The sequence below is a fragment of the Phascolarctos cinereus genome, unplaced genomic scaffold, assembly GCF_003287225.1.
Source record: "Phascolarctos cinereus isolate Bilbo 61053 unplaced genomic scaffold, phaCin_HiC Scaffold_1;HRSCAF=81, whole genome shotgun sequence".
NCBI classification, from domain to species: Eukaryota; Metazoa; Chordata; class Mammalia; order Diprotodontia; family Phascolarctidae; genus Phascolarctos; species Phascolarctos cinereus.
This window is the reverse complement of record NW_027555514.1, coordinates 80,826,065-80,970,243: the sequence shown is the minus strand read 5'-3', so window position 1 is coordinate 80,970,243 and position 144,179 is coordinate 80,826,065. Positions and strand designations below refer to the sequence as shown.

At 38.3% G+C, this 144,179-nt stretch overlaps 1 long non-coding RNA gene and 1 pseudogene across 1 annotated transcript; one reads left to right on the top strand and one right to left on the bottom strand.

Annotated features, from left to right (window-relative positions):
- Positions 1-78,910: 78,910 nt before the first annotated feature.
- Positions 78,911-132,827, bottom strand: LOC110211215 (uncharacterized). The gene is made up of 3 exons (XR_013487463.1): positions 132,705-132,827; positions 112,925-113,046; positions 78,911-79,324 (listed from the first exon to the last, which is right to left on the bottom strand). It is a non-coding gene; the product is annotated as an uncharacterized LOC110211215 (long non-coding RNA).
- LOC110211177 (protein C1orf43 homolog pseudogene) lies at positions 81,924-82,841 on the top strand (annotated as a pseudogene).
- Positions 132,828-144,179: the final 11,352 nt, after the last annotated feature.

Here is a 144,179-nt window from a genome sequence, read left to right as displayed (position 1 = left end):
AGTTTTGAAGAAGGAAAGACAAAAGAATAAAGTGTTCCCTGGGGTAGGCAAGAGGGAGCATGGTGCTGCAGTCAAGATCCTGGGCACAGGAAAGCACTGGAACCCTTAAGGAGAGGGATTTCAGAACGGGTAAAGAGGCTTGAAGAAGGGAAGGCTCAGGAAAAAAGAGAGAATTCATAAACACAACTTGTTCTCTTTGAAAAGCTAGCAGCAGAGCTTTAACCAGATAGGTCTACCTTCATCTAAACCAAGAACACTGGTAACCTGAAATGTCAAAGAAGAAATGGAAAATATGTTCCTTGTCCTCTAGGACCTCATGTGTCTAATTGAGATGCAAATTGCTTACATGATCAGGAAGAAGCCTTTGATGTAGGAGTGAGAGTGGGCATTTGCTTAGATGCCAAAGACAGTATTGGTATTGCTTCTCCTCTTGCTACCACCTGAGTGTTAACAGTTGGGAAGTAACAACATACATCCCCTAGGTCACACAACCACCAAATCTGGATAAAGAGAGCACTTTAATTGTCCTATAATCATGTTAAATAACATCTTCCAGAAACTTCTCTAGCCTTTGTAATATGAACAGTCCAAAATTTCAACACTTTAATTATCTGTGATTTCATCTGTTTTTGTACTTAATCCAACATGCTTTTATTAAGATCCTTGCTGTTGTTCAGTCATTCTATGATGTCGGACTTTGTGACCCTGTAGCCCAAAGCACGCGATGCCCTTCTATCTGTCCACGGGGTTTTCTTGGCAAACATACTGGAGTGGTTTACCATTTCTTTCTCCAGGGGTTCACCTTTTTTCAGAACTCTCCACTATGGATGTCCATCTTGGGTAACCCTGCACAGCATAGCTCACTGTTTCATTGAGCTATGCAAGCCCCTCCACCATGACAAGGCAGTGATCAGGGAGAGGTATTAAGCTCTTACTGTGTGCCAGACACTGGGATCCTAACCTCCAGACTTGCATCTCCAATTGCCTGTTGAACATCTTGAACTGGATGTCCCATAGACATCTTGAACTCAGCATGTTCCAAGCTGAGCTCATTATCTTTCTCCCAAAACCCTTCCCTCTTCCTAACTTCCCTATTTCTGTCATGGGCACCACCATATTCCCAGTAACTCAGGCTTGTCGACCTTGGCATCATTCTAAACTCCTTACTCTCTTTCACCCAGACCCCCAACCCCACCCCTGCCACATCCAATCTGTTACCAAGTCAATTCTACCTTCATAATATCTTCCACATTTTCCCTTTTCTCTCCTGTGACTTGGCCACCACCCTGGTGCAGTCCATTATTACCTCATGCCTACACTATTGCAATAATCTGCTAGTTGGTCTCCCTGCCTTAAGTCCCACCCAATATCAGTTTACATCTTCCACTTTTTGCAGGTATGACCATCTCTCTCTGTCTCTCTCTCTGTCTGTCTGTCTCTCTCTGTGTCTCTCTGTCTGTCTGTCCCTCTCTCTCTCTCTCTCTCTCTCTCTCTCTCTCTCTCTCTCTCTCTCTCTCACACACACACACACACACACACACACACACACACACATGCACACACACATGCACTAAACTCCAGTGGCTTCCTATCACCTCTTCTGGTGTTTAAAGCTCCAATTGCTACCTGGTACCTCCAAGATCAAATATATAAAATCCTCTTTTTGGTGTCCAAAGCCCTTAATAACCTTACCCCATCCTACCTTTCCAGTCTTCTTACACCTTACTCATCCCTCCCCCAGCCCATGTACTCTGTAATCTAATGACTCTGGTCCCCTTGTTCCTCTCACAAGACACTCCACCTTCTGACTTTGAATGTTTTTACTGGCTATCTCCCCTGCCTGAAATTTTCTCCTTCCTCATTTACACATCCTAGCTTCCCTGGTTTCTTTCAAATACCAACTAAAACTTCACCTTCTATAAGAAACATTTCCCAGTCTCCCTTAATCCTAGTGCTTTCCCTCTGTTGAACACTTCCAATCCATCCTTCTTATAGCTTATTTGTACATCACTGTTTTCATGCTCCTTGAAAGCAGGGGTGATTTTTGGCTGTCTTTGTGTCTGCAGTGCTTATCATAGTACCTGGCACATAATAATATTTAATAAATGTCAGTTGACTTGCTAAGCTCTGGAGATACAAGGTCAAAAGTGAAACAGTCCCTGCATTCAAGGAGCTAACATCCTAGCAACAAAACAATATATAGATACAGATATAGACATAGACATGGATAGGGACATGAATATGGATATGGATATGGATATGGATGTGGATGTGGATACAGGTGTGGATACAGATGTGGATCCAAATGTGGATACAGATGTGGAAGTGGATATGCATACGGATACAGATATAGATACAGATACAGATATAGATATAGGTAGATGTAGATAGGGCAATGAGGTGGCACAGTGGATAGAGTGCTGGGCCTAGAGTCAGGAAGATCTGAATTCAAATCTGGCCTCTGACACTTAATGGCTGTGTGATCCCAGGAAAGTCATTTAACCCTGTTTGCCTCAGTTTCCTCTTCTGTAAAATGAGCTGGAGAAGGAAATGGCAAACTGCTCCAGTATATTTGCCAAGAAAACCCTGAAGGGGTCATGAAGAGTTGGTCACAAGTGAAATAACAGAACAATAACAGATACAGAATATATACAAAATAAATACCAGGTCACTTGTGAAAGGAGGGCAATGGTAGTTCAAGAGGGGAAAGACCAAGAAAGACTTTACACAGAAAGTGGCACTTGAGCAGAATTTGAGGAAAGAATCTACAAACAGGGATTCCAAGAGATGGGGGAGAGATGGAACATTTCACTAAGGCAAACATATTACCTGGACCTCTTCTACCATGATGAAGTCTTACCTGACTCCTTTATTCTCCCTCCTTTCAACCTGCTTAGCTCTATACATACAATAAAAGGACCAGTTTAGTAAATGTCAGCCCCAAAGATATGAGTTCTTCATGCTTCCATATTCAGCCCTCCCTCAACGTCACTGTAAGAGAAAAACTTCTGGTATAAAAGTATAACATGGAAAACTTTTGTGTGGGTTTGGTAAGCTTCAGTACTTTGAGAGAATTCTATGGGTCAACTGAAAAATATTCCTGTTTTGGCAGGTAACTAGCTAATAGAGGGAATGGGGATGTTCATTTTTGCAGTGCTGATAAGAAAAGAAAGTTCCTTGTGGACAATGGCATGACTCATTGTGAATCACCTTAGTCGGGGAGGGAGGAGGAGCATTTTCTCTTTCCTGGTCTACCTTCTACTTTCTCTCTAATATGAACAATCCAGTCGTCCCTCTGCCCAATTGTATTAGGGTGTAGAAGGGAGAGAAAAGTTTTCCATATCCAGGAATGAGAATTGCTGAGTGCTGAAGATTCAAATAAATGGAATTTTTTTTTCCTCTTGACTTAAAGAGAAGGCATCATCAGAGGAATATAAGCTCTGAAGATATAGAGTAGAAGAAGTCACAAAGCAGATGATTTGAATAAGGAGCTAGGATAATGGGAAGAACACTCCATGAAGCTCTAGAATTAGTGCTTGAGGAATAAACTTTGCAGATACTCCCTGGAGTAGAAACAGGAGAAACTATGGCTGCTCTAGTATGCTGAAAACTATGATGGTGAAAATTTCCCCCTTCTTCCCTCTTGTCTTGTCTCGTATCCTTCCCAAGAAGACTGAATTGCCATTCCAAGATTTACCTGTTCTTCAAAGTTGTTACACCTTCTGTTATAATTAGTACCAATACCTAGATAAAGGACCAATCCTAATCAATGTCTCAAATAATCAGTCCTGACTGTGTACTTCATTATTTGAAGAGGAAGTCAGAGAGAAGGGGAGGGTAGTCTCTAAAATTCAGTGTAATAGTGTAATAATGAATGAACAGGAAGCCTTTTTGGCATTATAACATCCCTCCCCTCCATTCCCTGCTCCTCTCCCTCTCCAGGTTGCTAATGCTGTCTTGAGTTTCCTCTGAACATTTGAGAAATTTCATGCCCTAGCGATCTGGGAACATGACAGAAATCAAAAAGATGAGTGTAAATGGGTGTGTGCTATTCTCCAACCTCCCTCAAAAAGGGGGGAGTGCTAACTATGGAGTGGACATAGTGGCTGCACCATGATATAAAGAAGAAGTAAACGTAATTCAATAGCACTCATTCAGCTAGGAATGAAGGCTTGGGATTCTCATTTTGAGACGGAAGAGGTAGAAGTCCTTTATAACTCTGTGAGTCTCTTTTGAGCTGCATGGGGGCAAAGCCTCTGTCTTTGCGTAGCACCTAGGTCCTTGTATATGCTTTGTTGTTGTTTTTCAGTCATGTCCAGCTCTTTGTGACCTCATTTGGAGTTTTGTTGGCAAATATGCTGGAACAGTTTGTCATTTCTTTCTCCAGCTCATTTCACAGATGGGCAACTGAGCCAAACAGGGTTAAGTGACCTGCCCACGGTCATACAGCTAGTAAGTGTCTGAGGCTAGATTTGAACTCAAGTCCTCTTGACTTGAGGCCCAGTGTTCTAATCTGTGCCACCCTAGTCAAATCTATAGTTACTCAAGTTCTTTATCTCCCAGAACATTCCCATCAAAACATGTCAATGTCATCTTCTAAGGAAAATCATCCTGGACTTGGAGTCAGAAAACTTGGGTCCAATCCCTGTTCTGCTAACTGTATGAACTTGGATGTCACTTAACCTCCCTAGGCCTCAGTTCACTGATCTGTAAAATAAAGGAGCTAGACAAGGATATATCTAAGTTCTTTTCTGGCTCTAACTTCAGTGATCTTTTGATAAATTCATTAGAAAAGTAATGCTTAGGAGGAAGAACACCAAACTGAGGGGAAGGAGACCTGAATTAAAGTCCCAGCTGTGCCACTAATTTGCCATACCACTGATGAAATTACTTCCCCACTCCAGGCCTCAGTTTCCTTACCAAAAATTAAAAAAGTGTGACTGCACTATATGACCTCTCAGGTCCCTTCCAGCTCTGACATTGTATGATTACAACAGTGATTTTGACACTAACAGCATGACATGTTCATCTCCCCATCCTTAGAGGTCTAAATAAATCTGGGTGCTCTCTGCAGTGAAAAGAAAAGAAAAAGCTGGTAATCACTGTGCTTTCCAAAGAATGTGCGCATCAATTACACTGGGAGAAAACTCTTCTGTATCCTCAGTATCTGAAATGGAGGTGCCTAAAATAATTTTCAAAGAATCGTGTTTGTTTTTGAAGTGAGAAAATATTCTGTTTGTACAGACCTCAAATAAATTTAGGCCTGACACAAATAATGAGCTTCAACATCTGGTTGACCAGAAAGCTGTGCCCTGAATAGGTTTGCCTGATAAAAAGTCAGCAGCTGCAGCTGTCTGAAACTGGCCTAGAAGGTCATAGCATTGTGTGCTACCATAATAGCAATTTTTTTCTCAACCCTTGCTATTCTTTTGAAAACATAATACACATTTTGGTTCGCAAATTGACTTTTCCTTTCCCGTCCTCTCCAATTTCCTTTTCTTTTTTTTCTTGGTTGGTGGTATAGAGTCTAATTTTCTGGTGATAGTTACAATTTGTGTCTTGTGTGTAGTCTCTAAACTGAGGCACCATGTCTCTCTGTCCTGGTTTTCATGAAGAAGCATGTGTCAGAGAAGAAAGATGTCAGAGTTCAAGTTATTTTTTTTTAAATAAGAAAGAAAACTTGGCAGATTTTCTCCTCTGAGCTTCCAAGTTTTTTCTTCCTTAGATTAGAGTTTTTTTCCTTATGTATAAAAATAATAATTGGTTGCTTAAATGGTGTTATTTCCATACCAGGGTAGCAGGACAATTGAGTCATGGGGGCAGTTATTCCACAGCTATTACCACAAGCCCTAAGGAGGACAGCAGCCTCTCTTCCTTTCTGAGGCTGCTTGTGGGTATCAGAGGGAAACACAGGACTGGTGTTTAGTCTGCTCCATTATACTGCAGTAACAAAGCTTTCTCTGTCTTTCTCTTTCTTGTCTCTCTGTCTCTGTCTCTCTGTCTCTATGTCTCTGTCTCTCTCTGTCTCTGTCTCTCTCTCTGTCTCTCCCTGTGTATGTGTGTGTGTGTGTGTGTGTGTGTGTGTGTGTGTGTGTGTGCATGCTCCTATTGTAAGAGAACTAGATTTGGAGTCAGAGAACCTGGGTTGTGCTAGATGATCTCTGAAGTCCCTATAAACTGTTAAATTACGTGATTCTGTGATTCTGATTCCACATCCCAGCTCTACAATGCCCAGGTGATTTGGGACAAATCACTTAACTTTGCTGCCTCTTCTAGTTCTAAAGCCTGTGTGAGCTTATGATTCAATAAATCTCATAGGTTCAAATCTCATGTCATGCATTAACTTTGTCACCCTGGGCTAGCTACTTTATTTCATCTATCAAATGAGGAGGTTTGACTCCCTTGCAACTCTGAATCAAGATCCTCTATGCTGGGCTGGGCTGTACGCTGCCTAAAATCTTGGGTATGGAAAACATCTACTTACTAGATGATGACTCAATGTCTTATGGTCAGCAACAGTTGTATTTTTGACAATCATTTCTACTCTCAGCCAAATCCCACCTTCTGCAAGAAGTCTTTCCTAGTCTTCCTTCAACTTAGTTCCTTCCCTATGAGATGATCTGTACTTTATTCTGTGTATATCTTGTTTGTACATACTTTCCATGTTGGCTTCTTCCATTAGATTATAAGCTCTTTGAGATCAGAGATTGATTTTTTTCACTTTCTTTGTGTCCCTGATGCTTAGCAGTGTCTGCCGTAAAGAAAGTAAGCATTTGTTGACTTGTTAAAATAACTATCACCTTCCTGAGGCCAGATGAAGAAAACAGGAACCTTGATTGAGAGAGTCACTGATGTGGGAGATTGTGGAGGGTGAGAATGAAACATAGAGTAGAGAAAGGTGATTTGGGAGCTCAGGGAACTTCTAGAGGTTGAACCTTGATGGGCACCAGAGAAGAGATTGTAGGTAACCAGAGATCAGTATGACATCCTGGGACACCTGGGAATTGGCAAGGTAGACACGATGAGGTGGCAGAGGGATATAGAAAGGGAGGTAGGAAGGTGCCAGAGACAAACTCTGGGAAGGTTTTAAGATACAGCCAAGACATGCCAAAAAAAAAATGTCACTGGAAAACAGACTTTCTACCTCCCTCACCATGACTTCCATGATTCCCAGTTCAAGTAACATATTGAACTTAGTGAAGCCTGTTCATTCAAACTGTACAAAAGGCACAATAGGAAGCTAGCATTTCTTATTGGTGACATAAGTGGCTGTATATATTGTACAATCTTTTCCTTTGAAAGACATCTCATTTTTATGGATTATAGACTATATTAAACAGTGGCTTGTATTTAGAATAGTATGATAATTTATCAAAGACTTAGTCAATCACCCAGTAAATAGTGTACCCTTCAAAGGAATGAGACATGAGGCTAGTAAGTTTTGACAGGGAGAGAGAAATAGGGTTGGAGAATGTTATACTTTACAAAGCCTGGGGAGATCAAACTTGGGTAAAGACCATAAGTAGGGTAAGGAGGGGAGGAAGGGGCTGCACTGACAAACAAGAGTAATTATGAAGACAGTGGGTGCCTGGGTAAGGTAGAAATGTGATACTAAAAGTGAAGAGAGAAATGAGAAATGAAAAGAGAAGTGAGAAGGCCCATTTTAATTCCCCCATTACATGGGAAACATGCACTTGGTTATGAATAAGTGGATTGGCCTGCTTCCAGTGGGGCAGAACAACTTCTATTTCCATATAGAACTTGACCCTACTTCTTGTCATTGCAGAATTGGAGATTCATTTCATATAACTAAGAAGTTTTTATTGATTCCACCATTGAAATGTATATGCCATTAGGAAAGATTCTATCTTAAATGATTATCAACATAATCATGAAACAATTTTTCAAGGATTAGTCCAGGCAAGTTGATATAGAGGGTCAAAGTGTAGGCCTTGGAAGATCTGTATTCAAATCTTGCCTCTGATCACATGTATTCTATGTGATCAGGGGCAAGTCATTTGACCTCTCTTGCCCCAGCTAACCTTCTAAGACTATAGGTTATAGACAGTGTACGATGAGATGGTGGAGGGAGCTGCCAGCTCTCACTGATGGCAGCACAGGCTGAAACAACAGCAACAAAAAAAGTGAAAATACTACAAGATCAAGGATGGAGGTGAGAGGCAAAATGGCAAGTGGGAGAAGAAGACTACTGGGAGACTTGAAAACAGACAATAACCACTTTTCAATTCTGCCCAACAGCCTCATGGTCATCCTAGGTTGTTGTTTTGTTGTTGTTGTTTTCTAGCATAGTCAGTTCTATGATAACGCTTCTTTTAAAACTGTGAATTTATTCCAATATGATTAATATATTAGGATATAATTTGATCATAATGAGAATTTTGCATATGCTTATGCAATTTTGTTCTTGAGAAACAGCAGAAAGGCAGAAAGCTGCACCAAGGTGGTAGATTTGGCACAGGGCACATTAGGAGGGTGACTTTGATGAATGAGTTTTGGTGGGGATGGGACACCAGTCTGCATTTGATTCTGTGGGAAAAGCAGATGCCTGTTTCTGACTTTTCTCCCATCCCTTCAAACACTATTTGTCAGGCCTTGGGAAAGTAGGGAGGAATATGTGGGAATGGGGGGAAGGGAGCTATAACACTGGGGGAACGAGAGGCAGGAGCGTGGAGAGGTAGCACAGAAATAAAGGGAGGACAGAGAGCACAGGAGAGGGATTCCAAGGGTCCATCCAGACTCTTTGACCCTCATCATCCTAAACCACTTACCTAGGGCTCTGGGAACCGTAGGTGGTTGGATATTTCCCATGACAGCTCATCTCAGTCTTAGGACATCTTGCTACACTGGACTGATAGTAGCCAATGTTGACAACGACCCAAACCCCTGCAGAAAAGGATTCACCTCTCCTCCAGGTACCTTTACCTGGGGTAACCACATGGGATTGAATTCAGAGCCCCCTTCCACAAGAAAACATCAGGTCTTTTTCAAAGTAAAGTGGCATATTCATTACATATCTTCTGGTGCAGTAAGAGCTACGGATGGAGGAGAACTGGTCCATAACCATGCACTCCACTCCCACTCCCCACCTCCTCTAAGGCTGCAGTCCCTGCCCCATGGGAACCAAAGTGAAGGTCCAGCAGCTTCTGGAGACCAAGGATACAACCACTATTTATGGTTGTATTTTATGGATTTCTTAACCATTTAATCTGTATAAAACTGCTACCACTTTTTACTAGATTCCTATCTTTTTAAAAATTTGTCATCAGTGAAGTTTTTTTGTGTCGTGTCCTTGACCCCATATTCCTCACAAGTCCCTGTGGTTTTTATTTAGTAGTTTCTGCACAGCATGGTGATTTGTAGGAACACACATCAAGTTACAGAAGAACTAACTGTATTCCTGGCTTGCTTTGCTTTTTGTCTCTCCCGGTTTGAAATCTCTTTTGAAGCAAGGATCTGTTCACACCCACCCTTTTCATTGGACTGACTTGAAGCCCTTAGGTTTTCTTTGTGTAAGATTTTTAGATCTTTGTTATAAATCCAGTAAAAGCTTCAGGTCATTATCGTTAAAGCCTCTCAACAAATGTCTTTCAAAGAGGGAAGTATTCTAACAATATTTGGGCATAAACGACTTCCTTTTTAAAATCAACTAGGCAAATCCAATGCTAAAAACTAGGCCTCCTAGAATGCTTACATATTTAGCTATAAGTTGGATTTCTAACATACAGAAAATTAAAATACCCACCATTCTGGATTTGGTAAAAGTGTGGCCACTGGCATTTATGAGGCCATGAACAATTTCCTTAATCCAGTGTTTTGAAGGATTTCCAAGAGTTTACATCATTTAGGTCTTTGAACTGAGTAATTGTATTGTAGAATTAATAACAATTTGAAACTTTTACATCTTTGATGAAATCATAAAGGCTAGTGAAGATGAATGCCCCAAATAGCGTGACCTAACAAACGTGAAAATAAATATCTAAAAGTAAGCAGGACAGGGAAACTGGGTGATGCAGCGGACAGAATGCCAGGCCTGGAGTCAGGAGGAGCTGAGTTCAAATCTCTAGCCTCAGATATTTACTAGCTGTGTGACCCTCAGCAAGTCACTTAACCTTGCTAGCCTCAGTTTCCTCATCTACAAAATGAGCTGGAGAAGGAAATGGAAAACCCCTCCAGTATCTTTGCCAAGAAAAACCCTTGGACGTGACTGAAGAGGACCGAAGAACAGCAAACAGCCTTTGAGAAACCAGTCAACCACAATGAGGTATCAATGGGAGATGTCAGGGATTTCAGGTTTTTACAACCAAAACTAAAGAGCCTTGGGTAACTAACCAAGCAAGTCATCCAAAAATGCTGCGGTCTTCCAAGTAATTCAGGAAATTCCTTGTCATTAAAAAAACCCCACCTTATAATGACATAGGTGGGTGGGATAGACCTATGATTTCATTAGTGTAAAAACTATTCCCTCTACTAATTCAATTTGGTACGTGCTCTGCAACTTAGCATTTTAGAGGATTGTCTAGGGAACTAAGATATTAAAATTACTTGCCCAGGAACACACAGCCAATATACATCAGAAGAGAGAGTTAAACCAAGTGTTCCTTGGTCTGTCCTCTCTCTTTCCACTGTATCACATTTCATCTCAAAGGCATAGGTGATCAAGCAAATGTGACTCTATGGTTGGCAACGTGTCTCACCTCTGTTTGCTTTTACCTAGAGGGACCCTGTCCTAATTAATATGTGTCCTGAGAGACAGCACCACCCTTTTGTGTGTGTCCTACCTTGAGGCTTCTAGCAACTTTCAGTCCAGTGGCCTGTGCAAGCCTCTACTTAGTGACACACACAAGAGAAACACAGACAAAAAGAAAGCTATCCAGTTCACCAAACTACCTTAAGATACATTGCTTTGCTATTATGACTCGACTATTTTTTCCCTACTCTCTCTTACAATATAAGGACCAGTTAAGAAACACAAGCTCAAATATGAGACTACTGTCCTCAATATGGTCTTCAGTTGTTATTACTGTCTTCCTGTGCCACATATCTATTGCTGCTATCTCCTTGATTATAGTAACAAATACAGAGAATAGCCCTAGGACAAGGCTTTTCCCATCTTCTTTCCCTCCCCTACAAGTAAAAAAAAAATCTCTGGATGTCTATAGCCTTGTCAATACATCTGAAATGAATGGACTATGGCATGATTGATTAAATCCCTTGGGGCTATCATGATGATGGAAAAAAAATATCCTACATGACCAAATTGACCATGGCAAATGATATTAACTATGAAGAAAGTAAAAATGAATAGATTTATCCTGTCTTCCCACCACCTATAAACAAGGCCTAACTTTCCTCCAAGACTTCAAAAGGAGAAAAATCACAGTCTCAGTGTTGGAAGGAACCTCAAAGGTCAGTGCACCACTCAAACCTGAACAAGAATCCTATCATCAACATACAAGCTCATTCTGCCTTTTTAGGAGACCTCTGGTGAGAGGAAGTTTGCTGCTTTCTGAGACAGCCCATTCCATATTTAGAATAGGAACTGAGCATCAGAATTAATCAGGGTAGCTTAGCTTCACCTGAATTTAAAACCGTATTGACCCAGATCCCAGAGTAGTTCAAGATCAAGCTCAGTCCAATGCTGACTTAAGACTGCCCAAGATGAAGAAACCAGAGGTGGGAAGTATATAAAGAAAAATCTTATTTCTGGAGGTATATCTACTTTTTTTTTTGAATGTCAGGCCTTCTGTACTCAAGAATCTCTATGTGCCACATGATTTAAGAGCCCAATCCAAATGATCTCTTCCTTCTCTCCAGCCCCATCTCCCACTTGCTCACTTGCCAAGCCATAGAATAATGGAATTTAGCTGAAAGGGACTTTAGAGATCATCTCTGCAACATCTCTCACGCCTGTCCCCTTCTCTACCTACACTCCTGCTACCACTATCCTAGTTAAAATCCTCATCTTCTCTCACCTGGATGATTGTAGTAGCCTCCTAATTGATCTGACTGCTTCCAGAAGCTACCTCCTCTTTTGATTCCACCTTTGAGACAGCTAGCAAAATTATCATCTGAAGGTTCCAGTCTGACCATTGTTCAAAAATCTACTACCTATTGATTCTAAAATAAAATGCAACTCAGTGTCATTTAAGACCTCGTACAGTCTAAATTCAACTTACTCTTTCTTGAGCACAAAATGCCATCTACCATCTTTATACATTTACGCAAGTCCCCAATGCCTAGAATGGACTCCATACTGCCATAAGTGGTATGGTGAAGAGTCCTGGATTTTAATCCAAAGGACCTGCTTTGAATTCCAGCTCTACTATTTATTCTCTCTGTTTCCTTAGACAAGTCACTTCATCTTAAGCCTCATTTTCCTCATCTCTAAAATGAGGGGCTTGGACTACCTGGCCTTTGAGGTCTCTTCTAGTTCTAAATGTGTAACCCTTTAAAAATCCTTCCCATTCTTCAAATTCCCACCTTTTCTGTAAGACTTTCCTTTCTCCTTCCAATTGAATGTGTTCTCTAACCCTCCAAACATGCCCAGAGCACTTTGCCCTCATCACTCTCCAACTTGGATTATTCTTATCTGTGCCCATGTTGTTCTCTCCATTCCCCTGGTAGAATAGCAGATCCATGAAGATAGTGATGACATCATTTTCCACCTTTGTGTGCACAATGCCTAGCACAATGTTGCATACATAAAGTACATTTTCCACAATACCATTCATCTCTCTTCCTTGATATTAACCTCCTACCCTCTGTTAATTATTCAGTTTAAAACATTGTCTTCTCTTATAGGAAGGGAAGATCTATAGCTTAATCATCTTTCCTTAACACATTAGCCCAAATTAACCTTTCAGATTAGCTAGCTACATATGCAGGGTGGGCCATTGTAGATGTAGGCAATGAGGCATTACAAAGAAAGTCTCTGGGAATCTGAGGAGGTGGTATGACAGCACTAAGCATGCCAGTATGTATGCTAGGAGGGTGAGGACCAAACCCCACTTTGTTCAAACCACCACCATCATCATCATCATCATCATTGAAGGAAGGGGAGAAAAGAACTTATTAAACATCTACTATGTGTATGACACTATGCTAAGTCCTTTACAAATATTTTCTTATTTGAGCCTCATAATAAACTCGGCAGGTAGGTGCTATATGCTCTTTTTACAATTGAATAAATTGAGGCAGAGATTAAGTGATTTGCCTAATTCTCTAGGCAGGTAGGTGATAGAGTGGATAGGTTCTGGACCTGGAATCAGGAAGACCTGAGTTCAAATGTGTCCTCAGACACTTACTAGCTGTGGCAAGGCATTCAACTTCTGTCCACCTTGGGTTCCTTAGCTGTAAAATGTTGATAATAATAGCACCTACCTTCCAGGTTTCTTGTGAGCTCAAATGCAATGATATTTTGAAAGCACTTAGAATAATGCCTGGCACATAGCAGGTGCTTAATAAATACTTCCTTTCTCCTGTTCTCTTCCACAGACTGGTTTAATTTCTGAACCTCTCTAAGCCTGAGTTAGGGGCAGCTAGGTGGTGCAGTGGCTAGTACTCTGAGTTTGGAATCAGGAAGGCTCATCTTCGTGAATTCAAATCTGGCCTCAGACACTTACTAGCTGTATGACCTTGGGCAAGTCCTTTAACCCTGTTTGCCTCAGTTTCCTCATCTGTATAATGAGCTAGAGAAGGAAATGGCAAACCACTCCAGTATCTTTGCCAAGAAAAACCCAAATGAGGCCATGAAGAGTTGGACATGAATAAAACAACCGAACAAGTCTGAGATACTCTATAACTTGGCAACAGAACTGATTTCAAAAGTCTTCCTAGACAGTGGGAAGCAGGGATGATAAATATATTATCTCATTTCCATCAAAGCAAGTTTATTGGTATGACTTTAACATCAAAAACAAGATGATGAGTTTCAGTCTTGGTGGATTTTTTTTTTTTTAGTATGTCAGGAGAGGGTAGTAGATATCTTTCAGGCCAGCCTCTCCCTGAAGGGAGGAGCTCTTTCTCTGGTTCACTTGGCATTAGTTGACTGCTCAGTGTTTTTCAGTCTGTCCTGTGCGTTCTGTTAATTTGGCATGATGTGCCCCAAGGCAATGAGAGCATTTTTTGAAACAAAAAAAAATACAAGAGGAAGGAAAAAATGTAGAAAGTGCTAGGCACACATATTGGCCTCACAAAAAAAGACCTATCATGGATGTGATCTGTGCCAATTAACTCTCCTGGGACTTTCATTTGGTGGCTTTCCATAATAGGGTAGATTTTATAAAAACATAAGGATAAAAAAATCATCCACCCCAATTACCCTTAGTAGAAAGTTGCATAGGTCCTGGGAGAGATTTTTTTATGCTGTTATATTTGCTTTTGAAAATTTTCAAACTAGGAATAACATATTACTGCAGAGGGCATAAATAATGAATCCTTATAGAATATAGACAAATAAAAAATAAAATGTAACTACACTAGCTATAGTGAACATCTTCTGAGTGCCTGTTGGCAGTACCAAATTTCAATGTGAATTTCAAGGCTCAGGTCAGATGCCACCTTTTCTATGAAGCCTTCCCTGATCCCTCCAGTTGTTAGTGCCATCTGCCTCATTCCTCATTGCAGCCTGTGTTATGCTCTTTTGTGCACATCATATATCCCCTCTCTCCCTAGTAGATTTAAGCTCCAGGAGGGAAAGAACTATTTAATTTTCATCTTTGAGACTGAAAGCCTAAGCATGTGACTTGAACATTGGCAGGATGGGTGGGGAGTGCTTCACTTATAATTTTTATCACCACAAGGAATACATCTTGTGGAAATACTTCATTGACACCAACTTGCAACAAGATTGCAGCTTATGGTCTTATTTTCACCTGGGTCACTAAAAGAGTAAATAACTTGCCCATCCATGTGTCATAGACACTAAGAAACAGGACTTGAAACCAGATTTTCTGATCCCAAGGCCAGTTCTCTACCTTCTTCTCCATTCTGCCTCAATCTTTGTAGGAACTTAAAGAATTTGTTGAATTGAATCAAAAACTATATATAAAGCCTGTTTTTTCAACTTATTTTGGACATTTATCTAATATGCAGCATAGTTGTAGATTTTAGTATTCTGATTGGCAAAATATCCAGTGCAACAGAATGATAGTATGGGAGTGGCTATAAATTAATTAATTACTCCCAAGGAAGTCAAAGACATAGGAACAGTTTTCATACATACAAAAATATTTATAATAGCAAAAAACTGGAAAGAAAGTGGGTCCCCATCAGTTGGGGAATGACTGAACAAATTTTGGCATGCGAATATTTTTGTATCATAAGACAATGAAGATTTCAGAGAAAATTAGGAAGACATGAAATGCAAAATGGATACTTTTCATTATATTAATTACAATAATTACATTGATTACATTTGATTACATTAAATTGAAAAGTTCTTGCACAAACAAAGCCAATGCAACCAAGATTAGGAGGGAAGCAGAAAACTGGGAAATAATTTTTACAACCAGTCTCTCTGATAAAGGCCTCATTTCTAAAATATATAGAGATTTAAGTCAAATTTATAAGAATATAAGTCATTCCTCAATTGATAAATGGTCAAAGGATATGAACAGTTCTCAGATGAAGAAATTAAAGCCATCTATAGTCATATGAAAAAATGCTCTAAATCACTACTGATTAGAGAAATGCAAATCAAAACAGCTCTGAGGTACCACATCACACCTATCAGATTGGCCAAGATGACAGAACAAGAAAGTGATAAATGCTGGAGAAGGTGTGGGAAAATTGGAACATTAATGCGTTGTTGGTGGAGTTGTGAAATGATCCTACCATTTTGGAGAGCAATTTGGAACTATGCCCAAAGGGCTATGAAAATCATGCATACCCTTTGACCCAGCAATAGCATTTGTAGGACTATATCCCAAAGAGATCATACAAATAGGAAAAGGACCTATATGTACACAAATATTTCTAGCAGCTCTTTTTGGGGTACCATCAACTGAGGAATGGCTGAACACGTTGTGGTATATGAATGTAATGGAATACTATTGTGCTATAAGAAATGATGAGCAGGCTGACTTCAGAAAAATCTGGGAAGACTTGTATGGACAGATGCTAAATGAAGTGAGCAGAACCACTAAAACATTGTACAGAGTAACAGCCACATTGTGTGATGACTTTGATATACTTAGCCCTTGTCAGCAATGCAAGGATCTAAGACATCTCCAAAAGTCTCATGATGGAAAATGTTATCCACGTCCAAAGAAAGAACTGTGAAGTTTGAATGCAGAATGCAGCATACTATTTGCTCTTTTTTTTCTTCTGTTTTGTTTTGTTTCTTCTTTCTTGTGGTTCCTTCTATTGGTTCTAGTTCTTCCTTACAATCTGACTATTGTGAAAATATGTTTAATAGGAACATATATGTACAGTCTACATCAGATTACATGCCATCTTGGGGAAGGAAGGGAAGAAAAATTGAAAACTCAAAAGTTTATGGAAATGGTTGTTGATAAATCAAAATTAGTTGATTTAAAAAGTCTTAAAAGAAAAAAAGTAAATTAGGAAGACTTGGATAAACTAAAGCAGAGCAAAAATAAAGCAGAGCCAAGAAAACAGTTACACAATGACCACAATAATATAAAGGGGAAAAAAACAACAATAATGTTAAAGAAATGCAAATCGAAGTACTTCAGAAATCTTTTGAATACAGTAATCACTCATGACTCCAAGGGACTGATGTTGAAATGCATGCCTCCTGTCTCTTGGCAGAGGAGTGGAGAGCTAGAGGTACAGAATGAGGCATGCATTGTCATGCTTGGCCAACAATTTTATTAGTTTTAGTTAATTGTACTTCTGTGTTACAAAGGAGGGCTTGATGGGGTGGGGGGATGGAGTGTCATTACAATGAGACAAGATTAAAAAAAAGTTTCAATAAAGCATTAAATATTAGTGGCCTGATTTTCACATATGACTTATGGAAATCAGGCTCAATATTTTATAGCCACATCCATAAGACATTTGTAGATCACTAGTTTTTGAAGAATTTGAAGACATAACATCAAAATCAGATTGAAGGTAATGACTGCTGTGAGGATAGGGTACTCAAGGCACTGATCAGTCCTTTAAAGATATTTCAGTGCCTCAAGATTTTCATTATAAGCATCAATTATCAGAGTCACCCTCAGTTTAAATTTGCCTTTGTTGCTCCACCTACTTCACTTCCTTTTTGGGTACCTTTACCTCCTGTTAGTGTTCTCTCCCTCCTCAAGAACCTTCTTTAGTTGCCCAGAGATCTCCAATTGGGCACCCCGAACAGGACTGCCTTATCCTACCTGTGTACCATAGTCCATGCCTTTTTCTTCTCCTGTGTCTCCCCCAAAATGCTCCACTCTTTCAGGCATCATTATCCATTCCCAGAGTGCAAGCCAAGGCTGAGAAGTAGACCATATGTACCTCTATTAAAGAAAGGTCAGAAACTAAGAGTGAAAGATACCTCAGGAGAAGTGGTGCCTGCCAAATGGTACTGAGTTGGATGGAGCAAAGAGCAGCTTCTTCATTGGAAGAGAAAAAAAAAGGGATCCCCTTCCTTATTGCGTGCCATTTGGCATCCCTCACTCCAAATCACTACTATCTATATAATAAAACTCATTTTGCCTTCCACTTAGTTTTGTTCAGAATCCAGCTCTTAAAAAATGTGATCAGTAGCTCATTGTAAGTAAAAATCCAACTAATGTACTATTGATAGAGTTGTAAACTGATCCAACCATTCTGGAAAGCAATTTGTAACTACACTCAAAGGGCTATAAAACTATGCATACCCTTTGACCAAGAAATAACACTACTAGGTCTGTATCCCAAAGAGATTTAAAAAAAGGAAAAGGACCTATATGTACAAAATATTTATAGTAGTTCTTTTTTGTGTTGGCAAAGAATTGGAGACTGAGGAGATGCTAATCTATAGGGGAATGGCTGAACAAATTGTGGTATATGATTGAGATGGAATGCTATTGTGCAATAAAAAATGATGAGCAGGCAGATTTCAGAAAAACCTGGAAAGACTTACATGAACTGATGCAAAGTGAAGTGAGCAGAACAAGGAGAACATTGTACACAGTAACAATATTATATGATCAACTGTGAGTGACTTGGCTATTCTCAATAATACAAATATCTAAGACAGCTCTGAAGAACTTATGCTGAAAAATGCTATTCACCTCCAGAGAAAGAACTGGTGGAGTCTGAATGCAGATTGAAGCATACTATTTTTTACTTTTTAAATTTTTTTCATGGTTTTTTGGTCTGTGTTTTCTTCTGAAACAGGACTAATGTGCAAATATGTTTTATATAACTGCACATATCTAACCTATGTCAAATTACTTGACTTCTCAGTGAGGGGAGAGGAGAGGAAGAGAATTTGGAAATCAAAAAAATTTTTAAAAGAATGTTAAAAATTGATTTTATGTGTAATTGGAAAAATGCAATATAAATTTAATGTAAAGATATACATACATATAATTTAAGTCCACTTGCCCTGTAGGTAATTCCTTTGCAGGACTACATGGTGGGGGGGGGAAGGAAGAAGCACATTTGGTGTGATCAACTTTGAAGCAAGTTTTTGAGAAGTTTTTTGATTAGAAGACAAAAAATAGTGAAGCTTCTGACTTACTCTGGGGGACTCTGATTCTCCTTGGTCAAGCCATTTGTTGTTTGTGTGTTTTTTTTATTCCTACTGGAAGTACTATTCAAAAGAAAAAAAAGGATGCCTATAAAGAGAAAAACTTACTGTATGCCATTTGCCTTTGTCCACCCCAAATCACTATTATCTATATAACAAAACTCATTTTGCCTTCCACTTAATTTTGTTCAGCATCTAGCTAAAGTTTGGCATGCCAAAGTTTATAGGCAAATAGGCAAATGGAAGGATCAATACCACCCCACTACTCTCATTGAGGCAAGATCTGCAAAACACTGATAAGAAAATGATAGTACAGAAAATGACGATAATCACCATGATCATGAGTAATCCCTCCCTCCTTTTTGAAAGAATATATACAGCTTTTAATTTTACTGTGTCCTTAATTTTGCTTCTTATCATTGTTTGTGGTATTGAATGTCTTTCAATGCAAGTTACTAATGACAGTGTATCTATGTCCTTCACTGCCAGTTCTACAAAACTCAAAAATAAGACATTTAATCAATACTTTGATTATGGCTTTTTATTGGACCCAAAATCTATCTTGTCTGGAAAGGCAAACTGATGTAGTGAGAACATGGTATAACAGGTGAACTGTCCAGATGCTACAGAAGGTAAAAAGGAATAGAGGAAAGTTTACTGCCCATTGGCTTGACCCTCCCTGGAAGATTAACAGGAAGACTTCAGCAAGAATGACACAGGCTGTGAAAATATAGATGATTTGTGGTCTGTACAAATGGTAAGAGTGCCCACACTGAAAGAGAGGGATCAGTGGCAGCTAGACCAGACAGAGACAACTTCATGTAGGGGGCAGGTTATGATCTGGCCTTTGATTCTCATTTGAGAGATGTTCTCTAGTTCACCCTAATATCTCTAGTTTCTTTTTAGGCATGTGAGTACCTTTTGGATGAGACCTGTGTTTGGCATTTAAAGTTCTTTACAACTTGGACCCTTCCTAACTTTCCAATTTTCTTACTCTTTACTCCTCTACTTGCACGCTCTGATTGAATTCTCTAGCTTCTTTGTTATTCTTATACAATGTACTACACACTCCATGTCCTATGTTTTTGCATTTGCACTGGATGTCACCCAAGCCTTCCATGTTGTCCCTCCCCAGCCCTGCCTCTTGGCTTCCTTCAGCCCTTACCTCAAGCGCAAAATTTTTTAGGAGCTATTTCTCAGTCTCCCTAGCCACTAAAACCTTCTCTCCCTAAGAATAACTCCCACCTACTCTGTATGTATGTTGTCTCTACTTATTGTTTATATGTTATTTCCCCCATTAGAATGTAAACTCCTGAGGGCAGGAACTGCCTTTGGCTTTCTTTGTATTACCAGTACTTAGCACATTCCTGATACAGAATAAGTGCTTAATAAATGTTTGTTGAGGGACTATCTTAGTGATGGTTCTATCATTATACTGACCATATATCCATCCAGGTAGGTGGTGTGGTGGATAGAGCACTTTACCTAGAGTTTGGAAAACCTGAATTCAAATACAGCCTCAGACACTTACTAGCTATGTGACTCTGGGGCAAATCACTCACTTGCCTTAGTCTCCCCAACTTTAAAATTGGGATAATATAGTACCTACCTCCTAGGGTTGTTGTGAGGATGAAATGAGAGATTTGTGTGTGTGTGTGTGTGTGTGTATCTTTATAGCCTTAAAATTTTCAAAGCTCTTTGAATATATCAACTCATTTCATCCTAAAAATGCCTACCTAAGTGTAGGTGTTACAGGTATTATTATCCCCATTTTATGGATAACACTGCTGAGGTGGAAAATTGTAGCTTGCCCAGAGTCCCACAGCTGATAAGTATCTCAGGTAGGATTCAAATTCAGGTCTTTCTTTTTTTAATATACTTTAATGTATTTATATAAACATTAATTTTAAAAAATTTTTGAGATCCAAATTCTCTTCCTCCCTCTAGCCCCTCCCCTCCCCATTGAGAAGAGAAGCAATATATCAATTAAACAAGTGAAATCATGCAAAATATATTTCTGTATTAGCTATGCTGCAAAAAAAGGCAAGAAAAATAAAGTAAGTGAAAAAAGTATGCTCCAATATACTTTCAGAGTGCATCAGTTGTCTCTCTAAATTTGGATAGCATTTTTCATTATGAGTTCTTCAAAGATGTCTTAGATCATTGCATTGATTAGAACAGCTAAGTCTCACAATTGATCATCATACAATATTGCTGTCACTGTATACACTATTCTACTGGTTTTTACTAACTTCATTTTGCATCAGTTCATAACAAACTCAGGTCTTCTGACTCCAAGTCTGACACCTTTCTATCCACTGTCCAGGTATCTCTCAGCCTAGCCCTCAAGGCCTGCCCCATCCCACAAACTATACTAATAATCAATAGCAATGAGTTGCATCACCTGGTTGCCAAATAAAAATCCATTAGTTCTGTGTATCTCTTTACAATTCACAAATGGCTTTCACAGGTATTAAGTCACTGAAGCCTCAGAATTACCAAGAAGGATAAATATTATTATTTGATAATTGAGGAAACTTAGGCTTAAAGAGATTAAATGACCCAAGTTCACAAAGCTCCTAAGTGGCAGTCAGGATCAGAACCTAGGTCTTCCAACTCCAAATGCAATGCAGTTTGCCCTAAACCAGATAGCCTTTCGTAAAATGAAAAATATTTGGCAGATAAGAATTTAGAATTATGTTAGGCCTGGTCTTCATGATTATAATCATGTTGACATTTCAGGTTCTCATGGAATTGCTTTTTGTCCAAATAATCTAGTAAAGAGACAGAGAGAAAGAGAGAGAGAGAGAGAGAGAGAGAGAGAGAGAGAGAGAGAGAGAGAGAGAGAGAGAGAGAGAGAGAGAGAGAGAGAGAGAGTGTGTGCACTTTGGCCTGAGTCATCCAGATTGGTTACACAGTCATAGCTTCATCAAGTGTTCACTCCAGGGCCTATCTCTTCAGTGATCAGCTGGCTTCTCTAGGTCCTAGATGCCTCAACTGTAAATCCAGTAGGTTGGAATAGAAAATCTCAAAGAATTATAGGTTTATAGTTGAAAGGTCATCTAGTCCCCTTTTTAAAAGATTTATTTTAATTTTTTTTTAATTTAAATTACAAATGAGAAAACTAAGGCCAGAAATTCTAAGTAACTTATTTGTGGTCACACAGGTAGTAATCAGAACTGCCAAAATTCAAACTCAGGTCCTCTCACTCCAAATGCAACAGTCTTTTCATTGATCCATGCTGCTCCCCAGCTTCCTTCTAGTTCTAACCCATTGATCTATGATCCACACATCACCAAGAATGTGTTACGCATTTACTGTGTGCCAGGTACCATGCAAATTACTGGCAATGCAAGGGAAAAAATCAAATCAAAGTAGTCTTTTCCCTCTAGTAGCTTATAGGGTTTTTAAAAATACATATGTATATTTAATTTTTAACAAGTATTTTTTATTATCTTTCCATCTTGCTTCCCCTCCCAGTTCCAAAGAAGAAAGAAAAAGAAAAAAGAAATAAAGCCATCCTAACAAACATGCACTGTCCAGCAAAGAAAATTCCATTCGCCATATCCAAAAATGTAGGTTTCCTCATGCATCTTGAGTCCATTATCTTTCTGACTCTGGTATTCTGGAATTGTGGTTTGTCAATGCTTTAGTCAAAGTTGTAAATTCTTTCAGAATTGTTTTTATTTGTAATATTCTTATCACTTTATAAATTGTTTTCCTAATTCTACCCTACATCAGTTTACAGAAGTGTTTCCAGTTTCCTCTGAAATTGTTTATTTCATCATTTTTTATGGCATAGTAACATTATGTTACACTCATATAATATAAGTTGTTTAATTATTTCCCAATAAATGGGCACTCTTGTAGTTTCTTGTTTGGAGCTATTATGAAAATAATCACCAAATATTTTGTCCTTTTCTGCCTTCTTTGATCACTTTAGGGTAGTGAGGCCTATAATAGTCTTTCTAGGGCAAAAAAGTTTAGACACTGAAGACTCTTTAGACATTTTTCTAAATTGTTTTACTGAAAGGCTGGAGTAATTCACAACTATGCTCAACTGTGCACATTATTGTGTCTGTTTCCAAGTCTCTCTAACCTTTGTCATTTTCCTTTTATGTCATCATAGCCAATCTGATTGGTGTGAGGTAGAATCTCAAAGCTGTTTTAATTTGCATTTCTTTGATTATTAGTGATTTGAAGCATTTTTTTTTTGGTATGGTTGTTGATAGCTTGAAAACTGCCTACTCATATCTTTTGACAATGTATCTATTGAGAAATGGCTTTTAGTCTTATAAATGTGAATCAGTTCCTTCTATATCTGGTATATAAGATGTTTATCAAAGAAATCCACGGAAAAGTTGTTACTTTTTCAACTACTTAATTCCCTTTTAATTACATTAGTTTTGTTTGTGCAAAAGCTTTTAAATTTTATACTATCAAAACTGTCCATTTTACCTTCTGAGATCCTCTTTATCCTTGGTTTGGTCATGAATTATTCCCCTAGCCACAGATCCAAAAAAAATTTTTTCCTGGCAAAGAGCTTACATTGAAATGGGGGAAATAACATGTATAAATCATAACACACAAGAGGAATGCAGAATAAATGGAAGGAAACTTTAGAGGGGATGGCACTAACAGCCATGGGGACCAGGAAGCATTTATGATTTGATCATTCTCAAAAGAAAACCAAGTTTCTTCCCTCCCCCCACCTTTTTGCACTTAATAATAGTATTTTTTTTTTACAATTACATGTAAAGAGAGTTTTTAACATTCATTTCTATAAAATTTTCAGTTCCAAATTTTTCTCCCTCCCTCCTTTCCTTTCCCTCCTTCCCCAAGATGGCAAGCAATCTGATATAGACCATACATGTACAATCTTGTTAAACATATTTGTACATTAGTCATGTTGTGAAAGAAGAATCAGAATGAAAGGGAGAAATCCTAAGAAAGAAAAAAAAACAAAAAAGTTAAAATAGTCTGCATTCAGATTCTATAGTTCTTTCTCTGGATGAGGATAGCATTTTCTATCACAAGTTTTTTGGAATTGTCTTAGATCATTGTACTGCTGAGAAGAGTTAAGTCTATCAAAGCTGGTCATCACACAATGTTGCTATCACTATGTACAATGTTCTTCTGGTTATGCTCACTTTACTCAGCATCAGTTCATGTAAGTCTATCCAGATTTATCTGAAATCCTCCTGCTCATCATTTCTTATGGAACATTAGTATTTAATTACATTCATGTACCACAACTTTTTCACCCATTCCCCAACTGATGGGCATCCCCTCAATTTCCAATTCTTTGCTACCACAATAAGAGCTGCTATAAATATTTTTGGACATGTAGGTCCTTCTCCTTTTTTTTATGATCTCTTTGGGATACAGACCTAGTAGTGGTGTTCCTAGATCAAAGGGTATGCACATTTTTACAGCCCTTCGAAACTGCTCTCCAAAATAGTTGGATCAGTTCACAATTCCACCAATAATGCATTAGTGTACCAATTTTCCCACATTTTCTCCAATATTTATCATTTTCCTTTTCTGTCATATTAGTCAATCTGATACATGTGAGGTGGCAACTCAAAGTTTTTTTAAATTTGCATTTCTCTAATTAATAGGGATTTAGAGCATTTTTCCATATGACTATAGTTTTAATTTCTTCATCTAAAAACTGCCTGTTCATATTCTTTGACTATCTACCAATTGGGGAATGACTTATATTCTTATAAATTTGATTCAGTTCTCTACATATTTGAGAATTGAGGCCTTTTTCAGGAAAACTGGATGTAAAAATTATTTCCCAGCTTTCTGCTTTCCTTTTAGTCTTGGTTACGTTGGCTTTGTTGGTACAACAACTTTTTAATTTAATATAATCAAAATTATCCATTTTGCATTTGATAATGTCCTCTATTTCTTGTTTGGTCATAAATTCTTCCCTTCTCCATAGATCTGACAGGTAAACTATTCCTTGCTCTCCTGATTTGCTTATGGTATTACCCTTTATGTCTAAATCATGTACCCATTTTGTCTTAATCTAGGTATGGGGTGTCAGATGTTGGTCTATGCCTAGTTTCTGTCGTACTATTTTCCAGTATTCCCAAAGAACCTTTCTCCTTTCAGGGGGCTTATTTTCCATCTGAATTTACAAGATATGCATATATTAAAAGCTAAATAAGAATATAAGGCAAGGATGTAAAGGCCATCCCAAGTCAGTAGAGAATCAAATGATTGATACTAACGATAGGTGTATAAGGAGTAGAATCCCTCCCTTCTATGGTGGTCACATTCACATTGGCTTTTCTCTTTGTCTTACCTCTTTGGCATCCCATCACAGAGCACAATGTCTTCCAGGTAGGTAATAGGTTCTTGGTGAATGTTTATTATTTATTGTTGATAATAATAATATGCTTATTGTTGATCATCACCATCATAACTATAACTATATAGCTATATAACTATAACTATAGATAAATAGCATTTATCACTTTAAGGTTTACAAAGTGCTTTTGTCACAAGTACCCAGGGACATTTTGAATATAAGTAACCCCATTTTACAGATGAGGAGGCTGACATTCAGAAAAACAAGAGACTTGCCCAAGGACATAGAATAAATAAAAAGCATAGGAAGGGCTTGACTAGAAATCCAATTCCCTTTCCACTTAGTGGAATTCCCAGGCCAATCTTCAATAGTTCAATTTGTTTGCTTTTTTCACTATGCCATATTTTCCTTTTGATTCAGTTGTGTTGCAGAAAAGTTATCGTCTCAAGTATTTCTTTCCAGAATAGCGTGTACCAACAACTTATTTCCATTTCAGCAAACCTACGGAGAAGTCTTTCAACATTCCAATTGCATTATGAACTCTAAACTTTTCATCAATGTTATACATGGCCTTTTGTCAAATACAGAAGAATACAAGGTACAAGACTTAAGGATTCAGGTCTTAAGAGTTCACTGTCTTTCTGTAATGGTACTTTTGGTTCATTCATCATACATACCTTTGACTGAATTGGAGAGACAGGCAGGCTGAGAATGACCATGAACCTGAAGCAATATGATTGAACTGAGTTTTGTATCCTGTGAGTGCTTCTGGGTAAGATGGGAGATGATTTCATTGCTTTCAACAGAAAGGATTTCAGCTCTTCAAAACAAGCATTTTCCTCCTTATATACTGTCAGAAGTGGCAATTGACATTTTAAAACCAGAACAATATATCATGCAATCTTAAATCCTAAATAAAAATAAGCAAATATGCAGCATGACCCACTAGATAGAAAGCTGACCTTGGAGTAATGAACACTTGGATTTATATTCTGATATATGCATATTATGTGAACATGAACAAGTAACTTAACCTTTTGGTACCCCCAGACAACTGTCTAAGAGTATAAGTTATAGAGAAATCGTTTATCTATATCAGGGGATGGAGTTTCCATAAGAAGCATGTCTACCACCAATGAAAAGAGGTCCAATCAAATTAAAAATAGAGGTGCCTCTAGCTTGTTTTCTTTTGCCTCTTCTACAAACCTCATCTTGAGATTCTCTACCTCAGTAGTACCCCACATGACTTTCTTCCCTATCAAAACCTCATTTCAGAGAAAAAAAGCTGATATGAGTCATTTGCACCTTAGATTAGTATAAACCAGTCAAATAGCCCTTATCGGGCTTGTATTTCTTGTATTTCTCCTACATATAATATCATTTTAAACCTTCTTTCTAATTCTGGAACAAAAGTTTTGTGCTCTGTTAGAATAATCTCAAGCGTAAGAGGGTAGGTGAGGTATGTGGAGGCATATAGGTCATTTCCAATGACCAGGCTAGCCTTGCCAAGTATGTGAATCCCAAATGTGCCACTTACAACCTTAAAGAATTCCCTTTAGCCTCTTGAGGTGTCAGTTTCCTTGTCTATTTAACTTAAATGTGCCAGACTGAATCTTGATCATAAAATCAGAAGAAAAATCACAGTGGATCATTTTTCCAGCCCCGGTCAGCCAACGGAAACAGACAGAAATGTCTGTGGACACTGGGGATGGAATGTATCCAGGAACTGCTACGTAGAGCTTTCTAGCACGAGGAGAGGCAAGAAGAGGTCCCAATTCCACAATGAGGAATCTGATCTTGGGCAGGGTGCAGGAACAGGTGTCAACTAGCATCTCAGTTGCTCACTACCCAGTTCTAGATCACAGATTCAGGGTGAATTGAAGAGGGAACCTGCACTTTGGGTTGGTACTACAGGATGAGGAGTAGCTCTGGGTACTAGGCAGTGTAGTAAACAAGGAGAAAGTTCAGAAGCAAGTACTAGCTTTGTGGTTCTCATGTCAGGAGTAGAATGGGGTTTCAATTGAAGACTCCAGACCACTCAAAGTCTACAGAAAAATAACCATGTCCAGAGTCTAGAATTCTGTCACTCTGAACCAGCAGATGTTTCCATTTGATAGTGGCTAATAGTGGCTGATTCTAGCAGCAGTCTGATGGAACTCTAAATAGGGGCAAGCCCACAGTTGTTTTTATCAGACCCAACAGAGATTAAGCAATTGCAGAGCTCAAACCAGAAGGTCAGTGATCAGATTTTGGACTAAATCAGATTACTTTGGGAGTATTGGAAGTTTGTAAGGCCCTGTCTGAGTTGTTCCTGAGATCTTGGAAAGTAGCAAAACTCAAGAAGATATAAGCTGAGTTAAGATGTTCCCTCCAGAAATGTGCAGAGCCCAACTTTAACATAAATTCTTAAATCAGAGAATAGGCTGGAAAAAATGAGCAAAAATAAAGTTCTACCATTAAGAGCTAACAGGAACACTTATATAGTGACAGGGACACTTAAGACACAAACCTGAAAGAATAGAATGACTCCAAAATATCTACATACAAAGCCTCAAAGAAAAACACAACTTGTATAGAAGTTAGACTAGAATTCATAGAATAGATCAAACAAGATGTTTAAAAAGAATTTTTAAAAAAATTTTAAATTAAATGAGATTGCCAGAAGAAAAAAATGAATAAAAAATGAAATCTATGGGTGAAAGAACTGGAAAGAGAATTAAGAGCTTGGCACAAGAGCTAGAAAACCTTACACAAAAAACAAACTCCTGAAAACTTAGTATGCACCTAATAGAAGTTAATGATTGTGTGAGAAATCAAGACATATTAAAATAAAGTCAAAAGACTGGGAAAAAAAATACAAGAAAATCTAAGGTATCTCATAGCGAAAGCAACTGACCTGAAAAAGAGATCAAGGAGAGATAACTTAAGAATCATTAGACTACCTGTCCAAAAAAAGGAACCTAGACATGTCTCAAGAGATCAATAAAGTGTCCAGGTCTCTTAGAACCAGAGGGCAATGTGAAAATAAAAATAACCCACTGGTCACCTCCTGAAAGAAACTCCCAAATCCATAGAAACATTATACCTAAGGCTCAGAGCTTTCAAGTTAAAGAAAAAATGTTGCAGATAACCAAAAAAAAAATCAAGTACAAAGAAGTCGTAATCCAGATCACAGAAGATCTAGCAGCTATTTCTTTAAAGAAACAGAGAGCTTGAAATATCTTCAGAAGGCAAAGGAAATAGGCTTACAAAGAAGAAATTACTCTGGAAAGTTGAGTGTAATCCTCTGGGGGGGGAAGGGAGAATGAGGGAAACCTTTAATGAAATAGAGAACTTCTAAGCATTCAAGATCAAATGACCAGAGCTGCATAGAAACTTTGAACTGCAAACTCAAGAGTCAAGAGAAGTATTAAAAAGTAAGTATAGAGGAACAATCATAAGAGACTTTATAAACAAGAATAAAGTGTTCGCATTCTAACATGGGGAGAGGATACATAATGTTTCTCAAAATCCTGTTGTCATCAGGGATCATAAAGAGAATCTAATTAGACAGGGTCTGGGAGTAGTTCTGTTATGTTTTAATTATCTTTAAAAAAAGAATAGAAAGGGAGGAAAAAAGAATACATTTTAGGTGGGAGGGGGGAAAGGATAGAGAATTCGTTTCACATAATCAGGGTATATAAGGAGAAATCTATACAAACCAAGACTTAGGAATGGGGGAATGAATGGTATTTGAATCTCACTCTCATCTGAACAGGTCAAAGGAGGAAGAAAACACACACATAGAGTTGAGTATAGAAATACATTTCACTCAATGGGTAAAAGTAGGGAAGAGGAGAAAAGGAAAGGGAGATTAAGAAGGAGGATAGACTAAAGAAGGGATTAGTCTTAAGCAAAACAAACTCTAAATATAGATATGCAAAAATATTTATAGTGGTTCGTTTTACAATGACAAAGAATGGGTAACTTAGATTACACCCATCATTTAGGAAATGGTTATATGAATGTGATTTAATACTCCTGTGCTGTAAGAAAGGGCAAAAGGGATGATTTCCTAAAAACCTGGGACAACTTTTATGTCCTGATTCAGAGTGAACCAGAAGAACAGTTTATACAATAACAATAATATTGTAAAAACAAACAACTTTGAAAGACATAGGATTTCTGATCAGTGCAACGATGAACCACAATTCTAGAGGACTCATAATGAAACATTGCTACTCACCTCCTAATAGACAGGTGATGAAATGTGTATTTGGACATGGCCAATGTGAGAGTTTGTTTTACTTGACTATACATGTTTATAACAGGAGCTTTGTTTTGCTTTCTCAATGGAGGAAGAAAGAGATAGGAGGTAGAGAAGATAGATTTTTAATGATTGAAAAAAATTCAATTTAATAAATTCAAACGAGAGGATTTGACTAGATGATCTCTGAAGTCCCTTCTAGATATAGATCTAAGATTCCAGGCACAACTGTATTGATAGCATGCTGAACTTGGAATCAGAGTGGGAATCCTTTTTTAAGTCTCTTACTAGCTATGCAACCATGGGCAAGTCACTTAACCTCCATCTGCCCCAGTTTCCATATCTGTAAAATGAGAAAAATAATAGCACCCACTCCCAGATTTGTTGTGAAAATAAATGAGACAATATATGTAAAGAGTTTTGCAAATCTTAAATGCTTTTTAAATGTTAGCTATTATTAACTATATTGTCCTATAATACTGACGTGAGATAGGTGTACTGCTTGTATATACCCAGCATTGTGCTAGGTGTTTTCTCTAATTGTACCTATAGCTTCTGGATGCCATTCCCCTCCTCCTTACTTCTGAGACTATTTTTGTCCAGAAGGCACGGCTCAAAGTTGTAGCATGGGAAACAACCGTAAAACAAAAGAATCAAATATAAAGTTCTATGTTTAACTTTTAAAGCCCTTCACAATCTGTTCCCCTCCTATCTTTCCAGTCTTCTTATATATTACTCCTTCAATAATCTGCAATCCAATGACATTGGTCCCTTTCCTGCTCCACTCCCATAACACTGCACCCCATCCCCAACTCTAGCTGCCCCCCATGCCTGGAACTCCACCCCCTGGATTTTCTGGTTCCTTTTAAGTTTCACCTAAGGTCCTACTTTCTGCCAGAAGCCTTTGTCATTTTTACTGACTTCCCTCTGTGATTTTCAATTTATCCTGTATCTTGTTTGTATATAGTCATTTGCACATTGTTTCCTCCATTAGATTGTAAGCTTCTTGAGAGCAGGAATTGTGATTTACCTTTATTTGTATCCCCAGCTCTTAGCACTGTGCCTGGTACATAGTGAGTGGTTAATAACTGCTTATCTACTATTGACTCTCCACTCTACCAATGGCCAGTTTTATCTCTTTCTCTCAATGTCCTTAAAAACTGAGTCAACCTTATCCTCCATCACTTTGCCTTATTAAGCATATTTAATCCCCAGTTCTCTGCCTCCAGCTTCATAATGTTCCTACATTCGAGGTCACAGGTTCATGTCTAGCCATACTCTATCAAAGAGAAAGGAATCATGGGGGAGCTGCAAGTGGGGTTAGTGGTAAACTGTCTTATCTATGGGTACCTGCTATCGACCTTTTCTCTGGCTAAGGAACAGACTAGCCAGAATAAAGTTTGTAATGTCTAAACAAAGCACAATAATAGAGAAAGAATCTGTAGAATGTGAAAATATTCATTAAATGAACTGGAAAGTTCTTTCTGGAAACAAAAAGGGAGAAGAAGACTTCATTTAGAGCATAGTTTGTCAAAGAGTCAATGGGATGCTAACAAGACAAAGTCATAACTAGTGTGAGGTAACCATGACTTTGCCACAAGAATCTTACATCTTGGAGGGCACGTGTACTCACTCTGCAGCACAATTCCCCACCTGCCCATGATTCCCATGGTTGCATTTCCATGATTCCCCTCTCTCAAGAGGGTTCCCTTATCATTTCCTCAATTACGTGGCTTGACTTTCCTCTGCATTACTGAAGCCCTAACAGATTGTTTTGCTGCCTCTCTCAACACTCCCCACTTCCCATTCATTTTTGCCCCAGGTAAGAAACTTTCCTAATTATGAATCTGTGCGAGGGAGGTTGAATGGAATAAGTGTCACAATTGATCTTTGTCATTCGAAATTACAAAATGCTGGGGAAAAAAATCCACTTTTAATCAGAAAAAATAGACATTTTCTCACTGTTCTTCCCCACAGCCCTGAATTTAAATAAGAAAAAGAACAATTCCAATCCAGTGTAGACTGGCAAGTCATAAAACAATCACCCCCAATTTTTCAAGTGACAAGTCTGTTGGCGTGGAAACAACAGCTACCGGGCATGTTAAGCACATTTTTTTTTCCTTAAAAGAAGCCCCAGACAGACTAGGTTCCCTAGAGCACCCTTTGTAGTAATTACAACAGCTCACATTTTTATAGCATTCTAATATGCAAAATGCTTTCCTCACAACTAGCTTTTTGAGCTAGCTAAAGATTACTTTTAAGATATGTTTGCTTCCCTTTCTAAATATCTTTTCTAATTGTCAGGCATTTAAACTAAATGATATTCTAAAGGAATAGTGGAACCAGTAGAAAAATGAATCTTTTAAAAGGTATATTCCCCCATTACTAGGTAGATGCAGGAGATAGTTGTTGCCATTAGCCAAAGTCTTGCCCCTGTGGCTGGAGAAGCTTTGTCACCCCACCCCCTAAACAGTGTAGAAACGTAATTATCTGGTGACAGTTGTGGCCTGAGTGCTAAAGGCTTGCAGATTTAATGAGGATTAAAGAGGGAGCTTCAGCCTTAGGCCTCCGGGTCCCGTGAAATTCAAGAAAGTGAAAAGTGAGACAACTAGGCAAATAAAAAGATAATTTTAATGGAAAGAAAATAGCCCATTGTGGTATTCACTTGTTTTTCAGAGAGCTGACCAGTCCCAGAGCAAAGGCTAAAAGTAAGGGAGGGGTGAGGTGGTATTCTTACACCAGTGAGTACTCCGGCAGCTTATGCTCCCTAATTTCCCAGAGGCCAGCTGCAGAAGCCTTTATCTCAACCCAGAGTCATTACCATTGCTTATGAAGAACACCTGGGAGACAATTCCATTTCCAAAGCCTGCTACTGCTGGGCTGAGCTCCTATGCCTCATGAGCAAGCAGTTTCCTGCTTTCTCCTTGATCCCTATCATCTCTTTCTGTCAAGCTTTCAACTTTTCACATGGTCCTCTTCTTGCAGAAAAGAGCTGGCATCTTCCTAACAGGTGTGAGAGGCCAGGAAACAGAGGTTGCAACCTGGTCTGGTGCCCTTTCAGTTGCTCGCAGTTTGACAGTGTTTAGAACTTGTTTCCTGCATTGAAATGATTCACCACTTAGGTGATCAGATTGAAGGGAAATCTCTTTAATTTAGCTTCTTCTTTTCTTTTCTTTTCCACCTTAAAACAGGGTTTAAGATCCTGCAAAATGCTAACCCTCTTCCATGGCTATAGCCAATTTTCAGTTTGTTGTCCAAGAGCTTATATCAACCAAATATTATCTACTCTCTTATTATGATAGATTCCAATAGTGCAGTAGAAAAAAAAGACTTCACTGGGAGCCAGTAATGGTCTTATTCTGACACTAGCTGGCTTTATAACCATGGACAAATCACTGCCTCTCCAGTACTTGGGTTCTTCTACAAAGTAAAAGGCACTAGATTAGATGGTCATTAAGTTCCTTTTCCTTCTCTAATATTGTACAATTTCTTACTGTGTCTGATTTTCTAGACCAAAGTGTATGGGCTGTTCAGGGAGGACTGGCACTTCTGGTGAGAGGGCTTGCCAAGTCCTTTTCAGGGCTGCTCGTCTACCTTTGATGTCCATCTCTCACCCAACTCTCACCTGTGGCTCCAAGAAGCTGTACTATGCCCAGTGGCCACACCCCAGGAAAACCACCTTGGCAAATTGACTAAACCAAGTTGAGTGTAACTGACAGGCTTCAAACCTGTTAGTGAGTTAGAGGGATTTCTAACCCCAAGAATGTGAAGACGTCCCCCAGCAGAATGGGCAAATGAGAATAATTTCTTCCAGTGGCCACAAGGGCAGCTGAAGCAGGAGCTGTGCAATGCTTAGAGCTGTTCAGAAATTGTGAAGAAGCAAAGGTAATCCACCGCAAGCCAAGCTGTCATCAGTCATCATGATGCTGGTCTTGTCACTGGACTTTGATGACTCTGGAAGGAGGAGTGAGGTAGACAACTTTATACAACTCTGCCTCACTTAAATATGATTCATGCACAAGTCAAGACATCACCCCTTGATGTTATTGGTCCTCTTTAAAAAAAAAAAAAGATGAACCATGACATAATAGGCCAAGCCAATCTGGCCATCTCACTGTTCTTCACCATGGCATTCCATCCCCTATCTTTCTGCCTATGCACTGATAGTCTTCAATGCCTAGAATGCACTCACTCCTCAATCCCCATTTTTTACAATCCCTAGTGTCTTTCAAGGCTTCAGCTCAAGTACCATCTTCTACATGAGACCTTCCCTGATTCCCCCCAGCTGCTAGTACCTTCCTTCCACAACTAACTTGTATTTATTGTATGTATGTAATTGCATATACATGTCATTCCCCTCCCCTGGATGAACTTTTATGTTTCCTGATAACAGGGACTGTTTTTATTTTTCTGTTTATTATAACCCCATGCTTAGTACCATGCCTGACACATGGTAGCTATTCTAATACATGCCTGTTAATTGATTGGCTTTACTGTAAGACTATTTATCCTCCTATTCCGTCTTCCTTTGGATATTATCTAGTTCTTAACATTACTTTGAAAATTTCAGTGGAAATCATCAAGGATTGGGGAGAATAAAAGATATAAGCCCAGTCATTTGCAACTTTCAAAACAGCACCTTAGAACTATGGTTAAGGAAAATACAAAGAACAAACATTTGAAAAGAATTTTGAAAGCTAAATTTTGTGGTCCTCTTAGTACTTAGTCAAGGAATTGGTCATCAGGCTTGTTCCTAGCACTCCTACAAGAGCAGAGACCAGAGACAGGACAACCCTACAAGGTCTTGACTGTCCCTCCAGGAGCAAGTGCAGGGCTCTTCTCCATAATATGCTAAGTTGAAGTTTTCCATCTGGATGGAAATGTACCATTGAAGAGGTAATCAAGACTATATTAACGTGATGGAATACCATCGGACTTAGAAAAATTACTAGCCTGTGATTTTTAGAATCTAAATGAAAATATGAATAAGAAATCAGTTTAAGTAAAAATAAAACAAAACTGCAAGTACTTTGATTGCAACAATATAAGAAACATCCTTATATGTTAGCAAAAAAAAATTAGAAAAGAATTTGGAGTGATTTGAAGAGTTGTTAAGAGTTTAATACTCATTTTGGGATGGGAAGAGGAAGGATCTAGGCTTGTGATTTCATCAATATAGGGACCTCCTGATTGAAGAAACTCCCTCTACCAATGTATATGGGCAACTGTTCTACAAATCAATAAGCATTTATTACTATGTGGCAGGAATGTGCTAAGCTCTGATGTTCAAAGAAAGGCAAAAACAATCCCCACCTCTAGCAGCTTACAATTGATTGGAGGAGACAAAATACAAACAACCATGTCTTAGAAAGTGGCCTGGGGAAGGAAGGAAGGAAGGAAGAAAGGAAGGAAGAAAGGAAGAAAGAAGGAAAGAGAAAGAAAGAAAGAAAGAAAGAAAGAAAGAAAGAAAGAAAGAAAGAAAGAAAGAAAGAAAGAAAGAAAGAAAGAAAGAAAGAAAGAAAGAAAGAAAGAAAGAAAGAAAGAAAGAAAGAAAGAAAGTTAATTTCCTAGGGTTCCTAGAGGGTTAGTGACTTGCCCAGGGTCCCAGAGACAGTATATTTCAGAGGCAAGATTTAAATCAGGTCTTTCAGACTCCCAGACTCTCTACCCACCCTGCTATGCTATCTCTGTATTCTATATTAAGCCTTTTCATTTTCATTGAGTTGCCTAAACTCCTAGTAGTATTTTTAAAAGATGCAATCATCTTCAAAGGTTATTTCTTACATCTAAGCAAATATAGCACCATCCTTAATTAATAGTTGCATGTAAATATAAATATTAATGAATCCTGACAGTTATAGCCAGTAGCATAACTTTAAATTCCCCATATTCTTAATTAATTGAAGAGGGGGAAAAAAAACTGATTTCTAGTAAAAAGGAGAGCTATCCTTTTCTCCCTCACATACTGTTCCCCCTTCAATTTAGTGGTTATTTCTTATCTATTTTTGCTTGTAGCTTTTGCCATATGTTGATGCCTTATTCACATCAGCTATACAAGCCTTGTCTTATAGTTTTTCCAGGCTGAAGCTATTCAGGATATCTGTCTGGAATTCACATTCATAATAACCTACACAGAAAAGGTCCTTCATAGAATTTTTAAAAATTAATTACCTAATTAATCAAATAGTTAATTGAAGCAGCCATTGCTAGTCTCACTCAGTGAGCAAGGTACACTTTCTGTAGGTGTGCATTGCAAACATTCATTAATTGACATAGAATAAAGTCACAGGTGATTTGCTGAAACATACATAACATTTATATTAGAATTGTATGCAGTAGACCAGACACATAGGTCACACACATATCACATGCTAAAGCTACACATATAGAATATACATAGTATATACTGCTATAAATGTACATGCATGACCTTCTCTCTCATTATTGCTGGGACATCATTTCAGATTGAACACAGGCTGACTAGTCTTGACTTTCCTGCAGTGACCGCTCTACATTTTATACTCTCATAAACTCAGGTCCTCTAGCTTCCAATCTCAGTCCTGGGCCAGTGGGTATTCCCAGATTTATTATTATTGTCTCTAGATCAATAAGTCAAGTTCTTTACCTGGTTTCTGTCCTCATATAGCCTTCACAGTTGAAGTAACAGAGGGTAAAAGATGATCTCCGGATTCAGCCTACCCCTAATCTGGGGGTAGTAGTTCCCATCAAGCTGTCATAAACCTTATAGGCTTTGTTAACCCTAAAACTTGTATCTATATACAGTTTCTACTTTCTCTGAAATGTGCTCTGGATCTTCTCCACACGGAGACATTGTTTATAGCCAATTGAACATCTTCACTTGGTGGATAGACACTTAGATTTTCCTTGGATTCACCCACCCTTCCCCCATGGTTCCTGTCTTCATCCAGGGAATCAGATTAACTTCCCTGTGGGCAAGGTCATGATGATTTTCTAGAGTTATTGTATAGACTGACAGATTGCCCAGTCTTTTAACAACTTGACAGGAGGTGCCTCTTCACCATTCACCAATGCCCTTGAGGAAATTATGTAACTTCTCTCAGGCCCAGTTTCTTCATCTGTAAAACAGCACTTACCTCATGGATTGTTTTAAAGATCATTTGAGGTAACATATGTAAAACATATTGCTGACCTTAAAGTGTTATGTAAATGTAATTTCTAGTAATAGAAATTATTACTATCTCACTCTACTCTGCTTTTCCTGGACACCAAGACAAGACTCTGTCCCATTGCTGGAGACTGTGAGAGTGAAATTGACTATATACCATTGCTTGTACTTCTCTGACGTCTCCTGATATAGCTAGGCAGTAGAACACCTCTACCAGTCTCTCTATCTTCTGAAATATGTTTGTGTGTGTGTACACATATATGTATATAGATGTGTGTATCCATACATATATACACACATATATATGTATATTTAGATACTTTATTTGAACTTTTTAATAATGAGTTCCAAATTCCCTCCTTCCATCAAACCCCTGCCCCACTCATTGAGAAGGCAAGCTTCTCATTATACATGTGAAGTTATGTCAATTATACATGTGATATCATACATGTGAAGTCATACAAAACATGTTTCCTTATTAACTGTGTTGCCAAAAAATAAGCAAGAAAAAGAAAATGAAAAAAGGAGGCTTCAATCTGCACTCAGAGTTGACCAGTTCTCTCTCTGGAAATGGATAGCATTTTTCATCATAGATCCTTTGGAATTGTCTTGAATTGCTGTATTGATCAAAGTAGCTAAGTCTTTCGTGGTTGGTCATCACATTGCTCTTACTGGTATACAATGATCTTCATGCTACTTCACTTTATATCATTTCATATGAGTTTTCCCAGGTTTTTCTGAAACCATCCTGCTCATCATTTCTTACAGTGCAATAGTATTCCATCACAATCATATACTACAACTTGCTTCCAAGTATTCCCCAATTGACATCTCAAATTTCCTAATGAATGTCAATGGGAAGAATGGAAGCAATATATAAAAATCTGTTTAGGAAACCAATATTTCAAGAATAATCTTTTCTGTTAAGTGAGACTTACTAGTTTCAAATATCTATACAGGCACTCATAAAACAGAAGAGGCTACCAGAATGGATTAGAAACCAGAATCTAACAATATGTTGCTACAAGAATCACACCTGAAGCAGAATTATGAGGTGCTGGTATAGGATTAGTTCCTTCATATAAGTTCACCAAGTTTTTGGTGTTCTACAAATAGGTTCTGTATGGCTAGATATATCTGCGATGATGATAATGTCTATCCATGTCTTGCTGAGGAATCCTCAAAGAGGTAGTATGGAAGGAAGATGACAGAGACAGAGCTAGAAACAAGACTACCATTTTAAAATAAATTTTTACTGATATCTTTTGTTTTTTACACCACTTACATTTCCCAATGTATCTTTTCTCCTAACCTGTAGAAGCACTATATTAAAAAAAAAACTAGGAAAAAAGAAAATAAGAAAGTTCAGTAAAACTAACCAAGATACTGACAAGGTCTGACATTAAATGCAGTGCTCCATATCCATAGCCCCCTACCTCTGCAAACAGGGAGTGGTGCCTTCTCACTGGTATTCTTTGGAGCCAAACACAGGCATTAAAATTTTACACAATTCCATTTTGATTAGTGATATTCCATTAATTCATATCAACGAATTGTTAAACCTTTGTTCAATCAGGGGGCATCTACTTTGTTTCCAGTTCTTTCCTGCTGCAAAAACATTGTTGTAAATATATAAGTGTATACAGGATCATTCTTTTTGTTACCAATCTCCATGGCACATATGCCTAGCAGAAGAATCTCTTGGTCAGGGTATGAACATTTGATTCACTTTCTTCACCTAATTTCCAATTGTCCCTGTCTTTCCACCATCCCTCTGACATTAAACTATTCCTAACTTTTGTCATCTTAGCCAATTTGCTGCATATGAGGTGTTGTTTTCAGAACTGTTTTGACTTACATTTCTATTATTAATGATTTAAAGCATTCTTTCAAGTGATTGTAATTCTTCTTCTGGGGATCAATTTGTTTATATTCTTTGACCACTTTTCTTTGAGAAAATGGCTTTTAGTCTTATATGTTTCTATTAGTTACCTTTATATCTTATAATCAAAACCTTATTAGAGATATTCAATTCTAAGTATTTTTCCCAATAATTTCCCTTCTTATCCTAGTTGCATTATTTTTATACAAAAGCTTTTCAGTTCTATATAATCAAAATTCTGTATTTTATATTTTATAGTTATCTCTATTCCTTACTTAACTAAGAATTGTCTCCTTAACCAAAGCTATGAAATGTACCTGATTTGGTTTTCTTTTACTTTTTTCTATGAAATAACCTTTAATGTTTAAGTCATGTGGACATTGTTTTAGTTTGTTGTCATATGTGTAATAAGATATTGGTCTAAATCTAACTCCTTTTCCAGTTTTTAAAAAAAAATTCTTCTGAGAGATAATTTTTAATAATAGCTTTAATTTTAAAAAAGCACTTTACTATTTATGACAATATATGTTATAACAACATACGTTGTTCATTTATCCTAACAAAGTGTCCCATGAGATAAGTAGCACCACTATTATTATTTCCATTTTATAGATGAGGAAAATGAGGCTCATCAAGGTTAAATGATTTATGCAGAGTCATATAGCTAGTAAATATCAGATCCAGGGTACGAATCTTGATCCTTTTACTCAAATTTCATTCATTCATTTAATAAGCCTTTAAGTGTTCACTATGAATTATGCTAGGCACTGGGAAAGGTTCCAACTTAAAGCAGAGACCCTGCTATCAAGGACCTTACAATCTATAAAGGTGTACAGAAATAAATAAAATACCAGTTGCTTTATGTTATGTGGGATAAGAGATGTACAAAACACCGCATAAGACCAGTTGCCAGAGCAGGAATTTGTTTGCAAGGAATTTATAAGTCTAGGTTTTACAAAGAAAGCTTTTTCATTAAAAAAAAATAGACCTATAAATGCCATAAAGCTAATATGAAAGATTGAGTTTCCCACCCATGAAGATCAAGATGGTGGACAGTTGTTGTTTGGAAGCATGTCAAGAAGGGGGTGGAGTACTTTGTAACTATTGCCAGATGTTTAGTGGAAAGTCAATAGCTCTAAGCAGTAAAATACCTGGGTTAATTCTCTTGCTTCAGGCAACCCCTGTTTGGAAAAGAACATTTGACAGTGCCATGGGAAACAGCCTCAAATATGTCAAAACCTAAAGATTTTTCTCCCTTTAAAAAATACCATACTATTTTTTCCTATTTCATTTTCATGTATTTTCTAATATGTATTTTCAATGCCAGGATAAACCAGCTTCTCAGAGGAGGTCAGGCTTATCTCTGTGATGCCAGGTCAGTTAGCAAAGCTTTCAGAAATAAGGTATCTGAGGCAAACCTTCTGGAAACAGGCCTTTTGGGGATTGGTGGTATCTCATATGATGTCACGATGAAGAAGGGCTATGAAGGTTATATTTACTGTTCCCTACACATGCTGTGCTCATTTCATGCTCTACTTTTTTTCTTTTCCCTTCCCTGGAATGCCCTTCAGACTGCCTTGTTTATCTAAAATCTCTTTATCCTTCCAGTTTATGCTCTGCCTTTTTGGAGTTTTCTCTGAGCGCTCCAGCCTACAAGGGTCTTTTCTTGCTTTAACCTCCATTTCACTTAGTAGAGAGAAAGAAATAGGAAAGAGATATCTAGAGCTTAAAGGGATCTCAAAGTACAAACTGATCCAACCCCTTCCTTGAATAGATGAGGAAACTGAGAACTGGGAAGGATAAGTGACTTAACTACAGTCATATAGGTCAGAAGTGCCAGAGGTGGAATTTGAACTCAAGCCCATGACTCGAGGGCCAGTATTCCTTCCAATGTAATGCATGAGTAGGCTCTAGTTATTTCATGTGTGTTAGTCTTTCATACTCAGAATGCAAATTCCTTGATATCAGGGATTGTGACTTAGACATCTTTTGCATCCCCCAAAGTGTTTAGGAAACTGCTAGGGACAGATCATTACAAAGGAGAGAATCTCACATTTGGGAAGAGACCTCAGAGGTCACACAACTGACCAAGAATATCCTTTACAAAATCCTAGAAAAGAGATCATCTGGTCTCTGTTTTAAGATTTTCAGTGATGAACTCACTGCTCCCTAATTATATCATTCTACTTTTGGACAACTATAATTATTAAGTTCATATCTATATCAAGCTAAAATATACTTCTTAAAAACCTCTTACTCCTGATTCTGGCCATTCTGACTATTGCCATGCATGGGAGCTTGGGACAGTCACTTGGAAAAGTCCCAGTCACTTGCCTGGTACTCAGTTTCTGAATATGTAAAATGAGGGGGTTAGACGATATAGCCTCTGAAATCCATACCTTGCAGCTCCATGATCCTATCAGCCTATATGACCTCTAAGTCCTCTTATCTTCTTTAGGTAAAATATACACAGTTCCTTCTGTTAGTCTTTGTGTGGCATGATCTCTGGTCCTCTCACCATTTTGCTTGATCTTCTTTAAATTTGTTCCAGGTTGTAAATATCAGTCTTATAATAAGGTATCTAGGAATGAATACAACATTTCAGCCCTCGCATTGGCTGTTCCTCATGCCTAGAACACATTCCTTCCTTACCTTGGCTTCTTAGAATTTCTAATTTCCTTTGAAGCTTAGCTCAAAAATCCCCTCTTGCCAGTAGTTTGCCCCCTCTGAAAATTACATTGTATTTATTTTCTACATATTTGTTTTGTATACATTTATGTGTGTACATGTTGTCTCTTCCTGGAGAACAGAAGCACCTTGAGGGAAAGAGCATTTTCATTTATCTTTGTGTCTTTAGGGATGGGTACACAGTACCTGTTTAATAAGGTCTTGTTGGTATTGATCCAGTTCACTAATACCCCCATTTTTTTGGTTCCTCTTCTGTAGGCTAACACATTAGCTATACCTCCTAGCCTTATGTTATTATGTTTATAACGATCTGCAAATTTAATAAACATGGCCTCCTCTATGTCTTCAAGTCATTGTGTACAAAAGAGCATTATGGGTAAATCTTGGGAGCATTCCACTAAAGACACAGTGACAATTATAATTTTAATGATAATAATTAGGATGATATCTGGAATTTGCAGAACGCTTTCAAGTTTGCAAAGTGCTTTATAAGTGACATTTCATTCGATCTTCCAACAACTGTAGGAAATAGGTGCTATTATTATCCTTATATTATGGATGAGGAAACTAAAGTAGACAGAGGTTAAATAACTTCTCCAGGGTTGCAAAGCTAGTAATTGTCTGAAACCAGATTTGAACTCAGGCATTCGTGGCTGCAGGTTCAGGTTTCTATTCACTTCAGTAACTAGCTGCCTCACTACAACTTTACATAAGTCTATGTAGGTCTTTGAGTTCAGTCATTCAACCACTTTCAAATTTGCTACCTGGTCCTCTGACTAGCCAATATATGACCCCAACCTGAGAGGCTCATCTTCTGGTATCTTCTCTTTCATCATTTTAATACCATTCATGGAGTTTTCTTGGAAAAGATATTGTAATGGTTTTCCATTTCCTCCTCCAGTGCCTCACCTTTTGTCAGAATTCTCCACTATGACCTGTCCATTTTACGTAAGCTTGCACAGCATAGCTCATAGTTTCATCCAGCTATGCAAGCCCCTCCAGCATTATAAGGAAAGTGATCCAGGACCCTCAGGGCAGAAAGTGTCCACTATGCTACTGTGGAAGAGTGGAGGACAACTACAAGTAGTTTCAGTACTAATGAAACATCTGGAACAAAGCTACAAGAAAGCTAACCTGAATACACACCCAGTAATGAAAACGAAAGTCTGATGCTATAAAGATCAATATTGCATAGGAACCTGGAATGTAAGATCTATGAACCAAGGTAAGACAGATGTGGTCAAACAGGAGATGGAAAGATTAACTATCATCTTGGGTGTCAGTGAACTTAACTGGACAGAAATGGATGAGTTTAATTCAGGTGATCATTACATATACTACTGTGAGCAGGAATCCCTTAAAAGAAATGGAGTAAAGCTCAGATTCATGACTTCTTTTCCAGGAGCCAAGAGGGCAGAGTAAGAGGTAAGTCACTCTTACCCTCCTGTATTAACCTCTGAACCACAGAAAATATCACCCAAGGAAAAACCCTAGAACAGCTGAACCAGAAGAACAATGGGGTGCAGCAGTCCTGTAGCCCAGGTAGCTTGAGGAATTAACAGGAAAGGCCCCTCTTGCCCTGGGAGAAAGGGAGCAGTACAGAATAAGGGGCATCCCAGCAAGCTAGCAGAAAGCCCCACCTCAGCATACCAGGAGGAGATCCTAAAACCTAGGTGGTGGAGCAGGCAAACACCAACACCTGGACCCCCAAGTGCCTCAGTGAGGGCTGGGGAAATGGTGGAAACCAGCTCAGAAAAAGACCAGGTGCCTCAGCATTCTACAGCAACCAGGTCTCCCAGTGCCTCAGCAAAAATAAGGGAAGCAGCACTACAAAGGGCCCCAGGTGGATAAACATCCTGCAACATCCATCTGAAAGGAGCTGAAGAAAGTGAAAGGAAAAGAAAAGCAGGCAACCTAGAGTTGTAGAGTTCCAGCCTTGCTGACTCCAGCCCACACCAAGTAAGCTGACAGAAACCTACAGCCTCCAACTTCCAAAATCGGAGGCCCCAGCACACAAAGCCAGTGACCAGACCCTAGGCTCCCAACACAAAAAGCTTGGGTCAGTGCCCTCTACTCCCCAACAAGAGAGTTCAATCTCTTTGAAGACCAGGAAATAAGCAAACACCATGAGCAAAAAGAAACCTATGATAGATTCATATTATGAGAACAGTGACGATCAAGGCAGAAATTCTGAAGAGGACAACATTATCAACAAACCCATATCTGGAACCTCAAAAGGGAATATGAACTGGCCTGAAGCCCAAAAACCCTTCTTAGAAGAGCTCAAGAAGGATTTTAAAAGTCAAATGAGAGAGGTAGAAGAAAAAATGAGAGGTATGCAAGAGAGAGTCGATAGCCTACAAAAAGAAGGACAAAAATTAACTATAGAAAACAAGTCCTTAAAAAATACAATAGGCTAGCTGAAAAAAAAAAGCATACTGAAGAAAACAAGTCCCTAAAAAATATAATTGGCCAAATGGGGAAGGAGGTACAAAATTTAATAGAAGAAAACTGTTGAGGGCCGCTCTTAAGAGTCCAATTTGGGTTTAAGATCCTAGACAGAGTTTGACTTTTGCCCAGGATTAAACCCAAAGGGCTCAATCAGTTAAGAAGCAGGGCTCTCCAAATTTCCCCCTACTAGGAGGCTCCTGAGACATTCCTTCTCACTGTTTGAACATTAGATTTACATATTCACTCCTCTATACAGGTGCCAGGAAAAAGCCTTGGAATTTACAAGCCCATCTAGAAACTCTGATAATGAGGAAATGTATGTTGTCACATCCTTAGCAGATGTTTTGGGGAGTGTCTCACAGGGAGGACTCTTTGAAGTTAGGATGGATTTTCTCTATATATCCTGTACCCTCAGATGAATAAACTGAGTCAGTCTCTTCTGCTCTACCTGGCCCACATCTCACGTTTATTTCGCACCATTCTGTTTGGTATACTATCTGGTTGCGGGCAACAGAAAACAATTTGTTAAAAATTAGAATTAGGCAAATGGAAGCTAATGACTCTATGAGAGAGCAAGAATCAGTCAAACAGAAACAAAAGAATGAAAAAATAGATGAAAACATAAAATACCTCATTGGTAAAACAACTGACCTGGAAAATCGATCCAGGAGGGACAATTTAAAAATTATTGGTCTAGCTGTAATTTACAATGAAAAAAAGAGCCTGGACAGTATCTTTCAGGAAATCATAAAGGAAAACTGCCCTGAGGTCCTAGAACCAGAGAGTAAAATACCATAGAAAGAAACCAACAACACCTCCTGAAAGAGATCCCAAATTGAAAATGCCAAGGAATATAGTAGCCAAATTACAAAATTACCAGGTCAAAGAGAAAATACTGCAAGCATCCAGAAAGAAACAATTTAGATATCATGGAACCACAGTCATGATTACACAGGACCTTGCAGCTTCTACATTAAAAGACCATAGGTTGTGGAACATGATATTCCGTAAGGCAAAGGAGCTTGGATTACAACCAAAGATCAACTACCCAGTGAAAATGAGCATGATTTTTCAGGGGAGGAGATGGATATTCAATGAAATAGGGGACTTCCAAACATTCCTGATAAAAAGACCAGAGTTCAACAAAAAAATTGATCTTCAAGTACAAGATTCAAGAAAGACATAGAAAGATAAATGGCACAGAAAGATACAATATGTTGTTAATAAGGGCAAACTGTTTACATCCCTACAAGGGAAGATGACACTTGTAACTCTTGAGAACTGTATTGTTATTACACCATGTTCAAGGGGGTATACATAAAGGGGTTGGCTATAAGTTGACTTTGATGTAATGATAAAAAAAATCTAATCAAGTGGGTTAAATGGATCCAAGTAAGTGGATTGATCTGATCTAAGAAAATGTACTGAGAGAAAAGGAAAGGAGGAGGCAGACAAGGGTAAATTACATTACAGGAAAATGCACAAAAACCTATTCCAGCAGAGGGAAAAAAGGGAGGGAGATGAGCATTGTTTGAATCTTAAATCTCATCAGATTTGGGAAGAGTCAAAACACAAAAAGAAAATTATAGAGCAATTTCCCTAATGAATATCGATGCAAAAATTTAAATAAAATATTAACAAATAGATTACAGCAACTTATCACAAGAATAATACACTATGACCAGGTAGGATTTATGCCAGCAATGCAGGGCTGGTTAAATATTAGGAAAACTATCAGCATAATTGAGCATATCAACACCAAAACCAGCAGAAACCACATGATCATCTCAATAGATGCAAAAAAAGCTTTTGACAAAATACAATACATATTCCTATTAAAAACATTAGAAAGCATAGGAATAAATGGAGTCTTCCTTAAAATAATAAATAGCATCTACCTAAAACCTTCAGCAAGCATCATATATAATGGGGACAAGCTAGAAGCATTTCCTATAAGATCAGAGGTGCAACAAGGATGTCCATTATCACCACTGTTGTACAACATCTTACTGGAAATGTTAGCTCTAATAATAAGAGAAGAAAAAAAATTGAAGGCATTAGAATAGACAAAAAAAAACAAAGCTATCACTCTTTGCAGATGATATGATGATATACTTAGCCAAACCTAGAGAATCAAGTAAAAAACTACTTGAAATAATAAACAACTTTAGCTAAGTTGCAGGCTATAAAATAAATCCACACAAATCTTTGGCATTTCTATATATTACCAACAAAGCCCAACAACAAGAGATAGAAAGAGAAATCCCATTTAAACTTACTGTACACATTATAAAATGTTGAGGAGTCTACCTTCTGAAACAAACCCAGGAACTATATGAACAGAATTATGAAACACTTCTCACACAAATAAAGTCAGATATAAATAATTGGAAAAACATCAGTTGCTCATGGGTAGGCCGAGTTAATATAATAAAAATGACAATTCTACCTAAGCTAATTTACTTATTTAGTGCCATACCAATCAAACTACCAAAAATTATTTTATAGAGTTAGAAAAAATAATAACCAAATTCATTTGGAAGAAGAAAAGGTCCAGAATATCAAGGAAACTAAAGAAAAGGAATGCAAGGGAAGGTGGCCTAGCCATTCCAGATCTTAAATTGTATTATAAAAGCAGCAATCATCAAAACTGCTTGGTACTGGCTAAGAAATAGAGTGGTGGATCAGTGGAATAGATTAAGTGTGCAAGACACAGTAGTCAATGACTATAGTAATCGATTATTTGATAAACCCAAAAACCCCAGCTTCTGGGATAAGAACTCACTTTTTAACAAAAACTGCTGGGAAAACTAGAAAAGAGTGTGGCAGACACTAGGCATAGATCCAAATCTCATACCATATACCAAAATAAAGTCAAAATGGGTTCATGATTTAGATATCTGATACTGTAAGCAAACTGGAAGAGCAAGGAATAGTTTGCCTATCAGATTTATGGAGAACAGAAGAATTCATGACCAAACAGGAGGTAGAGAGCATTACAAAAAGCAAAATGGGTAACTTTGATTACATTAAATTGAAAAGGTTTTGTGCAAACAAAGCTAACGCAATGAAGATTAGAAGGAAGGTAGAAAATTGGGAAAGAATTTTTACAACCAGTGTCTCTGATAAGGGCCTCATTTCTAAAATATATAGAGGATTAAGTCAAATCTATAAGAATACAAGTCATTCCCCAATTGATAAATGGTCAAAGAATATGAACAGGCAGTTCTCAGATGAAGAAATTAAAGCCATCTATAGTCATATGAAAAAATGCTCTAAATCACTATTGATTAGAGGAATGCAAATCAAAACAATTCTGCGTACCATATCACACCTATCAGATTGACCAACATGACAAAACAGGAAAATTATAAATGTTGGAGAAGATGTGGGAAAATTTGAACACTAATGCATTGTTGGTGGAGTTGTGAAATGATCCAATCATTTTGGAGAGCAATTTGGAACTATGCCCAAAGAGCTATAAAAATGTGCATACCCTTTGACCCAGCAATAACACTTCTAGAGCTATACCCCCGAGAGATCATACAAATAAGAAAAGGACCTACATGTACAAAAATATTTATAGCAGCTCTGTTTGTGGTGGCAAAGAATTGGAAATTGAGAGGATGCCCATCAATTGGGGAATAGCTGAACAAGTTGTAGTATATGAATGTAATGGAATACCATTGTGCTATAAGAAATGATGAACAGGCTGACTTCAGAAAAACCTGGAAAGATTTGTATGGTCTGATGCTGAGTGAAGTGAGCAGAACCAGGAGAATGTTGTACACAATAACGGCCATGTTGTGCGATGACTTAATCCTTCTCAGCAATGCAAGGATCTAAGACATCTCTAAAGGCCTCGTGATGGAAAATGCTATCCACATCGAAAGAAAGAACTATGGAGTTTGAATACAGATCGAAGCATACTATTTGCTATTTTTTTCTTTTGTTGTATTTTGTTTTCTCTTTCTGGTGGCTCTTCCTATTGGTTCTAATTCTTACCTACAACATCACTAATGTGAAAATATGTTTAATAGGAATATATATGCATAGCCTATATCAGATTGCATGCCATCTTGGGGAGGGAGGGAGAGATAAATTTAAAACTCAAAAGCTTATTGAAGTAATTGTTGATAATTCAAAATAATTAAAAAAAAAAAGAAATGAAGTAAGCCCCATAGTCAATAAAAGGGTGAGAAAAGCAGTACTGGGATATAATCTCAAAAATGGCAGAATATCTGTTTAAATCCAAGGCAAATCATTCAACATCATAGTAATACAAGTCTATGCTCCAACGACTGATGCTGAAGAGACCAAAGTTGATCAGTTCTACAAAGACATCTTCTACAAATAACACCAAAAAAAGATGTCACATTCATTTTAGGGGATTAGAATGTTAAAGTAGGAAATTTTAAAAAAAGGTAATTAGAATACCAAGCAAGTTTGTCCTTGAGGTACAAAATGAAGCAAGACAGAGACTAATAAGAATTTTGTCAAAATAACTCACTGGTCACAGCAAACACTCTTTTTCATCAACCCAAAAGGTGACTTTATGCATGGATGTCACCAGATGGTCAATATCAAAATCTGATTGATTATATACCTTGCAGCCAAAGGTGAAGAAGCATGATACAGTCAGTTAAAACAAGACCTGGAGCTGACTGTGGCTCAGATCATGAGCTCCGTATTGCAAAATTCAGACTCAAATCGAAGAAAGTCAGGAAAACCATCAGACTATATAAGTGTGACCTAAATAACATTCCTTATGAATATGAAGTAAAGGTGATAAATAGATTTAAGCTATTAGATCTGGTGGATAGAGTGCCTGAAGATTTATAGACAGTGGTTCACAATATTGTATAGGAGGCAGCAATGAAAAACTTCTAAAGAAAAAGAACAAGAAAGCAAAATGACTGAGGAAAGAAGGAAAGCAACAGGTAAAGGAGAAAGGGAAAGACATACCCAACTGAATGCAGAATTCCAGAGAACAGCAAGGGGAAATAAGAAGGCTTTCTTAAAGGAGCAAAGCAAAGAAACAGAAGAAAACATACAATAGGAAAAACAAGAGATCCCTTCAAGAAAATTAGAGATAACAAGGGAATGTTTCATGCAAAAACGGGTATGATAAAAGATAAAAATGGTAGAGAATTAATCAAAGCACAACAGATTAAGAAGAGGTGGTAAGAATACATAAAAAAAAACCTATACGAAAAAAGATCTGAACATCACTAATAACCCCAATGGTGTGGTTACTGATCTAGAGCCAGACATCTTGGAGAATGAAGTCAAGTGGGTCTTAGGAAACATTGCTAACAATAAGAAATAGTGGAGGTGATAGAATTCCTGCTGAGCTATTTAAAATCCTAAAAGATGAGACTGTTAACATGTTAAATACGATCAGTTTATGTCCCAATCCTAAAGAAGAGCAATGCAAAGGAATGTTTAAATTATCAAACAAGTGTGCCTATTTCACACTTCAACAATGTTAGTTAAGATTCTGCAAGCCAAGCTTCAACAACATGTGAACCTAGAATTATCAAAAGAGCAGGCTGGTTTTCAAAGAGGCAGAAGAACTAGAGACCAAATTGCCAACATTCATTGGATTACGGAGAAAACAAGAGAATTCCAAGGAAAAAAAAACTATTTTTACTTCACTGACTAGAGCCTTTGACTGTGTGGATCACAACAAAATGTGGCAAGTCCTTAAAGAGATGAGAGTACCAGATCATCTCAGTTGTCTCCTGAAATACCTGTATGCAGATCAAGATGTAACAGCTAGAATCAAATGTAAAGCAATTAATTGGTTTGATATTGGAAAAGGAGTGCAACAAAGTTATATAGCGTAAGTTTATTTAACATATGTAGTGTACATTGTGCAGAATGCCAGGCTGGAAAATCTGAAATTAAAGTTTCCAGGAGAAATATCAACAATCTCAGATATGTAGATGATACCACTCTGATGGCAGAAAGTGAAGAATTAAGTTTCTGGATAAGGGTAAAAAGTGTAAAAGCTGGCTTAACATAAAAAAACTAAGATCTTGGCAATTGGTCCTATCACTTCCTGGCAAATAGAGGGAGAAAAAATGTAAATACTGTCAGATTTTGTATTCTTGGGCTCAAAGATCATTGTAGATGGCAACTGCAGCCATGAAATTAAAAGGCTCTTGCTCTTTGGAAGGAAAGCTATGACAAATCCGGACAGCTTGGTTTTTCCAATGACAATGTGTGGCTGTTAGAGTTGGATTATAAGGAAAGTAGAATGCTACAGAATCAATGCTTTCAAACTGTGTTGCTGGAAAAGACTTTTGAGAGTCTCTCAGACAGCAAGGAGATCAAATCAGTCAATATTTAAAGAAATTAATTCAGTGCATTGTTGGTGGAGTTGTGAGCTGATCCAACCATTCTGGAGAGCAATTTGGAACTCTGCCCAGAGGGTTATAAAAATGTACATACCCTTTGACCCAGAAATAGCACTTCTAGGAATATATCCCAAAGAGATCATACAAATGGGAAAAGGACCCACATGTACAAAAATATTTATAGCAGCTCTTTTTGTTGTGGCAAAGAATTGGACATTAAGGGTATGCCTATCAGTTGGAGAATGGCTGAACATGTTGTGGTATATGAATGTAATGGAATACTATTGTGCTATAAGAAATGATGAACAGACTGACTTCAGAAAAACCTGATGCTGATGTCTGATGCTGAGTGAAATGAGCAGAACCAAGAGAATGTTGTACAGAATAACAGCCACGTTGTGCGATGACTAATATTGATGAACTTAACCCTTCCCAGCAATACAAGGATCTAAGACATCTCCAAAGGCCTTATGATGGAAAATGCTGTCCACATCCAGAAAAAGAACTATGGAGTCTGAATGCAGATTGAAGCATATTATTTGCTCTCTCTTACTTCCTCTCTCTCTCTCCCTCTCCCTCTGTCTTTGTTTCTTCTTTCTCATGGTTTCTCCCATTGATTATAATTCTTTTTAACAATATGACTTATGTGACAGTAGACTTAATATGAATGTATATATAGAGCCTATATCAAATTGAATGTTGTCTTGGGGAGAAGGGGAAGGAGGGGGGAAATTTTGGACCCCAAAATCTTATGGAAGTGAATGTTGAAAACTAAACATAATTTAATTAATCTTTAAAAAGGAAAAGAAAACATTCCAAAAAATAAACTAATTTAGGCTATTTACTGAAAGGTCAAATACTGAAGCTGAAGCTTAAATATTTTTTCACATAATTAGAAGACAGGACTCATTGGAAAAGACCATGATGTTCAGAAATATTGAAGGCAAAAGGAAAACGGGATGGCAAAGGATGAGATGGTCAGATATTGTCATGGAAAGAATGAACATGAACTTGGACAAATTTCGAGATACAGTAGAAAGACCTGAAGTGCTATGATCCATGGGGTCACAAAGAGATGGATACAGTTGAGTGACTGAACAACAACAAATACATAACTCGATCTTATCCATAAGCATAAAATGATTTTGTCAGATGTCTTGCTGAATGAAACACATGTAAAATGTGTTTATAGCATGTTTCTGATTTACTAGTCTAGTTATCATTCCAAAAGAAGAAATGAGATTAGCTTGGTATGACTTCTTCATCATGAAGTGATATTACGTCTTATTGATCACTTCCTTTTGCCTTACTCTCATACTATCCTTTAATGATAGCATGATAATAAAAAGAATCTTTAAGTTGGAAATGTACTTGGCAATAATATAGGCCAATTATTTCATAAGAGAACAAGTAGAACCATAATTTCTTCTAAAAGCCACTGGCCATTTTCATTTGATGAACTACATAAATTCTCTGTGGCCCTCATCTCTTGCCTCTTATTATTTTGTTCTCTTGAGATAAACCAACAAGGGTTGATAGTCCTGCTAGCTTAAATAACACTTTTTCTCCTTACTAACATGATCTATTTCAATTGCACTCAAGCCAGTGACCGATTGTGCAAGAAACATTTGTATTTTCCTATGCTGTTTTTTCTCTTCAATCATCACCCTGACCTCTCTTTTCCCTCTACTTGGCAGCCCTAAATTTTTCTTTTTTGAAGCAATTTAATGAGGAGAAAACGTCCCCAGAGTCCTTTCTCTAAACCTTCTTATTCATTTAGCATTTTCTCTAGCCCTACCTGGGAATTATTTAGACTCATCTTATTTTAAAGATTTCTTCTTTTCCCACTACCTGGTTAGCATCTCACTCCTAAATTCATTCCACCCAATCTTTAAATCACTGCGTGCCATATTCATGTTCTAGCTTTGACTAAGTGGGCCTTCTGAGTATTTCCAAACAGAGGTCGAGTAAGATCATTAAGAAGAGGCTGTGACACATTTGCCTTCTTTCTTTTCTTTTCTTTTTTTTGACAGGGTCACCAGACTGGTAGATCAGCGAAATACTACAGATGTAGTTTACCTAGGATTTGAAAAAGGATTAAACCACATCTCTCATGCTATTCTCATACAAAAGATGGAGAAATTTGGGCAAGAGGAGAGCACAACAGAATGTATTAAGAATTGGTTGAGTAGTCCTTAATGGAGGTATATATATATTTGGAAGGATGTCTCTTATGGAAAAGTCCCAGGAATCTGTGGTTGGCCTGAAAGTTTTCTCAGTGACTTGAATATAGGCACAGAAAGAATTCTTGTGAAATATGAAGATAATATAAAGCTTAAAGGTGATAGCTAACAAACTGGATGACATGAATCAGGATTTAAAAGCTCTTGCCAGGCTAACCTATTGAGCTGACTTTCATAAGATGAAATTTAACACAAAAAAAAGAAAAATCTTACACTGAAGCTCAAAAAATCCCACTTCCACAAGTATACAATGACTAAAGCATGGGTAGAGAACAATTCATCTGAATCAGATACAGCGTGGCATGGCAGCCACAAAAATAAACAGAGTTTTTAGGATTAGGAAGGTCATTGTATTCCTATAATTCTGCCCTGGACAGACCACATCAGGGGTCTTGTGCTGAGTTTGAGGTACTACATTTTAGGAAGGACATTGACAAGCCAGAGAGCATCTCAAGGAAGGCAATCAGAATGGTGATGGGCATTTGAGAATAGAATGAAAAAGCTGGGATTTTTAGCCTGAAGAAGAGAAGACTTAAGGAAAGACTAATATGTTCTTTTTCATCTGTAAGTGTCTGAAGAAGGATTGGAATTGTTCTCCTTAGTCTCATAGAGCAGAACTAAAAAACAGTAAGTGGAAATTGCAGAGAGGCAGATTTAGGATTAATACATAGAAAAACTTCCCACCAATTGGAGCTATTAAAAAAAAGACACTAGAATGAGCTGCCTTGGGATGCAGTGGCCTTGAAATTATCAAACAAAATTGGTATTTGGGTATATTGTAAATGATCTTTTTTTAACATATGGATTGGACTAGATGGTCTCTTGTTCCTTCCCACTCTGAGATTTTATGTTAATGTCACAACTACCCTGTTGACAAAGTGGATAAAGCCCTGAGTTAGGAGTCAGGAAAACCTGAGCTCAAATATTACCTTAGACACTAACTAGCTGTATGGCTCTGTGCAAGTCACTTAACCTCCATTTGCCTCAGTTTCCTCAACTATTAAATGAGGATAACAATAGCACCCATGTCACAGTGCTATTGTGAGGATCAAATGAAGTATTCACAAAAACTATAGCACTCTAGCTAGCACATGCTAGGCACTTGGATAAATATTTACTCCCTTCCTCTTTTGCTCTGTTCATACTTGTAGAACAGAAGATGAAAGATGCTCCTACAAAGGAGAATGAGAATTGACCAGACTGATATGAGGAAAGCCAGGAGTAACAACATAAAAGACAAAAAAGGAGAGAATGCTTAGAAGAATGCTTAGAATGTGATCAGCAATTCCTAAAAACTTAGGCAGGTCAAGGAGGATCAAGACTGAAAAAAATCACTAGGATTTAGCAATTAAGAGATCATTGGGGTAATCTCTGAGAGAAGGTTCAATAAACAGATGCTATCAAAGCAGAAATGAGTGGGTAGAGAGGAAGAGAACATAAATGACTTTCTAGGAGCTTGACAGTGAATGGCAGGAGAGATATAGCACAGTAGGTCACGTAAATACTAAGACCAAAAGATTCTTTGATGAGGAAGACCTGAGCACATTTTTAGGCATTTGGTAATAAGTCATTACATAGGGAGAGATTAAAGAGAAGAGAAAGACAAAGAAGAGAATGGTGATGAATATGGAATTCTCATCTGTGTCCAGAAAGGATGAAGAGAATAGGAGATGCTTCTAAGAAGTTTAGAGGAATGAGGTGAAGGAGCTCACACCAGGTAATCTCATTCTCTTCTGTGAAATACATAAAAGGTCAAAGCATATGTTCTAAATGGTTGGCATCCTGATTAGAGAGGAAAATATTTGGAAGAATCACCCTAGGGAATGTGATGAAGGCACCTATAAGAGAAGAGGAGGATTGTCCAACATTAGCTTCAAGGGCCCACCTGAGGGTCTATTCCCCAAATTTATAGAGAGGGAAATTAACTCATTTTATGCCTTTTTAGGGACATTTGTATGATGGGAAGTTGGCAATTAAGGTCTTAGGGTTGAGAAGGAGTGGCAGTGACAAGGATTCTTCTAGGGCAGTGAGTAGTAAAATATTAAAGTGGAAGACCATGCTGCACTCAGTAACAAGTAAAGGCGTAGTAGGTTCATTTATGATGACCATAATAAGCACCATATTAACAAATTACAGCTAATAAAATTATGGTGAAATTAGCAGATTTCTTCTAATTCCCTGCATGGTTACCTATACTCCATGTGAATACTAATTCTATACTGCCACCTTGTGGGCATCCTACGAAGAAATCACCTCTCTTTCTTTTTCTTTCTTTCTTTCTTTCTTTCTTTCTTTCTTTCTTTCTTTCTTTCTTTCTTTCTTTCTTTCTCTCTTTCTCTTTCTTTCTCTCTCTCTCTCTCTTTCTTTCTCTCTTTCTTTTTCTTTCTTTCTTCTTTCTTTCTTTCTTTCTTTCTTCTTCTTCTTTCTTTCTTCTTTCTTTCTTTCTTCTTTCTTTCTTTCTTTCTTTCTTTCTTTCTTTCTTTCTTTCTTTCTTTCTTTCTTCCTTCCTTCCTTCCTTCCTTCCTTCCTTCCTTCCTTTCTCTCTCTCACTTTCTCTCTCTCTCTCTTTCATACCTTCCCTACCAATCAGGGTTTCAAGTCCAAGCAGTCTCAGATTGAGAGAGTTTAACACATCTGAAACTTGGACCCCAAAACTTAGAAGTTCCCTTAGTTTCTGAAGTCAAGACAGGAGTGTTTAGCGGGCTGAGAGTTGGGGGCTATAGGTTTTAATGCCTTTAATTCTGTCAATAACAAGTTGTAAGAACCTTGGACAAATTACTCAATACCTCTGGTCCTCATTTTCCCTTCTGTATAAAATGAGCGGATGGGCTGAGATGATCTCCAAGACCCCCTTCCAGTTCAAATATTTAAGAGCCGATCTTTGGGTGGGGAAGGGTAGCAAAGAAAGGTAGCATGGTATAATAGAGAGAAGACCATCCTAGGATTCAGGAGCCCTGGGTTCTAATTGCTTTAGTAAGTCAGCATATATTTATTAATATATGTGCCAGGCACTGTGCTAAATTTTGTAGACACCACTAACTTGCTGTGATCATTTAAGTTCTCAGTTTAGTCCCCTGTAAAAGGGTTAGATTAAATGATCTCTGAGGTCTCCTGTAGCTAAAACAGATAGATTAAGTGTGTCCTACTATATGCATCTATTGTACTAACATAAAAATTAAACACAACACAAAAGCAATATATCTTACATAATGTTTTGAGTAAAATTTTATTTCATTATCACTTATTAGCTATTCATAGGATGAAAGATCTCCACATGTACAAATTATGTGGTACTTAAAGGAGTTTAAATGATCCTGACACTAAGACTGATGTGAAACAACATCATGTTTAATGTTCTCATCCCAGATTCATCACAAACTTGCTGGGTGATGTTGGTCACACTTTCCTATGAAAAATAAGGAGTGATTTGATTTTAGATGGTGGCTAAGGCCGCTTCTAGGCCTAAAATTCTATGAATCTTCTTTTTAACTAAGACAAAGGAACAGTTACAAAGCATTGTAGGGAAGAGATATTCCCAAGGGGACAAAAGAGACAAGAAGAGGTAGGTTGGGGGCACTGAAGATGTGTCATAAAGCACAGCTCTGTGGTTAAGCAAAGATTTAAGAAATAAACAGTTCAAGTGGCAGCATAAATCCAACACTTACCCATTGGATCTTGTTCTCCCCTGTTCCAATTCTCCCCTTTGTCCCCCAAAAATGATAGAAAGAAACAGAAAACAGAGTAGTCATTTCTGCTCTTTCCCTTGAGCAATGATTTAAACTGGGCTTCTCAGTGTTTCCTGATTGTGTTTGTTGGTTTTTCCTATTGCCATTCTTTGTAATTTGTTAGTTCATCTGGCCCCTTAAAATAAGAACTTCCGCAGACACCATAAACCCTTTGGGTCCCAGCCTTAAATCATCTCTTACAGTATGTCCATTTCAATTCCCCCACTTAGAAGTTCCTCACTCAATCATCTTCTCCCACTCATCTCAAACCCAGATGGAGACACAGTGAAGCCAAAAGGAGGCCAAGTGAAGCCCTCTCTGGCCTCTTTGAGCCTTCTTTACTCTGTGCCTTACTTATTCCAGCCTAATGTAAACTGTCCTCTACTAAATTGAATGGGTTTGTAAAAACAACAGTCTTGTTAGACAGTTCTGGTCTCATAGTAAAAAAGCATCTTCTATCTTCAGGGGGCTTTTTAATCCCTGAAAGGTATTAAGTCCCTGAAAAGTATCTCTGAAAAATAAACAGTAAAGAAACTATTTCCCCTTCTTTGAGTGATTTTAGATTCCTTTTTGAGGATTAAATTCTGCTCCTGGTCAGATTTCATGTTTTAAAGCTCCCTGTTCACAGTAGGAATGCTTTCTTCCTCTGATACTGCAATTCCCATACCAACCTGAAGAGGGAAGCTAGCTCAAAAATGTTTCCTTTAAATGGGAAAGCATAGAAAGGCTTAGCTGTGTAAAAGATGGAATACTGGAAAATCTGGGCTCAAATCCATCTCTGACACTTACTAGCTGTGTGATGATGGACAAGCCATTTAAACTAAGCTTTCTAAACTTCAGTTGTTTTTTTTTAATCTGTAAAACGGGAATAATAGTACCTAGCTCACAGAGATATTGTGTTTCAAATAAAGTGTACATAAAAGCACTTTGTAACCTTTATAGTGCCATACCAGTACCAGTTACTATTAATAGGCACTCTTTGCTAATGATCATGTTCATTCATTCAACAAACATTTATTAAGGGCTTAGAATGTTAAAAGCGCTGGCCCAGACAGTAAGAATGATAAGAAGAATAAAACAAGATTCCTGCTAGGGGAGATAAGACAAGGACACAAAGAAACGCAAATTTCAATGTGATTTGTGTTTAGGAAAGATGCACACAACGTGATTCGGGAAGTTCGAAGAGGAAAAAGTCATTGCATCACATCCTAAGCTAGGTCTATACTGAGATGCTAGTAGCAGCATCCTTCGATGGATGGGGCTTCAAGTTTATGGCTCAGCTATACACAGCTTTTTGAATCACCTAAAACAAAATTATAAAATTTGGATATTCTGAAGCATGATCAGTCTTATTTAGCCATGAACATAGCAAGTATACCTTGTCTGAAGACTTTGAGAGCTAGGGATCTCTATTATCTTAAACCATTTGCATATAGCAAGCCATCATATCCGCACAAGAATAGTGGTAGAATGGTCTAGTGGGATGCATACAAGTTTGAGGACCCGAGTTCACATTGCTCTTTGCTGTTTATAACTAATGCAACTCTGGCATTGATTCATCATCTGAGCTTCATTTTCTTCATCTGTTAAGACAGGAGTAGACCAAGATAATCTCTAAGGTGACTTCCAGCTCTAAATCCTAGAATCTATCCACTCACAAGAATCTTACCTCATATTTTACTGGGAAAAAAATGAGGCAGTTCCCTGAGAACTCCCTCTTCTCCTCTTCTCTCCATATCATACCACTCATATGCTTTCTGCCACCATCTCTGCTTTCACCTCTGTCTCATATTAAGAGGTGGTCCTTCTCCTGGCCAAGGCAGACCTCTGTAAATGCAAAAGTGATCCCATTCCATCCAGTGTTCTCCAGCTGATTTCCCTCTCTTTCATCCCCACTCTCTCACTTATTTTTTATTTCTCACAGTCTACTGGCTGTTTTCCCACTGCTTACAAACGTGCCCATTTCTCTCCAATCCTTAAAAAAATCTTCACTTGATTCTCTCTTTCTCTCTCTCTCTCTCTCTCTCTTCTCTCTCTCTCTCTCTCTCTCTCTCTCTGTATCTCTGTCTCTGCGTGTCTCTCTGTCTCTCTGTCTTTTGTGGCTAACCTTTTTGAAAAAGCCTCAACTTCTTAATGATCTATAGTCTGGCTTCTGAACTCGTCATTCAACTGAAACTGCTTCCTCCGAAGTTATTATCAATCTGTTAATTGCCACATCTAATGGTCTTTTCTCAGTCTTCATCCTTCTTGGTGTCTCTGCTGCCTTTGACACTATTAATTACTCTCATCTCCTCAATATTTTTTTTCTTTCTAGGTTTTTATTACACAACTCTTTCCTAGCTCTCCTCCTTTCTATCTGACCACTCTTTCTCAGTCTCCTTTGCTGGCGCTTCATCCAAATCATACCCACTAACCATAGGATTTTTGTCCTGGGCTCCATTCTCTTCTCCTTCCCTACTGTTTTACTTAGTGATCTCATCAGCTCCTATGGATTCAGTTAACATTTGATGATTCTCAAATGCACTTATCTAGCCCTAACCTTTGTGCTGACCTCCAATCTCAAATCTCCAACTGCCTATTGGACAGCTAAAATTAAACATCCTCTAGACATCTTAAACTGAACATGTCCAAAACCAAAATTATCCCCCCCAAAAAAAATCTCCCTCCCTTCCAAATTTTCCTGTTACTGCTGGTGTACCACCCAAACTAGAAACCTAAGTGTCATCCTCAACTCCTCATTCTCTCTTCCTCCCCCCATATCCAATCTGTTGCCAAGACCTGTTGAATTTACCTCGATAATATAGCTTTCATATACCCCTTCTCTCCTCTGACACTGGTGCTGATCCTCATTACCTCACATCTGGATTATTGCAATTGTCTGCTGATTGATCTTCCTTTCACAAGTTTCTTCCCACTCCAGTCCTTCCTCCACTTAGCTAGAAAAATGATCTTCCTAAAGCACAGGTCTGATTATGACAGCCCTTCACTTGATTAACTATAGTGACTCCCTATCACCTCCAGGATCAAATAGAAACAAACCCTTTTGTTAGGTGTTCAAAGCCCTTCATAATCTGCAACCCTCCCCCACAACCTTTCTAGTCTTATACTCTATACTCCCCCATACCCACCACATAACTGTGCAATCCTGATACACTGATATCCTTGCTGTTCCCCAAGCAAGATACTCCATCTTCCAACTCCAGGAATTTTCAGTGACCATCCCTCAAGCCTGGAATGTTCTCCTTCATCATTTCTGTCTCTTGGATTCCCTGGCTTCCTTTGAGTCCCAACTAAAATTCCATCTTCTCTAGTCTTCCTCACTTCTGGTGCCTTTCCTTGGTTGATTATTTCCAATTTATCCTATACAGAGCTTGCTTTTACATAGTTGTTTGTGTTGTTTGCATGTAGACTCAACTCCTCAAAAGCAAAGACTGTCTTCTACCTTTTTTTAATCCCCAGAGCTTAACACATAGTAGGTGCTAAGTAAATGTTTACTGACTTAAATATGAGCAGCTTAAGTACTTAACCACCCATGAGGTTTTGTTGTTTTTAAATTCTTTTTCCTCCCAAAGATGTAAAATTCTTTAAAGATTACTTAAAGGTAGATGAAGCCAGTTGGTCTCATGGCCATGCTTCACTGTGCTGATGAGAACTAGGGGGAATGTTGTCCTTTCCCTGTTCAGTACTGAATTGGATTCACTCAGAATGGGTTCACTTAAATCCATTCCCACTAAAAGAGCTTAGAGATTATTTGGTCTAACACCACAATTTATAAATAATAGGACCCAGAAAAGTTAAGTGACCAACTCTCTTTCAGCCACTTGGTGGTTAGGGAGAACTGTAGTCAGTCAGTCCATAAACATTTAGTAAGCACCTACTATGTGTTAGGTAATGTGCTAAGCACTAGAGACACAAAGAAAGGCAAAAGATAATCCATTCTCTTTTTACCACATCACATTGTTTCATGTCAGGATAGTATCTACTACCTTTGTGAAATCTTTGTTTCCATGGAGGCTTCAGATACATTTTCCATAGGAGGAAGACATATAGTCAATGTTACTTGCACTAAAACATTGTTTTCTCTTACAAATATCATGTGCTAGGTCTAATAGACAATCTATTCTCTCTTTTCATTTTCTCATCTCTTTTTTGTTTCTTTGTTTTATTTTTTACTTCTAGCCTCAAAAGAAAATCAGGAAAATCTCTTGGCCTCTTTTCAGCACTATATTAATGAATCACCATAGACAATCTCTCCCATCAATCTAACCCTCAACAAAAGGCATCTGTCCTTCAAACTGGAGTGTTGAAATTCCTTTCTGTGCTAAGTTCCCATGCCCACACCAGATGAGCCTTTAAAGATATGTATCTCACAACTAGATGAGCCTTTAAAGATATGTATCTCACAAGGGAATGCCTGTTGATTCTAAATGTTAGCTGACAGCCATTAGCACATATGCAGAATATAAATGGGGAATGTACTCTTCGGAAAGGAGGTCATCATATCCAATGTTCAACACTTGCCTCTTCATACAATTCCCAAATCATTGTCTCCCTGATTCCCTCCTTCATCCTTTCTATGAAAATATACAGTTAGGGATTTTACTTTCTAAAAATGTAGTCATCTAAAGCTATAATTCTAAATGAGGTTTTTGCTATGAAGTGGCAACTATTCAGCATGATGCCCCTCCATTAATTGACAATAATGAACTCTGACTTGGAATCCATGGTGATTTTAGTCCTGGATGACAAACTGCCATGTACCATTACCCAAAACTTTTAAGATCTGACATCTTCAATTTCATCTATGAAGCCGAGGTAACATATGCATACTGGGGGGACATTGGTGGGTCCAGCTGATGATAATCTGGTGAAGAGTTCCTGAACTCTCTGCAGCCTCATCTCAAAAATATTTGAATGGCAGGTGTATATCTGTATTGTAGTTCCCAGATGTGACTGTGGTTATTTTTTTCCTTCAGTTTAAGAGATTCATCTGTACACTTGACTAAAATAACCTATAGCACTCAATTAATTATCATGAAGGGGGGGAAGTATTGCTTTACAAAATGGTAGTAGGGTGATATTTTTTACAGTAAAGCTTTTAAAAATTTGACAGACAGGATCATTAGATGTAAGAAGAACAGAGATTTTACCAATCATCTCTATTAAGTTGAAAACCACTTGAGAGTTTCCAAGGTTCTAGAAAGGCTATATAGTGGGTCTTGTGGGGTTTTTTGTTGTGTTGTTCTTGGCCTGGGGTTATTGAGAGTTTGTTGTTGGGGTTTTTTATTGCTATAAGGAAATAAGTGGTACAGGATGATTCAGCTCCCTGGGATTTATGTCCCTGAAACATACCACTGATTTTGGGGGTTCCAGGAAATGTAGATCACAGATATGAACCTCTAGAAGTCAAATTGATGGTGATGCACTTAGAGATAAAGACCATATGCACACTAGTTTATGAGAAAAATAGAAGATGGGAAGCAGAGTTTACTCTGAAAGGCTTATACAGCTAATGAATTTTGACTTTCCAGATGCCAATAAAATGTTAAAAGCATTGTTAGGGCTGACAATAAGCAATATTTCTTCTTGGCCTGGTTCAGAATCAAAACATTTTTAATACCTCAAAGAACGTTGAATGTGCAAAGATATCTTTTTCATATCCATGAAAGGCACCATTGAAGTTAGTATATTTTTATAAAGCTCTTTGTCTTTGAATTAGATTTATGAAGTGCTGTCTGGAAGCTTGAGAAAGAGATTCTCTTATCACAAAGAGGTCAGGGTTGAGAAGAGTAATAATGAACTCATTTGCATTAAAATGAACTTGTTACAGGCTCAGTCCTTCAGAAAGCCTCCAAAGTGGAATGTGAGCCAATATCTTAGGCCCTGAGTTTCTTATACGAGCTCCACAAGTCATTTGAAGGGATTTCTGGATGGTCAGATTCAAAGATGTATGGGCAATCATGGAATGATCTAAAAAAGTTTAGGATGAAATTTTTACTGTGGCAGCAGTGGAATAAGGAATTCCAAAGTTTTGTCCATATAGTGAAATGGAAAGAGCACCCACTGGAGCCAGGTGGGTTCAAATGCCACCTCTTTCATGAACTATCTGTGTGACTTGGACAAGTCACTTAACTTACTTAGGTCTCAGCTTCTTCATCCAAAAAATGAGGATGTTGAACAAGATGGCCTCTAAGGTCCCTTTTGGCCCAAGATTTATAATCCTCTAAACTCTAGGTTGAAGTATAGTTATTGTTCAGTGGTGTCCAACTTAATGATCCCATTTTGGGTTTTCTTAGCAAAGATATTGAAGTGGTTTGCCATTTCCTTCTCCAGCTCAATTTTACAGATGAGAAAACTAAGGCAAACAGGGTTACGTGACTGGCCCAGAATCACACAACTATTAAGTGTCTGAGGCCGGATTTTGAACTCAGGAAACACACTTCCTGAATCCAGGCCTGAATCCAGGCCACTCTATTCACTGTACCATCTAGCTTCCTTAGCTTGAAGTAGAGGAATAAAAAGTCAGATTGGGTTTAATATTGGCTTTGTTGGTGATGGCACTGTAGTCAAAAAGCAGCTTTCTGCTTCCTCCTTTCCCCAATTTAACCAGATGGTTTTCTTAACTCTGGGGTATACTTAGCCATAATTAGAGTTGAGGAAATCTTTTGATATCCTGGGAAGCATAGCATGAAGAAAAGTTGTTTTCCAGATCCAGATTCTGTCTATTTTTTTGCACGATAACCCATGAAACAAAGAAAAAAATTCTCATCATGATCCTAAATAATTTTTTCTGTATCTTACAAGACTAACTTCTGTCCAGTTCTCTTAAAGCTTATTGTGTTTTTGACACTTTAGGTTTTTTTCCCAATCTGAAACGCATTTTCTTCCTTTAATTTGCTATTTTTAAATTGATCCTAGTGTTTATCCTACAACCTCCAGTTCTCAAAGGATAACAAGGAAAGTCAGATCCCAAGACAACATTTAGTAATCATTCAAACAGTGTTTATTGTTCAGGGCTGGAATTGTGTTGTATTCAATTATGCTGAAAGTAAGTGAGACACTGATGAAAGTTTAGAAATCGTGTGTGTGTGTATGTGTGTGTGTGTGTGTGTGTGTGTGTGTTAGACAAAGATTTTTGTTTTAATGGGATATGGCCTTTGACTTCAGAATGTTTTTTTCCCTACAACTTAATATTGAATAGTTGTTTAAGGATATATGAGAAGTTCTAGAAAAATGTTATAATTCTGGATGGTTTTAAATATTCAAATATTGGAAATCTCTATATTTGAGAAGATGGGTATAATTCACTACATTCCCATTTCAATCAGATACACTTAAGTTAATTATCAGGAAACATACCCACATCTATGTGGCTGAGTCTTGCCTGTTTTCCTCCCTAATCCTCATAAAGTTATGATAATGCCAAAATAACCAAACAAAAACAAAACAAAACAATCCTGAACTTAGAGTCAGAATCCACCACTTATTTGTTTAAATGAATATGAGCAGGTCATCTCTTTGGGTCTCATTTTCTTCATCTTTAAAGAAGACATAATAATACTTTATTTATTTGACATAGTTATTGTTAGGAAAAATGTTTTATAAACTATAAAGTACTACATAAATATGAGACATTATCTGCCCCTTCCTCAAAATCTCTCCAGTGAGAGCATCATCAATCTGTCACCTTGAATACTGCAGCCTAGTTCTCACTGGTTTCCCTCACCTATACAATAAGGCAGCTAAGCGAGTAGGCTTGGAGTCAGGAAGACTTAAATTCAAATGTCACCTCAAATATGTCCTACCTAGCTGGGTGACCCTGAGCAAATCACTTAATCTCTATTTGCCTCAGTTATCCTCAGCTATAAATTGGTGAATAATAACAGTACCTACCCCATAAGATTGTTGTGAGGATCAAATGAGATAATATTTTAAAAGCACTTACCGAGTACCTGGCACATATATTATATAATATAGTGTTATATAAATGCTTATTCCTTCCCTCCCTTCCAATAAACCACCAACCCCTATAATCAATCCTTAATCATGCTGTAGAAGTTGAACTCTTTCTTTGATTACATCTCTCCTTGAGTTCTCAAGATCTTAAATTTAGAGTTGCAAGGGACCTTAGCAATCATCTATATCAGTGTTGTGAAGCTCAAATAGAAACAGATCCCTGCAGGCAGAATAGAAACATAGAAAAATCACAAATTAACATTATTGTTGTGTTGTATTTTTATTCATTTTGTTAAACATTTCCCCAGTTACATTTCAATCTGTTTCCTGCACTTGGCAGTTTTGCCAAGTGGGCAGTAAATTGGACACCTCTGATGTAGTCCAACTGTCCCCCCAAATTACAGAGGAAGAAACTGAGGTTCAGAGATGCAAAATGATTTTCTTGAGGTCACATGGGTGATAAGCAGCAAAGCCAGGTTTCAAATACAGGGTCTCTGACTACAAATCCAGGCCTCTTTACCCAATATCATGCTACCTCTCCTAATTGAATCACCTTACATTCTTTTTATTTTATTTATTTTTAGTTTTCAACATTCACTTTCATAAGGTTTTAAGTTCTAAATTTTCTCCCCATCCCTCCCCTCCCCCCACTCCAAGACAGCATGCAATTTGATATAGGCTGTACATATACATTCATATTTAACCTATTTTCAAATTAGTCATGTTGTAGAGAAGAATTAGAACCAATGGGAAGAACTACAAGAAAGAAGAAAAAAGAGAGAGAGAAAAAATATGCTTTGATCTACATTCAGACTCCACAGTTTTGCTTTGTTTTTTCCTCTGGATGTGGATAGCATTTTCCATCATGAGTCTTTTGGAGTTGTCTTAGACCCTTGCACTGCTAAGACAAGATAAGTCTATCAAAGTTAGTCATCACATAATGCAGCTGTTACTGTGTACAGTGTTCTCCTGGTTCTGCTCACTTCACTCAGCATCAGTTCATCTAAGTCTTTCCAGGTTTTTCTTAAGTCTGCCTTCTCACCATTTCTTATAGCACAGCAGTATTCCATTACATTCATATACCACAACTTGTTCAGCCATTTCCCAACTGATGGGCAACCCTTTAATTTCCAATTCTTTGCCACAACAAAAAGAGCTGCTATAAATATTTCTTTTACATGTGGGTCCTTTTCCCATTTGTATGATCTCTTTGGGATACAGACCTAGAAGTGGTATAGTAGTGGTAGAAGGGTATGCACATTTTTGTAGCCCTTTGTGCATAATTCCACATTGCTCTCCAGAATGGTTGAATCAGTTCACAACTCCACCAACAGAGGTGTTCCAATCTTCCGACATCTTCTCCAACATTTATCATTTTCCTATTTTGTCATGTTAGCCAATCTGATAGGTGTGATGTGGTACCTCAGAGTTGTTTTGATTTGCATTTCTCTAATCAATAATGATTTAGAGCATTTTTTCATATGACTATAGATAGCTTTAATTTCTTCATCTGAAAACTGCCTGTTCATACCTTTGACCATTTCTCAATTGGGAAATGACTTGTATTCCTATAAATTTGACTCAGTTCTCTATATGTTTTAGAAATGAGACCTTTATCAGAGATACTGGTTGTCTCTGGGGAAAGGGGAGAAAATTTAAAACTCAAAAGCTTATGGAAGTAAATGTTGAAAACAAAAAATAAATAAAATTTAAAAATAAAAAGATATATACGTATACATATACACATATGTCTACATAACATATGCACACACATGCTGTTTTATGTTATATATTACATGTAATATAATTTTAAAGTTATATTATATGTAATATAAGTTAATAATGTTATATGTAATGTATAACTTAAAACGGTACGTAGATTTTTTGGCACCTGGATATCTTCAAGATGCTGGGTTGTCTAATCTCTGATGCTTGTGATAGAAGCAGTCAGAGATTGTTGGAGTATATATACAATTTCCCTCAAAATATCCTTGCAGAGTTTTCCATATCAGTCTAGGTCTGGGATTTCCTGTTAAATCCTTTGGTCCAGATGACCAAATATTGTCTATTTTAGTTGTTTTGTTCTTGCTTACACTTTTGGAAATTATTTACTAACCATAATGAATTCTTATAATGCACTCTGACTTGCCATTATATTCTCAAGCACACCAAGCAGTAATGGAGGAGAGGAATGAGTGAGTTTCTACTCATGTCACACTTTATAAAGATTCATTTCAAGCTAAAACTCCCATTTACTTACTCCTTTATCTCTGTTGGATGTCCCGAATAGTCAGATGTTCCACCACCCCTAAAATTCTGTCTACAAAGGCAAAACTTGATGTTTCTGTCTGGCCCTTTCCTTTCACATATTGAACATTAAAAGGTGAGGGAAGACTAATCCGTAAACCATTTCCTTATATCTATTGTTAATCTTTCCCTCCCAATAATAGATTACACAGCACCAAATCATTTTCCTTCTGATATAGCTCTGATATTAAACTTTGGATCTGATTTTCTAATCCCACTCTCCTCCAAGTGACAAATCTGAAGCTAATACTTATGCTGGCTAAGAGATCTCCTGGTATTTTAGTTTTTCAGTTTCTGACAGGGTCTGGATGCTACAAAACAAATTTCACTCATTTTGATTTAGCTTACAAATACTGTCCTAGTTATAAAAATCTGTTCTTCCCTTTTCTGGAAAACATTTTCATTGTAATTCTATTACTCCCACCCCACCCATGAAACAAATACTGGCCCCAAAGAAGTCACAGCTAACTTACCTAATGACAAACAGGCAATGGGTCTAATGAGGATCAGGCAGTGAGCCTAAGAAAAATTTCCCATACTCCACGCATTTGCTTAAGTTTTCACAGGAAGCCTCTCTAGGGGCATTATTAGTACATTCACTACAGACCTGTTTCTTAGAGAAGCTGGAAGAAATAGATAGAAAATGGTTAGGAGGGAGAGAAAGTAGAAATGGTAAGTAATTTTTAAAAAGTTAGTGCTACATTAATACCTATTTACCAGGGGTTGATTATTTGAGTTTGGAAACAGTCTCTAATTTTGTAACAACTCCAATTTTGTAATTTGGAAACAGTCTCCAATTTTGTAAGAACTACCAATTATTCTGCCTTACTTTTTCTTTGGGGCTTGTGGTGGTTCAGGATCAAGAATTTAATACATGGCTAAAAATAATATATATCCGCATTTTCCAAAGTAGAAACCCCCTCCATCAGTAGACCCAATGCAGATTGCAAATTCTGTACAATTTTCAGTCTTTGTCTTAGACACAACAAAGTTAAGCAGTCTGCACATAGCAAGAGCTTGCTGTATTATTTGATTGTTTTAAGTATGACATTGCTTCTCTTGAGATGTCTAAATGTTATATAATTCTAAGTGAATACCAGTTTGACTTGAAGCCATGAAGAGTCCTTCTTTCAAGATTGAAGTCAGCTGTATAATTTTAGGAGAAGGGAGACATATAATGCTTGCTGTCATTTACCTCATACCCAAGACACTATTGGGCTTAAGGTGAACATGATGAGTATCAGAGCTGTGAAAGCAAATTATTTGTTTTCTCCTTTTCTTAGAAGCCCTGTCATGTCTGACTTAATTATTATGTTTTCTTAACAAATTAGGATAAAGTCCTACATTTTAGTATGGAATAGTTCTGTGCTACATTTCAACACATAAAATGTACTCAACAAGCATACATTGAACTCTGTGTGGACAACATAAAAATACCTCACTAAAAAAAAAAAGATCTTACAGCCTTCTCATGAATTTTCTCATTTGATCATCGTTAACTGCCCTATGTAGTAGATAGGTGTCATTATATCCACACAACAGAGGGACAGAGAAGTTAAGTGACTTCTTCAACACTGCATTGATAATTGACAGAACCTGAAACCCGGATTTCCTGTCTCTTAGTTCAGTTTTCTTTCCCATTCACTGTTATAATGCCCTTTCTAGGCTCTGTGGGCATACAAAGTGCTGGCCTTTAAGAAGTTTATGGTCTAGCTGTTACAAGTAAGACATATACATACATACATACATACATACATACATACATACATACATACATACGTATACACATAATATATATATAGTGTATGTGTGTGGTGTGTGTGTGTGTGTGTGTGTGTGTGTGTATATACACATGAAGCCAGAGATAATATGGGAAAGGGCATGATAGTGTAGATCAGACTGTATACAAAGGCTGCCCAGAGAAGAAAGATAAAGATGAGGTGGAGGAAAGGAATAAGTTTCATTCATTAAGCACTGACTACCTGCCAGACACTCTACTAAGTATTTTTACAAATATTACCTCTTTCAATAACAGAAGTAAAGGCATCTGAGATTTTGTTTGAACTCCTAAAAATTACTATTACTAAATCAACAGTGGCTTCTCACTTTTTTATTCTCAAGAATATATTTTCCTCAATAGAATTTTTTTTTGGGGGGGGAGCTGTGACTCAGTAGATAGAGCACCAGGCCCCCAGTCAGGAAGACCTGAGTTCAAATGCAGCTTCAAATACTTACTAGCTGTGTGACCTTATGCAAGTTGCTTGATCCCTATTGTTCTCAGTTCCTCATCTATCAAATGGGGACACACTCCACTCTTAACCAAGAAAACCCCATGGGCAACTTCCATTGGGTCACATAGAACTGCACATGACTACATGAGTGGACAACAACAATAACAAATGGCCAAATATAGACCACTTCTAAAAATGCCTTGGTATTTAATCAAATTAGTTATTCACTGCATCATACCTATTTAATTATCTCAAAGTTATTTACAAGCATTCTATTTTTTTGTTTGTTTTGAATCTCACTAAGAAAACACTAGGTCTCAGAAATGCTTAACTCCTCACAGGTCACAACATGTTATGAGAAAGTAGATGACCCAGGCAAATTTAACAAAGTGACCAGACCAGGCTAATTCGTCATTGTACATATGTACAAACTGCAAGATAAAATACATCCTGACGTTATTATAAGGAAATATATAATGACAGCTAAGGTGTGACAATCAAAGAAAAGGACACTGAGCCAAGGACCAAAAGAGCAAGATTTTAGTCTGTTTCTATACCTCTGCCACTAATTGCCTCGTGATCCATCCTAGGTAAATCATTTCACCTGTCAGGGTATCACTTTCTTCATTTATGAAGAGCACTGCAAAGGCTTTTTAGCTCCCAAAGTACAGTATAATGTGTGTTGTGTTCTGAGGATAAAATTTCATTTTCTAAGAAACAATCCCTCCCCCATCAACCACATAGCTTACAGTTCTTGAGCTAATGCTGACAATGTTTAGAAAATTAGTAGATGAGTTCAAACTGATTGTGACACGAAATCCCAGATGCTATCTTATAACTATTTCAACAACTTAATGGCTTGTGTTTTCCTTTCCTTCTTTGCTGTTTAGTGTCTTTACACAGGCCCACCATACACCAAAAGGTAGTTTGGGCAGTTGTCAGAATGCAAGTCATTTTATTTTTGGACTAGACCTATGAATTTGTTGTGTGCCTACTATGTGTCTGGTATTGTGCTAAGTTCTAGGGATATAGAAAATAAATGTTAACTCTCTTAAGGGTCTTATATTTTATCAGATAAACAACATGTATGCTTACAAGTATATATTAAAGAAACAGAAGGCAATTTTGCAGGGGAGGCACTGGCTTTTGGGTATATCAAGAAAGACCTTGAACTTGGATGGAAACTAAAGATTCTTTAATTTATTTATAATTCTTGAAAAATTCAGTACATTTCATTAATTCAACAAAAATTCTGGGCTTGGTTGGGAATTTGAAAAGCATCAATTATTAACTTAATATGCCAATAAATAAATGGTATAAATAAGAGCTATTAGCCAATAGATAAGTGGTCAAAGGAACATTTTTAAAAGCATTCAAAAAGAGTAGAAAACTGAACAACCATTCCCCAAATGGCCTAGTAAGAAAAATGCAAACTTAGAAGACTCACCTCACATTCATCAAATTGGGAAAAACGATAAAAGATGGAAGTGTAATAGATTTTGGAGGGACTGTTGAAAGACAGAGACATCTATTTGCCGCTGATAGAGCTGTGAATTAGTCCAACCATTCTGGATATCACTTTTAAATTATAAGAAAAGTCACTAAGCTGATCATTCTCTTTGTCTCAGCAATCCCACCGCCTGGCACATACCCCTAAGAGACATGGGGCCCCTTATACCAAAATAGTCATAGCAGCACTTTTTGTGCTAAGAAATAATGATTTGAGAATGACTAAACACACAGGGTACAAACATAATGTAAAATTATTGCAAATTTTAAAAAATCTGGATATTAGGAATTCAGAGAAGCATTAGAGGATTTACATGAATTGCTATAGAGTGAAGTAAGAGGAACTAGAACAACACATACAATGACCACAGTAATGAAAATGAAAACAACACTGAATGATAGTCACGCTCTCCATAATTACAACCATAGAGAGCAGATAATTAAATACACCATGGAAGACTCAGAATGAAGACTGTTGAATATTGTCTCAGTTTCAGTCACTACATTGGTTTGTTATACTTAATTTTTTTTCTGTGTTACAAGGGAAAGTCTGATGGGGTTTGGGAGACCTAGGTTGTGTATTGGAACAATGGCTGATGTAAGAGCAACCAAAAAATTGATTTAAAAGAAGGGGGGGAGTAGTAAATGGTAAAAATGGAAAGTAAGCTAAAGGCTTTTCACTCAATAAACACACTATCTCCACATATGTAATTACTGGTTAACAATCAGAGCTCCAAATTGATCCGTTAATATGTTTATTAACAATAGTACAATAAACTCAGGAAATTAAAAACTCAAATAAAGCCTCTTCCTAAATTTATAGACCTTGTAAATACATTTCTTCATTAGGCTGAATAATCTCAGGTTACAGCCACTAAGAAAGTAATGCAAAGTGGTGGTTTCTTTGGTTACAAAACTCAAAAAAGTATCTTATAACTTGCAACTGTGATATAGTGGGTAGAAAGAAATTTGGACGTCAGGAAAACAGGTTCTCATTTAAACTCTGATACATACTAACTGTGTGACTGGGAAAGTCACTTAACGCTTACTTAATGTTAGTGTTACAGGCAGTCATCTAAGACTGCAAGGGCCCTACCTGGAATGTACTCCCTCCTCAGCTCTGTCTGATAAATCTGGAGTTTCCTTCAAAGTATGCCCCCATCCTGCATAAGGCCTTTCCTTATTATCTCCAGCTGTCAGTGCATCCCCCACAAATTACCGTGTGTGTGTGTGTGTGTGTGTGTGTGTGTGTGTGTGTGTGTGTGTGTGTGTGTGTGTGTGTGCATTGTCTCCCACAATACAACATAAGCTCTTAGAGGGTAGTGACTTTTTCACTATTGTCTTTGCATCTTTAGCACCTAACAGAGTACCTGGCACGTAGTAGGCACTCAGTAAGTGGTGATTGGTTGATAAGTTGCAGAGTAATTACAGTTCTGCATCTTCTCTTTAGTGTCTTATGCCCTCAGCTTTCCACTACTCCCATCACCTGCTGCCTTTGCTCCTACTTACCTGCTACTGAATGAAGCCGGAGAAAATCACAAAACCATGCCAACGGGGTCCACTACAAATTTATTTTACATCATTTCAACTGGGCCCTCCCTGTGGCAAGGAATTCCTTTTGCAATTCCCTAATTGCCTCACTACCCCACTCTCCTTGGCAGTTTTGCAGCCCTCCTCAAACCTCCCATAGTTCCCACTCCCTCCACTCTCTCAGCAGAGAACATTGTTTCATATTTTGCTTCACAGAAATTGAAGCCATACCCTGAGAATAACCTTCTTCTCTCCTCCTCATCTCATATAATACAGTTGACTTCTGCCACTAATTCTTCATTCACCTCTTTCTCACTTGAAGAGGTGGCCCTTCTTGCTAAGGCAAACAGGAACAAATTATCTCATTCCATCTCATCTCCTCCATCATATTGACCCCTCTATCATTCCTATTCGCCCATTAATCTTTCATCTCTCCCTGTCTACTGGTTGCTTTCCAACTGCCTCCAAACATATCCACAACTCTTCCTTCCTCAAAAAAAAACCCCACCCCTCATTTTCTACATCCATCCCTGCTGGCTAGCCTCCCATTATGATATGGGCTCTTTGAGATCAGGGACTAGTTTGCCGTTGCTGCTGTTCTTTTGTTTGTGTTTTTGGGTTTGGTTTCGATTTTGCCTTTCTTTGTATCTCCAGAGTTTATCACAGTGCCCAGCACATAGTAGATGCTTAATACCTGTTTGTTGACCGATTGCATTGGTTCAAGGAGCTTCTCACCAATGAATTTGCAGGTCTGGTACAAAAATAAAATGACTTATATTATGACAACTGCCAAAAACTGCTTTGGTGGTATATAGCAGACTTATGCAAAGGAAAACAGAGAGGAATGGTGGGTGGGGCAGGAAACATTGCAATACCAGGGAATTGAGAGATCAGCATACAGTACTTCTCCTCAAAGTCAGTTTGACCTCACTTCCTAACTTTCTGATCATTGACTGTAGTAACCCAAGAACTACAGGCCATACCCAATTGGGTTGGTTAGGAGTTGTTGGTTACAAAAGGAAGTTTTGCCCTCAGAGAAGAAGACACATTTTAGGAGGTTTAGAAACTGCACTTTGCAATGCAGTTCTTAATGCTCTAAATATTATTGAATCTGAATGTTGCCTTTCATTCCCTAACTTTCTTGTAACTACAGAAAACGGATATTAATCTACCATGCCTTTTTGACTATATGAGTAGAAGGCTGAAGTGTTTTGTTTTGTTCTAAATTACCCACAATTAAAATCAACACAAGTAATTATCTTAAGCAAAGTGGCTTGAACCCAACTGACCATCAGGCACATTAAGAACAAGGCAAGTAACACATACACACAGAGATAAAATTGGATTGAACTGGAGAGCAGGTGTTTCTAATGTACACAAAATGATTCATTCTTAGCATCTGAATGTTTAAAGTACCCCTATCCGTGCCTTGAAGATGTTGTATGATAGTTTCTTCTATAAACTCATAAACTCCATTTATAGTTCTGCTGGGAAACCCTGAATGTTTTGATTACAAATTTAGAATGTTCATTCCATGGGGTCCCACTAAATCTCAGGCTAACAAGATCAATTCAGAATTGCCTTTTGCATGCACTGCCTGCTCCAGGAAGTAATTCAAGACATATGCTGCTAAGCTGTGGAAGAATGAAAAGGCCTGTTGTTGTTTTTTTAAACTAGGAGGCTTTTGACTGCAGTGACTTGCATGTTGGGTGACATTGAGTTCCCATTTCTACTTTTGCCTTCCTCTATCTAGTCAGAAAAGTCTGACAGGCCTTAAAAGACAGGCCATCAACACATCAATAAAAGTATAGGCCATTTTTCTTGCATTATTCATCAGCTCCTGCTGAAAATAGAATTGAAAGTCTTCTCATTCCTGGTATCACTTGTCATTGTGTCTTATACTTACATTGGTTCAATTTAAAAGACAATCCAGCTTTTGAAAAGAACATATTTTGTATCACAAACTAAAAGGTCTAAAGACTTGTTTCAATCAATCAACAAGCAATTATTAGGTGCCTCCTATTTGCCAGGCACTGCTTTAGATTCTGGAAAAATTGAACACAAAAATGAGGCAGTCTTTTACTTTCATGATTAAAGATGGGGGCCTGGGGAACTGTTTAGGGTTTTTATCTTTGTGTATCTGCTGCCTACTACAGTGACTTGCACATTATGAGAAGGTGTATGATTTCAATAGCATGACAAACTCCTGGTATGGAAATGCCTTCCACCATTACAGAACCAGTAACTTGCCAATAATGTATACTTTTAGAGACTCAGTTGGAGTGCTGAGAAATTAAGTGACTGCATACTACTGTGGGTCAGAAGCCAGCCTTGAATCCATGTCTTTCTAAAGTCTCTAAAGCCAACATTCTATTCTCTATAGTTTATTTCCTCTGAATGCAGCATACTGTCAATTAAAAGCGGTTGTCATTTTTTGCTTTTTTTTTTAAGTGCAAGACTGACAAGTCATATATGGGTGATTCACCCACAAGGTAAAATGCACCTATTCCAGGATCAGCTGAAGATGAAATGAGTTTCTGCCAAATTTCATCTCTCTTGCTTCACCCCCTAGTGGCAACCCAAGGAACTTCACCAACCCCAGAAGTCCACACCTTGTAGAATCGTCACCATGGAAATTTGCCCAGCCTGCTGGGGATAGGTAAATCTAACTCTGTTTGCTTAGACTATTCATCAACTTGAATGATTCTTTTAATGAACTCATTCAACATCTTCAAGCAGATGCTGGATGACCATTTATCAGGTCTGTTACTGTAGAAAGGCTTCAGGTATGGGTTGGATTCAGTGGTGGTGTGTTGGAGCATTTGGGGAGAGCCAATTGTCAGATTTTCAATGTCAGAATTTATATATCAGAAATTGGTAATTGCTATAAATCAGAGTTGATTTGTTGATTTCTAGATTTAAGAAAGTGATGGAGAAAATGTTAATAAGAATGCAGATTAAACTTAAAGGTGTGTTGTGCCTACAGCTTTTTTAAGAGAGCTGATTGTTAAATATTGACCAGCATGTCCCTGCATGTAAGTCCACATCTGTGATAATATAATGCTAATAATATCTCTGGCATTTTTTAAGTTAGGTTAAGGGACTGGTGTGACTAGCTTAGATAAATTGATATTGTCCTATTCAGAACTTAGTTTGGTGCAATCTTTTCCAGCCATGTCTTCAGATTCACTTTTTAAAAAAATTTCAGGTATTTGGTTTTCTCTGCATCTTGTGCTGTACATCCCTAGAGTTTAGCTCAGTGCTCTCTGCCTAGTGTTGGCACTTAAATACTTGATGATAATGTTCTTCTAAGCACTATTAACCAGAATGAGTAAAGGGGAACTTATGTTGGTTGGATTATGTGACTGGTAAGGTCCTTTTCATTGCTCAAATGATATTAGGGAGGAAAGGCATATATGCAAAAATATAAACAATGAGTTAAATGACAGAATAGAAAGGCAAGGGTAGTCAGTATATGCTTAACTGACCAGTTAAAAGATTTTATATTATATTAAATGCTTTGAAAACTTTAACATGCTATAAAAATGTTCATTGTTATTATATCACTATTTTCATTTTGTCCAATGGAGTTCAAATATAAATAACCTAGAGACAAGTCGTCATCTTGCTATTATTCTCTTATATGTCATGTTCTGAAAACTGCTGCATATGTAGATGAAATAAATGCTTTTTGTAATTGAATAAAAAACATTAAGGTCAGGTTGCTTGGAATGCAGCCCAAAGCGAGTGGTAAACTCCATCTAAGACTAAATACGACTATGAGACCAATAGGGAAAGTTGAACAGAACTTTGAAGAGAGAGTTCTAAGCTCACTGAAAGCCTCTTCTGTACAACTCCAGTAATAGGATAACAGGGAAGATGTGTACCTCATTATGTTCCCACATTATTTTGATTTCTGAAGCTACATATCTATATTTTGATAGCTTTTTGTTCCATTAAGTTTGAAGATAATAAGTAGTTGGTAAAGCAGCCTCTATTTAAAACTTTCTTAAGTTTTTGTGGATTGGTGTTTTGTCCTGATAATTGTGGGCAACATTTTAGTCTGTGATAATGTTCTAATTCCTATACCATAATGGATTGAGTTCACAAGGGAAATTTTGAGGACTGTATTTGGCATCTGGAAATTTTTCATCTATTAGTCCTTGAAAGATAGCAGGCTTCTGGTATATGATTCTAGCTGCCAGATCATTTCTTGCTAGGCATTTGGTAGGTGCTAAATGTTTTCAACCTACAATGATGTGTTATACAATTTCTCCTATTTTTTTTTTTATAAACTCTGCAATGATCACTTAATCTAAGCTTCTTAAAGATAATCCTTGAATTGCTAAAGAAATGACTGGTCCTGGATTGCCTTCAAAACCCTCAGGTTCTACAAACAAATCTGTATGATTCACTCATTTGTCTGATGCTCCCTTGTCAAAATATCCTTGACTAGATCCAATGTGGATGTCTGCCATGAACAGCCTTTTGATTCTCCCCTTGGATCTTACGCATTTTATTGTGTTGTTGTTCAGTGATGTCTCATTCTCCATGACCCCATTTGAGGTTTTCTTGGCAACGATACTGGAGTGGTTTTCCTTTTCCTTCTCCAACTCATTTTACAGATGAGGAAACTGAGGTAAACAAGGTTAAGTGACTTGTCCAGTGTCACATAGCTAATAAAGGTCTGAGGATGGTTTTGAACTCAGGAAGATGAGTCTTCCTGATTCCCAGCCCAGTGTTCTATCCACTGTGCCATCTAGCTCCCTACGCATTTCATAGGCTCTGTCTGAAGGAAATTGATTTTGGTTACATTCAACAAATCCAATGGCGTGTACCTGTTATTAACCTTTATTATTACTAAGTAAAGGGCTGTTTGCTTATCCCAAAATTATTCTGAAGTTTTTTGACCTGTTCAACAGATATTCTGAGGATACCTATCAATCCTCTTTCTTCTTTTTGTCAAGGAAGTGTTAAGTTTTCATTAGCTGCCTAGGGATGTTGGGACTTCATTAGAATTTCATGGATTTTTGGAATATTTCTTCAAATCTATTCACGCATCCTTTTATGGTTGCAAATATATGCCTTCAGTCTGGTATTACACAGGTGTTAATTGCTTTAAATGTGTTCTCATTGAGCTTTGATTTCAGGATGCCAGTAAATCTCTTAACATATTAACATACTATTAACATATTAAGCCATAGCTTTCTTCTTGATAGTTTTATGTTCAACATGAATGTCTCGTTAATATGTATTGCCTTTGTCCCTTAAATTATTTTTATAATTAATGTCTTGTTGCTCTCATCTTTTAGTAATTGGATTCAAAGAGAAACAGTCCTGACACAAGTCAATATCCTGCTATTATTTTATATTCCATTTTCTGCAGATGATTGCATAGATGGATAAAACAATTGCTTTATGTAGTTGAATAAAAAGTATCAGGATTTCAGATCATCCTGTTTGAGCTCCCTGAAAGCATCCTCAGGCAATTCAAGCAGCAGGCAAGACAGCAAGGATTATATGTACATCTTTCTATTCCCACACAATCTTGATCTCCTGGGTCAGGTTGCTAATCTCTTAACTTTTCATTCCGTATAGCTCAGAGATTGAGTACTTGGTATGATGACCTCTATTAAAAATATTTTTTAAGATTTCTTTATGAATCAATGCTATATCAGGCAGGGCAATTGTGGGCAAGTTTACAACATGATAATGCCCCAGTTTCAGTACAGTTTTTTGTTGAATTATATAAGATATTTTGAGGACTGTATTTACAAATGTAAAAGGAAATGTCCATATTTACAAATGTAAATGTATGGAGATTTTCTTTGTCTTTCAGACCATGAAAAAAAATAATAAGCCTACAATGCTTACTTCTAACCACCAGATCATGTCGTGCTAGATAGTCTATTAAATTTTTGCAGCCCACAATGATATGTTGCATAGCACTGTTGAGCAACAACTTCACTATTTCTTTGCAGCTGGGTTCCTTAGGGATAAGCCTTTTACAATTGCTAGTGGCAGCGAAGTGATCTGGTCCTGAATTATCATGGTAAAGCCTTCCTTTTCCACAAACAAATCTGCATGATTTAGACTTTCTAGACTTGTCAACTTACTGTTAGCTGGATTCATGTAAGGCACTAACATTTTAGTTGGGCAGCTAGGTGGCACAGTGAATAGAATGCCAAGCCTGGAGTCAGGAAGACCTGAGTTCAAATCTGGCCTCAGACACTTCCTAGTTGTGTGACCCTGGGCAAATCACTTGACCCTATTTGCCTCAGTTTTCTCACCTGTAAAATGAGCTGGAGAAAGAAATGGAAAAGCACGCAAGTATCTGTGCCAAGAAAACCCCAAAAAGGGGTCACAAAGAGTTGGACATGACTGAAAACAAGTCAACAACAATAACAAACATATCACAGTTACTTTCAGGGCAGGTTTATTATGCTGTTGATTCACACTAAGACTCAATCTAGAACCTACTAACACATGTGCCCTATTTACCAAACTGTCTCAGAAAAGAAACAATGCACCAGCCACTGAGACCACCACAAGTCCAGACACCAGGCTTCTTCCTAGTAGGAACCTGCCCTAGACCATAACTTCAAGCACTGAGCTTTTCATTGTCAACTATAGACCCAGTAGTAGGACTTCAGACACCAGGACTGAGTCACCATCTTCTGATAGTGCATCGTCTCCAGATGTTATGGAATAAAGTAGAGAATTTGGCTGAATGAAAATCTAGTCACATGTCTGATATATTTACTGATTCGAGGACAAACCCAATCTCCCTTCATCCCTGGCATTTGTAAAAAGAACTGATGTTAATTTACACAGTAATAACAACATTCTAAAGACAACTTTGAAAGACTCAAAAATGCTGACCTCAATACCTAGCCATGATTCCAGAGCACCTACGATAAAAACATGCTATTCAATACCTAGCAAAGAGGTTAGGGACTCAGGGTGCACATTGAAACATATTTTGGGGGCGTGGTCCATACAAGAATTTGCTTTACTTAACTGGGCAAATTTGATAGAAGGGTTTTGTTTTTCTTTTGTTTTTAGTGGTGACAGGGTTGGAGAGGGAAGGTCATAGATTTTTGTTGATTGAAAAAATATTTTAAAAGTAAAAACCATGTAGTAATAATATTTAATTTTAAAAAGACCTAAAACAGGAAAGAATCTATATATTCAAACATATTTATAGCAGCTCTTTTTGTGGTGGCAAAGAATTGAAAATTGAGGGGATTCCATCAATTGAGGGATGACTGAACAAGTTATAGCATATGGTTGTGATGGAATACTATTGCGTTATAAGAAATGATGAGCAGAATGCTTTCAGAAAAACCTGGAAGGGCTTACATAAACTGATGCAAAGTGACACAAGCAGAACCAGAACATTACACAGTTACAACAATATTGTATGATCAACTGTGAATGACAGCTATTCTCAGCAATACAATAATTTAAGACAAGTCTGAAGGACTTATGATGAAAAATGCTATCCACGTTCAAAGAAAGAACAATGGAGTCAGGGTAGATCAAAGCACACATTTTAAACTTTATTTTTCTTGTTTGTTTTGTTTTTTTCTGTCTGTGCTTTCTTTCACATGACTATATGGAATTTGCTTTGCATGACTGTATATGTATAACCTGTATCAAATTATTTGCCTTCTCAGTGGTGGGGGAGAAGAGGAAGAGGGAAAGAATTTGAAACTCAATTTTTTTAAAAAACAAATGTTAAAAATTGTTTTTACATGTAATTGGGGAAAAATAAAATATATTTTTTTAAAAATAACTAATACTGCCCATGATCATCCAGGATCCTGGAGGGTAGAATATACATATAACTAGTAGACTCATCTGGTAATACTGCTTTTGGTCATGAACTTGGTAGGTCTAGTACTCCTTGGGCCATTGATGTTGCACTGGCTGCAAAACCTGACCTAGTTTCCAACTCCCAGAACTTGGAGCTCAGTCTCTGCACTTTTGAAATTTCCTAGGTGGAGATTCCATTTCCTGTACCTGAAACAGAAGAAAACAAGTAAAAAAAGCTAAGGAGGCCCTATTTCTTGGAGGCTATTTGGCCTCAGTGCAGGAAGACCCTGCCTGCACCCCTTCCCCTTCAAACATGGTTCATTGGACACCATCACATCACCAAAGTTCAGGTGAAGGCAGTGAGGCCAAGAACAGCCAAGAGCAGGCTAAACTGCCAAAGCTGAAAAACCTTTTAGAAGGGCAGCTAGGTGATGCAAGGGATACAGCACCTGCCCTGGAGTCAGGAGGACCTGAGTTCAAATCCCGCCTCAGACACATAACACTTACTAGCTGTGTGACCCTGGGCAAGTCACTTAACTCTACCGCCTAGCCAAAAAAAAAAGAAAGAAGGAAAAACCTTTTGGAATGCCTCCAAAGCCAATTTAAAAACCTCCCCTTCACCACGTAACCTACTAGAACCAGTTACAGAATGTCCACCTATGTTTCAGTCTCTCCAGAGCACTTCCCTTATATGTCAGTGTTCTTCTGGCAGTAGTTCCTTACCATCCACTCTCCCAAGTAGAGATGCCAACTCATATGGTCTAGGAATGCACCAGACACTCCCCCTGACCTAACACACAAATGACTCATTCCTACAGGTTTGTAAAAAAATAAAAAGACCACCTCTCTATCCACTGTACCATGCTGCCTCTCACAACAACAATAATAGAAGCAACCTAATAACTGCTGTTAATGCAGTGCTAAATGTTGGTGTTAATGTAGTGTTTAAGGTTTATAAAACACTTGCACCAACCTTGTGAAGTATATTAGATGTGTGATGATTTGCATGTTTTCTGATTGATAATATGCTGCCACCACCCCACACACAATTTTTATTGTTTGTTACTGACTTTGCAATATTTATGAACATTAAATTAATAGCATAAAAATAAAAACAAGCATATTAACTAAAATATATATGTATATTTTGAGACTGGACAATAGCTACTGCAAGAGAGAGGATCTCAGCACATGAGAAATCTGATACCTTTCTAAGGAGTGGAGACTGTGTCTTTGAAAAACTACTGCCCCTTATGCTGCTTAAGACACTTGCCATGTTCAAGTGCCCTAGCTCCAATCCTAACACTCACTGCAGTCCTACACGACCTCCAAAGTACAGCAGTGTGGTAGCTAGGATCACAACGGAGATACATTGATCATAGAAGAAGGGGCCACAGGTACTCATTAACTAATCCTCCCAGGTGTATGTTCACCACCCTTCCCTGACAATAATAATAATATTTGGAAGAGTTGCTTACATCAAAAATATCTCCCTTACTTCATTGCTACCTGCTTTTTCAACATTGAAGAATTATCCCTTTGGATTTTTAAAGTTTTGTCCTGTTAATATGCAGATGTAAGGGCCACTAAAAGGCTGAAAAAGTCTGAGGCTGGTCATATATACAAGATAAGAACAGGTATTTGGAACAAAGGATTGATGGGTAATATCTTTATCTTTTGTCCTCTAATTCATTTGCATGGGATGTCAAAAGAAGGGCTGAGCTGCAGGGACCCTCAGATCCAGATAGCATCTGGCATCCTTTTGATGGACAGCCTATAAAATGATGCTGAATGGGTGCAGTTTAGCAATTGGACATGAATCTGGGGATTAACAAGGAAATTCTAATCTTGAATCAGAAAGAAGCCACGGACAGCAACACAGCTCTTGGTAAACAAGAAGTGCAGATTAAACACACATACACACACACACACACACACACACACACACACACACAGAGAAAGTTCATAGGAATTATTTGTCAGACTAACCGTTTGTGTTCCAAGGAATCACCTTTTTGAGAAGAAACAGATCTTAGAGGGTCTCATAATTGATTGATTTTCCTTATGAGGAACAAAGTCACTAATGGTTTTTCCCTAGTCTGATAACTGAATATATGAACTCTCTGTCTTTATAAAACATTCTGTTATGAATTTTTACTCTTATGAAGAAAAGGTAGCATGTTGGCTGGGTACTTTAGCTAAACCTAGAAAGTATAAGAAGAGAGATGCTCTACAACTTTATGGCCAATGTACCATGCCTAACAGCACCTAGCAACAAACAATAGATTAGTTGAGAACCATCAATTAATACCCATATGAGACCAGCAGGGAACAACCTTTGGCAGATATTTTTAATTTATTCAATTAACATTTAAAAACAAAAACACCCAACTGTTCATACATCACAGTTGTTCCAATCAGAAATTTCTCCCTGAATAAATAAATAGTAGTAAGACTACATGATAAATAATATAAACATAGTGTATATATATATATATATATATATACATATATATGCACATATGTATACATTCAAAATCTGTCTATGATATAAAAATAATAAGAGCAATATTTATAATGAATCTGTAAAAGGAAAACACCTCTCAGTTGAAAGAGATCAAAATAATTATGCTCTACCCTCCTCCTTCTTACTCACTTCTTCTGCCCTACCCTCCATGCTCCTGCCAATTGCCATGTTTTCTGGTCAGGGCTTGGCTTTCCCCCATAAGGAAATGGCCTGGAAGGGCCAAGTAACTCCTGAGGACATTGCTGTTGTGAAACATAAGCTAAAGAAGCTGGAGGGAAGCCATGGAGTCCAGCACTAACTGGTTGAATGGAGTGAACATTGTGCTATTAATGACCTACAGGAGCTTGCTGTTTGTGCCCCTATTCATATTTGTGAAAAGGCAGATTATGCATTTTGATATAAAGGGCCAAAGAAGGCCTCACATCCCTATGAGACACTATGCTACCAAGGATCAGAAGGAAGAGATTGGTATCCAATGATCTAAGGTCCAAGACGTTGAGTATGAACCCCAGCTTCCTGAAAAAGATGATGCCAGTCTATTGCATCTGGAGATACCAGGACATAAATATTGCTGCAAATATTTGTACAGGATGAAAGTTGTGGGTGTCATCTGTACATCTAAGATCTTGTTCTAATCAGCAAACAGACTCCTCCTACCTTGATGGGCCAAAACTTCCACTCCCACATGCTGGAGCTTTGAAACACAAGTCTCCCCATCAAAGGCCTCCACAAAGCCCTTATTGATACCCTGATGTATTGTTATAAGAAAGCTCAATATGGGACTAGCATATGGCCAAGATGAATATCTGAACCATCAGGAAGCAATGAATGAACTGGTTGATGCTATCAAAGCCTATGGTGGGAACATAGGGGCAACACCAGTCTACAGCTAAGGACATGAAACACTGTTATGAAGTTTCTTCCCCAACAACTATCTGCATCACCTATCTGCCCTCCAGCCAGAAGAATAAAAGAACTAAGTACTTCTGAGAGCTGAGGAGTTTTAAGGATAACTACAACTCACTAGAGAGCACCCTTAGACCGAGTTTGGGGATCGCCATAGCCATCGCGACTCCAGTAGAAGGATCCATTCTCAATACCCAGAGATTTATTCAGGGCAGAAGACAGAGCAGCACTGGACACAGCACTGATAAAACTGTACCCAGCATTCTTTGTGCCTGGAGGATTCTTTCTTAGCTCATCCCTCTGGTCTGTTATAGAACTTAGGCACCATGAGGCTCTCTCTTCCCTTTCACTGGTACTTTTCAGGCATTTAATCCACGTGTTCTTTCTCAGTTGGTGTCACATCTTCCTTACCCCAACTTGTTTTTGATTACTATTATTTGTCACTCTCTTCCTCCAAGGCTGTTTCATCCTAAATGTTTTAGTGGGGAGGGGAGTGATTATGATAATAGAAAAAAAACCACATCTTTACGCACAATTGGTTGAGAATTGTCTTGCCCTTGGACATGTCATTTAAAGAGTTGTGAAGTGAGAAAGGCGAATGGGAGATAGCATGTTTTACTTAAACCAGGCTTTGTTGAGAGTGTATTCAGTGAGACTGTCCTGCCCTTCTCTTCTCCATACTACATAGCAAGACTGACAAGTGGCTGCTGGGAATTCTTGTGATGCTGTCACTAATTCCATGTTTCTCTCAGTGAGTAACTACTAGTCTAACTCTATAAACTCATTATTTAATAAGATAAAGAACTATTTTAAAAAAACCATCTCTCACTGGTGACGTGCTAGATGTATGCATGCCTGCTATCCCGTATTACATCTATCCTACACACCTAGAACACTGCACAAGACCAGCAGGGAGCCAACCTAGCAGAAAGAGAACTGGTATCAGCAACATAATGACTTCACCAGAGGGTGTCAGTGACCCTGCAGCATCAGCAGTGTGAATTGCTTGTCCACACGTGTGCCTTGGCCATAAATGTTTCTTATGCTCATGCCTCTTTGTGTATGTACCTGGTCACACATGTCCCCTCTGTATGCATTTCTCTGTGTTTGAGCCTAGCCATATATGTGCTTTTCTTCTTATGCTCCCTGGGTTTTTGACAAGATACCCTTTTTTATGAAGTATCTACCTAAAATTGTACCAACATAGGTAACCTACATAGTTCAAAAAATAATGAGTAATAGCTGACATTTATAGAGCGTCATGCAGTTTGCAAAGCACTTTCATATCTATAATCTCATTTGGATCTGACAACAGCCCTGGGGCAGAGGTACAAGTCGGTAACACAAATATCATTATGCCCACTTTATGGATGAAAAAACAGAGGCTCAGAAAAACTAAATCAAGGCTCACTTAGTAAGTGTCAGAGCAAAACCTGAGTGCAAGTCTAACTCATTTTGCTGCCTATCAATCATAGAAGCTCACATTTGCATGGTGCCTTACACTTTAAAAAGTAAATATTTTTACAGCAACCTTGTGAGTTATTATTATCCTCATTTTACAGATTAAGAGACTGAGGCTTACAGAGTTTGAGAGGCTTTTTCGCAGTTACGCTAGTGACTAGTAAAAATCAGAGCAGAAACTTAAATCCAGTTCTTCTGACCCCGAGTCCAGTACTCTACACTATTTTGTGCTATTGTATAGAAAGACATTCTAGTGTCTGAGAACATTCCCTAATGTTTGTGGTAAGGAGTAAAAATTTGGAGATAAGATGAATAAATGTACTAAGATGGCCTTGAATTCCTATCCCTGTTTTTCTGAAGAAGCCAAAAGATTTCATATGACGCTTCTTTTGGCTCATTACTGTGGGGTCACTGGGAGATAGGACTAGGAATCCCATTTTAAAATTTTTTATTTCATTTTACAGATATCTCAGAATCCTCATATTAAAAGATCCCACTGGTCACTGGGTCACTTTTCTGATCTAAAGACATATAGCAAGATTAAGCTTACTACTGGATCACCATTTTGTTTTTCATCTAAAGAACATCTCTCTTTGAGAACATGTTATGTTTTCTCTTCCATGAGATTAGCTTTGACACCTAAGGAAACAAGACCATTTTTTAATGTTTGCAGTTTTTATTTCACTTGAATGACAGCTAGCATGTGTTTTAATTCTGGTGCACTGAGACACTGAATGTGCTCTGGTAGATTAGAACCTCATCCCAGCTGCCACACACATACACCCCAACCATGATCCTTTTTTTATAAGGTAAAATACGAACAACCACCTGTGCATCCATTTCTCTTCTAAGCAGTCATAAATGCATAGACTGCTAGAGCAGGGACAACCTCAGGGATCCTCTAATCTACCTTTCTCATTTTCCAGGTAAGGAAATTGAGTGAACGTGCATTTTCCAAAGCCATGTAAGCTGGCTGATAGCAGAGCTGGGGCTTGAACCCAGGCTTCTTGCCTCCTAGTTGATTGTTTCCAATGCATGAGGTACAGGTGGCTCCCAACAGTTCACAAATATGTCATGGAGTGTTTTAGTGTTGCATTCTTAACTTTTTAAAGAGTTTTATCTGAGACTCCACTAATCACTTTCAGCTGAGATCTGTTTCCTCTAGGTCATGTTAACTGGCAAAGGGCAAAATCTCTGAGGATGAAGTTTGAGAATACATTCCATATGCAGAGTGAGAGGGAAAGCATCAAATCCACAAGTTCCCCTTTACTCATTCTGGTTAACAATGTTTATAAAAAACAAAATCATCAAATATTTACGTGCTAACCCTGTGCAGAGAATTGCTGAGCCACACAGTCGAGGAAAAGAGCATGGAATACACAGTAAGCCAGATTTCTGAAGTAGACAGAACAGGATCTGAATATAAGGCTGGAAAAAGATTGTCCCAAACTAAGTCCTGTAGGACTGTATTCATTTACATGAGTTAATCTCATCAATCCCTTAGCCTAATCTAAGAAATGACAGGGAAGTTAATAGTGTCATAAATTTAACCTTAGTATGAACCTTCAAGTCCAACCCACTCATTTTACATATGAGGAAACTGAGGACTAGAGAAGTTAAGTGACTTATGCAAAGTCACACAAATCATAAGTGGCAGAGATAGGATACAACCCCTTGACTCTGACTCCAAAGTCATTGTTCTTTCCATGGTTTACTGAAAAGGGATATATATGCCCTCTTGTATCTAGTCAGACAGATTCAAAGCTGGTTGGAAGGCTGGACTAGAATGGTGCAGTGTCAGTGAAGCAGATAGGAAGTCTCCAGTGGAGTACCCCAGTGATCTGTGCTTGACCTGGGACTGTTTAACATTTTTATTAATGACTTGAATAAAGGCATAGAAAGCAAACTCATCAGATTTGCAGGTGGCACTAAGCTGGTAATGTCCCCAGCACTTCGCATAGTGGCTGACACACAGTAGGTATTTAATAAATGCTAATTGTTTGTGATTGAAGTAGAGAGCAACTTGTCTATTACCTGTAATTATTACTTGTAATCTTAAAAGCAGAGTTTTTTATCTTTTTTTTTTGTCAGGGATGCCTTTGGCAATCTGGTAAAGACGGTGGACCCACTCTCAAAATAATGTTTGTTGCCCACATTCATAATTGAAGGAAATGCTAAATTTTGATTACAGGTTAATAGATATATGTATACAAATGTAAACATATACATATTTCCCACACAAGTTCACCAACCCCATAAAATATATCCACAGACTCTATGGTCTAAGACCTCTTGTCTTAAAGAACATGGGTAAGTGACTTGTCCATAGTCACATAGCTATGTATCAGAAATAAGACTTGAACCCATGTCTTCCTGGCTACAAGTCTGGTGGTCTACACTGCACCAGAAGTGTCAAACACACTGCTGGAAATACTCTCTAATGTGACCTGAGCTAGATTAAAATGTAATTGGGAAATATTTAACAAAATAAATAAAAAAATACAGTAGAAGATAAATAATGTTAACATATGATTTTCTAACTCAATATGTGGCCCTCAGGGTTCCTTATGTGTAATTTATTGGTCCCCAATTCTTTTTGAGTTTGATACCACTACACTACCTATGTTACCCTCTCTTCTTTAATGCCTTACATATAATAAGCATAAAGGTTTGAATTAAATTGAACTGAATGTTAGGCAGGAAGTGTAGTTAAAATTTCAGCTAAGAGGCAGCCAAAGCAATATCTGTAACTGCTATGAATGATATGAACTCCAGCTGTTTTAGAAACTATAAGGGTTAGTGAGTTGTTGCTTTGCATTGTGGGTTTTGTTTTTGTTTTTGTTTTTACCCATTGGAGAACATTGAGATAGATCTAAATAGGATCTTCTAGGAATCATGTTAGCAGCTTGAGTCCTATAGATTTTCAAGCACTTTCAAACATAAGAAATCTCTGCTTTGCAAGAGCTTTGTCCTAGAGGTTACAGGTACATTGTGTATTTGGATAAGGTTGGTGGGAACTAGCAGTGCTGATCAGAAATCAGCCAAGAATATGGCTCCCAAAATGCCCTACACAGATGGCTTTTAATTTTCACCTCTGGATTAGTGGGTTGTCTTGTCCCTTGGGCATGAGAGGGAAGCTTTTTCCTCTATACTCCTTCTACCTTAAAGAAATTGGGCTGCAGCAGTTCTTGCTCTAGAAAAAAATTATTTAGAGTCTAAATAATGAGATGCAAATATGTATGACCTGGAGTGAACTGAGTGGGAGAGTAGATGAAGAGTGACCCTAATGCTTTCACAGAATTGTAGAATATTAGAGCTGTAATGAACCTTGGAAATCTAATCCAAACTGATTGTTTTATAGATAAAACATCAGAGGAATAAAGTGACTTGTCCCAAAAGACTAAGGATGGGTCTTTACCAAGCCAAATATCTGAATCAAAAAAAGAAAATATTTTTCAAGTGTTCAGATCTTTTTCAGCCTGTTTGAATATATCTCTAAGTTACTTCATTATTTGAAGGACTGAGGAACTGGAAAGATCAAAGAGAGAGTTTTATCATTTTTGTTGAATATTTTAAACATTTATTACTTTGTTATAGACTAAAAATAAAAGCATAAGTTCTTAGAATTACAAAGATTCTTAGAGGTCATCTTGTCTGAATTCTACTCCATTCCAGATACTGAAGGACAAATAGCAGAAACTATCCCATAATATAATTTGTTATGAGTTGATGTGCATAAATACATCGACATGTATTTGAATATATCATTAAATAAATGCATGTATGTCAACTGATAAATAGCCAGATAGATACAAATATTCATTGTATACTTCAGGAATCTCTGACTTCACTGGTGTTGGTGCACACCCTCATGGAGAGGGAGAAGAAAGGGAATAAACATTTATACAGCATCTACTGTGTGCCAAGCATGGGGCTAAAAACGCTTCACAACTCTTATTCTCCCAACAACCCTGCAAAGTAGGTGTTATTATTCTCCCCATTATATAGTTGAGGAAACTAAGACAAACAAAGGTTAAAGGACTTGCACAGGGTCACACAACTAGTAAGCATCTGAAGTCACATTTGAACTCAGATCTTTCTGACTCCAGGTCCTGTGCTCTATCCACTGTACCAGTAATTATTGATCACAATCATTTCTTGCCTGTGTAAAGAGTCATTATAATGACTGTAGCAAATAATAATAATAATAATAATAATAATAACAATTTTTTTTACCTAGTAGCTAAATCAGGGAATGGTTGGAAAAGTATACTGGATTTGAGCCACAGGACCTATGTTTGAATACCAGATTTTTCACTTACTATCAATGTGACCTTGGACAAATCACTTAACTTCTAGTTCTCATTTGCAAAATGAGGGGATTAGAATAGATGATCTCTGATGGGCTTTTTGGCTCTAAATCTCTGATCCTATAGACTCTTCTGGTGATGAGTTTCTCTGAACCTAGCTGGGGACTTGGGGGGATTGGGGTAAGGGGAGAAGGTTTGAAGAGCAAACCTTGGTCTTTTGCCAGACCCCAGCCAAAGACTTTTCAGCTTAGTAGGAACTAACCAGAGTTTGAGTCCTGTTAATACAGATTTTGAGAACCAAGAGTCACCCGTAATCAGAGCATATGAGATGTAGAGCAGGAAGGAACTTTACAAGTCACCTAATTTAAACTCTTTGATTTACAAATGAGGAAATTGAGATCTCAGTGTCATTATGAAGCATCAGAGTAGGACTTTAGGGGAGCACAATACTTAGCATTGGAGGGGGTGGAGAATGGAGATGTGATCTCACTAGTACATTACCTAAGTGAAGAAATTCCCTCCACCAATGCAGAGAAGTATTTTTTCTACAACATAAAGTTTTAGAGCAGGCATTCTTAACTTGGGATTTCTAGGTTTCATGAACCTGGATGGGAAAAAAAATTAGATCCTTATTTTCATTTACCCTTAACTGAAATTTAGCATTTCCTTTTATTGTGACTTTCTAAAACTATTCTGAGAAGGGTCTATTTTCAGTCACTTTTCAGTCATGCCCAACTCTTCATGGCCCCATTTGGTGTTTTCTTGCCAACAATACTGGAGTAGTTTGCTATTTCCTTCTCCAGCTCATTTTACAGATGAAGAAATAGAGGCAAACAGAGTTAAATGACTTGCCCAGGGTCACACAGCTAATATGTGTCTGAGATCAAATTTGAACTCAGGAAGATGAGTCTTCCTGACGCCAGGTCCAGCACTGTAACCACTGTACCACCTAGCTTCTTCTATGACACAAAAAAAGGTCAAGACTCCTGTTTTAGAGCCATTTAAGTGGCTTGTCCAAGGATACACAGCCAACATACATCAAAGGTGGGATTTGATCTCAGGTCTTTCTGGCACTGAAGCCAATTCTTTAGGCTCTCCACAATGCTTCTCTCATTAACATGTGCCAAGGAAGGGCCAGAGGGGAGAAAGGGAGAAGGAGAAGGGAGGAGAAAGTAAGCCAGATTTATAAAGGCTAAATCCAGCACAAATTAAGCTGCAATGCTGATAATTGAGTGTTACTAAAACAGTTTTAAAGAGTGTATAGGAGCTTTGAACACAGAGACAAATGAGCCACATATGTTGAATTTTAAGTTAAATTCCCATTTCTCAGCCTCCATTCTCAGTTAAACAGGCGTTTCATAACTGAGCAAGTTGCTAAATGCTGCTAATTATTTCACAGGGACATTGCCTCAAGAGCCATGGTGCACATTATACCTGGAAGATCCCTAAGTCTGTCTCACTAGCTTGGTGAAACAGAATTCATGTAAAGCAATGAGGGGCTTTACATCTAAGGACAACTGAAAGCCATCTACGAGGGATGATTTGATAAGGACTAGAAAGAGTTGCCTTGTGCACAATGTCCTCTCCTTCTAGCCATCCTGAAATCAACATATGATCCATTTCATGAATGAATCCTCATTCATATCATTGATATAACATCAAATCGCAGAATGTGTGATCATTTCATTTGGCCTAAAGCCAAATTCAATTCAACACACATTGATTAAGATTTAATAAGCACAATGCACCCCCTGCCAAGTGCTAGGAAAGATGAAAAGCCACACAGACTCTACCTTCAAGGTTCTTAACATCTAACATGGCTTTAAAATATTTTTATAAATCAATATCATACATGGTAGATTGTGATTAAAGCATAGGAAGGGCACAGACAAAGTGTTACACTAAATATGAATGTCCAGGTATGGGAAAGAGACAGACAAGATTAGAGAAGAGGTATAAGTCCAGTTGGATAGTAGCACATGCAAGGTATCAGAGCGAAATAAAACTGGAAAGGCAGATTGGAAGCATATTATGCAGGACTTTACAAGCCACAGTAAGCAGTTTGCATTTTATCTTTAGTCCATGGGGAGCCTTGGGAGGTTTTTCAGTAATGGAATAACACGGCTATACCCATGCATCTGGAAAATTATTTTAGGAGCTATATGAAAGGTAGATTGGAGAACGAAGAAAGTAGAAGCAGGAAGACCAGTAAGGGATTCTTATGTAACAGTCTAGGTGAGGTTTAAAAGTAAAGAATGATAACAGGATTATAGAGGAAAGGGTGCACATAAGATATGGTGAGAGGGAAATGATATGGAGGGAAAATTCTAGGATGCATACAAGTTTATAAACTGGGAGGATGGGGGTGCCATGAACAGAAAAAGTAAGGAAGTGTAAATCTATTATCTGAGATAGCTAGCACATAAATGGCTCTTACCAAGTCATGTGGTTGCATGTACAACTTTTTCAGATTATCCCTAAGAGAGAGTAGTGACCAGAAGAGATGGGACAAACAACAGATAAATTTTAATGGGAACAGAGAAAGAAAGATCTGATGCACTGGATGGAACAATTTATCTGGGGTCCTGAAGGACCAGAGGACAGATAGCACTGGGAATCTGAAGGGTAAGAGTTAGGAGAACAGGGGTGAGGGGAAAGAAATAGGTAAGAGCAGCAGACAAATGAAGAGGCAAGGGTCGTAGGTAATTTCTTCAGAGTTCCAATTTTGCCGAGAGCAAGCCCTGATAGAGGTTTTTCTCAGAAGCCCAAAGAATGCTATTGAAAGCAGACAAAATGTCAGCCACAGGAATGATCTATGTGCTAAGAGTGCCACCTTGAGAAGAACTTGAAAATGTGTTGTAAGAGGGAGGAAAGTCCTCCTTCTTGAGCACTAAGACTCCTATAAGGATGCCCAGTTTGTGAATTGTCTTTTGCTAACTCGTGAATTCCTGGCCACTGCCATTCATTCCACAAGGCTTCTTTACATGACATCAAATTGCAGAATAATTCACTTTCCCTGCACTAGCAAGAGATACATGGAGAGATACATACACCCTCTGCCAGGGATGGGGAGAGTAAACAGCTAAGGGTAGAGAGGCTGGCCTTTGGCTGATCACTGTGTCACTGACCCAGCATGCCTGAGACCCTTCATATTCCTTCTGTGGGTTGGCTTCGCTTCCAATTCCAGGAGCCTTCGTGAGGTATATTGATGTCCTATCTTAAAAAAAAAATTCTTGCTACCCAAGTGAAAAACAAACATTCCTGTTTGGTAGTTGTGGTCTAGCCATTTTTATAGCAGACTGTGGCTGAGCTCAGCCAAAATAAATTCAAAATAAAAAAATTACAACACTAAGAAAGTAGAGGATAAATCTACCTACACTAACATTGCAAGTGTTAGAATGTATCTTAGGATGATCAATTTAAAATGGAAAGGTACCTAAAAACAAGCTGGTTCACACTCTTCATTTCACTCTCAGAGGCTTAGAAATGTTAAGTGACTTGCCCAAGGTCACTTACTTACCAAGTCAGAACCAAGCTTTAAACCCAGGTCCTCTGACTTTTGGATCCTGCCTCTGTCACTCAGGGTTTGAACCAAGGTTCTGGTAATCATAGACTGTATGATCATTCCTTTCTAGGCAGCACTATTGACTCTCTGGAGTTTCTCTACTTTGCCATAGAAACCTCTTAACCCTGGAAGTTCACTCTTTCCCTGGACTTCACATATTGGAAATATCTTCTACCCCTGAGGCCTCTTCCTATAATTGGCTGGTTCCTCCCAAAACCTCTTTTTTAAAAAAAAATTTTTTTGGAAGAACCTCTTTTTTTAAGGAGGATGCCCAGACCAGATATGTCTTCATTGCTCTTCAGGCTATACTCCTGACTCCCTGGATTTTCTTTACTGTGACCCCTTGTTGAGAACTTTCATCATTCCCCTTTTAAGGTTCCCTTTATGTGTTGTCTTCCCTCATTGGAATGTAAGCTCCTTGAGGGCAGAGACTTTCTTTCTGCTTGTATTTGTATTCTCAGCACTTTGCACAATGTTTGGCACACAGTAAGTGCTTAATAAATCCTTGCTGACTTGATCTGGGGCAGGTCCATAAGCCTCTATGGCTTCATTTCCCTTATCTGTAAAATGAGAAGGTTGAATTAGAACAGGGTAAACTAGGTGGTACAGTAGGTTAGAGCCCCAGGCAGGCTCAGGAAGATTTGAGTTCAAATCCAGCCTCAGACACTTCCTAGCTGCATGACCCTGGGTAAATATCACTTAACCTCTGTTTGTCTCAATTTCTCCAAGTATAAAATAGGGACAATAATAGCACTTAGCTCCCAGGGTTGTTATGAGGATCAGATGAGATCATGTTCGTAAAGTGTTTAGCACAGTGCCTGACATTATTATTATTAACTTGAAGATTCCTTTCCAGTGTTAAGTCAACAGTCCTGTGATACATAGGTTAGCTACATATCCTAGTTTTATGTCATCTGCACGTTTGGTAAGCATTCCATCTCCTCCTTCATATAAGCCATTGACAAAATGAATGAACAAATGATTTATGAAGAGCATTTAAGTGCTGGAGAGAAAGCTGGGCTCAAAGCCAGGAAAATTTGAATTCAGGACTTGCCTCTGATACATACCGAGTACATATATATCCTCTGTATGGATACGAGACAAGTTAGTTAACCTCTGAGTTCTCAAGGAGGTTAGGTTCTAATGAAGGAGGTAAGATAGCAGAGTGATGGTCAGGCAGCAGGGTTTTGGTTTGTGAAATCAAGAAGATAGTGAATGGAATAAAAATGCAGTGAAGGAACATGCCCTTTCCAAAAGCAATGGAAGTATCGATTTGGTCACAGTTCTCACACCACTGGTGGAAAGGTAGTGACTGCAGGCTGAAAAATGGCTGAAATGAAAATAAGGACTCATGGTTCCAGGGAGCCAAGCAGTTTGACTCCTTCCTGGTATATCATCCGGTAGAGAAAATAGATTTCAATGGCAATCCAATGGAGAACTCCCTCCAAGTTGGTGGAGAGAATAGATCTCAAGAACAATCCAATGGAGAACTCCCTCCAAGTTGGTGGAGAGAACAGATCTCAATGGCAGTCCAATGGAGAACTCCCTTTAAGTTGATATCATCAGTGACTATTCAAAATTAATAACATCAGATTGATGTAGGAACAACAACTGAATTGAGGCTGATTTGTCTTCCAAAATAATAATGAGCACAAAGCAGTCTCTCTCCCCTAACAGGCAACAGAACCTTTCCAGAGTCAGAACTAGGAATTTTTGTATCCAGGACAAATGACAAGAGGTAGAGGAGGTAGAGGGGGGAAGAAGCTCACCTAAGGTGTGACTGCTGGAAGAGAAATTCTGTCCAGGTCACCTCAAGCCCATTACTGGAGAACTAATACCACAGTCAGAAAAAAGAATATGCTGGATTTCATGAGTTTTCCGTGCTGCTTAAGAGTTGAAGATGATGTTTATTGTTGTTGTCCCAGTCATTTAAATCATGCCTGACTCTTCATGACCCAGTGTGGGGTTTTCTTGCCAAAGATACTGGTGTGGTTTGCTATTTCCTTCTCCAGATCATTTAACAGATGAGAAAACTGAGGAAAACAGGATTAAGTGACTTGCCTAGGGTCACACAGCCAGTAAGTGTCTGGAGGCCAACTTTGAATTCCGGTTTTCCTGACTCTAGGACCAGCACTTGATCAACCGCACCACATAGCTGTCCTGAAAGTGATGTTGTTGTCCCAAATTTCACCACCCTGGAATAAGATTGTTCATTCTTCTCTAGTTACAACTTTGATTAGATGCTAGGGGAACAGGTCCATACCCTCACTGTTAAACCATTGTGTTGAGGTCAATTAGAGAAGAGGTAGAATCCAGAACCAAAAATGTCAGACTAAACTATCAGACAAAAAGTGAAGTCAAGAATGAGGGTCAGGTCATTAAACTTGGGTCAGAAACCCTGAGATCAGAATTTGGGTAGAGCAGAAGCAGTGATCCATAAAGGAGGCCAGTAAAACAGGAAATTAAAATCAGGCATGCTAAAATCAAGGTTGTCATGAATATTAAAGACAGAATCAAAGAGGAAAGGGTCAGAACCATGGGTCAAGCTCACAGGATGAAACAGAGTAGGGTCAAAAACATTCTTCTAATTTGGTCCTTAGGTTCTGTGCTATGCATCTACTTTATAGATGAGATGGATTCTGGCCTTATGACAAGATTTCCAAGTAATTATATCTTGATTGGGACAAAGACAGACCTGTCATACCACTATTCTATTAAATAATGTCACAGTGAAGTTATATATTTATAATTTTTGGTCATACATACTGTAATTACTCTCAGTATCATTATTGTTTGTTATGAATCACAACAGTTCAAGGTAGGAATTCACATACCCAGCCCCCTCCTATCTGCTTCTGCCTCATTTTAGGCAGAATCAGCAGGATAGTCCAAACCCCAAGAAGGTGAGGTGGGTCTAACAAAAACAAAAGCTGTGCTGTATACAAGACTTGGAGACTTTCTGGATTCCACTTCACTTGACCACTCCCATTCCTGGGCAAGGTTGCTTACAGCCAAGTGCACATGATGTTGGGGTAGCCATGTCTTGTGAATAGAACCACAAAGTACAGGCAGGAACTGCAGTGTGCTGGAGCCAGCTTGAACCAGCTCATGAGAGCCAATGGTTACGTTTTCAGCATGTGCATTAAAACCTCAAAAATCAGCAAATGCTACAAATCAGGGCTTAATTTACTGTTTTGTTGATCATCTAGACTTAAGAAAGGGTGAAGAAAACATAAGGATGCAGATTAATCTTAAAAGTATGTCCTATCATTAGTACCCTTTTCTGCCCTGGAGAACTGACTATTACTGTTAGCATCACACCACTGACTGACAGCCCTTTTGTGAGTTAAAAAAGGAGGTAGGAGGAATAGTTAAGATCTTATTTTAATCATAATGGTCTAAGTCCTGAAATAGGAAATCATGACACATTTACTTTTAAATTATGTGATGTATAGCAGGTTCATGATAAACTTTTTTTTTTTAAGTCTTAAAGCCTGTTACATAGAATTCCTATGGCAGAGTAAGAACAAGCCAGGGAATGATAAAAGAATAGGCTAGGTTAGGCAGGATTTGTTTGTAAAATGCATTGGATTAGGGATCAATGTGGGCAACAAAGTGGCATGGTAGATAGAGTGCCAGGCCTGGAGTCAGGAAGACTCATCTTCCTGAGTTCAAATCTGACCTCAGACACATACCAGTTGTGTGACCCTGGGCAAATCACTTAATCCTGTCTGCCTCAGTTTCCCTATTTGAGGAAAAATGAGTTGGAGAAGGCAATGGCAAACCACTTCAGTATCTTTGCCAAGAAAACTCCAAATGGGATCACAAAGAGTCAGGCACAAGTGAAATGACTAAACAACCTACAATCAATATACCTACTCTCTGCCCTAAAAAAGCCATTACCCTCATTAGCTGTGTGCCCTAAACAAGTCACGGAGTCTTTTTTCCTCATGTGTAAAATGAAAACATTGGACTAGATCAGGAGCTTTTAATCTTTTTGTTTTTTTAATGTGTGTCATTCACTTTGCCAAACTATTAAAGCCTATATAGAGATAGACTATTTTTTTTCAGAATAATTCTTTTAAGTGCATAAATAAAATGCATAGATTTAAGAAGGAAACAGATTACACTGAAATACAATTATTAAAAATATTTTAAAAATTTACAAGCCCAGTTGACCCTCTAGAGATAATCTCTAATGTCCCTTCCAATTCAAAGATACAGTTTGGGATGATGGAAAGAGCTCTGGACCTAAAGTGAGGAGACTTGAATTTGAATCCTGGCTCTGACACTTAATTCCTTGACCAAGAATAATTTATTAATATCCCTGAACCTCCATACCCTCATCCATAAAAAGGAGATGAAAAAACTTGTGCTACTTTCTTCCCAGGGCTATGGTGGAAAAAAGTGCTCTCCAGGCATAATACAGAGGCAAGAACACTGACTTTGATGTCAGAAGAGCAAAGTCCAAAACCCTGCCTCTGAGGCTTACTCCCTGTCCAACCTAGCCCAAATCACAACCTCCCTGAGCCCCACTTTCCCCAACTCTAAACTGAAATGGATGGAAAAAATGGTGCCTGTGGTCTTTTCCAACTCCTAGATCTGTGGTCCTGTCCTTAAAGCATTGAATCGATAGTAGAAATTGTTGCAGAATATATGAGAGAGATACCTCATACCCACTCTGCTATTTATTACCTTTGCAGCTTCAGGCAAGTGTTTCACCTCTTTTGGTCTCATCATCTGTTAAATGAAGAGATTGGATTCTCTTGGACTAGATGACCTCTACTGTCGTGTTTAGAGCCATTTTTATGGGTAATTGGGGGGGTTGGGGGGAGCTCAAGCAAGTCACTGCTTTTACTCGGCCATCTTAAAAGGTGATCATCTTGCTTATTTTGCTGGAGACTCTCATGGTGTCACTTTCCTGAAGTCACGGTCCTCCTTGAGAATGAAGGACAAACAACAACAATAAACCACTTAGAGTCAAATCCAGAACCAGGACTAGTGCTTATGAATCCCGACTTGGGTGAACAAATAACATAACTGAACCATAGCAATTAAAGCCATGCAAAATTTTTCATCCATTCACTTTGCTTACGGTCATCTGAGATGCCCCGAGTAAATGAAATGTCAGCTCCTTGAGAACTGGAACTTACATTTTGTTTCAAGCTTTTATATCCTCAGCCATAGTCTCAGTGCCTGGCATAGCATAGACACTTAATAAATGCTTATTGATTGAGTGCTCAGTGATGGATCTTGACAGTTAGATCTCATCTTCTCCCATATAAAGCAGATTCACAGTAGCTGGTGCTTCTTGGACATTGAGTAGGAAGGAAGAAGGACACAAGGATTTATTAAGTGCCTTCTGTTTTCCAAGCACTGTGCTAAGCAATTTACAAATATGTGATCCTCACAGCAACCCTGGTAGGTGCTACTATTATCCCCATTTTACAGCTGAAGAAACTGAGGCAGACATGAATTAAGTGACTTATCTAGGATCATGCAGGTATTCACATCTGAGGCTGGTTTTTGAACTCAGAGTTTCCTGACTCCAGGTCCAGCACTCTCTCCACTGCATTCATTACCTAGCTGTCTCTTGTTTAGATCAGGTGTTCTACACTATACATTTCAGGAACCAATATGAAGTAAATCAACTGGATATGCAAGGGTTAACCTTCAAGCCAAGCTCAGGCAGAAGAGGAAATATCACATGGAGGGGCAGGGCCTCAGGCGCTTGTACTTCTCCTGGTGGTCTGACTTTTTGGCCCTGCCCTGTTCCAGTGAGAGAGCCTGAACCATGGTTCTGACCCTTCCACTCCTTCCCTCATCTGTGGGGGAGGGGAAGGGTTGGACCGGATGGTCTTTGAGGTCCCTTTCAACCCTAGATCCTATGGGCCCATAAACCATGTGACAGGCAGCCAAAAAGGGTAATTCAGTCTTAAGCTGCATTAATAGGCGCATAGGGAGAAACAATGCATCTTCTGTGTGTTGCCCTGGTGTAGCCACATCTGGAATATTTTGTTCAGTTTTAGGTGTCACATTTTAGAAGGGACATTGACAAACTTGAGCACAGCCGGAGGAAGACTACTAGGATTGGAAGGTGTTTTGAAACTGTGCCAAATGAGGGTTGGTTTCAGGAATTGGAGATATTTAGCTTGAGATTAGGAAGAAATAGTGGAGAGTGTGTTAGAGTTGTTTCAAATTTTTAAAGAGTTGTCCTATAGAAAAGGGATTAAGCTTTTCTTTTCTTTTCTTTTTGCTTAATTCCAAAGAGCAGAGTTAGGATCAATAGGCAGAAAGAAGTAGCAAAGGTGTCAATTCTATCTGAAAATAATAAGGAAAATTTTAATAACTCTTAGACCTGTTCCAAAGTACAATGGGCTACTGTGGGCAGTAGCGGTTTTCCCTTGCAAAGACAGGATGACCATTCGTGAGAAAGGCTGTAGAGGAGCTCTCCATTCAGGCATGGGTTAGACTAGGTGACTTTGCAGGTCCTTTTCAACTCGATTTCTAGAATTTGAAACTGGTGGACTGTTTGAGAATCATTCTTTTTTCTTTCAATCGCTGTTTCCATGCTATTTACTTCTGACCCAAAGTGGGACTAGGAGAATTGTACATTAAACCTAAAGCTGAATCTTCTTGCCCTGAATCATTTTCACTAGACCAGGTGACTACCATGATGCATTTGGATTTTTAAGCCTGTCATTTCCCATATATATTGGGCAACAAGGTGACATAGTAGATAGAGTTCTGAGCCTAGAATCAGGAAGAACTGAGTTCAAATTCAGACTGACACTTCCTAGTGTATGACTCTGGGTACATGACTTAACCTCTGTTTGCCTCAGTTTCCTCATCCATAAAATGAGAGTAATAATAGCACCTACCTCCCAGGGTTGTTGTGAAGATCAAATAAGATAAATATAGTAAATTGATCTTCACAGAAGCTGGCACCTAGTGCTATATAAATGTCAGCTGTGGTTATTATTATGTTGTAAGTGGAAATTTCATAAAATGCAAAGTAGCATTTGGTTCCAGTCTTGCTATCAGTTCTGAGAGCTCATGGTTACACAACCAATGGGGGTGGGGAGAAGAATACTGGGAAATCATCCACTGAATTTGGATAATGTAGGTTGTTGATTTGAGCTCCAAAGTAATAAATATTCAGCACACTATTTAGCTCTGGGGTAAAGACCTAAACTGGGTATGTAGATACCTGCACTTTAGCTTCCAGAAAGCCCTGGCACTGCCACATATGATGTATGATGGATTTTTATATCAATGACACCTAGAGGAATAACTAGAATTTTATCATTTACAGAAAAAAATAGTTGGGGAGGGAGGAAGGGGGCACACTAAATCAACACAGAAGACAGTCCAACCACTGGTGTAGTCATGCCAGGACTGGGGGTGATATAGCCCTCGTCCTTACAGGGGTTAACAAGAAAGACAGGTCCAGAAGGAAGGCCATGATGACAAGCTCTTGAACACAGGAGCCTTGCTGTACTTCAGCATGGTGCGGGAGAACTGAGAAGTGGGAACATTAGTCACCATTGGAAGGAAGCATAGCCCCACAAATGTTGGTTCTCTAGGTCAAAGCCCTATTCATATCATGCTTATAAGGGAATTATAGATGGTATCTATTTTTCACAAGGGTTAAAGATATCTATAAGCTATAGATCTATAGTCAATGACAGTTCCACACAGAGGCAGAGTTGACAAGTAATTATGAAGTGATTAATAAGTGCTATGCACTGGAGGCAAAGTTGCAAACCCCTGCCAGGCATGATTTGAAAGTCACTGCTATACCCTGAATATCCCCCACACTGGCCCCATTATGAATCCTAAAACTCCCACATTATTCACTCTTTTGAGTTAAGGTGTTGAAGACTGTGGTTAGAATTTAAAAGAAGCAACATGACACAGTGGATACAGAACTGCCCTGTGATTCAAGAAACTGGTCCAGATTCAAGTAGTGCTTCTGCCATGGTGCCCACGGAACCCTGGGCAAGTCAACCTCTCATTGCCCCAAGCCATTCTCCAAGATAGGCTTTCTTACCCAGGATTCCATGAGCTTTCCTAAAAAGAAGATTTAATAACTTCATTTCAATAAAATGTAATTCCTTAGCAATCCTTAGCACAGTTCCTGGCACATAGTAGGTGCTTAGCAAATATAAGTTGATTGATTTTGTGCATTTGAAGACATTATTCTGAGAAAAAGTCCTTTGACTTCAAGCCAAAGGGTTCCATACACAAATAAAAGGTTAAGAATCACTGCTACAAGGCTAAGTTGCAAAGCAAATGCCAATCCTAAATGGTAGAGAGAGTTCCTCACCCAGAGCTCACTTGTTGTGTTCAATAGTGCCCTACTTTTCATGGACTTTGTCCATTGGATTTTCTTGGCAAAGATACTAGAGTGGTTTGCCATTTCCTTCTCCAGTGTGTCCCCATTTCACAGATGAGGAACTGAGGCAACTAGAAGTTAAGTGACTTGTGCAAGGTCACATAGCTAGTAAGTATCTGAAGTCAGATTTGAACTCAGTGTTTCATGGCACTATCTATATAATCATAAGATCAGTCCAAAAAGAAAAAGTATTTTATCTCTAAAATCTCAGCTTGAATTAGTTACTCATGTTGACTATTCATACATCTGAAATATGAAACAAGGGTCAAGGAAATTTTCACATGATAAGGGGATCAGGACAATTTGAAGCATCTAACCCCAAAAGAGGCACCACAGTGGAAGGTAACTTGAGGGTATTGGGAAGCAAAATTTGAAGTTAATCCAACAATACTTTTTAAGTGCTTAATTTATACACGGCATTGTGCTAAGAAACAGGGCTAAAAAAAGTCTCTACCCCCAAGGATTCTACAGGTTGGATGCAACATAATAGCTGATAAAGATGTCTGTAGAGGAGGAAAAGAGATAACTGATTTGATTGAGATCAGCAAAGAGTTCCTCTCTGAGATGACACATGAGTAGAGGAAGAAAGGCAAAGGAAAGGGAAACAGGATCGAGAAGTAGCAAAGACCAGTTTGTCCTTTGCAATTTTTGCTCACAGCCAACTCTTTGTACTACTGGCTTATAATTTGTGGCTACAAGGCATAGTACATACATTTTCACATTTGAGCCTTACAACTTGGGAAATGTAAGGATTCTTTTCTCTACAGAGGAGAAAATAGACCCTGAAAGGGGGTGATTTGACCATAATTAGTAAATGTTGGAGCCCAGATCTGAACCAGAGTTTCCTGACTCTAAATCTACTATCCTTTCCATAATACCATAGTACCTTTTCATAGGAGAAAGGTAATTGCCCTGTTTTTTAATTTATTAGTACATTATAATTTAAATCTGTTGCATTCAAGTGAGAGTCCCAAAGTTTTTTTTAAATTTCATACACACGCACACACACACACACACACACACACCCATCCATTCCTTTTCTCCCTTGCAATCCTGTGATGTAGAAAGTGAGCACTTCAGTCTACCGATTAGAAAGGGGAAAAAAACAAACAAAGCAACCACAAAGAAAACCAATGTACCATAACTGACTATTTCTCAGAGCACTTCCTTTTTTTTCTGATCTATTATGTGGCCATACAAAGCTCCCTAAGTTTTCTATATTTGCTTATGGCACATGGAACACACCTTGAAGTCTTGAGCAATGGAAACCAGAAAGACATAGTAATCCAAGTGGATTCCCTATTTAAGCAAACATGACACGTAAAAAGGGCAGCTAGGTGGCAAAATAGATAGAACACTAGGTCTAGAGTCAGGTAGACTCAACTTCCTGAGTAGAAATTTGACCTCAGACAATTACTAGCTGTGTAACCCTGGGCAAGTCACTTAACTCTGTTAGCTTCAGTTTCTTCATCTGTAAAATGAGGTGGAGAAGGAAATAGCAAACCATTCCAGTGTCTTTGCTAATAAAACCCCAAATGGGGTCATGAAGAATCAGACATGATTGAAAACAGTTGAACAACAAATACATAAAAATGGATTGATGATCAAGTAAACTGAGTAGTTTTTCACTGTACAAAAGGATTCTTCACTTTAGAAGAAGGGTTCACTTGTTGAGTTCTCCTGTGCCTTAATTTACAGCACAAAAATTTAGTTTCTTTATGATTTTACAGTAAAATATAACTGCAATGACAAAAATCAGCCAATCAAATAGCATTTATTAAGAGCTGACTATGTGTTATAATAGTCAGCAGGGAGTACAGTAGTGACTCTCAACCCAGATTTTTGGAAGCTGAGATTTTTGTGGAAATGAGCCTAAGAAGAACATCCCCCTCTGTCTCTTTCTATCTCTTTTTTTTCCCTTCGAATAGACAAGAATATATCTCAATCTTTCTTGCATCTCTGGATGGACAAGAATAGATTTAAATCTTTCTTAGTATGGTATAATGGAGAAATTACTTGGATTTGGAGTAAAAGAATCTGGTTTTCAATCCTTGTTCTGTGACTTACTCCTCATATGACCTTGAACATGTCCTTTAACCTCTCTGAAGCCTTGTTTCCTAATTTGCAAAATGAGAGATTTGGGCTAGATCACTGCTGAGGTTCTTTCCAGATCTCAATCTATGGTCCTATGACATGTTGACGTTCCTCTCTTGAAAGAGCCCTATTGAAAACATGGCAGGTTGGACCTGGGGTCATAGTTCCAACATCAAATCAAATAAAGAATTAACATAATTGCTTGCTTCATCATTCAGATATTCCCCACCCTGCAGTAGTCCCTTCTTACTGCTAAATAATGCAAGTAGAAATAGATTTTATGTTTAAATCATCCAGATGATTATTTAAGAACTTTGATTCAATTTGACTAGGAAATTCTTGGAAATTCCCTTCCTTTTCCTTTCTTTTAGAGTAGAGAGCTACAGCATGAAGAGTAGGCATCAGAAGACTATTGGGTTCTATTTTTGGCTCTACAACATACTCCCTATGTGATTACTAAGCAAGTCATTAAACTTCCCTGAACCTCAATTTCCTCATTTGTGAAATATACATAATAAAACCTACCCTGCCAGCTTCACATGGCTTTGGTGAGGATCACTAATAATGTATTTGCCATGTAAACTATAAAGTGCTATACGAATGTCAGCCATTTTTAAAATCCCTTTTGCTTATCCCATTGCTTCACCAAAAGTGTCATATATTCACGACCACCTCCAGTGATGAGCAAAATCTGCTTCTTTCGCTAACTATGCCTATTAATCTTCACACAGAAGTGAGTAACATTAAAACAGAGATTAAAATAATGATGGTACTAATAAACTACTGGCAATAACACAAGGCTTGGTTATATTCAGTTCTCAGTCAGGACAGCTTGAGCAAGAGGCTGGTGTGCAGGTTGGGAAATGTGCTTGATGGGCTAGTAATAAAGAATGTGGAATTTTTTATTTATTTTGCCATCTGTGTATCACAATCCTTCTCAACTGTTGTGCTATGGCAACCTTCCCATTAGGCTGCCTGCATTCCAGAAACTGAGAGAGAGCGTGGTCTTGGCCAGGGGAAATGGGATAAGGTCCACCACCACTGTGCTGGGGGCTAACTCCCACCCATTGGCACTGTATGTACTACCCATGAGCTAGATAGACATAGAAACTGAGTATTTCCCTTCTTCCTTCTCTTCCTCCACCTTCTTTGAATGTATTTCCAATTTGTTCCTCTTTATATCTGTTTCTCCCTTACTTACAGAGGCGGTTCTACTCACCACATCTGCTTTCTTCCCTACCCCAAAATTATACCAGTAAACAGAGCAGGTATCCCTTCACCATTCACTGTATTCTAAAGCTGCTGTGGCAAATACATACATGTAACATGGGAAGAAAATGCCAGAAAATCCCTGTTGTATGTTATCAACCATCATAGCAGATAATACTATGTATAGATAGAGAGATATACATATATGTGTATGTATGTGTAAAGAAGATGATAGAGTTAAAGGCTGAGGTTTACCTATTTGCCAGGATGGTCAAAACAGATTGAGGCACAGATGAAATGAGTCAAATCACAGGCAGATTTGCTCTAAGTTTGGTGAATATGGCTTTTTGTTCATGATCTGTCACCTATAAGCATTCCCAATTGTTGAAGGTCATGCTGTAAAACACTCAGTCTAAATGGAAACTCGATTCCCTTCACAAACTTCCTCTTCTTTACCTTGCCAGGTTGATTAGCATCTTCATTCACATTCATTGTTCAGCCTCACTCTAGTAACTCTCCGTATTCCTGCCCTGTTCTATTATTATCCTTTTGGCAAGGAAGTACCCCAAATTTCTTTCTCATCTACAACTTCAGTTAATGGCGTCTGAATCTCTCACCTTACCAAGAACAATGTCATCACATAGATGTCAGTTTCTCCTCTAATTGCATCAGGGAGTGTAATCGGCAGATTCTACCGTTACACATGGGAACAGTAGTAGAATAGAAGGTTTAATAGAGGATTTGTTTTCAGATTCAGGATTTTGCTTCTCTCTAGATACCTCATTTTTTCCTGATGCCAAAAGGACTTTGTCCTTGAAAAATTGTGTGTGTGTGTGTGTGTGTGTGTGTGTGTGTGTACACACATGTGTATATATAGTGTATATGTGTGTGTGCATATGCATATACATATATATTATTTATATTATATCACATCAAGTCATACTATGGCATATTATGTTATATATTAGGGATATCCAAAGTCAGAAGAAATCATAGCTAAGTAGGACAGCTTTGAAAGTTATGTATTGAATTTATTATATACTTAAAAAGGAAAGCAAACTCTACATAGTAAAGATTAGTCTTATGACAAGCCCTTCCTTCTGTTCTACAGTATATATGGAAATGCTCATTTTATCTAGTGTTTGTCAAGGTCAGAATAAAAAAATTACAGATTCTCTTTTAAAAAGCTGAAATCGGGGCTGCTAAGTGGAGTAGTGGATAGAGCTCTGGCCTTGGAGTCAAGAGCACCTGAGTTCAAATCCAGCCTCAGACGCAATAACACTCACTAGCTGGGTGACCCTGGGCAAGTCACTTAACCCCAATCGCCTCACCAAAAAATAAATAAACAAATAAATAAATAAATAAATGAAAAGCTGAAATCAAAGGAAAGAACTAGAAAAGGGGGGCCTGGGGGCCCATCACCCTTCACAGGAACTGACTTGCACTTAGGGTAAGCTGCCACCATGTGTCAGTTGTGCCTCACCTTTGCAAGCAGGATATAAAGAAAAGCCTTCTGCAATAAGTATGCTTTCAATGAGATGGAGAAAAGCACTCACTTTTTTTTTCATACCAAAAATAGAACTCTGTTTTAAGAGTTTTCAATCTTAGTAAGACATGAATAGTACAATAACACTATTTCATAATATAAAAAAATTGGCGTAACATCAACAACTCAACTTTTGAAAAGAAAACAAATACCTAAATTCAATTTGTCATCTTTTCTGCTAATCTTTGGCTTGATTTTCCCCCCACTGATTTTGATTAGAATTTCTATCCTGTCTTAGAGTTGATATCAGATGCCAACTAGTCCAACCACTACTTGAATCCTGAAATCTCTCTAAAGTATACAGCTTCCTTTTAAATCATAGCAGTTATAGGGAATATCCTGCAGCTTCCCATTCCATTTGTGAACTCTAATTGTTAAGAAATCCTTCACTTTTTTGAATTTCTATCTGCTTTTCCTTGATGACAACTTATTTGTTCCTTTGAAGCTCATCTTCCTCTTAATTCAGAGTTTAAAAAAACCTTCCTGGAAGGTGTATACAAGTGCAGGAGTTCAACACTTCAGGCCACCTGGGCAAAAGCACTTGTTTGTTGCTTTTCTGCTCAATTATCAGATTCTGTTCAGTGAGAAAGTATCATGCTCTGATTTATTTTACCACCTTCCCGACTTGGCTCTTGCTTCTTCCCAATACATGACAGAAGTCAGAAGATCATAAAGTCACCTGAGTGTACAACCAAGAATGAAATCAATTCAGCTGGACAAGAATGTATTAAGAAGGGGCAGCTAGGTGGTGCAGTGGATAGAGCACCGGTTCTGGATTCAAGAGGACCTGAGTTCAAATCTGGTCTCAGACACATAACACTTATTAGCTGTGTGACCCTGGGCAAGTCACTTAACCCCATTGCCTAGCCAAAAAAAATGTATTAAGAATTTCAAATGCTGGAGCTACAAAGACAAAAATTAAAACAGGTTCTACCCTCATGAAGGTGATATTTTTCTGTGAATAAAGTTCCCCAATCTCAAGGTGCTCTGTTTCTCTTTGGAAGGGGCATGAAATATCATCAACTTTTTACCTTCTACTTCTAGAGTTTTATAAACTGAAATTTAAATGTAATCATTCAGCTGAACACCAGCTCTAACTAACCGGATTCAAATTAAACTTGTTTTCAGGACAGATTTGGGCAGAACCAATTCCTAAAAATCCTTTTACACAATTACATGTAGAGCAATGTAAAACAGAAGATTTATTAGATTTCCCATGTTGTTTAATTCAGTAATAGTTCAACTAACTTTATTTTGTGCTTACCATATACAAGGCTCTTTGCTAGGCACTGAGGATATAAAAGTATCCCACATACACATATACAGTCCCTAACCTCAAGGAGCTTATACTTTAACATTGAGGCTAGTACATATTTCTAAATAAGTATACAGTTATTAAACATTTATTAAGCACCTACTATGTGCCAGGTACTATGCTAAGCATTGGAGATACAAATGTGAAAAAAAAACTCTCCTGCCTTCAAAAAGAATGCCTTCAATGTGGTGGGGGAGGACAACACACAAAAAGGAAGCTAAAAAGCAGAGGGCATGCAGAAGAAGGAACCTGATGCAGGAGCCTGGTGGAAAAGGCAGAGAGATCACCAAGTGGTACAACTGAGCTCCTCCCTTCAGTGGAGGTTTAGGCACTCATGGTTACATGCCCCAATCAGAGGGGCAGAGGATAGTGACAATGGAAGTACCAAGGCTGATGAGATCTTGCAGGCTGATATGGTTTTGCCAATAAGGACCTTCATGGGGCATGGTGGAAAAGTCAGAGAGGTCCCAGAGAGGGTAGCCAAGTGAGAAAGAAGGAGCAAAGGAAGTGTGTAGATAGAATGTTAGGAGAAATATGAAATGGAAAGATCCTTTTCAATGGGGGAAATCAGGGAGGGCTTCAAGGAGTCAGTCATTCTTGAGAGGAGCCCTGAGGAAGAGAAACTCAATAGGCACTTAAGGGGGAGGCATGCATTGCAGAAATGGGAGATTGCCTTTGCAAATGCACAGATGAGAGAAGGCAAGATGACACTGAGGAGCAGTAGTTTCATGGCAGGCAGGTAGTCAACCAATAAGCATTTATTAAGGTCCTACTATGTGCCTGTATCTGTCCCAAGCAAACAAAGCACTCTGTATTTTATCCAAGATGTGATAGGGAACCATTCAGCCAAAAAGGATGTACTAAGCATCTGCCATGTGCCAGGTACTGTGCTAAGTACTGGGGATACAGAAAAAGGCGCAAAACAATCCCTGTTCTCAAGGAGCTCACAGTCTAATGGAAAAGACAACTTGCAAATGATTATCTACAAATAAGATACATACAAGATAAATTGGAGATAATAAACAGGGAAAGCACTAGCATTAAGGAAAATCAGGAAAAGCTTCTCATAGAAAGTGGGATTTTTTAGCTAACACTTGAAGGAAGCCAAGGAGGGCAGGAGAGAGATAAGAAGAGAGAATTTCAGACATAAGAAACTGGGTTGTTGTTTTTTTTAGCAAGTGTGTGTGACATAGCGGGACTTGTGTTTTGGGAATATTACTTTAGTCAGCTGTGTGAAAATAAATAATTTAATTTAATTTTTTAAAGTTACTGTGGAGGATGGATTGAAGACGGAAAATTATTTACCCTTCATTCTCAAAGAGGACCAATGACATAATAAGGATGATGCTTTGACTTACAAGTGAGATGGATATAAGTAAGGCAGGACTGTGCAAAGTCATAAGTCCCACTCTCTCCTCAGAGTCGTCAGAGTCCAGTGGTAAGACACAGGTCAGGATGACTGGTGATGACCCAGGATGCAGTGGGAGACCTTGGCCTTTTTAAGCTAAGGTCTTTCCCAGGTCTCAATCTGTCTGAGGCAACACCCATTCAGTGATTTAAGGCTGGTAAGAACTGAGACAAAAGATGGCCAAGTTTGCCTTCACAAAAGAATCAATTGGTGTGGGGAAGACTCTCAGAGATTCTCAGAGAAGAGACTTGAAAAAGAAAGATCACTTAGAAAGATTACAAGTTTGTTGTAATAGTTTAGAAGACGGATGATGAGTAACAACTAGGGAGATCATTCTATGTCCATAGAGAGGTGAATGGAGGAGAAACTGAGGAGGTAGAATATAGAAGACTTGGCAACTGATTGTATATAAAGGGTGAGTAAAAGTGATAATTTCGGAATAACTCTGAGGTGACAAACATGGTGGTACCCTTGGCAGAAATAGAGAATTTCAAAAGAGACATAGCTTGGAGAAGAAAAGATGGTGAGTTTCTGTTTTGGACATGTTGAGTTTGAGATGCCTGTAACAAAACCAATGAGAATGACAGGGAGTGAGGACAGAAACAGAATTATGACCAAACCATTTGTCAGTTAACAAGCATTTACTGAGCACCTCCTATGTTCCAGGTGCTCTACTAAGCTTGGGGGATACGTAGAAAGACAGAAAGTCCCCGCTCTCAAAGAACTCACTTTCTAATGAGGAAAACATCATAAAAGTAATTGTCTACATGCAGATACGTACATTTTATCTAATCGAAAGCTTTAGGCTTATTTCTTCTTTCTCAAAAGAGGCTAAGGTCTGAGATCCTGGTAGTTCATTTTACCCACATTAAGATTTGCAATCAAGTGGTTAAAACAAGAATATAATTGAATTCATCCTCTCCACAATTCTCCTGCGAGAATGATTATTTGGCTCAGAGCAGGGCCAGCTCTCACAAACTGTAAGGTTGGAAAGGATCTAAAAAACTAATTCACAATAAGGTGTTAATGATTGATAGTGTGTTGTACCTGCCAAAGGCATTTGCATTTTATTCTGGGAAAATTCCCTAATTCAAGTGAATGCCTTTTCAAAATCACCTTTTCTCTTTAAGAAGAAAATCTGTATTGCTTTCTTTTGGTTTTATATCACCCTCACATCCAAATAGATTTCTGACTCACTCCCTGTTCCCTAGAACCATTCTTCATTATCAAGAAGAAAAAAAGGGGGAAAAAAAGCACTGAGATGGGGAGGAGAAGAAGTTCAGCAAAAGCAACCAATACATCAACTGAGTCTTGAAAGTAAATACGTTTCACACCCTTGGTCCCCTACCTCTGCAAGGAAGGGTAGGAGATGCATTTTCTCCTCTCTTTTTTTGGGGGGGAGGGTCAAGGTTGATCATTGTAATTACAACATTTGATTTCCTTTTTTTGTTTTTTTGGGGGTTGTTTTTGTTTGTTTTTGGCTAGGCAATGGGGTTAAGTGACTTGTTCAGGGTCACACAGCTAGTGAGTATTATGTGTCAGAGGCTGGATTTGAACTCAGGTCCTCCTGACTCCAGAACCGGTGCTCTATCCACTGCACCACCTAGCTGCCCCATTGATTTCCTTTTAAGTTGTTCTTTCCATTTACATTGTTCTATTTATTGTATAGATTGCTTTCCTGATTCTGTTTATTGCACTTTGCATCCGTTTATATATGTCTTCCCAAGTCTCTCTGAAGTATATGCATCAAGTACACACAATCATTTCTAACAACACAGTAATATTCCAGGAGAATGGTATTTCAGTGGTAGAATTCCAAGCATCAGTGACCATCTGGGAAGTGAAATCTACTTGGACATGCATGGTAATTTTCCGTTTTATCCCAAATCATACTGCATAGACCATTTCTTCCCCCACTTACATGTAAACTCAGCCTTCACCGGAGGTTTTCAACTTCTAGGGTTTTTTAAGGGTAGCTTCTCTGCAAGATTAAAGCCTCAAGTATCCCTTTCCTATGTGATCTTTGTAGGTACTACAAAGGGCTAATTTGAAACAGAGATACCACATCACTGGAAAAATGAATTCCTGACCATCTTCTCCCACATGACCCTGGCTGTCACTGAACAGAAACTGGGCCAGGACCAAGAGCTATCGAGCTTATTGTCATCAGATCAGATAAGTCTATCGTGACTGTGGTTGGGAACACAGTGATACCAAATGCACTCTTTGTGTGTCACCTCACAAAGGATCCCAGGCACTTTGCAACAGAACAGATGGATGAAAAGATACATCTGTGTGGCCGTGATGAAGGAGGAGGAGGAGGGAGGGAGGGAGGGAGGGAAGGAGGAAGTGCCTGGTCTTGATTAACAGCCACTGGAGCCTCCTTGGAAACGAAACCCAGTCAGGGCTTTGAAAACATAGCCCTTGGTGACTGAAGGCACATGGGCTTTATGTGGTCACCATGAATACAGGGTAGAAAACATTAAGAAAAATAGCATTCTAAGTGACTCTGGCAAGAATGAAAATGAAAGAGTAAGGTGTGAGCAGAGTCAGGGCACTAAGCCACTAAGCCCCCCTGTAGTTTGAGGAGAAATAGGGATACTTTGAAGGGCCAGGGGAACTGAAGAGAAATGTAAGATTAGGCCCCACCTATGGCACATTGCAGCAAAAAAAAAAAAAGAGCATTGGACTGGCAACTGAGAGATGTGGGTTTTAGTCCTGCTTTGGCAACTAGTCTTGAGACATTGAGCTTCTTGCTTTATTCTTCCAGACTTTGGTTCACTTACCTATCAAAGGTGTTGTGGGGCTGAGGGGGCTACCTGCAGTCATCCTGATCTATACCTTGCCACTGGACCCAGATGGAGGAGAAAGTGAGGCCAGTGACTTTGCACAGCCCTCCCTCACTTAAATCCAATTGATTTGCAAATCATGGAATCACCTCCCTGATGTCATGGTCCTCTTGGAGAATGAAGGACAAACAACAGTAACACATAAGGCTGGAATTTAATAAAAGACAGAAAAGTGTTCTGCGGTATAGGAGAAACAGAAATTACTCCAGAGTTAGAGGTCCTAGGTTCAAATTTCCACTCTGCTACTTACTACTTATGTGTCCTCACTTAACGTGGACCTCCACTCTGAGAAGACTGAACTAAATTGCCTCTAAGGTCTCTTCTAGCTTTAAATCCAGGATCTTTTGAACTTGGGCAAGTCACATGTCTACCCTGGGCCTCAGTTTCCTCATATGTAAAATGAAGAAGTTGGACTAGATTGCCTTTGGGGCCCATTTCAGCTCAAGAACTATGATCCAGTAAGCCATAAGTGTCAAATACATGACCCTTATCCAAGTCAGTCCAAACAAGACTTAAATTTATTTCCTGTCTGATATTAATAGGGCAGGTAGGTGGTGCAGTGGACATAGGTCCGCAGTCAGAAAGACCTGAGTTCAGATCCAAACAGACACTTACTGGTTGTGTGACCCTGCCTGGGCAAATCACTTAGCCCTGTTTGCCTCAGTTTCCTCATCTGTAAAATAAGCCGGAGAAGGAAATGGCAAACCACTCCAGCATCTCTGCCGAGGAAAACCCAAATGGAGTCATGAAGAGTTAGAAACTACTGAACAACAAAACAACCTGATTTTAATGTGTTGATATTTATGGAAAAAGAAATATACGAATATGTGTGGTTTTCTAAATCAATATGCAGCCTGCAGGGATCCTTGTGTAGTTTAGGGGTCCCCATTACTATCTACATTTGACACTACTGCTAAAAGCAGCAGTATTCTTACTAGTGCTCTTCCCTCATTGCAACTCAGGCCACTTTTCTCTAAAAGGCATCTAGAAGGGCTAGAGAATAGAACCAAATACTCTCCATTTCCTAGATCTTCCGTTATAAGGAGCCAAACAAGTTCATCACATAGATTAGTTTGTCTACAGGTCTGACATCTCTTCTGAGTACCAGTCCTACATTTTCAGCAACCCAAAGGGCAAAACCAAATTTGTCCTCCATAAACCTGTTCTTCCCATCGTGTGACACCTCCATCCATCTAGTCCCCCTCCCCCAGAAACCTCGGAGTTAGTTTTTCCTCTTCTTTCTCCCTTACCTTCCATATACAATTAGTTTCAAAGTCCTGTTAATTTAAGTGCCATAACTTATCTTGCATCCACCCCCTCCACACTATTTTCACTGCCAATAACCTGGAACAAATCTTTGTTTTCACTGAAGTGAACTATTTCAATAGCCTCCTAACATGGAATTATCTGGAAGACACCTTAGAGATCATATCCAACCCTCTCATTTTCTCAGTTTTGATCACTTTTAACAAGCTCTGATTAAGGATCATTTTTTGCAAGCCATTGTGCTAGGAATACGAAGGCCAAAATTGAAACATAGCCCCAACCTTCAAGGACACTATATTCTTCTGGAGAATACAAAGAGACAATTTGAGGAAGGAGCAAGCGCTTAAAAATGAGGGGAATCATGAAAAGCTTCCTTTAGGAGGGAGCATATGAGCAGAGTCTTAAAAGAAAGAACGGATTTCAAGTTAGAGGTGAGGGAGGCAGGCGATCACAGGCAGATAGAGCACAGCCTTTATGGAGTCAGGCTTCCTGGGACATTCTGCATGTGACTGCTATGTGGAAGATATGCTTTAAGATTGGTGGAGAGTAAAAAGGCAGAGAAATGAGAGCAGGAATATTGAGTTTGAAGCTGAGGAAGCTGGCCATTTTGGCTAGAACACAGCGTGAAGAAAGGTGAATTGGAGTTACATTATAAAGGGCTTTATATACCCTTTTTATTTTATTCAAGAAGCAATAGGAAAGATTCTCAATCAGGGGAATGTGATCCTACTTGTGCTTTCAGAAGATTTTTTTAAATTTAAAAGTGTATCTCTCTTAAAACACTTCCCCCACATTATCCTGACTCATCTCCTTTGGTTAAGCAATTCTTCCCAGAAAGCTCCTACGAAAATAAAACTATACTCATACCAACCCTGTAAGGGCAATACTATGAGTATCATTCTCCCTATTTTGAAGACCAGAAGACTGAGACTAGGAAAGAATAGGTATCTTACCTATGGCCACAGAGCTACTGAGTATTAGATGCAGGATTAAAACCGCAGTCTTCCTGATTCCAGGCCCAGAACTCTATCCGCTGTAACAGGATGATCACATGCATCTGCTGATCTAGCTGTATCTTCAGTTAAAAAAAAATTAACAGAGAATACAATCAATTATCCTTCACAGCTAGAGCTAGGAGAATTATTAGCCAAACAAAGTATACAGGCAAAGTACAAAAGATAAAATTGATTCTTTTGACTACACAAAATTAAAAGCTGGTGCATAAACAAAGGTATAGCAAAATCTCTGACAAAGTCTGACATCCAAGATATGTAGAAAGCTAACATAAAAATATATGACAAAAAGTCATTCCCCAATGGATAGGTGATCAAAAGAGGATTTGAAAGCCTTTAACAACTTCAGTGTTCTCCAAGGGCTATCCCACCAATTCTCCTTTGAAGGTTGGGTGCCTCCAGGGATGACTAACCGGGTTCACAGTTATTCTGTGAGTCTGCACTCCTAAAACTACAGCTCATAAATCCCCAGTGATTTGTTTACCTTATCACTAATCCACCAGAATACACAATAAGTTCAAAGCAAAGGCATCTTTTGAAACGGCATAGTAAGAAACAAACAACACTTTGATAAACCTGGGGCACACTTTCCTACAGATACTGCCAAAATCAGTGCAGAAAGTTGACATACAGAGAGTTTACAAGTAGAGGGATGGGTACGCATAAAATATGTGTAGCCGTGACACACAGGTGTAAGGAGGCTCCACTTCACACTTCTAGTCCTATAAGATAGCTGACTTCCTCCCATAATGTCCTCATACTGCCCCCTCAGAATTTGATGATTCTGCAGGGCAAACCACTCCACTAAATGTCCTGGGCCTGCTCCTGGGTAGGACGCATGGCCATGCTGCTTAGCCATGGGATGTACCATCTCTAGCTTCAAGTTTGCAGAAATAGTGGTGTAGGGTCCTGCTATGAACTTTCAGAAAGAACCAGAACACATATACTCTAGGAAAACTGGGAGTCTTTGGCTCTAGGGCTTGAGTAGAATCTTAGCTTCAGGTATTAAGTCTCTGCCTAAATTCTTTTCATCAACTTAACTTAGCCTGTTCCTATGGCAGAATTCTAGCTCTACTGGCTACTGCCATGTATAATCAAAACCAAATTATAGACAGTAAGAGCCAACGACTAATTAAAGTTCACTTCATTCAATGACTAAAACATCAGTTTTTGTACTTGCTCTAACTTGAAAATCCTAGACACTTCTCCCACTTCTCAAACGTTCATGAACAACTCAATCAGAAATATGAATTTTAAATTCCGTCTTCAGTAGAGTGTAGTTCCTCACTGTAGTAGTACATTTTATCTTTCTAGAAATTCCTCAGGATGCTTCCCCCTTCCCTTTTCCCTTTTACAGAGATTAATGAGTATGTGTCATAATCCACATATCGATAAAAGAAGCCATTGTGGAATTCAGAAACTTCCTCTGGGGAAAGTGAATTCTATCTCTGTTCCTAATCTCTTATCACTGTTTCTATTAAAAAAAAAACCACACAGAGCTATTACTGCTGTCATTTCATATCATGAAACTGTGTTTATTTGCAGGGCAGGGAGAATAAATAGAAAAAAAAACACTAAAGAGAAATATAGGCCTTGGCCCTAGGATTTAAATAAATCAACATTCCCAATTTAATTTCCACTATAGAGTTCTGTTTACTAATGGAAACAAAGATGATTCAATATAAACTACATAGCTACAAAACTGTGTCTTCATTTTATGTAATGCAAGAAAGAAATAATAATCATATAAAATCATGATTATCTATGGAAAACAGCACAGAGCATTTCTACTATAAAAATAAAGGATCATAAAAAGGCATGTATCTTTCTATCTCTACCTAAACATGTGTGCATACATGCATGTTTATGCATGTTTTCTACTGAAGTCTTAACTCTGATTCAATCAATTCAATTTAACTCAGGAACATTTATTAAGCACCTTCTATATGTTGGGCACTGTGCCTGTGCACTTGGGATGTAAATAAGAAAAAGAGACAATCCCTGACCTTGAGGAGCTTACAATCTAATGGGAGGAAAGAGAACACATAAAAGGAAGCTGAAAAACTGGAGGAGCTGTTACCTGGTTTGTGGCCATGCTGTTCCCTGGAGTCAAAGCCAGGTATAGCTGTTGATGCAAAATGGAGTTGCTCTTGGCGTAGAGGTGGCCTGGATTTCTCAAAATCTATACTAGCAAAGCATGGGTTTGGAAATATCCTACCAAGCAAGAAAGAGGTGTTTTTCTACCATGGACCAGCTGGTGTAGACTTACCTATGTCCTCAATCCCTACCACTCACATGTGTAAGTTCATATGTTCTGGTCCTCCCTTTTGCCCATGCAGAAACTACTAAGGACTCAAAACTCTTTCATCCAAATAACACCTATCTTATGGAGTCTCTAAATTCATCATCCAAAATAGTAAAGTATGCATGCAAGAGAACCCAGAATACTTTCAAACTTTTCAGCTAGATGTACAGTCTTGGGACAGCTGTTTGCATATGCTACCTTAATCCATCACACACTTTAAGCCAAAGTTTGCCTCAGGAGCATCCCCAACCCTCCAAAGAGCTCTACTTGGAGACCCACACATACAACATAATACATTCCCTCTCACCCTCCAATTCATGCTGCTCCTCTCTGCAATTCATACCAGTAATCCTTCTTTCACGCCCTGTTCTCCACACATTCTCAACAGCTCTCAACATCCTCTCTCACAAACATCCAGAGACTGGCCTTCCTAACTACACTTTTTCTACCAATTCCCAGCTTTGGGAGAATATCCTGACTACTCCTTTGTTAGTAACTATGGTTAAATTAAATTAAAATGACTTTTTCCATTCAGGGATATAACCATTTCACATTTAGAGTCCATCAGTAGACAAGTATGACTATCAAGCGATGGATTTTTTTTAACCATAATAATTAATAGTAAAAATCTAACAAGTCATGGTAGTGATTGATTTGCCTTCCTGATGTAGATATACCTACATTAATGAAATAACAGTTTTTTTGAAGTACTGAAAATAAATATACACATATTTGTAGTATACTTATTTATATACAGAAATGTGCGTGTGTGTGTGTGTGTGTGTGTGTGTGTGTATAAACATACAGTGCATATATGTTTATACTTCAGTATGCCCAAGTCTGTTCCACTCAGCAGGCCCTATCATTCCCGAAGCTATCATTCTGTACCTATCTTCACTTTCTCAGGCCAGCTCCTGGCTCTCTACACTCATTATTTTCACTTCTCCTCTCATTCAGCCCTGAACTCTTTGCAATCTGGCTTCTGATCACACCACTCTAAACTTAAAGTACTCCCTAAAGTAACCAGTGATCTCTGATCTGCTGTACCTGATATCCTTGCCTCAGTCTTCATCTTGACCTATCTGCTGCATTGGACACCTTCACCATCCTGTCCTTCTGGATCCTCTCTCTTCTTTGAGTTTCCATGGCACTATTCTCTCCTACTTCTTCTGCCTTATCATTTATATCGAACACCTAATTTAGAATGTTCTCCAAGGTTCTGTCCTGGGTCTTTCTCTTCTCTTCTCTTCTCTTCTCTTCTCTTCTCTTCTCTTCTCTTCTCTTCTCTTCTCTTCTCTTCTCTTCTCTTCTCTTCTCTTCTCTTCTCTTCTCTCTCTTCTCTTCTCTTCTCTTCTCTTCTCTTTCTTCTCTTCTCTTCTCTCTCTCTCTCTCTCTTCCTGTGACCTAATCAGCTCCCATAGGTTTAATTATTATCTCTTAGCAGATAACTCAGAGATCTATATAGTCAGCTCCCACCCCAAGTTTTAGTCCCCTATCAACAATTGCCTTTTGAGCATTTCAAGCTGTATATTCCAGAGACATCTTAAATTCAGTATGTCCAAAACAGAACTCATTATTTTTCCCCAAAAAAAAGATCCCCTTCAAACAGACTTACCTATTTCTGTCAGTATCCCATATACTCTTTTAGATGTGTTTTCCTTCACTATTATTAATGTAAACTCCTTGAGGGTAGGCATTGTTTTGTTCTCTGTATTTATAGCCTCTGTGCCTATCACAGGGCCTGGCACATAGTAGGCACTTTTTAATTGATTGAGTCATTATCAAGGACTCATTATTTCATTTGTCCCTGCATGTCACAGAATCATAGATTTAGACCTGAAGGGACCCCTCAGATTATTTTAGTTTAGTCCCTCATTTTAAGGCTGAGTTTGAAACCCAAAAAGGTTAAGGATTTCCCTAATGCAGTATGCAGCAGAATATGAAGATGAACACAGGTCTTCCTCCTCTAGATTCATTACTCATTTCAATGCCTCACTCTGTTATGTATGTGTGTGTGTGTGTGTGTGTATGTATATATATATGTATGTATGTATGTGTGTATATATCAAAAATTTTGGCAGTCACTGTGGTCTCAATAAATATTTTGAAACATTTACTCATTCCCAATGTATGATTTTATATCCTGACCTACAGAAGATATTAGTTTACTCAATTAAGTCCATCAGAAATATTGTTTTCTAAATTCATTTTTCTCTTGAAGTTTTTATGAACAACCAGTGTCAGGATTTGTTCTGATTCCTAACAATACTTTCTCCTCCTCCTCGTTATTCTTTAAAATTGACCAGAAATTTCATTCCTTTTTTAATTCCTTCCACTGCATCTTATTGATCCTCCCATATATTTTAAAACTCTGACCCCTCAGGAATATCTCCAAAAACTAGAATGATTTCCCAAATTAGTAAGTAGCCTTGTCTAGAGACTCAAGATCAACTTTAGTTACTGAGCCTTCATTCTGGAAAAATAGCAGAACTTAAGACAAATGTCTCAACAGAGCTTTAATTTAGAAGTATCTAAAACTTTATAGACATTGGGCTATATTTTTGCCTTATATATAATAAATACTTGAGTACTTGTCAAACTGTAGGATAAAGTATAGTGTCAAAAAAACTAGATGAATAATGAAAAATTTACTCAAGTCAATAATTTTGTGTCACCTATCCTTTTGCTACCATACCAACTCCACCTCCATCTTAAAAAAAAAAAGGTGTGAATTCAACCACTTATGTCTTTTTTACTGAATTCCATCAAACCAATTTGTTAGGATGAAGTATTGCCTCTCTGAGCAAAATGGCAGACAATGCTTTTACTGAGGATAAAAACAGATATTTGTAGGATCATAGATTTTGATATGCAAGGGACCTTAGAGATAATGTAATCCAACTCTTTCATTTTACAGATGAGGAAACTGAGGCCCAAGGGAAATGATTTTCCCAAGGTCACATTGCTATTACATGCCTGAGAACAACCATGTATTTATTCAAAAAATATTAAGCGCATACTAACTTTTGGTATCTCTGGTCCTACTAATCATCTTTGACTGTGAGTCCTATTTTCTAATTATTATCTTCATTTCCTATTAATGATCCCAGATTTCTTTGTGAATTTTCAAACAGAATCACAGAATTGGAACAGACCTCAGAGGTTATTTAGTGGACTAAATATCCATGTGTAAACATGAATTTTGTCTACAACCAACCCTACACTTTCTTTATCATCTTTTGAGTCTTAATAATAGAGTCTTAAATAATAGAGGGTCAAGGACAGATTCCTGAAGCAATCTACTAAGAACTTCCTTCAAAATTGACATAAACTCATTAATGATTACTCTTTGGGATCTAGTCATTCAACCAGACCTTATTCCATGTAAAGGTACCATACACATCTTTCCATTTTATCCAAAAAATGTTTACAATTTTCCTTGAATTATAGGCATTATTCCATGAATATTATGCTCTAGTAAAAGGAGGGTTTTATATTCATATATGTTGTCATTGGTCAAGCAGAGACTCAGAGAAACATTAACACTAAAAAATACCTTACATTTTCATATTGGGCACCAAATGGTTAGCAATGAGGAAATGTATTTTTTTTAAGGCTCATAAAGACCATCTACTAAGGCAAGGAAGAATTTTGAACTGTGTCAGTGAAGGAAGTACCCACACTAATGAAATGACAGATCTCTGAAGTATGAAAGCAAATTTGTATAACACTTTTACCACAACTTAGTACTGTGTCCAGAAACCAAACCCAAAACATCTGCCTCTCAGTTCAATGAACGTTTGTCTTCGAAAACCACAGGCCACATCAAGCAGGAGCTTCCAATCTCTTTTGAGTCAGGGTACATTATTGTTTGATTTCACAACACCCTCCTCTTCTTCTTAAAAGTTCTTGAAGACTTTCATTGTATCAGAAGATATAATCTAAAGATTCGTCTAAATAAAGAAATCCATAAATCCTGGACTACCTCCAATAAGAAAGATTTATGTAAAAAACAAGACTTGTGCCCAACACAGAATATTGCTGATATTGGACAGCTAGTAAATGCTTTCTTCTTTTTAGAGCCTTATGGTTTCTCATTGTCTCCAACTGATGGGAGAGATGATGCTACCTCCCATGGGTAGAAAGGGGGGTGGACAATCGACTCCCAGCCAAGGCCACCCATTAACTGCAGCTGGAAGCCTATGGCTACACATACCGATGTCACTAAAAAGAAGAACTGCACACAACAGCTGAGACCCAACAACCTCCCTCCTTATTGCCCCATATTTGACCCACATTGTGATTTTAGTTGCTCCATGAATATTCTAATCCACATATCATGAATGCATAAAAGTATGGAGTTTACAGGATTTGTTGTCTTCATTCAATTAAAATTTAAATGAATTTTTAAAAAAGAATTTCACCATGACCCTGAAGGCAACGGGAGATACCCTGAGTTAACACAGAATTGAAAATCTCAGACTTCATGAAGCTTATTATACATTGCAGCTCAGTTAACTAACATGTAGCTCTAACATGTAGAGCTTTTTTTCCCATATCAGAAGTATATTCTTACCGTGTCCTGGACACATACAAACAGTATGTTATATTAGTTTGCCATATGCCAGACTTCTAAATAAAATTTTGAGACTTTTCCAAAAGGTTTTCCATGTACTCAGAGTATACCAGGAACCTACATGTAGTGAGAGGTTCCTTAGGAAAGGCTTCCCTCACCAAAAATATCTCTCCGTGGACTGGTTTGAGGTTTAAACTTGTCACCATTAGAAGCAAAAACATCTTAGGTCCTTATTAACCAATCACACTAGAATTCAAATTAGTTTAGCCAGCCTAATAGCTATTATGGGCCTTATGTCAGGTAAGTATATGAGTAGAGAAATAAGAGAATCAGAAAGACACAAAACATAAGACTGGGGCAGTTAGGTGGTGCAGTGGATAGACTACCCGGTCTCAAGTCAGGAAGATTCATCTTCCTGAGTTCAAACTTGGCCTCAAACACTTCTTAGCTGTGTGACCCTGGGCAAGTTAGTTAATCCTATTTGCCTCAGTTTCCTCATCTGTAAAATGAGCTGGAGAAGGAAATAGCAAAACCCTTCAATATCTTTGCCAAAAAAAGCCCCAAATGGAGTCACAAAGAATCAGACATGACTGAAAAATGACTGAACAAAGAACATGAGGCATCCCAGTGGGGAAACCCCAAAACAAACCTCAACAGCCAGATAACGGCTCCATAGAAGGAGGGCAGTGAAAAGAGTACTGGACCAAGAATTAGAAGACCTAGTTAGCTCTGTGATTCTACGATAGTCTTTATTCTTAACATTAGAGGAGAAATATCCTTTTATTTGACTTTTAAAACTAAATAAATTAAATAAATTAAAAATAAATAAAATAATTTTTATTTTTGTCAGTGAACAAAAATGGATTTTCTTTCCCCACTACCTACATCCTCCCCAGTGGGAGGCAGGTTAAAGAAAAAAACCTAGAGAAGTATTGGGGGGAAGGGGTGTAAGTGCACTAAATCATAGGATTTAGAGCTAAAAGGGATCTTAGAAATCATGTAGTCCAACCCCTTAATTTTACAAATAAACTGAGGCCAGAGAATGAACTTTGAAAAATCACAATGATAGCAGAAAATTAAGTGGAGTCGTAAATCAGAAATACATGAGTTAGAGCCTTGCTTCAGACATTTACTGGCTATGTGACTCTGGGAAAGTCACTTAACTTTTCTAAGCCTCAGTTTTCCTCCTTCACCTGTAAAATGGGGATAATATCACCTAACTCACAGGGTTGTTGTGAGGATCAAATGAGATAATGTTACAGCACTTTGCAAATCTTAAAGAACGATCTAAATGTTAGCTATTAGTAGAAGGAGAGGTAAGGAACAGGATCCAAGAACAGGATCCTCTGACTCTAAGTCCAGTAAAAGAGAAATGGGGGGGGGGGGAAATGAGAACGATTACAAAGCATCTCTGGGACTTTTCTCAACCTTTGGACCTTTGGAATGTTGTAAGATTATTGTAATAAAAGATGCAGAGTGAGATGAACAAAAGTTGAATAATTTATGCAATAACAACACTGGGGGCGGAGAAGGGGAATTACCTCACAAGCTTTAGATACTCTGATCAATACATTGACTAACCATGATACCAGAAGATGGATGTTGAAGCATATCACCCACCTCCTAACAGAAAGGTGATTAACTTGTGTGTGTGTGTGGGAATGTGTGTATATATATATATATATATATATATGTGTGTGTGTGTGTGTGTGTGTGGGCATGTGTATATATATATATATATATATATATATATATGTGTGTGTGTATGAACATATTTACATATATATATTGAACATAACAATGTAGGAATTTGCTTGATTAACTATGCATATTTGTTACAAGTTTTTTTTTTATTTTTCTTTTCTCTCCAAATGGTAGCAGAGGTAGAGAGAAAAGGAAATCAATTTTTGTTCATTGAAAAAAAAATTAATTTAAAAAATAAAATAAAGGGATATTTCTCTCCTAATGCTTAAAAAAAATGACTATCAAAGAATCACAAAGCTAACTAGGTCTTCTAATTACTAGTCCATTGGTCTTTCTATTATAATACGTTATTTCTAAGGAAAGACAGTTTTACTATTACCACCACTAAAAAGTGATTACAACACATAAACCGAACTAGAACCAGAGCACAATCACAGACAAAACTGTTGTTCGCAATTGCCCAAATATAACAACCCACAAAAATGTTGAGTGATACTTTTAATAGCTGTTGCCACACAAAATATCTCATGCCTTCAAGTTATATGAAATGACCATCTTTGAAATTATGGAGAGTCCTAGAGAAAGAAAGAAAAACCACAAAGGAATGAATGGGCTTAGGTACTCATCATCGCCACCATTCTTCTGCTGCTGAACTTCTTAAGAAGATGCTTTTAGTGGGCCTACAGAAGATGAGCTTGCCTGCCAATATTTTTATTTAATAACAAAAAGCAATTCTTTTATGCACTTGAGCAATAGGCCACAGAACATCAAATTTAAAAGAATCATTACAGGATAGTGACTTATCCCTTTATCTGAACTATACTGAAAAAGATGGTATAAAATTATTGTTTTTTATTAAAATATGTTTTAATTTTATATTAAAATTTATAAATAAATGAATTCATTTTATTATTATTAAGATAATAATAACAACAGATACAATATGGTATAGTGGAAAAGAATACTACACTGGTTGAGGTGACTGGATGACGTGGTGAACAGAGCATTGGGCCAAGAATCAGGAAGACCCGAGTTCAAATTCTGATTCAGTCATTACACCCCTCTCGGCCTTAGTTCCCTCATTAAAAATTATCTACAAGATCCCATTTCTAGCTGTGTGACCTTGCGTGAGTCTCAAGAATTCAGTTTCTTCAGTCGTAAGATGAAGGTGTTGGACTAAAAGATGCCTGAGGTCCCTTTCAGTTTTTCATCTATAATCCAGTTATCTTACTGGGAATTACAAAATAACTCTGTGAAGATAATGCAAAAATAATTACTCTGTTCCTAAATATATGTATAGATGCACACACGCACACACACACACACACACACACACATACCCATACACCCATATATATATAGCTATAGATATATCTCAATGCTGAAATGACATGGGAAAAGGTGTCATTATAGCCACAAGATCAAATGGACTGTTTTAAGGAAATGTGGAAAGCACATAGTGTTTTCTTAGGCAGGGAATAATAATGGAACAACTCAAGCAAGCTAGGAAAAGTTTTCTAGAAGAAAAAATATATATACTTTAATTCTTCTTTTCCTTTATTTTTTGGTAAATCTCCCATTTGACTCAGTCAGCCTAATATTAACAATTCTATGTAGTGGTTTGAGTCTAGTTTCCTTCTTAGCAAATTATTACATGGTAATAACTAACATTCTTATGTTCAATGCTACCTTTTCATGTCTCACAGGAGGTGAGGTCAAGGTACTCAGGCTGTGTCTGTGGGATGCTGATCATGCAAATGAAAACAGAAAAATCCACATGTTCTACCTATATAATGGCAAACATAAGACACATACAATTTATGTTTCTATCCAGATGTTTGCCATTGTATAGACATAGCGTCTGTGTTAAAAAAAAAACCCTCTACTTTTTGTTAAAAATTATGTGGATGAACCCTCAGTGCTTATAAAATTTTTCTTTTGTTTTATTCATTTACATGCAGAAATGATATTATTGTATCTAATGTCCCTTATTCCCTATCCTGGCATCCCTCCACAACTTCACCTTTCTCCCTTCCATAAAAGGTGAGATCTAACTGAATACCTACTACTGTGTTACACTAGATAGACAAGAAGGAGAACCATTGCCCATTCTGTGAGTGGGAAGGGAGTGTGTGGTTTGGTGTGTGACAAGAAGTCAACAAAGATGCTGGTAGTTCTTCCTGCTCCCAAGAGGCCATCTATACCCATTGTCAAAGTGCTATTCCTAGGACAAGAGACTGCTCCTCCCCTTCACCATGAGAATTCAATTTGATACAATTCAGCAATTGCTGGCTAAATATTTCCTGTGTACCCAGTACTGAGATAAGGTGCTCTGACTTAAAAAAGGATATAGTTTAGTTCTTGACCTAAAGTAACCTAAACTTCCTTCGAAGAACAAATCCAGTGCTGCTTGTTGTGGAAGACCTGTCCTGATCATTCCGTACACACTTGTGAGTGCCTCCCCTCCCCAAAATTTACTTAGTATTTACTTAGTAGCATGAATGTTATCCCTACCATCACCACAACCACCACTAATTTATTGTAAGCTCCCTGAGGGCAGGGAATGTTCTGTTTTGGGTTTTGTATGCCCAGCCTAGTATGAATTCATAAAGATGAAGTAAATCCAGGTGTACACAGTAGACGTTAAATAAATACTTATGAATAAATGAAGATTCAAAATACATGAAGAAAGGAAGAAAGTAAATGTGCATTTGTTAAATGTCTTCCCTCTGGCAGGCACTGTGCTAAATGATTTTACAAATATTATTTCATTCAATCCTCACAGCAACCCGGGAGGTTGATGTTGTTATTATCTCCATTTTAAAACTGAGGAAACTGAGGTAAACAAAGGTTAAATGACTTAGCCAGGGCCACATAGCTTGTGAGCCTCTGAGGTCAAAACTGAACTCTGGTCTTCCTGAGACAGGCCCAACATTCTATTTACTGTATCACCTAAAGGCCTCTAACAATTAAAGGACAGTACAAGACAATCCCTAACTGGGTGCTGGGATTTATGATATAGGTCACAAATATAATGGAAAGTTAGGAAGGAATCAGTGTGAATTGGAATAGTCAATCTATTAAAGCTTCTTAGAGGAGGTGTCACTAGAGCAGAAATTTGAAGAATGGTCTCATCCTAGGAATGGGAAGAGAATCTGGGAGGCCCTCACAGAGAACTTGTATAGTGATTCAATAGAATTATTATTGTTTGGCTTTTCTTAGATTACACAGAATTAGAAGGGATGTCAAAAGGTGGTGGGAATAGAAATTACTTCATCTGGAATCCCTGATCTTATTACCATGAAATCATTTGTTTATCATGAAAATATCTGGTTGCCGTTCAGGGCAAGAATTGCTGGAGCTCTATTCCCAGACATTCCCCAACCCCCTCTCCATGAGTCTCTTTAAATCATTCAATGCTGCTAGTGGTATATGCAGTTTTAAATATCTTCATCTATAGAGTGCGTTCTCTTTTCAGGGAACCTGACAATCATCCTGATTAGTTATTAGATGCACACAGTTTCATAAGTGGAAGAGATGTAATGAACATATTGAAGTGGCAGTAGATTTGTTGTTTAAAGGGTTGGGCAGCATATTAAACACACTCACTTATTAGAAATAATTAATCCAAGAATTAAATGGAAAAGACTTCCCTGAGAAATCCCCTCCCCTCCCCTCCCCATAAAGAAGCAATTTAATGGTCTTTCCCATTTTGAATAATACTCTTGTTTGCCACTTTTTCCTCCAGTCACCTAGAATGAGCAGGAGTATTATTACCCTTTGGCCTCGTGAGGCTTCATGTTTCTCTCTGCTGTGGTTTCTTTGCTTCCATATGCTCATACTTCTGATTTGCTTTTCTTGAGATTTTCTAAAGGAAAGAGATGGAGGGGTGCGGGAGGAAGTAGGATCCAGAAAGAAAGAGGTGTTTTTTGTGAGTCAACAATATGGGCTAATGATGTCATTGATGAGTCTTCTGAAACTTGGGCTATGCTTACACACAGTCATTAAGTCAGCTGTTTGTCAGTTTGTTCTCTTTGAAGTCATATCAACAGCCAGTAGAGGCCATAGCAAACTGAATCTGCCTCTGAGGTGTCCAAAATGATCATACCCACCATGTTCTGTGGAGGTGGCCTTAATGTAAATGATATAGGACCAGGTCACACAAAGACAATCAGAATTTTGTTTAGACCTTATGAGAGGAAATATGGGATAGTACAAAGACTTCTGGACTTAGATTCAGGAGAAATCTTGGTTTGAATCTTGCCTCTGGTATGTGTATCACTCACCTTATCTATAAAATGGGGATGAGAATAGTAGGACCTATATCAAAGGGCTATTGTGAAGTGCTTTGTGAATCTTATTATACTATATAAATATCTTAAAACTAGAGGTTTCTTTCTCCTTCCATGTAGAACTTACCAAAAAAAATTCATATTGTTTCTATTCATGTAATCATTGATCCCTTCTATCTTCCTTTGATCCAGAAATTTGGTAGGACACAACTGAAACAACGTAACAACAAAATGTTTTTTTATTATTTGATGAGTTTTTCTATGCTACATGATTATTAATAAATCACATGGTTTAGTCATTAAATTCATTAAAATTGAATTGCTGAATACTTTATAGTTAGTAGGGTCTTAGTGAGGGGCTGCATCCTGTCCATGGAGATGGTGGCTCAATGAGTTGAAGAGAAAGTGAATGCATGGGTAGTTTTGAGTATGATATTGCCTATCATACTGCTAGAGACTTTCACTGGACTGGCTTAGTCATTGGACATGTGGGAGATGGGGAGTGGTGAGGAGTCAGAGTGGCAGGGGGTAAGTAGGTTACTCAGAGGTGACTAGAGACTATCTGTCTGGTGGTCAAACAATATTCCTACAGTCCCCTCAGCTGCTTGAGCCATTGACAGATCATTTGATAGCCTGCAGCTTTCTAGAATGTCAGAAATCAAAGGAATAAGCTAGGAATAGTCACGTTCTTTGTACTACAGATCGCACTCACCACCACCACCACCCCTGTCACAAAAGTATTTGAAGTCTTGTCAGGTAGAAGGACTAGGCTTGTTCAGCCCAGAGGGTAAAACAAGGATCAATGAGTAGGCCTTGTAAAGAGACCATTTCAAACTGTATGTTAAAAGGAAAAAAAAAATTTCCTAACCAGCTACTCAGAAATAGAATGTGTTGCTAAGGGGGTAATGGTTTCTCTCTCATTGAAGAAGTTCAAGGAGACCTTGAATGAACACTCAGTAGGTATGCTGCAGTTTTTGAATTTTATTTATTGGATTTCTATTGGTCTAAATGGCTTCTAAGTTTCCTTCCAGTGAAATTTGTTTCTATATGGTCCTAAGTCCTTAGACTTTATCTAGTCTAACCTCGTTACATATGAGGAAATTAAGGTACAGAGAAGAGAAATGACTTTCGTAAGGTAGGAAAACAAAGATATAAAGACAAGGTACTCTGACTTCAAATCCAATTCTCTGTCCACTCCATCAACCACTCTTCTAACTCAGTATTCTCTTTTCCTGTGAACAATTAGGTAGCGCATGAATAGACTCCCAGGCCTAGTCTGGAGGACTCATCTTCCAGAGTTCAAATCCATCCTCAGATACTTACTAGCTGTGTGACCCTAGGCAAGTCATTTGACTCTGCCTCAGTTTCCTCATCTGTAAGATGAACTAGAGAAGGAAATGGCAAACAACTCCAGTATCTTTGCCAAGAAAACCCTCGATAGGGCCATGAACAGTCAGACATGACTGAAAAATGACTGAACAACAGCAAAAATTCTCTTTTCCTGAGGAATTTTACTAGTGTATATAACAAGCTAAAGCACAGTAGGAAATATTATGATCAGAGGGCTACTTTGGGACTACCTCAGCCTAAAACTGAGTTTGTAAATGTCTAGGGATTATATTTCTCTTCTTTGTATTCCTCTAGCACTTCCTTCATGCCATTCATTTGGCACTTAATCATAAACTACATATATATATATATACATGTATATATATATATACACATATATGTATGTATGTATGTGTGTGTGTATATACATACATATATATGTATATTATATATATATATAAATATACACATATTCTCTCTCTGTTTTGTCTTTGGTGGTTTGGTTTAGTGAATCAAGTATTGTATTTGTTTTTGTTTTTTTGGTTTTTTAGGCAGTTGGGGTTAAGTGACTTGCCCAGGGTCACACAGCTAGTAAGTGTCAAGTGTTTGGTCTGAGGCTGGATTTGAACTCAGGTACTTCTGACTTCAGAGCCAGTGCTCCACCCACTGTGTCACCTAGCTGCCCCCCACATATTCTCTCTCAAATTATATTGTAAACTCCTTGAGGGAAGAGATTATGTCCTGACCTTTTCATTTATCCCTTTCCACCACACACAACAGTAGAGTACAGTTCTTTGTATGCAGTTGGTACTCAATAAATGCTTGCTGATTGATTGAGATATAGACAAGACATTTGATCCGAGTGGCCCTTACTGTTTATTCATACCAACAGTTGTGGCAGGAAGAGTAAAAGAAAAGGAAGAGAATAAGCATTTATAAGGCGGCTGTTGTACGCCCAGCACTGTGTTAAGTGCTGTTTACAAAACTATCTCATTTGGAGACTAGGGAGGAAAGAGAGCAGAATCAAATCCAAATTGATCTCCCTGGCCCTACTCTCTTCTGCCATCTGATCCAATCTTGGCTATTAAAATGATATTGCTAAAGCACAGATGTGACCATATCATTCCCCTGCTCACAAAACTCTTTTCTATTGTTGAGTCATTTTTCAGTCACGTCTGACTCTTCCTGAGCCCCATTTGGCGTTTTCGTGACAAAGATATTGGAGTGGTTTGTCATTTCCTTCTCCAGCTCATTTTACAGATGAGGAGCAGAAGCAAACAGGGTTAAGTGACTTGCCCAGGGTCACACAGCGAGTAAGCATCTGAGGCCAGATTTGAACTCACTGAAGAGTCTTCCTGACTCCAGGCCCAGCACTCTATCCACTGCACCACCTAGCTGCCTTACAAAACTCTGGTGACTCCCTTACTTTTAGTATAAAATACAAATTTCCCCCTTTGATGAGATGGATATCACCATTCCTATCAAGTTTTCCCTTTTAGGTCCCATGTCCCATCAAGACTCCTAAACACTGCTTTCCTCTTTGGCCATCAACTCCAATTGACCTATACACACACACACACACACACACACACACACACACACCCTTCACCCCATTGAGAGTATTGGTTCAGCATATAGCTTGTTACTATACTTTCTATCCTCCCCAGGCACTGAGTCCCATTTTCTGCAGGAGGACCTTCCTATTCTCCCTAGCTCCTAGTGTTTTCCTCTCCAAGATTGTTCTTTGTATGTTTCTGTTTATTTACAGGCTTAGCACAGTGCCTGCCACGTAAGTGTTTAAAAATTCTTATTGGCTGCCTGTTGGCTACTTGGCCTCATAAACCACACCAGAAGCCACATCCTGGAGGAACTTCTGTCCTTCTGACTGGTGACTGCCTCTCCTGCAACATTATCTTAGGAAAACACCAGGCAAGATTCATTCCATTCTACAAGCTCCTTCCCAGAATACCTATTCTTCCTGTGTGTGTGTGTGTGTGTGTGTGTGTGTGTGTGTGTGTGTGTGTCTTTGTCCCTCTATTCCCACCGCAGTTCTGGAACCATGATCAAATTAACTCTCCCACTGTTCCTGGATGAGGTGTGTAATCTGCTTCCCTATGGCCCCACTCAGCATCTCTCTAACTTTCTAGATCACAGTACCCCTACTTGACCTCCTGCTCTCCTATACGTGTTATTCTCCCTTATGTAAGCTCCTAAGGGCAGTGACTGACTTTGTGTTTTTATCTGTATATCTAGGGTTTATCACAATAGTAAGTGTTTAATAAATGCCTCTTCATATATGCATATACATACTAACATTCATCTTCCTTTTTTGATTTTGTGTTGGCTATCCCCCATGTCTGAATGTGCTGTTCCCTTACCTCTGCCTCCTAGTTTCCCTGCTTCTTTCAATACTCATCTCAAAGCCTACCTTCTGCATAGACTCTTTCCTTGCTAGAAAGGGGATGTATAAGCCTCTCCTTTCAGAATGCTTTCCATCTACTCTGCATATATCATATTATATCATATCATATCATATCATATCTCTATCTATCTATCTATCTATCTATCTATCTATCTATCTATCTATCTACATAACCTGATTATTTACATGTTGTCTTCCACATTAAAATGTATGCTCCTTGAGGGCAGGCACTATTTTTTTTTTACCTTTCTCTGTATCCCCAGTACTTAGCACCATGACTGGCACAGAATTAAGTGCTTGATAAATGTCCATTGACTGACTGAGACAGCCATGATAAAACTGCAACTTTCCAATGGGGAAAATCATCTGGCTTGCTTCCCCTTGATAGTGAAGTCATCAGAGGCAGGAGGACTGATGCTGAGCTCTTCCATCCAAAATAATGACTAGAATACTTTGGCAGCCAAAAGTCGCCGTATAAAACAAAGGTTTGGAGATAGGATTACAACCAAGAATCACCTACCCAGCAAAACTGAGTATAATCCTTCAGGGGGAAAAAATGGTCATTCAGTGAAATAGAGGACTTTCAAGCATTCCTGATGAAAAGACCAGAGCTGAATAGAAAATCTGACTTTCAAATACAAGACTCAAGTGGAACATGAAGAGGTAAACAGGAAAGAGAAATCATAAGAGACTTATTAAGATTGAACTGTTTACATTCCTGCATGGAAAGATGATATTTATAACTCATGAGACCTTTGTCAGTATTAGGGTAGTTGAAGGAAAAAAATTATATGTATAGATAGATAGATAGATAGATAGATAGATAGATAGATAGATAGATAGATAGATGGCACAGGGTGAGTTGAAGATTAAGGGGTCATATCTGGAGAATAAAATTAAGGGATGAGAGAGGATGATACTCGGAGAAGAAGAAAGGGAGAGGTAGAATGGGGTAAATTATCTCACAAAAAAAACAGAAAAGAAAAGTCTCTTACAGTGGAGGGAAGCAGGGGAAGGTGAGAGGGAATGAATGAATCTTATTCTCATAGGATTTGGCTTAAGGAGGGAATAACATACAAGTTCAAAATAGGGGGAGAAAGGGACAAGAGAGCAGGGGGATGATAGAGAGGAGGGCAGATTGGGAAAGGGGTAATCAGAAGGAAATACTTCTGAGGAGGGACAGGGTCAAAAGAAAGAATAGAATAAATGGGAGGGCAGGATAGGATTAAGGGAAATAGAGTTAGTTTTTCACAACATGTCTACTATGGAAGTGTTTTGCATAACTGCACATGTATAACCTATATTGAGTTGTTTGCCTTTTCAATGGGGGGATGGGGGGAGGAAGAGAGAAAATTTGAAACCTAAAGTTTTAAAAACATATGTTTAAAAAAATGTTTTCACATGCTACTGGGAAATAAGAAATACAGGAGATGGGGTATAGAAGTCTATCCTGCCCTACAGGAAAATAGAAGGGGAAGGGGATAAGAGAAGGGGGGAGAGATAGAAGAGCAGACAGACTAGGGGAAGGTATATTCAGAATGCATGCCATCTTGGGGTGGAGGGAGGGGTGAGATGGGGCAAAATTTGGAACTCAAAAACTTGTGGAAGTGAATGTTGAAAACTAAAAATAAATAAATTTATATTAAAAAAATAAAACAAGGGTTTCATGTCTGCATGTTTGAATTCATTTCATATTTCTCCTTTGGATTATAACTAAGTAGAGCAGTTCATTGGCTAAAGGTAATAATCTAAAACTCTTTCTCTGAATATACTATACTGATGCCTTAAGTAAATGAACAAACAAATAAACGACTAAGTAGATAGATAAATGAATTGGTGATATATAATAAGTATATAAGCAGACAGGTAGATAGTTTTTTCATCAAACCTGTCATAGAATTTCTCACATCTGAGCCCAGAGATTTTCTTTGACTTCTTTTATTGAAATGACAGCTCTAAATAAGCACGGTGATCTTTAATGACAGCCATGAGTCCATCTGCTTTAGCAAAAATCCTTTTGGCTCCTATGTCAATTATTCCAAAGGTGATTTATAAGGGCAGGAGTTGAAAACTTGGTTAAGATTTTGTCAATTCTGATTACTAAACACTGTGCCTTTCTGTTGGACTTAATTCCTTCACAATGGGGCAGATATAGGGGTGCCTTTGTGGCAATGTTTCCTACTGTGAGTGAAGGCCACGGCATTACACAATCACAGCATTTTGGAGTGGGAAGGATCCTAGTCCAGACCTCACTCTTTTCATCACAGCAGAGTTAGAACTGGTACAGTGGAAAGAGCAATGACTTTAGTCAGAGAACCCAGATTCAGATCTTAGCTGTAACATTTTATTATCTTGTGACCTCGAGCAAATCAGTCTTCCTTGCCCTCCATTTGTAAAATTAGAGGATTGGACCAAAGTGTCTCAGGGATTCCTTTCAGGTCTAGATATAAGATTCTATGACCCTAGAATCCAGATTTCCTTACTACCAGCCTTGGCTTCTTTCGACAAATATGTGATGCCTCTGTGTCTATTTACTTTATGTTGTAGGAGAATGTAGAGGTAATTCCAGATAAATTTTTATAAACTAATGATATCGATGGAACTCTACTACTATTCAAGAGGACTGGAATTTTACCTGACCATAGAGCTCCAACCACAGCCAGTAAGACATCAGGGTGTGGGAAGAAAATTATAACGTGTATTTTTCTCCCCCCTCTCACTACTCCATTAACTATTCCAAAGCTGTATGCTCCTTACCAATAATTTAACACGTCGCACTAGAGGTAGAAAAGTTATGTAATTAAAAACTTTTATCTACTTCTAAGCCAGTGCAGAGCAGTAAAATCTTGGCAATGACTAATTTAATCCAAAATAAGTATAATCAGGCCTTAATAAAGAGAGAAGTAACATTGGCCAGGAATTTTGCATCAAGCAAAGAAAACAGATAGGAATTGCAAGTAATCAGTTACGCTCAAAATTTCCATTAGTTTCAAACATACCTGTTTGACCGGTTTTTTAAAGTTTGGTAGAACAGATCCTACCCAATTAGGACCATATATTAACTCTACCTTCTAAACTCATGCAAATATTACCTGTTTTCTGATGACAATCACTGACTTCAGGGGGTTTAGCTTCTTATGCAAGCATTACCATTTCCAACAGGTGGCAGCCAGGAGCATAGAAAGAACCAGGCGTAGTGTCTGGAATTCTGGATGGCACCCTCTAGAAAGAAAAACAAGGCAGAATGGAAGATCTTGTAAGCTATCTATCCATTAAAGTGAAAGGAGAAATACACTTTTTTCTCCATTGGCACAAGACATTTTAAGGATGAAAATCGAAAATGGAAATGAAAATGAAAATGGAAAATATATTAATTAAGTGTACATTCAGCGCAAATCTGGTTTACTTACCTACGTACCTTACTTATACACCTAGATATGCCAGATACATATTTAGCCAAATTAGTCTTTAATGTCCTTGTAAAATGAGAGGGTTGGCCTGGATAGTTCCTAAACGTCCTTCCAGTTCTGTATCTATGACCCTATATAATTTGTACTGCTGAAAGTCTCACATATTTGCAGTAGTTTTAGAGTCAGAAGATTTGGATTCTAATCTTGTCCAGAGAGAAGTTTTGACACCTGGAAAAATTCATTGAGGTCATCAGAGCTATTCCTAGACCATAGATAAACCAATCAATAATTATTAATTAAGAGCCTACTATTAGTCCATCAATAAACATTTCTTAAGTACCTACCATGCACCAGGCACTGTGCTAGGTACTGGGGTTACCAATATAAATAACAAAACAATCCCTACTCGCAAGGAGCCTACATTCTAATGGGAGAGACAAGAATATATAGAGCATATGTAGGAGAAATACAAAGACAATGCATTTAAAGTAGGTAAATACAAGGTAGTTTGAGAGGGAGGGCACAAGGGGGATGATAAAAGCATCATGTAGAAAATGGTCATTGAGGTGAGTATGGGAGGAAAAGAAGGCTCCTATAAGGCAGAAGTGAAGCGCAGTGAACTCCATGTATGATGGACGGCCAGTGAAAGTGGAAATGCGAGATGAAGAGCCAGGAGTGAGAAACCAAGTGGAGGAAAGTTTGTCTGGATTGAAGAGTTCAGGAAAGGGAGTAATATACAATGAGACTGAAAAGACAAATTGAGGCAAAGTTGTGAATATTTTTTAAAACTAAACAGAGGAGTTTATATTTGAATATATAACAATGGGAAGCCACTGGAGTTTATGAAGGAGAGGAGTAATAGTCAGATACGCTCTTAAGGAAAATCATGTTGGCAGCAATCAGGAGGAAGGACTGTAGTGAAGAGAGACTTGTGGCAGTGAAATCAATCAGGAGGCCACTGCTATAACCTAGGAAAGAAGTGATAAGGGCCTGAACTGAAGTAGTAGTCGTGTTAGGAGGGAGGCGTCAGATGCAAGAGACGTCATGCAGGTAAAAATGCAAGATTTGGCAGCTGATTGGATATTTGGAGTGCAGAGCCAGCGGTAATAGCAAGTGACAAATCCAGGCGCCTTCCAGAGAGGTAAGAAAGTTTGGAAGAGAGCAGCATTTTGGAGGGAAATACCTGGAGTTCTCTTTTGAACATAATGAATTTCAAATGTCTCTGGAACGTCCAATTTGAAATTTCCAGTGTGCAAGTACTGATGCTGGATTTTAGCTCAAGGGAGATATTGGACTGAATAAATAAATAGATGTCACACATCCCATGTAGGCAGTTGTGTATAGCACTCATCCACTAAGTCATAGGATAGCTGTGATCTGCTTTTAGAAGAAGTTCTACACACTGCCAAAATCCCAGATCCTTTTAATTAATAACAGTATAGGAACAAATTTCAAGATGTATTGGTTTCTGAGAAAATTATACGGGGAGGAATCTGTTTGGGGTTAGAGAGCAGGCATGACAACAGAATATGGAAGTTCCACTTGACTCTTGTTCCTCTGACCACCAAATTAAGATTCTGAAATCTCCCCAATTACTCCATCACCCTTTTCTGAACTCTTTATAGCTAATATCTGAACCACACAACTTAGCATTCCCTTGTATTTGTTTACTAATCATTTTTCAATGTGTCTTGATTCATCTCCCCCACCAGATTATCAGCTCTTTGAGGGCAAAACAAACAAAACAAAACAAAACAAAAAACCATGTCTGTCTCATACTTTTTTATCTTTACGCCTCTTCTCTCTTCCACTGTATAGAGGTCAGAGTTCATGTCTACTTAACTTACAAAATGAAGCACGAGCACAGCATCATGTGCATTGTTGATAAATAATGCTATGTGAAATAAACAGAACTAATAAAATGAGTGTGTGTGTGTGTGAGTGTGTATATGTACAATGTCTAGAACAACAATAACAAAATGAAACCATATCAAGTTTGGCCCCAAAGAAGAGAAGATTTATCTCCCTCCCTTCCCTCCAGAGATACTGGACTATGCATATGAAATATCATATACATTGTCAAACTTGGTTAATATGCATTTGATTATTTTACTGAATTGCCTTTTTTTTCCCCTTTCTCTTTTATTCACATCTCTCTCTGGGGAGAAGGATACATTTGGAAATGTAGATGATATAAAAACAAGAGAGAACGATAAAATGTCTAAATAAATAATATTTGATCCTGCTGATAAAGACCTGATTTCAGGAGAGGGCATAGGGGCATGGCAAAATGGATAGTTCAAATTCAGCTTCAGACATTCACTAGATGTTTTAACCTGGGCAAGTCACTTAGCTTCTATTTGCCTCAGTATGCTCATATGTAAAATGGAGATAATAATAGCAACTACTTTCCCTGGTTGTATTGAGGATCAAATGAGATAATAATTATAAAGTACTTATAAATATTAGCTATTATCATGAGAGATTTGGCTTGGAGCTGAGACTAGAATTCAAGTTTCCTTACTCCTAACCTGATGTTCTTCCCACTACATAATAAACAACAAACATTTATTAAACACTTGTCACATTCAGAACATGACATTAGGTGCTAGAGGCGTATACAGATATATTTAACACACATGGTCAAAGATTATAAAGTCTGAAAAGTCACTTTAGGGACCATCTAGTCCAATTCACTAGTTTTATAGTGGAGGAATTGCCACCCAGAAAGGTTAAGTGACTTAACCATGGTTACACAGTGAATGAATGGCAGAGCCTAGATTTGAACACAGGTCATTTGACCCCAAAACCATCATTCTTAACACTGTATCATGCTGCCTACCACGATCCCATTTCCATAGATTTTATAGTCCATCTATCACACTACATGGATACATAAAAATGCCCACCTCAAAATTTAAGGCATTGGCATCAGACATATCTGTTAAGCTCCTGAAATTCCCTGGAAAGATATAATAGGAGGTATAGTACAAATTTTAATTAAATCTTGATGATGGAGGAGAAAAGCAACATGAATCATCAATCAATAAGCATTTATTAAGCCCCTACTATGTGTCAGGTACTTAGTTGTGCTAAGAGATGCTAAGAGGCAGAGATACAAAGATAAAAGGGAAACAACCCCTATTCTCAAGGTGCTTATGTTCTAATCAGGGAACCAATATGAACTTTTATTAACTAATACTATTATTAGTTACAAAAATAATTATTGTGGGAAGGGGTTCATAGACTTTACCACACAGCCAAAGGTATCCTTGCCACAAAAAAAAAAAAGATTAAGAATCCATGATCTAACTCATCCAACCTTTTCTTGAACAGGGATCCCCTCAATGGCATCCACAATAAGTGGATGTTTAACCTTTGCTTGAAGGGAGTGGAGACTTACTATGGTCTGATGCCTTCTATCGCACTTTAGAACAACTGTCATTGCCCAGAAGTGTTTTCTTAACATCAAGCCTGTGTGTCTCTCTCTCTGACATTCACCCATTGTCCACCACTCACCCTCAAGTTTTGAGAATTTCCCTTCTCTCAGGGAAATTGAGAGGTGACAAAAGCAGGAGCTAGGTTATTACTCAGACTTTCCATTTTTGAATATCTACAGTCTAAATTTAGATAAATGTATTTTTCTCTGTCTCGGTAGATTACCCTCCCATTACTTTCCCCATCAGGTGCCCTTCCAGGTTTATCTTCTTTCATGTTCCCTGGCAGCTGGCCTCTTGTTGCTGCTGGAGGTGAATTATGCAGGGTGGTCAAGAGGGGAGGGAATTAAGGGGGAGAAAATCTTTTGCAGCATCTGTTGAAATGGTTTTCAACTGACAGAAACTTCAAATGCATAGAGCACCCAAAGAATTGAACTGGGGACTATTAAAAAAAAAAGACTGTGACATTTGCCCTTTTCTAGTCCTTGGGGAAAAAAGCAATCTATTCTCTTCACAGATAATTCCCATTAGTGCTAAGTAGAGCTAGAGAGGCTCAGAGAGAATGTTCTTTGGTGTTGTCTAGGCCCAGCACTTTTGAATTCATCTATGGCTTTCATTCTTTATTGTTTGCAGAATGGCATAGGGAATGAACATCCTCTCAACGCCCTCTCGAGCCTCAACCCTTCTGGGCTCACATGAGAAACTGGCAATTTAGAAAGAAGTAAATCTTCAGAAAATGGGCAAAATCACATATGGAACTAATTGTATTGCAGACGAGGTCATGCAAGATATATGGCCATAAAAGAATAACTAATCACAGCCCTGAGGAAAATCATTAACCCCACAAGCCACCATATTCTTGTTGTGGCCTCCTCCATTTTCAAGGAGAGGGCTTTACCCTGAATGCAAAAGGGCTCTCCTTTGCTTCTCATTATTCCCTTTTCTGGTTAGCACCCTCTTCCTTTCTTTCAACAGGCTTTCTTGTAAATGTACACACATACCGACACAAAAACACACACAGGCATACAAACAACACCACTCCTTTTCCTCCTCTGTCATCTCTCTCTGTAACTCGTTTCAGTCCAATCCCCAAAGCACCAGAAATGTCAGTGATTAAACACAACCAATTTGGCCTGCCTCCAAGCTAGCCTCCATCTGATTGGTTTCCACCCTGCCCCAGTTTGGAGCTCTGTTCATTAGATCAGCCTGACCCTATAGCACTAACTCCCACAGAAAAGAAGTTAATCAGAGAAGGGGGTAGAGCTCTTGAAACAAGGCAGTTTTACCCCAAACTCACTGGAGCAATTATGTGTTAATTAGAGCTTTGTCAGGCATCAAGTATGACAAATCTGGACAAATGCAGCAGGTGTGATTCTCCATAGCAACATTTCATCAGCAAATAGCTTCAGAAAAATATAGACTTTTTATTCCCTGAAGCTTCAGTCATTTGAACTTAAAAACACTTTTTGTCAATCTTAGCAGCAACATAGGCATTCGAGTCAGGTACTCAATGGCTCCGTATTTTTGCAAGTGTGGAGTGACGTTTGAAAGGAAACATTCTCCCTGTCCTTTTTTTTTTTTTGCACAGCCATCATTCGATTTAGAGAATTAAATAAATTAGAAAGTGCTTATGTGATAAATCACCAAATTCAATAATTCACTGCCTACCAGAATCTGGGCTGGTTACCTATTAACTACAAAGCGAAATTCAAGTCATTGCCTTTAATCAATAGCATGTGAGCTCTTGTTCTACCTGAAGAATCTTCCTACATAGAGCTCCTGGTCCATAGGCCCAGCTTTACAGATGGGTAGGTTAGGTGATATCATTTGCCCAGCTAACACAAGGCCCTCTTGACCCAAAATATCTTTCTTGATGGCCCTCCCAAGAGACCTGGGAATTCTAAATTACTTGTTCCCTCAGGTGGCTCCAGCAAGCATTGAAGGCTTATTTTAAGATATAAATATTATTTGGAAGGATTGAACATAGTGTAATAGCATATTGGGCCTGGAATCAGGAAGACCTGGTTTCAAATCCTATCTCTTACACTTATTAATTAAGCAAGTTAACCTCCCTTAGCTTCAGCTTCTTCATCTTCGAAATGTTAGGGGTTGGAATTGACTTCCAAAGTTTCTTTAGTCTCTAAAACCATGATCCTGTGTTCCATTAAGTCATTCAACTTATCTGAAATTATTTTGCTAGACCAGCTAATAGAGATCAGAGACCCAAGAGAATATGACCTAAAGCAGGTACTTTTTGATGGGGGACAGAGATGAGGAAATAGTCTAGACTGCATGGGAGAGCTGTCTAGGGAATGGCAGGTTTGGAAGGTATGCCGCAATGGGATACCACAATGAGAAACGTAGGCTCCCTGACCTGGGTAACCTGAATGTATTGTGTAACTTGGTTGTTATACAGTAAAAAGAAGGAAGAGCACAAGAAAGGGAAAGACACCAAAGATGAACCTGTGGACTCCTTAAGAGTTTTGTCTTAAACCAGTCCTTCCGGTGCAAATGTTGAGAGACCCCAGGACAAAGCTGATCTAAAGCTTTTGTTGTCCGTGGGCATAGTTTGGAAAGCATGTTTCTGTCCCAACCTGAGGTTTTGAGTCTTCACAACTTACATATATATGATGGAGAGCATGATTTTCTATTAAAATATGCTATATTTTTACTTTATTTTATTATATATTATTTTATGTATTTATATAATATGTCTAAATATATATTAAAATATCATAAAAATACATTCCTACTTACTCCCTATGTTACATCGTAGGCAGCTGCTGACCTTACCTGGCCCTGGGACAGAGAATGAGCCCTAGTTCTTACTCTTTGTTGAAGTATTCTCTCCATAATCTGTTTGAGCTTCTTGACTCAGAATGCTTTCAGTAAGTGTATTATACCTGGGGAACCCATTTTCTCATACTATTAGTTCTGTTCATTTAAGCAGATATTTGAGGTGAATGTAAGCTCCTTGAGAGCAGGGTCTTGCTTGTCTTTGACTTTGTTGCACAGCCATCCATTTAAAGAATTAAATAAATCAGAAAGTTCTTATATGATTAATTACCATCTTTCCCATCCTAATCCAGAGTCTTGAATATCTGTTGTTGTCATCATTTTTGAGTCGTGTCTGACTCTTAGTGACCCTATTTGGGGATTTCTTGGCAAAGATAGTGGAGTGGTTTGCCATTTCCTTCTCCAGCTCATTTTATAGATGAGGAAACTGAAGTAAACAGGGTTAAGTGACTTGCTCAGGGCCACACAACTAGTAAGTATCTGAGGCCAGATTTGAACTCAGGAAGATAAGTCTTTCTGACTCCAGGTTCAGCACTCTATCTCTGTGCCACCTAGCAGCCCTAAGGTAGGACTTGAACATTGCCTTGAACATAGTAGGCAATGAATTGTTTGTTGAATTGAATTCAATCATTCTGCTGTATGTGCCCACGTCATCCAGTCTCTTCTACCTTTCCTACACTCCAGTTGATTTACTGACTAAAAAAAAGAATATTAGCCCAAAGTATTCTGTAACAGGTAGGTAGTTTCTACATCGAGAAGATGAAATGAGGATCAGGCCAATGAGGTCAGTGGGGTTTGATTCTGTCTCTATTAATAGACAACTTAGCCTAAATAAGGGCAGCGAGGTGGCACAGTAATAGAGTGCCAGGCCTGCAGTCAGGAAGACTTTTCTTCCAGAGGTCAAATATGGCCTCAAACACTACTTAGCTGTGTGACCCTGGGCAAGTCATTTAACCCTGTTTGTTTCAGTTTCCTCCTGTGTAAAATGAGCAGGAGAAGGAAATGGCAAACCACTCAATATCTTTGCCAAGAAAACCCCAAATGGGATCAAGAAGAGTTGAACACAATTAAAAAATGACTGAACAACAACAAATAGCCTAGATATACACAGGGAATAGTTAGAGTCTTTAGTTCTTGGGCGGGCCTGTTATTCAGTGAAAAAAAGATCCATTGGTGGCTTCAAAGCACTCTAAATTATCAGTCCATTTGAGGGGATTACTCTACTCACATTTAAGTGAATTTACATTACTGAGAATGCAACTTACAGTTGCCCAGCCAAACATAGCTAAGAGTAAAGAAAAATAAATTCATTTGGAAAGCCCAAATTAAACACTTCCTCAATGGGAATTTCCCTTCATCATTCATAGGCTATTTCTCCATTCAGAAAACAAAGAAAATGGCAACATTGTGCTTTTCCTTGAATTTCATGCTATATAAAGAATTTCCTGGTAGCTACACGATACAACAAAGTCCGATGAAAGGTAACTTATAGGACAAGGTTTGATTCAGAGAAAGAATGTGTACATCCCATGACTAGGAGACCCAGGAGAAAATGACTAACATACGCCAGTAGAAAACATGCCCTTCACCAAGGCTGCATACCATATGTTGTGGCCAACCCAGGTTAAACCAAGGGACAACTTGCCAAGAATTAGTGAGTCTCTCCCAAAAGACTGTCCTTAATCAAATAACAGGTATTGTTGTAATGGGAATAACAGTAATAACAATATCAATAAAGTGCTTTAAGTCTTGCAAAACACTTCACAAATAGCTCATTTTTTTCCTCAGGTAGCTAGGTGACTCAGTGGGGGCCTGGTGTCAGGAAGAGTTCAAATCTGGCCTCAGACACTTCCTAGCTGTATGACCATGGGCAAGTCACTTAAGCTTCTTCACCTCAGTTTCCTCATCTGTATACTGAGCTGGAGAAGGAAATGGAAAACCTCTCCAATATCTTTGCCAAGAAAACCCCAAATGGGGTCACGAAGAGTCAGACATGACTGAAACTACTGGCATATGATACAGTTAGACCTAGAAAGGATCAGGTGGTCATCTAGTGCAGCCCTCTCATTTCAGAGATGGATCCAGAGAAGTTAAGTCATTTGCCCATAGTCATACAGGTAGTAAATAGCACATGAGAGACAGCATATGGAACATAGGAAGAACTCATTTACTTTTGAGCAGAAATGCTGGTAATTTGGCCACTAAATCAAACACCTTAGGCCCTTTAACTAAGGAAGCTTTACTTCATCTCATTCTTCTTTCCTCTTTTTCTTCATTCTAACTATTAGATTATCTTTCCTTCTGGGATTTAATTAATTTATGCTGAATCAGAAGATTCCAGGGCGGCTCTATGAGAGTAAAATAGGCATTTCCTCTTAGAGTTAGTTCCCTTTATAAACGCAAATATCTCTTGAAGGGTAATGCCTTAATAACTTAAGTATTAGGTTATCAGATGCTTTCTAATCCTGCGACTAGATTATAATGAGGCCCTTTGAGATGGGTACAGGATAGGGACCTTGGGGGAAAAGGAATGCCAGAACTAGGAAGACCATAGAAAAGAGTGGTGGAAGGGCACCAGGGACCAGTCCTTGTTGGCACAGTTGTACCCTCAAGGGTGATTTGGAGTTGCTGATTGGGGAATTATATCAATTTCCTAACATACAACAGCTGAACCTGAATTAAAAGAGTCACAGACAATGGTCCCTTTATCATTTCATCCCCTTTATTCCCCATCTAGAGGGAGATGATGGTTTGGTAAGTAAAAATAGAATTCAGATTTTAAACGCTGAGGTCTATACATGCATCCCAGCTCAGATTTTAGCACATGATATTTTTGATACATGCTGCCATCTTGAGCTAGTAGTTAACTGGCCCAACATTTTCCATACAGTACTTTGTGGTATTAGCTCACCAGAAGAGTTTCCATTATTTGTGAAACTTAAAAGACAATAAAATAAAAGCTTATTGCTTGCTTGGGGATTTCTTTCTAATGTGTTAGACATGTCAGTTTAGAATACCTATCTATAAGGTAACATTAACATCACGCACTTGAATCTTCTAATCTATTGTTGTTGGTAAATGTCAACCACTTTAAAACTCTCATAAAATTCCATCTTTAAACTTCATTTTCTGTAACTGTGAGTGATTTGTCCCCTGGAGAGGGGCAGGCAAATTAGAGTGAAGTTGGCACTAGAACTAGGATTGATGTTGAGTGATTACTCAGACAGTGAGGATCCGAGTTGGCCAAGCCCAGCAGGCTTTGACATTGGTTAAGGGCTCCCAGGGGAGCCAGAACTCTTGTGGCAAGTAGAGGGGGTTGGGAGGAGTGGGAGATGGAGAGCCTCTAAGACAGAGCTGCCAAACTTCACCCCAGCCCTTAATCTCCATCTAGCATTCATCCTCCACCCTGCTCTGGTCCCCTGTCTACCAACCCCCTTCCTTCCCCTAGAAGTGAGAGCAGGAGGCTAAAAACAGAGAGATGAAACCAGAGACGGTTTTCCCCCACAGGCAAAGTAAGCAGCTGTCTTTATGGTGAAATGTGAGAAAGAAGAAAAGCCCCTCCACCCTTCATGCCACCCCCCACCCCCAATGCCAAAAATATCTCTCCTATTAGGTCAGCTAGGGTACCTAAAATTTCTAACATTTCTTCCTTAAAAGCCTTAAGTGTGATTTAACTAGATGAGGGCATTATACCTTCTGGAAGGAGGGTAACACCAAAGGCCATGCTGAAATGTTGTTTTAATGGAGCCTTGGAAATAGTTAGGAAATACACACTAATCATAGCTGACATTTAGAGTACTATACAAACATTATCAGGAAGCAGCTGAAATTCAGTGTAGAAATTGGGTTTCGGAGTGTAAAACCCCTCAGTTCAAATTCTGTGTGACCGTAGGCAAGCTTCTTCACTTCACTTCTCTCAGGCTCAGTTTCCTCAAGTGTAAAATGGGGATAATAACACCATCTGCCTCCCAGGGTTGTCAATGGGATCGAATGGTATAATAGACATGAAGGGATGTGATTTCATTTCATGTAAGGAGCTCTCAGATGACAAAACTTCCTCTACCAATGCAGGTCTATGCCTTCTCTACATCTAAAAGAGAGTTGCTGTCAGAGCACTGAGAAGTTTTGACTTGCCTGAGGTCATGCAACCCCAAGATTTATCAAAGACAGGGCTTGCACTGAAGTTTCTCTGGCTTCAAGGCCATTTTTTTTTGTCCAAATATACATTTCACTTCTCACTATGTGAAAAGTGCTCTACAAACCTTAAAGTTTTTAGTGATGTTTAGAGAGTTTTAGTGATGATAATGATTATTATCTCATTGGAGCTTCATGACAATTCTGGAAGATAGGTATTGAATTTTTAGCCCCAGTCTACAGATGAAGAAACTGAGTTTGAGAGAGCTTAAGTTGACTGGCCCATGGTCATATAGCTAGTGAGTGTCAAGGGTGTGATCTGAACCCAGGTCTTCCTGATTCCAAATCCAGCACTCTGCCTACTATATCAGAACACTGAAGACTTATGATGCCTTTCATAAAAACATAAGTAATGATAGCAGGAATGAGGACATTTCCTTGTGGGGCCTCAATATCTCAAAATTATACAGTGATTCCAAATGATCCAATATTAGCTGATTAATTGTATTACCACCAATTTTCCTATAGCCAATGGGACCTAAGAGGCTGTGGGGAGAGGAGGGGAGAGGAAGTATGGGAGCTGAGCCTCTAGTCCTAGATGCTGCAGTAAGTACAGGGAGCAGCAGCCCTGGCTAGGTAGTGGGTGGTACTCACTCATCAGTGTGTACCTTATCACAACCCCCACTCACCACCTCTAAATATACAAACTTTCCAACCATAACTTCCATTCACTGATTTTCTTTTCTTCACCAACAATACTCCATTTCTTCATTTTTGCCATTTAAAATGT